The sequence below is a fragment of the Halichoerus grypus genome, chromosome 3 (assembly GCF_964656455.1).
Source record: "Halichoerus grypus chromosome 3, mHalGry1.hap1.1, whole genome shotgun sequence".
Taxonomy (NCBI): Eukaryota; Metazoa; Chordata; class Mammalia; order Carnivora; family Phocidae; genus Halichoerus; species Halichoerus grypus.
Genome location: NC_135714.1, coordinates 83,741,778 through 83,885,956, shown reverse-complemented (window position 1 = coordinate 83,885,956; position 144,179 = coordinate 83,741,778). Strand labels below are relative to the sequence as shown.

The 144,179-nt window shown below is 39.1% G+C and overlaps 2 protein-coding genes, 1 non-coding gene and 1 pseudogene across 13 annotated transcripts in view; 2 read left to right on the top strand and 2 right to left on the bottom strand.

Moving 5' to 3' along the window:
- The window catches only part of UBE2D3 (ubiquitin conjugating enzyme E2 D3), a 73,729-nt gene extending 68,780 nt beyond the window's left edge, over nt 1-4,949 (top strand). For all 8 annotated transcript variants that reach the window (XM_078069032.1, XM_036095787.2, XM_036095788.2 and 5 more), the window contains 2 exons: nt 1,344-1,437; nt 3,468-4,949. In XM_078069032.1, the coding sequence (XP_077925158.1) occupies nt 1,344-1,437; nt 3,468-3,513 (140 nt within the window). In that variant the 3' untranslated portion in view covers nt 3,514-4,949. The remainder of the gene's footprint in view (nt 1-1,343; nt 1,438-3,467) is intronic.
- A 21,967-nt stretch (nt 4,950-26,916) lies between these two features.
- MANBA (mannosidase beta) lies at nt 26,917-143,446 on the top strand. Of its 4 annotated transcripts, none has more exons than XM_078069014.1 (17): nt 26,917-27,178; nt 41,067-41,161; nt 45,393-45,498; nt 46,322-46,489; nt 52,908-53,031; nt 67,776-67,951; nt 68,893-69,003; nt 85,532-85,683; nt 87,905-88,022; nt 89,540-89,626; nt 92,697-92,864; nt 103,082-103,300; nt 113,057-113,221; nt 126,183-126,327; nt 130,092-130,234; nt 131,118-131,375; nt 142,947-143,446. In XM_078069014.1, the coding sequence occupies exons 1-17, from the start codon at nt 27,002-27,004 to the stop codon at nt 142,971-142,973; spliced, it is 2,439 nt and encodes an 812-aa protein (XP_077925140.1). In that variant the 5' UTR covers nt 26,917-27,001; the 3' UTR covers nt 142,974-143,446. The 4 variants fall into 4 exon arrangements, with proteins under 4 accessions (XP_077925140.1, XP_035951706.1, XP_035951707.1 ...); XM_036095813.2 differs by lacking the exon at nt 142,947-143,446 and adding an exon at nt 133,766-135,060; XM_036095814.2 differs by lacking the exons at nt 103,082-103,300; nt 142,947-143,446 and adding an exon at nt 133,766-135,060.
- On the bottom strand, nt 34,273-37,526 carry LOC118538013 (heterogeneous nuclear ribonucleoprotein D-like pseudogene; annotated as a pseudogene).
- Nucleotides 43,788-43,894, bottom strand: LOC118538020 (U6 spliceosomal RNA). Its single transcript, XR_004918401.1, has one exon. It is a non-coding gene; the product is annotated as a U6 spliceosomal RNA (small nuclear RNA).
- Nucleotides 143,447-144,179: the final 733 nt, after the last annotated feature.

Here is a 144,179-nt window from a genome sequence, read left to right as displayed (position 1 = left end):
TGTCACCACCCCCCCCCCCCACACACACACACACAAAATGACCTACCACAAAACTACATAATGGGAAGGAAGTTTGCCTTCCAGTAAATTTTGGTTTTTGGTGTTGATTTAGCATCCCTTAGGTACAAAAAATGAGGTTTTTTTAATATTGCTAATTAAGACAGTGTTTCAGATACATGTTGGTACAATGAATTTGAAATCACTCTTGGAGAGGAAAAAAATCAGTTTTGGTGAACGCTGCTATAATTTCAAGTGTGACATAATTGTTTTTCACCTTCTTGGGATACATTCCAGTTTCCTTGCAAATCAAGCTCTCTTAACACCATGTATTACAGATCTGCATGTATACAGATAGTATACAGACGCAGTATCAAGAACATCCTAATAGTAGGTTCCAAGTTTATCACTGTTGGGAATCAACACTATGTTTCTGTAAATGTGGGTTGAATTTTTATGTGTGTCCTCCTGCCTTTTGGGTTTAAAATTATATTTGCTGTAATATATATTAGATTAGTACTGTCTTTTATGGTAATGTTATCTTTGAAGATTTTCATAACCGCTCTAAGCTTTTATATGTTAAAATTTTATAACACTTTGCAGTGTCTGGCACATAACAGGCATACAAAATGAATTAGATATATGCTCTGTGATGCTTGGTATCTTCCAAGTTCATATATTGAACAGGTCAGGGTAAGAACTAGAGTTGAGAAGGCTCACTTAGTAATAGAGCTAGATCTCCACATTCATTTAACCAGTACTGTTAGTTTATAATTATATTCAAGGAGACAAAACACAGTGGAGCAGTTGGGAGTTTTTGTGAAACTCCCCTGAGGGTAGGGCAGAGAATGGATTTGTCTTTTTAAATATTTATTTAAGTAATTGCTACTGTCAACATGGGACTTGAACCCACAACCCCCAAGATCAAGAGTCACATGCTTTCCTGACTGAGCCAGCTGGCTCCCCAAGAATGGATTTTTCATCATGCCTTAACAGCTGAGAATAACATTGCACAGGTGTTCCCTGCATATTCTTTGCTAGATTTCCCCCCTCAAAGTACCAAGAAACTCCAGTTACTTAAATTCTAATGTCACTTTTTAAAAATGATTATTAATAAACTAATATAGCATCATTTGAATATCTCAGAACTCCTGAGTTGGGCAGTACAAAGCTCTATTTCTAGCATTCCTTATTTACCAGGAGTTTGTCTCCTATGAAGCAAAATCTCTCACTGACATTAAGGTACAAACTAAAAATCTTTTGAGGAATGACGTTTTTAAATACACTTTTATTTATCCAAATTCCCAATGCTGGGTAACAGACTTTTTTTTTGTTCTTATTTGCAGTTCTTTTATCCATTTGTTCACTGCTATGTGATCCAAACCCAGATGACCCCCTAGTGCCAGAGATTGCACGGATCTATAAAACAGACAGAGATAAGTAAGTATGTAGTAATTTAAGGAAATAATATAAAGAGTGATTTATCTTAATGAGCTAGGCTTATAGTCTGTTGTAAGTTTTGGCAATGCCAAGAAGATTTGATGATTTATTTCTGGTAAGATAATAGTTAAAATGTACAGAAAGGTGGTTTTTGAAATGGGATTTTTTTTTTTTTTTTTTTTTTTTTAAGTTTATGTGACAGTGAATAGCCCCTCTAAAACGTTCTATTTTTCTAACATGTTCAGTGCTTTGTCACTAAGTTTTTGGGAAGAAAGCAAAGTTTTCTTGACCCCAATTATGTTTTTGAAACACTGGTACTGTTACAAAAATTTGTCTAAATTTCTCAAATATTTGAATTATCTTTATGTACGACTTCACCATTATAACTTTGTTGTATGTTATAATTAATGCTAAGTATACTTGTTCAATTAGGTACAATAGGTTAGCAAGAGAGTGGACAGAGAAATACGCTATGTTGTAGGGTAAGAGGATCTGCACTCTATGGTGCGCTTATTCATGGTACTGCCAGCACTTGAGTGCTGCATGTTTTAAGGCACTTTATTAACTAACAAAAGGTAACATTTACAGTTTTTTGAAAACTGTACAGTTAACTGCTTGATCTCTGTTTAGCGTGAAAGTATACCCAGTAGTCATTATTGCTTGAGAGTATTTTTGCATGGCAAAACAGTTATATATAGCACTAGTAAGAAATTAAAGTTTAAGTAGTATCTTTTTCAAACTACTATGGTATTTACATTTTAAATTTGGCATATTTTAACCTTTATACCAGTACTATATGGAATGTGGTGATTCAGTTCAAATTTGGCCAAGAAATAATAATGTAAGGGGAAAACACTTTTAATAAAGCTTCTAAGCATCTAAACTAAATGTTCATTACTGACAAGCATGCATTAATATCAACTATACTTTGTGGCTCCTTGTATGCTAAATGAAACCTTTGTTTTAAAGTGCTGGCTTTTTGAGAGGGTGTCCTTAAATGAGGTAACCATGAATGGTAGAAAGAACTTCTATATGCCAAAGTTTAGAAAAATGGTTGAACCATGTTTAGTTCTTGGTTTGAAATGAAGCTAGTTAATATTTTACAAAGTTTAAACTAGAAATACAAATCTAAAAGTTCTCTTGTGCCCTTTGATGTATATTCATTTCTTAGTTTAAATCACTATTTTGGTAAGTAGCCTATGGCGCATGGATGTAATACAGGGAGAAATTGATAGCATTTGTCAATATTAGAGATGTTCCTCAGTAATAAATAACGTTGCTCTTGTGTGAATTATCTGTTGATCTTTTAAACAGATGCCCCCAAGTTGTACTCCTAGTAGAGATTCCCATTTATTAGGTCTCAAGTGGGGCTTGTTAGCTCCAGTCACCACCCTTTCTAAAAGTAACACATAAGCGTTCTAATTAACATATACGTACCAGTCCCACCCACCTCCCTCTTGAAAATTGCTTTTTTCACCCTCCTCAGTGTCTAATCTTCTACCTGTGCTTAAATCTCAAAGGTATTTTCTGGTATTACCCTGGCTCTAGTAATTTCTCAAGGTCTAGGTTTCACATAAAATTGTTTGGTTCCAGCTTTGATGGAAATTTCTATAGATGTTCAGAATCTGTGTTGTACTCAGACATAAGTCCATGATGAACTGTAAAATACTTTTTAATGTTAAAATTTGTTGGAATGGATACTAATTTTAGAATTTCAAATAGAACATTTAACTAGGTGGTAGGGGAGAGAAAAGGTCTTTGATTTTTGTTAGCCTCCCCAATTTCAATGCCACCTTATTGTGTTTATTAAAATATTTTTAGTGTATTGGAAACACTGTATTGGAAGCATAAGGTTTCCATTCCCCACATTGCTTTGAGTACCAATGCTTTTTCTCTCCGTTGGCTTAATTCTAATCATAACCATGAGAGATGACTCCATGATGAGTCTGGAGGTAAAATAGCAATCTTTTCCTTTAAAAGTATTAAGAATTCATTTTTAACTTTTTAAGTAACATCTTCTTTATTTACAGGTACAACAGAATATCTCGGGAATGGACTCAGAAGTATGCCATGTGATGCTACCTTAAAGTCAGAATAACCTGCATTATAGCTGGAATAAACTTTAAATTACTGTTCCTTTTTTGATTTTCTTATCCGGCTGCTCCCCTATCAGACCTCATCTTTTTTAATTTTATTTTTTGTTTACCTCCCTCCATTCATTCACATGCTCATCTGAGAAGACTTAAGTTCTTCCAGCTTTGGACAATAACTGCTTTTAGAAACTGTAAAGTAGTTACAAGAGAACAGTTGCCCAAGATTCAGAATTTTTTTAAAAATGGAGCATGTGTATTATGTGGCCAATGTCTTCACTCTAACTTGGTTATGAGACTAAAACCATTCCTCACTGCTCTAACATGCTGAAGAAATCATCTGAGGGGGAGGGAGATGGATGCTCAGTTGTCACATCAAAGGAAGCAGCATTATTCTAGCATCCAGTCTTTTTTTAAGCCTTCCACTGTTAGAGATTTGAGGTTACATGATATACTTTATGCTCATAACTGATGTGGCTGGAGAATTGGTATTGAATTTATAGCATCAGCAGAACAGAAAATGTGATGTATTTTATGCATGTCAATAAAGGAATGACCTGTTCTTGTTCTACAGAGAATGGAAATTGGAAGTCAAACACCCTTTGTATTCCAAAATAGGGTCTCAAACATTTTGTAATTCTCATTTAAATTGTTAGGAGGCTTGGAGCTATTAGTTAATCTATCTTCCAATACACTGTTTAATATAGCACTGAATAAATGATGCAAGTTGTCAATGGATGAGTGATCAACTAATAGCTCTGCTAGTAATTGATTTATTTTTCTTCAATAAAGTTGCATAAACCAATGAGTTAGCTGCCTGAATTAATCAGTATGGGAAACAATCTTTTGTAAATGCAAAGCTGTTTTTGTATATACTGTTGGGATTTGCTTCATTGTTTGACATCAAATGATGATGTAAAGTTCAAAAGAGTGAATATTTTGCCATGTTCAGTTAAAAGTGCACAGTCTGTTACAGGTTGACACATTGATTGACCTGATTTATGCAGAATTAATAAGCTATTCGGATAGTGTAGCTTTAGTATGCTGCACGTGATACTGGCAGCCCTGGAGTTCATAGATGGACTTGGGACCCAGCAGTTTTGAAACATGTATATGGAGTTGAAGAAATTTATTTTCCAGGTGCAACCCCCATCTAACTAAATTTTTTTCTTCACCTTGTACACTTGACAGCTGAAAAAACCATAACATGGGAGTAATAATGGGTCAAAATTTACAAAATAAAGTACTGTTTTGGTGTGGGAGTTGTCATGAGGCTGTGTTGAAGTGACTTAACTATGTGGGATATTGAATATCCATTGAAATGGATTTGTTCAGCCATTTACATTAATGAGCATTTAAATGCAACAAATATCATTTCAGGTGACTTAACATGAATGAATAAAAGTCAATGCTATTGGATTATTTTTTGTTTGACAAGTGCTATCTGTGCCACTAATTTAACTTCTGTAGTAACAAGGGCATTATCATTCTTCACCCTTCCTAATCCTGACCCTATAGTTTCACTTTTTTCCTATTTTGATTTGTCCATTGCTTTCTTAAAATCTTGTATTTGATTTCTAGCACATCTGTGACTTTTCTCCACTTCCACATTTTTGCACTGCTTACATTTATGTGCAATCTTACTCCTTGTCTGCACACAGATGTGGAAAGCTAGATATAAAATAAATGTTAAAGCTTGATTTTTTTTTATAAACATTTTAATACGTAGTTTGGACATGGTTTATTGACTTAAGGTTTTTCTCTAAACTGCAAGTGAAATGCATGCCTTCCGAAGATGTTCTGACTTTGTTAATTCTGTAATTTAAGCATTTCATTGAGAAATATCAACCCAGCTATACAATTTTCCAACGAGTGAATTTTTTTCATTTCATCTTTTACTTAAAAAATTACTCCTTAAAGGTAGATGTCATACTGTTAAAGCTATTTTGGATTCAAATTACAAATGAAAAATTAGTAGCCTACTGCTCCATAAGGTAAGAAATACTGTTCTTTTGCTCTGTTTTCAAAATAATTACTTCTGATTCTATACTCTCAAAGTAATAGCTTTAGTAGGCATATCACTGAAAGCCAGCTGTGAATAAACAGTTTGTCAGAGCTTCTGAACTCCTAAATAACTTTCAAGCTGATTTTTTCTTTTAGCCGTAGACAACCTTACGTATTCATAGAGATGACTTAAACCATTGATTGTCATAATAATTACTAGATGTGTCCAGTTCTCTGTATCTTTGATGCTTTCTACAACATTTCTTACGTCACTTCTAAGGGAATAAGCCATAATGGCTTCTCCAGGTTTAAGAGAACAGTAAAGTACCTGGAAAACCAACATTTTTGAATGTATGGACACCGGACTTGAGATCATCTCCAATGAAACCTTCAAAAGAATCCAAGAATTTGCCCTTTTTCCCCATATACATTACTAGTGCCGTGTGTAGGACTGGATGCATATTAGAAGATTAAAAACTGATTTTGGTTCTTACATATTTCCTAGATCTTTTCATGCATAAAGTCAAATTTTTAATACTGAGTTTCTCAATCTATGAGAAGTATAGTCCATCTGACCTGTTAATGGTAAATTATATTTTAAGTGACTCCTTTTTCCTGGGCAAGTTTGCAATGTGATACCAGATTTTTTAAAAAGCTTGTTAGTTTGCTTTCTTGTGTGGGTGTACTCACAATTTTTTAAAAGTATGAACCACAGTTAACTAGTGGTCTCAGGGGTAGTGAAACACTCACTTTTTTTTTTTTTAATGGCTTAGTTAAAATATGCTTCAGTTACTGATCATGCTGTGTTAGTGATTTTGGAGGTAACTCAAATTAGCCGTGTTTTGTGTTGGCATAACAAAACTGTTAAATGATTGTTGATTACACTTTTAAGTGAATTTGTCTTCTATTTTATGAGGAAACCAGTACAAGTCACTGAATATTGTCTTAATAGTGACATCTGCTTAACACTTGTAATAGCTAAGGTTAATTGAGCTTAAAGGAATTGTTACCATTAAAGTCTGTGTTTAAAGACACTTTGGTCTCAGTAATTCCAGCTAACATGAAATCCACACTTTAATACTGTGTGTGAGTTCTATTTTGAACCTCTTAAAATAGCAGTTATAAAACTGGTCTGTAAAGAATTAAGACTAGTTCTCAAAGTGTGGTTCCAAGACTCTAGTAATCAGTATCATTTGGGAAGTTCTTTAAAATGGAAATTATCAGACCACACTCCAGGTTTACTGATTGAGAAAATTTGAGAAACCCAGTGCTCTGTTCTAAAAAGCCATCCAGGTGATTCTGAAATCTAGCTCTAACCCCACAGCAGCAGTCTTTGCCCTATAGCTAGTTATTGGACACCTCTTGCTGTTTCATAGGGATAAGAGAACTTCTGTTGGATGCCCAAATACTACATTTCCACTTTATATCTGACAAATTTATAGCACTTTGAAGTATAATGTAGGTGGTTTTACACATTTACTTAACATCCTACAATTAATTTGTCTAACCCAGTGACCTTCAGATTTATAACATTTAGCTTTATTTGTGTATATATAATTCAACCAATGGCCAAGTAGTATTTAAAGAGTAACCAGGTACAAAAGTCGGCCAAGTGTTGGTTGAAAAGCTGAGCAAGGATTTGAACACTGGTCTCCTGTGGCCTAAAATGGCTTAGTAGTTTTTTGGGGGGGGAGGTTAGTGAAAGGGTAAAATTTCATGTTTAGGGTGTTTGCAGTGTTCACTGGTTTTAGCATATATTGAACATACTCAAAAGTAGCTATTAAAGCTTTCAACATCCCCAATGTAATATAAATTGTAAAGGTATTTGGAAACAGGATTTAAAAGCATGACCACCTCTGCACCCCCAATGCCCCAAAAAGTTATGGAAGAGCTGTGTAAAAGAACTGTTCTAGAAAGGCTAGGAAGATTGTTTTCTTTAGGTCTCCAGTAATGAGAATTTTGCATTCTTTCCTGCTACGCTATAACTCATATTTTCTTGCCTCATTTTGGAGAATTTTTTATGAATTTTAACTCTGGCACACTATTTCTAGTAATTGCTCTTTTACATGGAATTTTAGTTAAGATCCCATTGTCAGTTATCCAAATTGTGCACTATTTCTGGATGAAATTTAAAAAATTTTAAGAGCCCTCAAAAGTTTTCCTGTACTGAAAATGGTTTTATGAATTCATTTTCATTGTGCATACTATTGTGTGAGCCTCTTAAATAACTCAGTACCTTGTTGGTATATTAAATTTGAATAGTGTCAAGACCAAACAACTGGAGTTTCGTGCCCTGGTTGCTTAAGAGAACATAGTTAACCATTGTCATTTGCTGACCTCCCAGCTATCTCTTCTAAACTGTATAGCTCCTTACTCATTATCCACCTGGCTACCTAAAAGCTACCCTTTTAAAAGTGTCTAAAACCTTGATTTCTACACAGATGCACACACCCCTACCTCTTTTTGGGCTCAGTAAGTGTAAACATTTCTTTGAGTTGCACTGGCCCAAAGCCTAGGCATCAGCCTTGATTTCTCACACTTCCAAATTAAACAGCAGTCCTCTCAGTTTTTTGTTTTTGTTTTTTTTTCAGTTCCACTTTTAATTTTTACTCAATCTACTTATTCCCTGTATTTACTGCTGCCACCATGGTAGAAAGCTCCATCACCTCTTGGATTATTGCAATAGCCTCCTCAGTGGTCCTCCCGCTTTTTACTTTGCAGCAGTCTGTCCCACACACGACACCCAGAATAATCCTTTTAAGCCACATTACATGTCCTCACTGCAAACCTAACCGTTTCCCATCTCATTCAGAGTAAAACCAGAATTACTAAGGTGAACTACAAGCTGTAATGACTTTTCCCACCACCTCTGCTTCTTTAGCATACTCTGCTCCACCACTCCCCAGCTCCCTCAGCTCAGTCACACAGGCCTCTGGTGAGACTTGAACATGCAGGATTTTCATCTTAAGATGTCTGCCCTTGTTCTTCCCTTTGCCTGGAATTATCTCAGATGCCATACGGCTTCCTGTTCCCTATAAGTGTTCAAATGTCAAACTTGAATTAGAGTGGTTTTTCTCAACTATTCCACATGAAATACCAACAACCCTGCCATTGTAAAGTGTGCCATGCATATTCAATATTATCCACCTTGCATGTAATATTTATTGTTTCTTCTTCAACCCTATCCCAGAACGTAAGCTGTTAGGGATTTTGTCTGTTTTGTTCTGCTATATTCCTCAATGACTAGATGACTGCCAGGCACATTGTTAGGTGGCCAAATATTTAAAGTCTAAACGGCGGACTTTACCAAAAATATTCCTTGCTATATTTTTAACTCCAAAAGTGCAAAAAAAAAAAACCCTACAATATACTATAGAAAAGTAGTTCTCCCTTACCCACAGTCTTAGTTACTCGTCAACTGTGGTCCAGAATCAGATCATCCTGTTACATCATCAGGAGGTCAATAGTAGCCTAAGTATGTCACATTTACCTCACTTAATCCCATCACGCAGGCATTTTATCCTCTTATATCACAAGAAGGGTGAGCACAGTACAGCAAGATATTTTGAGAGACCACGTAACTTTTCTTATACAGTTATAACAGTATATGTTATAATTTATTTTTCTTAATCTTACTGTACCTAATTTATAAATTAAACTTTATCATAGGTATGTATGTATAGGAAAATATATAGTATATAGAGGTTCAATACTTTCAGCAGTTTGAGGCATTCACTGGAGGTCTTGAAACATACCCTCCACAGATAAGGGGGACTGATGTAATGAATGGAAGCTTCTTTACTCACTGACTACTGTAAGAAAAATAGCATCACAGTCAGTAGATGGACAGTTCAGTTTCCATTAGTATGGATGATTATGCTGACCAACTCTCCTGTAAAAAAGCAACTAAAGATCCTGAGAAAGGGGCGCCTGGGTGGCTCAGTTGTTAAGCATCTGCCTTCGGCTCAGGTCATGATCCCAGGGTCCTGGGATCGAGTCCCACATCGGGCTCCCTGCTCCGCGGGAAGCCCGCTTCTCCCTCTCCCACTCCCCCTGCTTGTGTTCCTGCTCTCACTATGTCTCTCTCTGTCAAATAAATAAATAAAATCTTTAAAAAAAAAAAAGATCCTGGGAAAAACATTTTTTTTTATAATGTGTCTACAATCAGTCAAGAATGGAGTACTCACAAGCCAAAAACAAATTGAAGCCAGGAGCCCAAAAAGAAAGCAGAATATAACCAGAAACCCAACTTTCACCTCAAAAACACTTGAAAAACCAAGTGAACTGTAATTTTTGTGACCCTGGCGAAGCCCAGAATGCATCCAAAGAGTGGTGTCAAGTGAGAGAAGTCCCTCCCTAATAGTATTGTACAGTGAGGAGTCTGCATCTCTTGAACATTGGTGCTCTGTGGCAGGAGAATATTTTCTCAGAATCTGCAGTGATAGGCCTTTGTGAAGATTTGCAGCCCTAAATCTTACTACTTAGGTGGTCCCAGAAAACTCAAGCAAAATATCTTTTTAGAAAGTAGATTTAGGGGCGCCTGGGTGGCTCAGTCCTTAAGCGTCTGCCTTCGGCTCAGGTCATGATCTCAGAGTCCCGGGATCAAGTCCCGCATCGGGCTCCCTGCGCAGCGGGAAGCCCGCTTCTCCCTCTCCCACTCCCCCTGCTTGTGTTCTCTCTCTCGCTGTGTCTCTGTCAAATAAATGAATAAAATCTTAAAATATATATATATATATTTATTTCTAAAAAATATTTTAAAAAAAGATTTGATTTTTTTTAAGATTTTATTCATTTATTTGACAGAGACACAGCGAGAGGGAAGATTTAATCTTTTTAAAGATTTTATTCATTTATTTGACAGAGAGAGACACAGCGAGATGGAACACAAGCAGAGGGAGAGGGAGAAGCAGGCTCCCCACGGAGCAGGGAGCCTGATGCGGGGCTTGATTCCAGAACCCTGGGATCATGACCTGAGCCGAAGTCAGACGCTTAATGACTGAGCCACCCAGGTGCCCCAAGAAGACTGAATTTTTAAAATAGTTCCAAATCAGAGCAGCCAGGTACTGGCAGAAGCAAACACTCTGCAGGGACTCAGTGATAGCTCACAGGTACATATCAGAAAGAAAAAAATATATACAAAGGAATATAGCACCATGAATGGGAGCCATGTGACCTGCAAAAATTTCAGATATTAAAATTATCAGGTCATCAAAAATTGTAAAGAAAGAAGTAAAACTATACATTCACAGATGACATGATACAGAAAATCCTAAAGGATAACAATTTTAAAAATTACTAGAGCTAAAAATGGAATTCAGCATAATTGCAGGGTACAGATATCACAAAAATCAATTGGTTGTAGTTCTATAACTAGCAATGAACAATCTGAAAATGTAATTTAAAAAAAAAATTCCAGGGGCGCCTGGGTGGCTCAGTCGTTAAGAGTCTGCCTTTGGCTCAGGTCATGGTCTCAGCATCCTGGGATCGAGCCCTGCATCGGGCTCCCTGCTAGGCAGGAAGCCTGCTTCTTCCTCTCCCACTCCCCCTGCTTGTGTTCCCTCTCTGACACTGGGGAGGGTATGTGTTCTGGTAAGCGCTGTGAATTGTGCAAGACTGTTGAATCTCAGATCTGTACCTCTGAAACAAATAATGCAATATATGTTAAGAAAGAAAAAAAGAAGAAGAAGAACGTAGCAGGAGGGGAAGAATGAAGGGGGGGAAATCGGAGGGGGAGAAGAACCATGAGAGACAATGGACTCTGAAAAACAAACTGAGGGTTCTAGAGGGGAGGGGGGTGGGAGGATGGGTTAGCCTGGTGATGGGTATTGAGGAGGGCACGTTCTGCATGGAGCACTGGGTGTTATGCACAAACAATGAATCATGGAACACTATATCTAAAACTAATGATGTAATGTATGGGGATTAACATAACAATAAAAAAATTAAAAAAAAAACTAAAATAACATCAAAAAGAATAAAATAGGAATAACCAAGGAAGTGTAAAACTTGTACACTGAAAACTGCAAAACATTTCTGAAAGAAGTCCTAAATAAATGGAAAGACATCTTGTGTTTGTGGATTAGATTTATTATTGTGAAGATGGCAATGATCCTCAAAGCAATCTACATATTCAATGCAGTCCCTATCAAAATCCTAATGACTGTTTTTTCAGAAATCGATGATTTTAAAATTCATAGAGAATTGCAAAAGAGCACAAAGAACCAAACAATCTTTCTTGAAGAACAAAGTTTGAGGACTCATACTTCCTGTTTCGAAATTTACTGCAAAGTTACAGTATTTAAGAGTATGTAGCATACAGATAAACATACAGACCAATGAAATAGAACTGAGAATACAAAAATAAAGCCATACACATCTGCGGTCAACTGATTTTCAACAAGGGTGCTAAGACCTTTCAATGTGAATAGTCTCTTCAACAATTAGTTCTAAGACAACTGGATATTCACATGCAAAAAAAAAAAAAAATGAATTTGGACCTCTACCTCACATCACATGCAAAAATTAACTCAAAATGGATCAAAGTCCTAAATGTAAGATCTACAGCCATAAAACTCTCAAGTGGAGTAAATTTCATGACTCTGGATTTAGCAATAAATTCTTAGAAATGATACCAAAAGTAAAAGCAATGAAAGAAAAAATAGGTAAGTTGGACTTACCAAAATTATAAACTTCTGTATGTCCAAAGACAGTATCAAAGTGAAAAGACAACCTACAGAATGGGAGAAAATATTTGCAATCATATATCTGACAAGGGTCTAGTTTGCAGAATATATCAAGAATCTTTAAAACTCAACAAAAAGACAAGTAACCCAATTTAAAAATGGGCAAAGGATTTGAATATTTCTCTGAAAAAGATCTACAAATGGCCAGCAAACATATGAAAAAGATGCTCAACACCGTTAGTTATTAGAAAAATGCAAATCAAAACTACAATAAGATACCATTTTTTATCCACTGGGATAGCTATAATTTTTTTTAACGGAAAATAAGTGTTTGTGAGGATTTGGAGAAATTGGAACCATTTTACATTGCTGGTGGTAATGTAAGATGACGCAGCTTCTATGGAAAGCAGGTTGTCAGTTCCTTAAAAAGTTAAACACAGAATTACCACATGACCCAGCAATTCCATTCCTAGATACATACTCCAAATAATTGAAAACAAATTCAAACAAATGTTTGTACATGAATGTTCATAGCAGCATTATTCACAGTAGCCAAAGGTGGAAACAATGGTTGAATGAACAAATTGTGGTATATTTATATTATGGCATATTATTTGGCCATAAAAAGGAATGTAGTACTGATGCATGCTACAATGTGGATGGACCTTGAAAACACACTAAGTGAAAGAAGCCAGACAGGAAAAGTCACATACTGACTTCTGAGGAAGATGACAGAGTAGGAGGACCCTAAGCACATCTTGTACCATGGATACAACTAGATAACCGCCACATCAGTGTAAAGAACCAAGAAGATGACCCTAAGACTGGCAGAACAGACTCTCCACAGCTAAATGTAGAAAGGTGGCCACGTCAAAGAGGGTAGAAAGGGTGGAGACACAACTGGGAGCTAAATGGACCCACAGGACTGTCCGCAGGAGGGACGGATGCCACGGAGGAAGAAGGGAGAAAAGCAGACCCCACCCCAGGCACCCCGGTCATGGAGGACCCACGCTGGGAAGATGAATCCCCAGACCAACTGGCCTTGAAAACCTGAGGGCCGGATTTCACAAGTTCTTCAAATCAGTGAAACCTAAAATTTGGAACTTAAAAAATCAGCAGGCCAGTTGGAAAGCTGGGAGGGCAGGAGGAAACTGAGTCCCAACCCTTCAAAAGATAGCACAGCAGTCTCACAGAGACAGAACAGAGAAGCAGTTTGAAAAATGCTTGGGGTACACAGGAGGGAGATTTGTTTACTAATCTCAGAGCATGTGCTGGAGGGGCAGGGATCTTTGAGAGATTTCTCCAGGAACAAAAGAGCTGGAGGGCACCTTTTCCCTCCCTCATCCTCCCCCCATAAATACACAGGCCACCTGCAGGAACCAGCATGTTGCCAACACTCACTACCTACCTTGCCTCCACTCCAGGTCCCTTCCCCCATCAGTAGTACTGCATCTCCGGCAAATGCCTGGTCTGACTCAAGCCCAAGGCAGCCCCAGACTGGCCCACTAACAACACAAAGGCCAAACCCTGCCCAAAATAGGCAAAGAGAGCCATTGCTGATAACCGGACTGAAGGCAAAAGCAGCTCAGTCACAACAGCTGGGTGCATGCAACACTCATAGGAGATATCCCTGAAGTGAGTTTCTGGTAAACAGGGGATATTGCACTGCAGGGCACTACAGAACCTCTCCTTCATAAGGCCACTATTGTCAAGAGCAGATGACATAGCTGACTTTCCTAATACATAGAAACAGACACAGACAGACAAAATGAGGAAACAGAGGAATATGTCCCAAAAGAAAGAACAGGACAAAATCACAGCAAAAACTTAAATGAAATGGAGATAAATAATAGGCCTGATGGAGAATATATAGTAATGGTAATAAAGATACTCACTGGACTTGAGAAAAGAGTGAAGGACCTCAGGGAAACCCTTAACAAAGAGATAGAAAACATAAAAAAAAAGAATCAACCAGAGATGAAGAACTCAATAAATGAAATTTAAAATACACTAGATGGAATAAATAGTAGACTACAGGAGGAAGAAGAATGGACTAGTGACCTGAAGGAAAGTGTAATGGACAGCAATCAAGCTGAACATGAGAGAAAAAAAACCGAAAAGAGCGTTAGGGCACTTAGCAATATCATCAAGCCTAATAACATTCATATTATAGGGATCCCAGAAGAAGAAGAGAGAGAAAAGGGGGAAGAAAATTTATTTGAAGAAATAATAGCTGAAAGCTTCCTGAATCTGGGGAAGGAAACAGGAATCCAGATCCAGGAGGCACAGAGAGCCCCCAACAAAATCAACCCAAGGAGGTCCACATCAAGACACATAGTAAATAAATGGCAAAAAAGTAATGATAGAGAATTTTATTTTTTGAGAGAATTTTAAAATCAGCAAGAGAAAAGAAAATAGTTACATTCAAGGGAAACCCTATGACTACCAGCGGATTTTTCAGCAGAATTTTGCAGGCCAGAAGAGAGTGAAATACAAAGGATTATAAGAGAATATTATGAAAAATTATATGCCAACAAACTGGACAACCTAGAAGAAATGGATAAATTCCTAGAAACATATAATCTGCCAAAACTGAAGCAGGAAGAAATAGAAAATTTGAACAGACCAGTTACCAGCAATGAAACTGAATCAGCAATTGAAAAACTTCTAACAATTGAAAGTACAGGACCAGATGGCTTCACAGGGGAATTCTACCAAACACTGAAAAAAGAGTTAATATCTATTTTTCTCAAATTATTCCAAAAAAGTAGAAGAGGAAAGAAAGCAACCAAATTCATCTCTGAGGCCAGCATTGCCCTGATACCAAAATCAGATGAAGACACTACAGAAAAAGAGAACCATAGGCCAATATCTCTGATAAACATAGATGCAAAAATCATCAACAAAATATTAGCAAACCAAATCCAATAATCATTTTAAAAAATCATTCACCACAATCAAGTGGGATTCATTCCTGGGATGCAAGAGTGGTTCAATATTTGCAAATCAGCCAATGTTCCTGTATGGCCTACACACAGCTTCCTGTGTTCTGGAGTGTCATACACCAGAACCCACTTCTACAAGCTTCTGCACAGCCCGTGCGCATCCCACCTGTAGTCCGGGGATCCACATAGAGCTGCCACTCCCACAGGTAAAGTAGGTTACCTGCAAAGAAACAATAAGTAGATCAACTCAGGAGCAAAAATGAAAGATTTCTCAATAAATCTTGGAAACAGAAGATAGTGGAATATTATCTTCAATGCACTGAGGAAAAATAACTATCACCCTAGAATACTACACCAAGAAAAAGATCTATCAAGAATAAGGATGAATGACATGGATAAATGTGAAGAACATTACATTGAATAACAGAAGTAAAAAAAACATAGTGTGCGATTCCATTTGCATGACATTCAAGGAGAGACAAAATTAAACTATGGTGATAGAAATCAGAAAAGTGGTTACCTGGGAAGGGGTGGGGGGCAGATATGGTTAGAAAGAAGCACAAGGAAACTTTCTAGGATTAAATGTCTTGTTTCTTAATGGGGGTAGTGATTACACAAGTATATACATTTGCCAAACTCAACTGAACTGTACACTGTGATGGTTGATTTTTTTGCGTCAACTTGACTAGGACACAAGATGCCCAGATAACTGGTTAAACATTATTTCTGGGTGTGTCTGTGAAGACGTTTCCAGAAGAGATTAGCATTTGAATCGGTAGGCTAAGTAAATCAGATTGTCCTCCTTGATGTGACTCAGCATCATCTAAACCACTGAGGGCCTAAATAGAACAAAAAGGCACTGGAAGAGAAAATTTGCTCTCTGCCTGACTACTTAAAGTAAGACATGGGTGGGTGTTCTTCTTCCAAGGCTGTTTGAAATACAAATATCCTTTACAAGATAGTCCAGAACAAAAGTATCCAGTGCCTCTGCTCACAAGATGTTCAAAAATATGAGATCCATGGAGAATTGTCCCCCGATATTTCAGAACAAATTGGTATGTGAATCTTTTTCACTGTAAAAGTTATGATATTGAATACAGATCAAAAGTTAGGATTCAAATTGAGATGTGCTGTAAGCACAAAATTCACAATAGATTTTGAAACCTTACATGAAAAAAAGAATGTAAAATATCTCACTAATAATTATATTCAACATGTTAAAATAATATTTTGTATATATTGGTTTAGATAAAATGTATTAAAATTAATTTCACCTGTTTCCTTTTACTTTTTTTTTTTTTAAGGGATCTCTACCCGCCCTGTGGGGCTGGAACTCATGACCCCAAGATCAAGAGTCATGCTCTCCTGAGCCACGTTTTTTTTAAGATGTGATTTTTAAAATGTGACTACTAGATATTGTAAAATTACTTATGAGTCATACATTATATTTCTATTGAACAGCTCTGGATGTCTAATTTTTATTGGACGGCCTAGAATGATCAAGTAAGCTAATGAATAGAAATTGAGAGAGAAGATTGTCTTTGTTGGAGTTCCCTAGCAAACAGAGATGGAGGCAAAGTTTAATTGTTAATGTTTTCTTTGGGAGGTACAATCCCAAAATAGTGAGAGTGTAGGAAAAGGGAAATGAGTCAGAGAAAGTAGGAAAGCACCTTTGGGCAGTTGCTGGGAATGTCTGATTCTAGCTTCTGTGGCATGGTGCCTCCTCTGAGATTTAAAGTGATGACAGGAGCCAGAATAACCATGGGACTGATTTAGGCCTGGGTCCTGGGGCTACTGAGGCCCACGTAGGTTGCATGCTGGGTTGTTTTGATTCTACTGGGTTACGGTTATTGTAATTTCCCAATGACAGTTAACACTGGGCATGGAAGTGGTAAGAGATGTTCCACTGACTTCCCCAAGGTTCCGAACATAATCCTCCCTGCATTCATTAGGCTGTAGCAACTCTAGCTTCACCTGGTAATCAGAATTCATTACCCCAACCAGTACATTAACTCTACGGGTTTTTTTTTTTTTTTTACCTGTTTGTCCAGTAGTAAGAGGAACCCAAAGTGACTCCAAAATATTAGTCACAACTTCCAACTGGGTGGAACCCTATACCTTTCTCACCCCTGGAATCAAGACTTCCGACCTAACAGAGTCAACAGTTTCAGGAATAGGAAACACAAATTCCATTAGTGAGTCACTGATAATGATGATGAGAGAGGCAACAGCTACTTCTACATCTTGGTTCTTATACCTGAGTGTTCTAATTCTGGGAGACACAGCACGATATATTGGCGAGAGACCAGTGTATATACTGCATTCTGAAGGAAAGGGCTCCAACCTCACAAGATACTGTCCTCCAGCTGACACCTAAGCTGAAATTTCCACTGTTTTGCTGTTTGTTTTGTTTTATTCTGGATGGCAGCTCCTGGGTGACAGGGTACTTGGTAAAATCCGTGATTCTTAAGTTCATGAGCCCATCTTCACATTTCCTTTGACATTGAGTGGGCCTATTTTCTAAGGCAATGTCATAGGGATACCATTTCAAAAGAAAGAATTCTGTAACTTTAGGATGGTGCTATGGAGACCTGCAGTCAGGGAAGGCAGAACATTTTCAGAATATGTATTAATTCCAGTAAATCAATTTGATGGCTCCAACAAGGAGGAAAGGGTTGAGTGTAATCAATCTGCCAACAGGGGGCTGGCTGGTACCATTATCTAGAACTCAGCATCAGTCTCTGCTTCTGGCTGGTTGGTAAGTAAGATCATCTTTGGTGAGAGAAAACCCATGTTGTTGGGTCTGTGCTTGGCTTTCATCTTTGCTCCTATGATCACTTTCTTCATGTGCTCAATGTCAAGTATTGGAGTGGTACACACAGAGACTGGCTAAAATCCATAGAACTGGGCTCTCTGTGAACTTGATTTTCAAGACCCTCCTCTGTGGTACGTGTTCTCTTGTGAGCATTAATGTGAGAAACAACGAAACTGCGTGTGTTGTGCCCATGCCTATTGTGTCCCTCCACATATTATCTACCCAGACCTCCATGTCACCTATTTTCCACTCTCATTTCTTTTAAGGTTCCCTTTTTTAAAAGATTTATTTATTTATTTTAGAGATAGAGAGAGAGAGAGAGAGAGCACAAGCGGGGGGAGGGGCAAAAGGAGAGGGAGAGAAGCAGACTCACTGCTGAGCGTGGAGCCCAACATGGGGCTCGACCTTGTGACCCCGAGGTCATGACCTGAGCTGAAATCAAGAGTCGGAAACTCAACCAACTGAGCCACCCAGGCACTCCTCTTCTAAGGCCCTTTTAAGGCCCCAACCAAACATTTTGGCTCTGCTCAAATGTTCAATATATAACTGTAGCTCAGGCTACCTCTCCTTTCACATGAAGTGAAAAATCAAACATAGGTCTCACAACTCTGTGTGATGAGAAGATTTCCTTTCACCAATGTCAGGCAGGGCCATTCCTGAATGGGACTGTAATGTGGCTGGCAGCTATCCTTTTATGGCTAGTTCCAATATACATTGCACCAACCTACATGTGAATCAGGCCTCTGTTAGTTGGTCATAAGGAACTCCCCTTGAGGTCATCAGTGCAGCAGAGATAAGTGACATGGAAGGCTAGACCACTTATTCATGTAGTTTACTTGAGTCCTTTGGGCTTTGCTTGAGTTTGAATATATCACTTCCTACATACAATGGGACATTGATGCTTCTGCCCAGCTTTATGACTTGGTTGATTTGATAATCCTCAGTTCAGGCTGCATAGCCCTTTAATGTACCATGGTCAGAAGTTTGGTCTTTGCTAAGACCCAGTAGCATACTAGGACATATTTTTCAGAGTAGGATCTTTATGGTGAAGTACATAGCTTTGTTCCAGAATATAAGGATCTACAACGAGACTCTTCTATTGGAGTTTGCCCCAAACTCTCTATATCCTCCATGGATAAATCTCCAGGACTATCAGATTTGTTGGATCGCATGATGTAAGTATAATTTTTCAGGCCTGACCATAGGCAATTACAAGGCTTTACCTGACAGGCCTCATGGGAAAAAATCATTCCCTCATGCCAGACTTGGTATACAGCCAAGTATTACAATCTCTAAAGGGAGTTGCTGTGAAGAACTGATGTCCCTCTGGCTGTTCATTCTCTTCACATATTTACATTCCCAGTCCCTGTAACTTCATTCCTAGGTCTCTTTATCTGAGGTCTTGGGAAAATGTCCTGTTCAGCTGACTCTGCTGGTATCTCCTTATTGGGCAGGACAAGTGGGAAACCTTAAACACATTTATCCCTACTTAGACTCAGTACCCAGTAATTTTCTACTCCTAGCCCTTCCTCTCCTCTCTCCCCCTAGGGTCCATAAAGCAGCCAGAGCCTTTTGTTCAGGGTTCCCTCAACAGTGAGACAATGCCCACATCTCTGCTGATGCACCTGACCCTCAATTGGTATGCCATTTCATGGGGGAAATGATGCAGGGGGGAGCTGGCATCTTCTCTGTTTTAGCCTTTTGTTCATACTATCACAATAAGTGTTTAAAGGCTTCACTGTTACTTTCATTTTGGCTCCTTATTGGTTTGATTGATTGTTCCAACACTTGGCAGCTCGTCTCTCCCAAATTAGTTGAGCTCCTGATAGGATAGTGTTCAATTTTGTTTGCCTTCTTCAATATTGTCTTAGTTATTCTGGGCCTTTTGCCTCCTCCTATAAACTTGAGAATCAGTCTGTCAAAATCCACAAAATAACTAGCTGGGATTTTAATTGGGATTCCATTGAATCTATAAATCATGTTGGGAAGAACTGACTTCTTGACAATATTGAGTCTTCCTATCTGTGAACATAGAGTTATCTCTCCACTTATTCAGTTCTTCTTTGATTGCTTTCATCAGAGTTTTGTAGGTTTACATATAGATCCTATACATTTTTGTTAATTTATATTGAATGCTTCATTTTTGCGGTGCTAATGTAAATAGTGTTGCATTTATTATTTCAAATTCCAATTTTTCATTGCTGATATATAGGAAAATAATAGACTTTTGTATATTAGCCGTGTATCCTGCAGCTTTGCTATAAATTGCATACTCGTCCCAGAGGTTTTGTTGTTCTTTCAGATTTTCTACATACACAATCATATCATCTGTAAACAAAGATAGTTTTGTATCTTCCCTCACAATCTGTACACTATTTACTTCCTTTACTTACTGAATTAGCATATGAATTATTGTTTTTAAACTTTTTTTTGGTGGTTGCCCTAGAGTTTGCAATATACCTTTTACAACTCCACTGTCAAAGTCCACACTCAAAACACAGCATACTGCTTCATGGGTAGTGCAAGTGCTTTATAGTAACAAAGTATTCCTAGTTCCTCCCGCCCGGTCCCTTGTGTCATTACAGGCAATCATTTTACTTATATTCAAGCTATAATCATCAAATACATTGTCACTGTTATTATTTTGAACACTGTTATCTATTAGATCAATTAAGAACAGGAAAAATAAAAGTTTTAATTTTATCTTCATTTATTCCTTCTCTAATGCTCTTCGTTTCTTTATGTAGATATAAGTTTTTGAACCTATATCATTTGCTTTCTCTCTGATGAACTTCTTTTTACATTTCTTGCAAGGCAGGTATATTGACAACATACTCCCTCATTTTCTGTTTGTCTAAGAAAATCTTTATTTCTCCTTCACTTCTGAAGGATAATTTAGCAGGATACAGGATTCTAGTTTGGTGATGCTTTTTTTTTTTTCCCTCAACACTATACATTTCACTCTACTGTCTTCTTGCTTGCATGGTTTTTGAAGGGAAATTAGATGTAATCTTATTTTTATTCCTCCAAATGTAGGGTTTTTTTCCCCTGCTTGCTCTTTCAAGATTTTTTCTTTATCTTTGGTTTTCTAAAGTTTGAATATGATATGCCTAGTTGTATTTCTTTGGGTGTTGTTGTTGTTTTGTTTTGTTTTTGTCATTTATTCCGATTGGTGTTCTCTGAGTTTCCTGGACCTGTGATTTGTCCTCTGATATTAATTCGGGGCAGATTCTCGGTCATTATTGCTTCAAATATTGCTTCTGTTCCTTTCTCTTTTTCCTCTCCTACTCATATTCACATTGTTTGTTCCACCTTTTTAAGTTCTTCCACAGTCCTTGAATATTCTATTCCATTTTTTCCCCCAGTCTTTTTTCTTCACTTTTTGATTTGGGAAGTTTCTGTTGACATATCCTAAAGTTCAGAGATTTTCTCCACTGCCATCTCTAGTTAATTAATGAGCCCATCAAAGACATTCTTCATTTTTCTCCATGTTTTTAGTTTCTAGTATTTCTTTGTGAGTCTTCCTTAGAATTTCTTTCTTAGACTCCCTGTGCTTACATTCCCCATTTGTTCTATCATGCTATTTATCCATTAAAACCCTTAGCATATTAATCATAGTTAGTTATTTTAAATTCCTGGCCTGTTAATCCTATATCCCTGCCATATCTGAGTCTGGTTCTAGTACTTGCTCTGCCTCTTTAAATTGTGTTTTTTGCATTGTAATTTTTTGTTGAAAGCCATACATGGTGTTCTGGGTGAAAGGAACTGTGGTAAATAGGCCTTTGGTGATATGATGGGAGGATGTGGGGAGAGGAGAAGCTTTTTTTTTTTTTTTTTAAGATTTTATTTATTTATTTTAGAGAGGAGGGAGGAGCAGAGGGAGAGAGACAAGCAGACTCCACACTGAGTGCAGATCCCATTGTGGGGCTCAATTCCATGACCCTGGGCTGAAATCAAGAATCGGACACTTAACTGACTGAGCCACCCAGGTGCCCCAAGAGAGGGGAAGCTTTCTATAGTCCTATGATTAGGCTTAGGTTTTTAGTGAGCTTGTGCCCTGAGCTATGAACTTCATAAGAGCTTCTCATTTTTTTTTTCACCTCCTTAGTGGGCAGGATAGCTAGAGAGGGCTGGAGTTGGTATTTCCCTTCTTCTAGGTTGGTTAGACCCTGATAAAACCCCAAAGGTTTAGTTAGGCTTTGGTTAAATAGTTTCTCTTGATGACAGGTCCTGTTAAGAAGAACAGAATCATCTGATGTATTTCAAAATGGTTCCTTTTCCCCTCCCCCTGCTGAAGTATCAGGGAATTGTTCTCTAATCTTCAGTGTGAGAACTTGGTTAAGCTCCATAAAGCAAAACTCACAAAAGCATGGGTAACCCCCTAAGACTGGGCCCTGATAAGAGTTTTTAACTCTCAACTTCCAGCAATTCATCATTTATAGTTTAGGTTTTCCTACCCTAGTACCTGTTCCTGAGGAGCTTTCTGCTCATGGGTTTCTGCTTTGGTAAGCTGTGATTCTCTGTATCCACCTGTCTCTCCAGTTTTGGGGGTAGTGGTTTGCTGTCACCTGAATTCTCTGATGGATCTAAGAAGAGTTAGTGATTTTCAGTTCAGCTTTTTACTTATTTTTAGGATGCAGTGATGACTTCCAAGATCTTTACATGACAAGTCACAGGAAGTCTTATTTCTTTGACCCATGGAATTTCTAGAAATATATATTTTAATAGACTATTTTTAGAGCAATTTTAAGTTAACAGCATAATTGAATGAAAAATACAGAGATTTCCCATACATTCCCTGCTCCCATACATACACAGCCTTCCCCGTTATCATATCCCCCACTACAATTGTATATTTGTTACCACTGATGAACCTACGTTATCACCCAAAGTCTATAGTTGACATTGCACTTCACTCACGGTGTTGTACATTCTATGGGTTTTGACAAAAGTATAGCGATATATATCCACTATTATGGTTATACAGAGTAGTTTCACTGCCCTAAAAGTCCTCCGTGCTCCATATATTCATCCCTCCCTAACCCCTGGCATCTTTTTACTTCTCATCTTTTTTACTGTCTCCATAGTTTTACTTTTTCCGGAGTGTCATATAGTTGGAATCATATTTTATATAGCCTTTTCAGATTGGCTTCTTCTACTTTGTAATATGCATTTAAGTTTCCTCCCTCTTTTTCACAGCTTGATAGTTCATTTCTTTTTTTTGTTTGTTTGTTTTTAGTTTTTTTGTTTTGTTTTTCAAGATTAATTTATTAGTTTTGAAATGCAATCAAAATAACAAACATCATTTTTGTGTCAAAATTTTATATATAATACATAGTAATACACTGTTATATGATATCTTTATTGGTCATAAGATTTTTTTGACTCACTTTTCTTCAAATTTATTTTCTTTGTTTTAATGTTCAGTTAGCCAACATATAGTACATCATTAGGTTGTTGTTTTTTTTTAAAGATTTTATTTATTTATTTGACAGAGAGAGACACAGTGAGAGAGGGAACACAGGCAGGGGGAGTGGGAGAGGGAGAAGCAGGCTTCCCGCAGAGCAGGGAGCCCGATGAGGGGCTCGATCCCAGGACCCCGAGATCATGACCTGAGCTGAAGGCAGAGGCTTAACGACTGAGCCACCCAGGTGCCCCAGTACATCATTAGTTTTTGATGTAGTGTTCAATGATTCATTAGTTACATATAACACCCAGTGCTCATAGTTCATTTCTTTTTAGCACTGAATAATATTCCATTGTTCAGACATACCACAGTTTATTTATCCATTCACCAACTGAAGGACATCTTGGTTGCTTCCAGGTTTTAACAGTTACAAATAAAACTACTATAGACATCCACATGCATTTAAAAAAAATTTTTTTTTACAGAGAAAGCAAGCATGCATGCATGCATGCACACACGAGTTGGGGGGGGGAGGGGCAGAGGGAGCGAGAATCTTAAGCAGGCTCCATGCCCGGCCTTGATCTCACTGAGATCATGACCTGAGCTGAAATCAAGAGTCAGATGCTTAACTGACTGAGTCACCCATATGCCCCCGCATATTTTTGTATGGACATAAGTTTTCAACTCCTTTGGGTAAATATCAAGCATTGTGATTGCTGGATCATAAGGTAAGTGCATATTTAATTCTGTAACAAACCACCAAAGTATCTTCCAAAGTGGTTTTACCATTCTGTATTCACATCAACAATGAATGAGAGTTCCTGTTTCTCCACATCCTTGTCAACATTTGGTGTTGTCAGTGTTTTGGATTTTGGTCATTCTAATAGGTGTGTAGGGGTATCTCATTGTTGTTTTAATTGCATTTCCTTGATGATATATGATGTGGAACATCTTTTCATATGTTTATTTGCCATCTGTATATCTTCTTAGGTGACTTGTCTGCTAAGGTCTCTGGTCCATTTTTTAGCCAGGTTATTTGTGAACTTACTGTTGAGTTTAAGAGTTCTTTGTATAACTTTCTAGGGAGATACTTCTGGCCTACTATCCCTAGCTTTGGGGATTAAGCAGACACTCTGAGTCATTTTTCTTCCCCTCATTATAATTTATGTAATTATCTCATGGGATTGGAACATCTTTGGCCTTGGTATACCTTGGTGTTCTAATCTAATGAGTTTACCAACTTCATATATTTAGAGATGATTGGAAGCATTGCCATGTGAGCCAAAAAGCCCTCATTGGTCTTCTGTAGCAGGATGCTGACCCTGCATATCATTTAACTTCTATAAGCCTTGTCTTTTTAAACCAGGAAACTATCGTTTGATCTAAACAATTTGAATTTTAGAAAGCATCAAATGAGATGATAAAATAGAATCCATTTATACAGTGTAAGGACTTGTGACTATTTTTTAAAATTGTTTTTCATATTGTGGCTTTAAGTTACTTAAGTTAAAAATTTTTATGGCTAAAAATAAGATTTATTCTTCCTGGAAATAATGGACAAAAAATTATCCTATAACAAAATGAAAATTCATTATATTACCTGTGCCAATCCAAACTTTAGGCAGAATACTTATTAGGGGTTTGATTTTCTCAAAGCTCTCTGATTTCAAGGTGAAGCAATCCAAGTCATGCCATGTTTGTGTCCTGGAATGAAAAGAGAAATGATAAGTGTGTATTCTTATTTTTTTCTTAAAGTAGATTCCTTAAACTATTTCTTTTTCTTTTTTTTTTTTAAAGATTTTATTTATTTATTTATTTATTTAAGAGAGAGTGAGCGCGTGCATGAGCAGGGGTGGGGGGGGAGGTTGGGGAGAGGGAGAAGCAGGCTTCCCGCTGAGCAGCAGCCTGATTTGGGGCTTGAGCCCAGAACCCTGAGATCATGACCTGAGCTAAAGGCAGACGCTTAACTGACTGAGCCACTCAGGCGCCACATTAAACTATTTCCTAATAGAACAACAGAATATATCGAAACATACTTGCTGGGATGAGTTTTCCTTTGACCTGGCTTAATGGAATCTCTGAGATTTATGAAAAAATTCCTGTACTACTCTTGCTGTTATGTCTTGTTATTAGTTTTAAACAGACCAGGGCTGACTATTTAATGCACTGAGTTATGGCATATTATTTTAATTGAGAGCTTTGTTCCTATCAAAAGAACGCCGCTGAAGTGAGGAAGGCTTTGAGCCAGCCAGAGCCTTCTCAATATCAATAGGCTCTACTACAAGGAGACTAAGCCAGAATTGGAGAATTTTGGTCCTGCCTGCCACTGTATGACAGGCAAGTCACCTGACCGCTTTGGACTCTGTTCCCTCAGCTGTAAAACCAGAGGCTTGGACTAGATAATCCATAATATCCCTAAAGCCAAGATGCTAGGCTTATGAAAAATAATGACTCTGTAAAAGTAAAATACTGCCCTGTGTCTACAGATTCAGGCAATTCCAGGGTCATTATAAATAGCCAAAATAAAGCTCAGATTTGATGAAGGGAGAACTCTTAAAAGGCTTCCTCCTAAATATGGAAACAAGGGAGATAACATCAGCACAGGAATAAATCTATTTTATGTAATGTAAAATTCCGTGTCACCTTCCTAGGATCACTGTTACATCCTATTGCAAAATGGGACTTAAGTAGACCACGTGACAATGAAACCTGAAATAAGCCTGTGGTATTCCTTGGGTACCCCTGCGTTGGTAGGAACAGCTATACATGTTAATTCATTTTATGCTTATAACAACCTGAAAAAAATGTACTGTCTACATTTGTGAGTTCAGAAACTTTTCAGTTCAAGTCTCACACTCACTGAGCGGCAGAGGATTTTAAATTTGCCAGCGCATTTAGGGCAAATTTCTGGAACCTCAGGAAGCCTCCTCTGTGAGGCTTTTTAAAAACAGAGGGTCGTAGTCCACTAACAGTAACTAACTGTTTATCTCTGGGCCAGGCCCCACGCTGCACGCTGTGCACGGATTTTCTCAGCCTTCAAAATGACTCTACGAATGAGGTAATTTTAGTCACCGTCTACTCTTTGAAGGGTGGGAGTACGCTCTGAGCCCACCTGTGGAGCTGCAGGAGGTGAGCGTTACGGCCGCCAGGCAGGCCCTTGCAGTGTGGATGAGGGTCTGGGGAAATTTGGGGGAGTTGAGGCGGCGAGTGTCTCGGTGTTTCCCTTCTCTGAAGCCGTTAGGAGCCTCTCTAGCTGTGTCTCGTCATCCTATTGTCTGTCCTTGAGCTCCCCGAGGCTTTGCGCGCCACTTTGTGCCCAGGGATCTGTGTGTCCCAATTACCCTGCACAGTTCTCGCCTCCTGTTCAGACATCGGAGCAGCAGGAACAAGCGCTGAGAACTGCCCAGACTGCAGAGGTACCAGCCCGGGACCAGATTCTGCCCAGCCACCAGAGCTCGGCGCTCACCGCCAGCCCGCGCAGCCTCGGGGGCCGGGGCGGTCCCAGCCGCTCAGCTGACCTGGGGGCGGGGCCCGGGCGGAGAGAGCGAGAGCCCGGCTTCTTCCGAGGGACCCGCGCTTCCGCGGCCGCCGATCCGGGTGCAGTAGCACCCGCTCTCGATATGCGCCTCCGCCTGCTTCTCCTGCTCGCCTTGTGCGGAGCGGGCCCCACTGCCTTGGGACGCAGCCTCAGCTTGCGGGGAAGCTGGAGGATCCGCAGCGGGAACGGCTCGCTGGAGCTGCCGGGGAGGGTCCCCGGTTGCGTGCACAGCGCCCTGTTGCAGCGGGGCCTCATCCAGGTACTGTGTGCGGCCGCCCGGCCGGAACCTGCACCCGCATGCCCCTCCTGCTGAGAGGGGCCCAGGAACGGCTTGGCAGCCCCCAAGCTTTAGGCTGTGTTCCTGGGTTTGGCCCTAACTTTCCCTTTGCGTCTTGTGGTCTGGGGCGGGGAAATGCTGAGGCCATTTACGTACTGTTGGCGGAGAGCACCTCTGGGGTCTGGGCTTGGTGGAGACGGACCGACCCAGTGTGGGACATCACTCATTCTGGAAGGCGGAAGTTCATACAGGGCATACAGTATTTCTGCTGGCGGTTTTCCTATTGCGATAGTTCTCCACTGTAGAGTGTATAGAAAGGACTTGTTACTGACAAAGCATAAGGCAGGGGCTTACTGTTTTACTATATGGACACTTCAGGGGACAATAGTTTTGCTAAGTGTTAGTTGTATTCAGTAATGTCTTAGTTTTTCTCTTTCGCTTGTAGACCTCAGGGAGTCAGATTTGGGATTGATGCAACCCTCCTAGGGTGAGGAAGATGAGACATACAAATGTAAGGTTAGGATTATTAGTACTAGTGTAAAGGCTAAATAATTTTTAAGGCTGATTGGGATATGAAGAAAGATGCCATTTCCTCTCAGGGCACGTGATACGTGTGTGTGTGTGTGTGTGTGTGTGTGTGTGTGTGTGTGTCTTAACAGATGCTCCAATTTATAGACTCCTTGTGGAGGACGGTTTTCTATTTGGCTGCCTGTGTGCAGAAGTTTGCAAACAGACTTTCCCACCTTCCACTGTTTTTGTGCACTGTTCCATCAGCTGCATGTGGCTTTCCCATTCTTTAATCATTCTTGCCTGGGACAAGATGTACTTGATACATTGTCCCAGCCCCTATAACATCTCTACAAGAGTAGATCTTCTTAACTGCATTTTATGGATGATAGGGAGTTATGGAGCCCAGAGAAGTTAGAGAATTTACCCAAAATCACAAAGCAACTAAGTGGCAGAAGTGGAAGTCTAGCCCAGGCTGGCCTGACTCCATTCCATAGCCTGCGTTCTCAACGTTACCACCCTTACCGTGGTGTTTTGAAAAATTATGATATTCCTGTGGTTGACTATGAGGAATATCATTCACAGTTTACTTAAATGACAGGATCATCAAGTAGGGTTATGCAAAATTTCTGATCTGGTACACATTAGCTTTTTTTCAAGAAATATATATCAGAAAGGAAGTGAATCTTGTAAATGACACTGACCATAGTCCAGTTTATTTTTTAAAATAACTAATTCTCAAATTTAGGTACGTTAACTACTTTTAGTTAACAAACTACTTGTGACATAGATCACAGCTGACCTTGGTACCCTGAGGCTTCCCTCACACATGCTTTGAGAATGCCTGTGTTTATTTTGCAGGGTCTCTCCTTGCCTCATTTTACTGAAAAATTAAGGGCAGTGAGAAATAATTAGTGGCTTTAGCAAATCAGATGATTATTCCATGTTACAAGGCTACATATTAAGAAACAGTGTTTGGTTACTAGCTAATGAGAAGGAGGTTGTCAGAGTATGAAATAACTGACTTTTCCTCATGGAAATAATTTACAGTGTTTGTTAAATATGTTCAGAAATTCTTAGAAAAACTTTAAGTTCAATAAGGTATATGTGGGTTTTAAATGGTAGTGGGATGAGAGGTCGGGGCGGCTTTTGGGGATTGGGGAACTCTGGGCCTGATCATCAGCAACATCAGTATTACTGAGTAATATGCTGCTGTTATTCCACCTGCTTCATTCCAACTTCCCTTCCTGGTGTTGGCCTCAGGAAATATTCTGTCGTTTAGAGCAGATACTGGACCCGATACTGTGTTTACACAGAGAACTTGAAACATATCTTGCCAAAGGTATTTACTTATTCATTCCCCTAATTACCTTATAAGTATTCGGTACTTCCAACATAACAGGCACTATTCAAAGTGCCTGAAATTGAGTGGTGAAGAAAACAAACTCTTTGTCCCAATAGGCATTCCAGTGGAGGAGATAGACAACAGACAAATTAATAGATAATATAATGGCAGGTGGTGCACGGAAAAGAAAGCTGATTAGAGGAAGCGAGGGTAGAAGGCTGGTTGGGAAGGACTGCTATTAGAATAAAGCGGTTAAAGATAGCCATTTTGATAAAGTGACTTTTAAGCAGAGATCTTTTTGATAAGTTCAGTTTTAAAAAGAAGTGGATTCCCAGCAAAGAGGGAAAAAAGGCGAGTGTGGAGAGGGGAGAGGCCTTGAGGTGGGAACGTGCTTGACAAGTTCTAGGTGGCCAGTGTGGCTGGAACCCTGTGAGACATCGCAGAAGGGAATGTATTCAAAGAGGGCATCTGTAGCAGATCATGCAGGGCTTGTAAGCCATGGGAAGCATGCTGGATTTTATTCTACATGTATCGGGAGTTTGGAGCATAGAGTTGCATGAATGGATCTGCCTGTTAGAAGGTCATTTTGGCTGTGTGAAGACCAAAATGCAACAGAATGGTAGCATGGACACTGAGTAGAGGACTATTGCCCTTAAATGGGCAGGAGATGACTTCTTGCTTGGACCAAGGTGGTAGTGGTGAAATGGTGAGAAAGCTTGTGAGAACACATTTTAAATGTAGAACCAACAGGATTTGTTCAGTTGGATTTGTCAATGGATTGGGTGTGAGGTGTGAAAGAAAGAGGAGTCAAAGAAAACTTCAGGATTTTTTGGTCTGAGCAGTTAGTTTAATAGAATTCATCTTTACTGAGAGGCTCCTTTGGCCAGCCTTTGGTGTTTCATAGGTGACTTGTCTGTGTTTCCTATACAGGATCTAAATCTTAGGTGTCTTGGAGAGCCTTTGAACTCCCTGATAAAGGTTATCATTCATTCATTCAGCCTACTGTTATACCACACACTAAATAAAGTATGCATTATAATAAAAAAGAAATGAATAAGACTCAGTTCCTGTTTTGTAGGAGGTCACATTCTTGTGAGGCAGAAAACCTAACTAATCACCATATGATATACTAAGTGCTTGGACAAGGGGACTTTTGTAAGAACGTTCTCAGCTTTCCTATGCAATTCCTCAGTGGTGCAAGTTTGAAAAGCTTTTTTTTTAAATTTTTTAAGATTTTATTTATTTATTTGTCAGAGAGAGAGAGAGAGCACAAGCAGGGGGAACGGCAGGCAGAGGGAGAAGCAGGCTCCCGCCGAGCAAGGAGCTGGATGTGGGACTCGATCCCAGGACCCTGGGATCATGACCTGAGCCGAAGGCAGATGCGCAACAGACTGAGCCACCCAGGTGTCCCACATTTTTCTTTTTTTTTAGATAAAAGATTCTCAGTGTGCCAAAATTAGAAAATATAGATGAGAAGAAGAAAACTTGGAAACCTGGCTTTCAGAGATAACTACTATTAAAATTTAAAAATATATCCATTCAGAACTTTTCTGTCTATACACATTTTTGATAATTATTTAAATATACAGTGTAACAAGGGGCGCCTGACTGGCTCAGTCGGTGGAGCCCGGGACTCTTGATCTCAGGGTCGTGAGTTTGATCCCCATGTTGGGTGTAGAGATTAAATATACAGTGTAACAAAATTTTTATATAGAATATTTTTGATGGTTTTACATATGATAAGCATATTTCTACAAACCATGTTTAAGGGCTCTTTTTGATTTCATTGTATATATTTGCTATCATATGATCAATCACTTACTGTTGGATAGTTATCTGACTTGATTTTTTCTATTCTTTGATGAAGATCCTTTTGACTAAATTTTAGTTAGCATATATCCTTATTTTCTTAGACATTTCTTAGAAGTGCAATTGCTGATTCAAAGGGTATGCACTTTTTTAGCCTTTTAATATGTACTTACAAGTTTTTCTCAATAAAAACTGTAACAGTTTTACATTCCCATCATCATTTTTTCAGAGTGCTCATTTTAGGTGCTAGATTTGGACGTTATTCTATTTATTTAGTTTTTAAAAAGATTTATTTATTTTAGAGAGAGAGTGCAGGCGCATGTGAGTGGAGGGAGGGGCAGAGGGAGAGGGAGAGAGAGAATCTCAAGCAGACTCCCCGCTGAGTAGGGAGCCTTGGTTGGGGGGGGTGCTCAATCCCACAACCCTGAGATCATGACCTGAGCCAAAATCTAGAGTGGGACACTCAACTGACTGAGCCACCCAGGTGCCCCATTTGGACATTATTATTATTATTATTTTTTAAGATTTTATTTATTTATTTGACAGAGAGAGATAGAGCAGGAACACAAGCAGGGGGAGTGGGAGAGGGAGAAGCGGGCTTCCTGCCTGAGCAGGGAGCCCGATGCAGGGCTTGATCCCAGGACCCTGGGATCATGACCTGAGCCGAAGGCAGACGCCCAACGACTGAGCCACCCAGGCTCCCCTGGACATTATTTTAAAAAGCAAAACTAAACACAATTTATAGTGAGGTTGAACATCTTTTATATGTTTATTTCATGTTTATTGGTGATTTGGGGTTATTTACTCATGTTTTTTATTTTTCTGTTGGCTATTCATCTTTTAAAATACAGATTTGTTAGACCTCTTGTTATATATTTTCAAAATGTCTCTTTTGTTAATGATTTATTTTGTCATATAGCTGTTTTAAAGTTTTATATATTGAAAATCTTGTAAGGTTTTTTCCTTTTATGATTGTTTCTGTCTTCGATATTATACTTCAGAAGTAATTCCCTTTTTCCCAATTAAATAAATATTTACAATTATTTCCCTTTTTTAGTATCTTTATAATTCCCTTACATGTTTAAAATATTGATCCATTTGAGTTTTTCAAATGGTTGGTTTTTATATCCCATAATTTAACAATTTCTCTTTTGTTCACTGATATAAAACATTACTTTTTCATGTATGAAATTCTCATATACTGATAATTTTCTTATTCCCTCTCTTAAAATTATTTTTTAAAGAATTATAAATGTTTAATGCTTCTTGAACAAAAAATTGATGCACAAAAATATAAAATATAAAGAACAAGGGAAAAACAATAAAAAGCATACTACAAAGCAGAAGTAACCACTGTATAATTTTTTATGTGTATTTTTCCAGATTTTTCTAAGTATATACAAATACAATAATATGAAATCAATTCCTGAAATGGTTTTGTAAGTACTTCTTCATTTAAAATATATGGTGAACATATTTCTGTATCTATAAGTGTAAGTATAGATCTAGAATAATTTTTAATAACTACATAGACTCCATTACGAAGATGTGTTCATATTTGAAATCTACACTTAAAAATAGAAGAGAATATATTATAAATATATGAATATACACATATACTAAAAAATGGTAGGCACCAAATGCTTAGGACTTTTTCTCTAAATTTTATGACTGTCTTATATCCTTCTTATGTAATTGGGACAAATGATCAGAGAAGACTTTTTAGATGTGTAAATTTGTAAAATATAAATGTTAAGATTATATCATGGTAGCTATACATGTGATTAATAAGTTAGTCTTAATCATTCTGTCCTAGGAGCTGTCATTCTGTCCTATGAGCCACGAGTCTGTCAATGGAGGCACTGATCTGCCGATTATCACTCGTCAATAAATTCTAATAAAATATGTGCATCAGTGTGGATAAATGTGTATTTTTGAACTCTTGAAGTAGCCAAGAGGCAGTTGTCATGTAGATATACTTTTAAAACTTTTTGTTATGGTAAATTTCAAACAAATACCAAAAAAAGTAGCAAATGAACTCCCATTTACCCACCACCCTGCCTTCAATATAGTTTATTTCTTCCTCCATTCACTATGCACCCCCCCTTATTTTAAAGCAGTCCTAGACATCACATCATTTCATCCTCAAACATTTCACTATGGATCTCTAAGTATAATACCATTATCACCCATTTGAATATTTTTGTTGTGTTTCAGAGGAGGAAGTCTCATGATTATGGTCCAAATTGACCAAATATAAATTTATCCTTAAATAGAAGGTACTTTTTCCGGTGTCTGTACTCACCTTCTATGAAAGACTTAAAAATGGAATATTTGATTTTATTTGATCATTTTATGTTGCAAAATGATCTCAAAAGCTTCTAGGAAAGGAGTCATTTAAAGGTCTAGATGTTTTCTAAAAGTTTGACTGCTTAAACGATGTGTGACATTAAGGAGATAAATTAGTTTAGGACTCTATTTGAAGTTTAAGTTTGAGCAGAAACAGTCATTCAGTTTTGGGGAAGAGAGAACCCTGAGGTTTTTAAGCCTTCTTTAAAAAAAAAAAGATAGCTTTAGAAAATCCTGATCCTTAAACCTGGACATAATGCTTCTTCGTTTGATGCCTTGTGGGGTGTGTTTGCTTGTGAAGAGGATTTGCTTCTCATGGCCCAACACTGGGAATCAAAGGAACATCTGAGAGTTGAATCTTTAGGTAAGGGCTGGTTGGTCTTTATCACATGTAAGTGTACATAGTCAACCTAGGCTATGAGACTCATCTTCATGTAATAATGATTTAATGTCTTCCATGTGCAGTGCACTATCCTTGACCCTCTCAGGTGCACCTGATCTTACAATTCCCACCACAAGGTTATCATTTCTTACACTGACTGAGGCTCAGAGAAGTTATGGCCTAAGATCATTGCATCTATTAAACGGTGGGACAAGGATTCAACCCACATCTTTTCACATCCCATATTGCCTGTTGGCAAGAATAAATAGTAAGCAAAGAGAACAATTACTGTTTTAATTTAAAGATGTCTAGTGAAAACAGTGACGAGCACAATATACTGTTCAAAATATACCACCAAAAGCATCCCATTTGCTAAAAGTTCTTGATAAATGCAAGCAGGTCCTGAGGGTCAGTCCACACATCCCTTCTTCTCTGTTCTCCATCCTTGGAAGTCTCTTAGTTTCTGCCGTTTGTGCGAGAACTGTGTGGCTCTGTGCCAGAATTGCTCCACTGCCTTAATCTCTAACTCTGTCCTCTCCTGATTTGTGGCTGGAAATTCTGCTCCACTCTTCCACCTGAATGTCTTCATGGAGTACTGAAACTCAATATATCCAAATGCCTCTTCTTTCAATTCTCCCAAATCCTTAGTTTCTCTTCTTTTATCCATTTTTTTTCTTTTAACAATCACATAAGGAGGCATTTATTTGAGGTTTAACATGAAATCATACAAATAAAATTTGTATAAACCCAAATCCACATCGAGTCATAACACAGATAGCAAAAGACAAAGTAAAAACAAAGAAAACTAACTGGCGGCTATATACAGTTGGACACAGTTGTGTCTTGTACACTAGAAAGTCTTTTACAAAATAATCATCTTAGATCAACAGAAGACCAGTCTTCAGTGTCGTCCTGCAAGATGGGTTAACTTCAGCAATCTCCTCCGGTTTTCTCCAACGTCCTCCTTCAGTATGGCTGGTAATTGTTTTGGTGATTGCCACCCCCTCGAGACGCCTCGCCGTAGGTGCTCTGTTGGCCGCCGTAGTCTGCGTACCCCTAGTTCCCATGGTCACACCCACTATAATCATAGCCGCCATACCAATATAGTTTTGATCACACCATAAGCACGATTGTAATTTCCATATCCTTGATCATAATAGTTATTAAATCCTTGGTTCCAGTTTTGGCCCTGACCTCGTCCACGACCCCTAGTACCACCTCGTCCACCAGCTGCAGCACCTCTTCCTCCTTTTTGTTGTTGCTGTTGCTGCCCGTATACCTCTCTGGGTTGTGCAACTTTGATTTCACACTTCCCAGAACCAATCTGATGATATCCGCTTTCTAACAATTTCTTTACTGGCTCTTCGTCCGTATATGTCATACAGATAAAACAAAATCCTCTTCTTTCATTTGTTTTTGTATCCATGGGAAGTTCAATATTTTCAATCTCTCCAAGGGCTCCAAAATAGTCTTTAATTTGTTCTTCAGAAGTATCTGGGCTCAATCCACCCACAAAAAACCTTTTTGGGGGGTTCTTTCCCTTTTAAAGCTTTGGCCCTTTTGGGGGGTCTATCAATTTGCCATCCAATTTGTGTTCTTTCAGTTCCCAAACCTTATCAACACTAGCAGCATCTCTGAAAAGCACAAATCCAAATCCTCTTGATCTTCCGTCACTGTTTTAATTGTACAGTCTACAACTTCCCCAAATCGAGACAAATATACAGTCCGATCTTCCTTGCTTGTATCCCAGCTCAAGCCTCCAATGAACACTTTACCGTCATGCTTTTATTAGAAATGGATAATTTCTAATTATCTATAATTTCTAATAGCTGTGGTAGACATGAAGCAATATTTACTAGTTTAAGGATTTTAGGCAAAAATGATGTTAGGGCCAACCAAAATGTTTTGACTCATGAACCTGAGTTCTTGTACCTGTGCATCTTCTGAAGGAAGAATCGTAGCTGAAGCTCCTTTGGGCGACGGACAAACTGAGGTTTGGAGAGTGCAGCTTCTTCGGAATGGAACACATAAATACCCTTATGTAGGTTAGAGGAATGTTCATAGCTTCCTATGAACATTTTTTTCTTCTTTTTACTATATAGTATCCAATACATGGAAAGTTATATGCCCATGTGTGTTTGTGATTTTTAAAGTCTAATAATTAAGTGAATACCCATGCACCTGCCATCAAGTTTATGAGCCTGCACATAGCTAACATTGTTGCAATCACCTTGCCTCTTCCAGTCCCATCATCTACCTCCCCCTAAGGTAACTACTATCCTGAATTACCATTTTATTGCTTTTTACAAATTAAGTTTTTACCAAATATCTGTATATCTTAATATATTGTTTACTCAATATATTGTTTTCTTTTGCTCATTATGTTTTCTTAAACTTTATTTTTTTGCCTAAGTGTCCAAGAAAATATCTATGTATGAAACAGTTGCAAAGACTTCCTTTTCATTTGAAGTAATTATGTCTGGGATAGAATCAGGCATTGGATTGAAGCAGAATTGGGGAGTGGAAAAGCTATACCTGGTTAAGGAATTTATCTAAAAGCAGTCATAACAGATGAAGTTCAGAAGCTTACAGAGAAAAACGAGACTGATAATGTCATTTGTATGGTGTGATGCCACATAGTTTGTTGATAGACAGGAAGCATGGTAAATGCCAATTATAAATAACTAGCACAGGCTTTATATAGCATGTTTATCTCCTGGTTCCTGCTTAGTAGAAGCACTGACATTGTAACTATTGGTGGTTTTTGTTAATGGCAGTATTAGGTAATGATTGAGCGTGTGGACTCTGGAGCCAGACGTCCTGGGGTGAATCAGTGCTCCAGCACTTCATTTAACTTTAAGCTTTGGACTGTTTGTTACTAAATGGAAATGATGATAATACCTCTCCCCTTGGGTCAGGTGATCATCTGGTATAAAACTGTAAGTGTGTGTGGCAGGAGGCACTGTAGGATGGTTGAAAGAATGCAGACCTTGGTGTTAGACTGAGTTGGTTTAGTTCCTGGATGTACTGCTTAGTTGTGGGACATCAGGAGTGGAATCTTTTGGAGCTCTAGTTTCTTCCTCTGTAAATGGTATTTACTGCATATGTTTCTTATGAAGATAAGAGTATGTGAGTACCTACCTTGGACAACAAATGATACTTCTATTGTTTTTTAGGGCTCATGGGTTTGCTTAACAACTCAGTGACTTACATGATATCTTAGTCATCAGGTGTAACACTGAACTGCTGTTAGCTTTATTTAATTCATTTTTTGTTTGTTTTCAGTTTTCAATTTTTTAATCAGTGCTGTGAAGGACATCCTAAATGCTAAATGAGACACAACAGAATATTTTTTTCTTCCAGTATTAAAAGAAAATGACATTAACAGATATTTTAAAGAAACTTCTATGTAATCAGGGTGGTGACCTTGAATAAAAAAAAAAAAACCTCTAATCATGTTCTTGATGTCTTATGATTTTATTTGGAAATTGCTTCCCACTCATGATAAACATTGTATACAGGCTTCTAAAATGTTCCTAAATGTGCATTATTATCTTTTTTTTTTTTGCCAGAACCAGTAATTCTGAGAGCCCAAACTAAAAAATGGTAAAAGGAAAAATATCAGACCCTACAAATGTCCCAGGATTTGTCTTTAAATGGGAGAAAATTTTTAAAAAACACATGGAGCTTTCTAAAATGTCTTTAACAAGCTACCTTGGGAGTTCAGTTCAAAAATAGAAGTTGATGCACTAAAACAGATGTTTCAGTGTAGCTTTAAAAATCTTTGTAAGTACAGCCATTGGAAGGATGATCCTGGATCAGAAGTTTTATTCCTGTGTATCTACATTAGGTACACATGCCTCATCTCCATTGTCAAAATTGTCTCTGTTATTTCCTCCAGTGTAGCGGTCATAAGCACTCTGGCCTTCCATATCCATATCCTCCAGGTCATCGTGTCTGCCACTCCCATAGCCCTGGTCCCTACCACCTCTAGACTAGCTGCAACCTTGCGCCTGGGCCCCAAAGGCACCCCCTCTAGTTCCCCTGGCCGACTTGCCAGAGTGATCCATGTGGATCATGACCATCCAGGGACTCTCCATTCATGGCTCTTGTGGCATCTGAGACATGCTCTGGTTTGGTGAAGGTGATGAAATTAAAACCCCAGGATTGCTGAGTCTCACAAGTCCTTGACAACAACCACCTCAGAAATAGGACCAGAGCTGCCAAAGTAGGTCTTCCAGTCTGCTTATTGGTGTTGAAGTTGAGCCCTCTCACAAAAATCTTCCCTTCTTCAGAAGACATGGCAGTGAGTTTGAGTACTGCAAATTAAGCGGAAGCACCAGAAGAACAGCTATCATCGAGGAGCAGAGAGACTGGGCTGTTAGCTTTAAATAGGACTCAGAATTTTAATATGAGCAAAGGGGGTCAGACCAGTCTGGAATTAAATTAAGTTGGTTGCTTAGCATTTGGAATAGTTATTATAAATGTAATCTAAGGTTCTGCAGTCTTTATTTTAGGGGGTAAGATATTTTCCCTTAGAGGAAATTTTTTTTAGTAGAGTCTATCTTTTGGAGTAATTTTAGGTTCACAGCAAAATTGAATGAAAAATACAAACGTTTCCATATACACCCGCCTACACACACACATGCACAGCCTCCCCATTATCAACATCCCTCCACCAGAGTGGTACATTTTTTATCATCAGTGAACCTACACTGACACATCATTATCACCCAAAGTATATAATTTATATTAGAGTTCATTCTTGGTGTTATATATTCTGTGGGTTTTGACAAATATATTATGATATGTATTTACCATTATAGTATCATTTAGTGGAGTTTCACTGACTTCAAAATCTTCTGTGCTCTGCCTATTCACCCCCTCTCCCTTAATCCCTGGCAACCACTGATCTTTTTTTTTTTTTTTTAAGATTTACTTATTTATTAGAGAGAGAGAGAGATTGAAGGGGGGAGGGGCAGAGAGAGAGGAAGAGAGAGAGAATCTCAAGGAGAATCCCCGCTGCATGTAGAGCTCAGTGGGGCTTGATCTCACAACCCTGAGATCATGACCTGTGCCAAAACCAAGAGCCACCAACTGAGCCACCAGGTGCCCTGGCAACCACTGATCTTTTTAGAGTTAACATGGTTTTGCCTTCTCCAGAAGATCATGTAGTTGGAGTCATATAGTATGTAGCCTTTTCAGATTGGCTTCTTTCAAGTAAAAGAAAAATTTTAACCTCTACATTCTATTTGTCTAGAAAAAATATATCTGAGAAGCTTGCCCTCTTGAACTCAACAAGCAGCTTCCTTCAAGGGGCTGGGAGACAGGAAGGGGACTTGTGCCCCACAAGCCGGATCATCAGCCAACCCCACGGCTTAGCAGGATGACATGTTGCAACTGCATTAGCCTTCACACCTTCCTTTTCATGATATTTTTAACTGTATTGGAGTAAGTCCACAGTATAGAGTTATAAATAAGGCTGGGTGGAGACACATGGACAGGCTAATAATTAGGTACTTCTTTAAACCTGTGTCCTTAAATATTTATTCCATGCTTATTCATTGGAGATGCTGAGTCCTGCGTGTGTGGGAAGAGCAGAAAAGGAAACAAGGTGGCTGGGCCTGGCACATCCCACTTAGCAGACTGAAACCTCACTGTTCATCACCCTTAAAAGTCAGTTTGGTGATTATCAGTTGTTACTAATCTCATTAACTATACCCTTCCCTAGTAGCTTATTAAAATATTTCTTCCAGGGGTGTCTGGCTGGATTAGTCGATAGAGCATGTAACTCTTGATCTTGGGGTTGTGAGTTCGAGCCCCACGTTGGGTGTAGAGATTACTTAAAAATAAATTAAATCTTAAAAATAAGATAAAATATTTCTCCTAGTCAGGAGCAATTTCTGACAGATAGCATCCTTTCCATCTTGGTATACACCCAGCCATGTTGTAGTGCCTCTTACTGACTGGTGCTCCGAGCAAGTGCCCGACTGGCCATTGCCAGCCTAACTTGGTCATCGGTGGGAGTTAGACAAAGTTGGCTTTTCCTTCTCCATCTGGAGATGCAGTCCCTGAGGAAATACCCCCTGGCCCCAGTTGGAGAGGACTGCACTGTTTCCCTCTGTGTAGCTGTGATGTTGTTCACAGAAAGATGGACCAAAAAGCTTCACTTACCACTTTCTTTTCTGTGTCCGCATCTGGAAGGTAAAGCATGGAAGATGGGTAGGAGAAGAAAGAGCTCTAAGTATTATGACAGGAAGGACCTGGGGCTGGTCACTCAGTGAGAACAGCATCTGTGAACACCCAGCAGGCCTGTTGCCTGGGGCAGAGATTGGCAACCATTTTCAGTGAAGGCCTGGGCACTATTTTAGGCATAATGGGTCATATGGCCTCTCTTATACTTACTCAACTCTGCTATTGTAGCATGAAGGCTGCTATATATGATTTGTAAAGAATGGGCATGGCTGTGTTCCAGTAAAGCTTTATTTATTGACACGTGTCCATTCTTAGCTCACTGGCCGCACAGAAACAGGCAGTGAGCTGCATGTGGCCCACGGGTTGTAGTTTGCTGACCTGGTCTAGGATAATATAGGCGACCTGAAGTTTGTCAGTTTGATGGTATCTGTGCTGCTTGTGTATTCTCCGTAGACGTCCTTTTTGTGCTCACGTAGTAAAGCTTGGTGAAAAATAACTTTGGAAATGCTAGGTGAATCCAAGGAGTGGGAGTTCTGCTGATGTTTGGGTAGGAGAGGAGAACCAGTCCCCCTTAGGCCAGTTGCGATAGTGGCAGCAATAAGCACGGTGAGAATAAAAGGGCTATAAGAGTGAGGGCCACTTGGGTGGCTCAGTAGTTTAAGCATCTACCTTTGGCTCAAGTCATGATTTCAGGGTCCTGGGATGGGGCTCCTGCGGGCTCCCTGCTCAGTGGGGAGCCTGCTTCTCCCTCTCCCTCTGCCACTCCCCCTGCTTGTGCTCTATCGCATGCTCTCTCTCTCTCTCTGTCAAATAAATAAATAAATAAATAAATAAATAAATAAATAAATAATCTTTTTTAAAAAAGGAAAAGACTGAGAGCCACACACCAGAAGTTCTGACTTTTATTCTCTGCTAATACCTCAGAGGTTCTTTGTTTGGTTTGAACAAGGGCAGGTAATTTTCATTTCCACACATGTTCTTATTGATAATGAAACTATGTTATTTCTATCTCAAAGCTCTTTCATTGAGGAATTTTGTTGGACTTTTTAAAAAAACATTTTTTAGTATTTTTTAGTTATCTGAATGCTATGTTAACTTTCTCGGAAGTTAAACAGGTGGAGCTTTAGCCTTGAGGATGGGATGTGCCAGCATATGAAATGCTTATACTCCTAGGCCAAGAATTCATTAATTTTTAGGTGACAAATAGTTATTGTTAATATTTTTTTTATTTTATTTCATTTATTTATTTTTGCATAATCATCTACCATAATTTTTATCAACAGGATCCTTACTACAGATTTAATGACCTTAACTACAGATGGATCTCCTTGGATAACTGGACTTATAGCAAGAAATTTAAAATCCCCTTTAACATTAGGTACGTTTGTGTGTATATCTGTATCTACATCCGTATTTATTTATTTAGTTATTATTTAGTTATATTTAGTTATTATTATTGATCTTCTTTTTCTTTCTCTGCAATAATCTTTTGTTTGTTTAGATTGCATGACAGAGAGCTGTGAGATTAAAGCCTTGTCTGATAAAAGTGAATATTTGATTTATGTTTTGATTTGTATATAAGAATGGTGCCACTGATCATCAGTCATGAAATTAGGTCTTACTCAGTCATTCTTCCATGGGTTAGAATGGAGTCACCTACACCTAGTCAATTCTCTTATTTCCATTTCCTTCTCTCTGCCCCCCACCCCATAATCAATAGAGTGTGTATATTTATAATTTGTCAAGTAGGATCTGAGATATATCATTTGTTCCATGTGGTGTTAACCAGCCATCGAAGCCATGGCATTGGCCTTATATTATGTCATGAAGCCATGAGGAAAAGCATAGTTCAGTTTCAGTAATGTTCCACGTAGCAGAAAGCAACCCAGTTATATCTACCACCATTATTGCTAAATAAAAAAAATCTTCTGTCCCTTTTGTATGACTTTTTTTTGGGCGGGGGGTAATTATTTACTAGCCTCTTGAAAGAGAAATAAATCCAGAATGTGGTGCTCAACATCGCAGCATTGCTGTGCTCCAGGCTCCTATTTCCACATAATACTTAAAATATCTCTGTAGAGGGGTCTCTTTCATCTTGAACTCAGCATATCCAAAATTTAAACAATTGACTTTCCCACTTAAAGCTTACTTTCTATTGTAACAGTCTTATTGTTTCTCTTAATGTAACACCATTTTGCTGATCTTCTATGCCTAAGGTGTTTTTGGCTTATACTGTCTTTTCTTCATCTCTGTATGTGGTCTGAGTCTGAGTCCTGTTAATTTCTGCCTATCATTTTTCTTGATTCAGCCCCTTTCTCCTCATTCCCAGTCTCCACATTTGCCTAGGCCTTTGTCAGTGAGTGCCTGCAATTAGGCCAAAGCTGCATAATTAAATTTCTTGCTTTGTTTTTTTATCCCATACACAAGTATATGGAAACATTAGACTCATCTTCCCCAAATAGTAGATTCATCTTCCCCAAATTTTGGTTTTGCCATGATGTTCTTGCTCAAGAATGACAGTGTCAGGACACCTGGGTGGCTCAGTCGGTTAAGCATCTGACTCTTAGTTTCAGCTTAAATCCTGATCTCTGGGTCTTGAAATTAAGTCCCACATCACCTCATGCTCCACACCCAGTGGGAGAATCTGCGCAAGATTCTCCCTCTCTCTCTCAAGTAAATAAATAAATAAAATCTTAAAAAAAAAAAAAGAAGAATGGCAGTGTCTTCCTTTCTTTTTTTTTAAGGTTTATTTATTTATTTTAGGGGGAGAGAGAGAGCATGAGAGAGAGCATGAGCAGGGGGAAGGGCAAAGGGACAGGGAGAGAATCTCAAACAGACTCCCAGCCCAATGGGAGCCTGAGGTTGGCTCAACGGGGTGCGGGTGGGTGTTGGGGGGCCTCAGTCCTACAACCCTGAGATCATGACTTGAGCTGAAATCAAGAGTTGGATGCTTAACCAACGGAGTCACCCAGGCGCCCTGACAATGTCTTCCTTTTAATTGACAAAACCAGTTTAATCTTCTCTGCTTCTCTATGAAAATACTGCTTAATCTTGCCTATTCCTGTCCCACTTCCTGTGTCCCATCTTGCCCTGTGGACTTGACCAGATTCCTCCCTTTAGCTCTTTAGCACAACCTCTGCACCTGAAACTAATCTGTTATCTTTTATTTTATTTTATTTTATTTTATTTATTTATTTGACAGAAAGAGAGAGAGCATGAGTGGGGGGTAGGAATAAGGGGAGAGGGAGAAGCAGACTCCCCGCTGAGCAGGAAGCCCGATGCGGGGCTTGATCCCAGGACCCCCAGGATCATGACCTGAGCTGAAGGCAGAGGCCCACCTGAATGAACCATCCAGGCGCCCACTAGCCTGTTATCTTAATGTATTGATGCTGTTAGCACTTCCTTATTTTTAATTTGCTCTTCCTTGGGGGTCTACCTTATACCTAGACATTTCTTTTTTTTTTAAATTTTTTTAAAGGTCTTATTTATTTATTTGACAGAGACAGAGAGAGAGCACAAGCAGGGGGAGCAGCAGACCGAGGGAGAGAGAGAAGCAGGCCCTCCGCTGAGCAGGGAGCCCAATGCGGGGCTCGATCCCAGGACCCTGAGATCATGACTGAAGGCAGATGCTTAACTGGCACCCCTACCTAGACATTTCTACTCATTTAAAAAAAAAACTTTAGGGGCGCCTGGGTGGCTCAGTTGTTAAGCGTCTGCCTTCGGCTCAGGTCATGATCCCAGGGTCCTGGGATCAAGCCCCATGTCGGGCTCCCTGCTCCGCGGGGAGCCTGCTTCTCCCTCTGCCACTCCCCCTGCTTGTGTTCCCTCTCTCGCTGTGACTCTCTCTGTCAAATAAATAAATAAAATCTTTAAAAAAAAATAAATAAATAAAAAAATTAAAAAAAAAATAAAAAAAAAAACTTTATTGAGACCTAATTCGCACACCATACAACTCACCCTTTTATAGTAGACAATTCAGTAGTTTTTTATTGTTGTTGTTAGAATAAAATATGGAATGCTTCACAAATTTGCATGTCATCCTTGCGCAGGGGCCATGCTAATCTTCTCTGTATCATTCCAGTTTTAGTATATGTGCTGCATAAGCGAGCACTACAATTCAGTAGTTTTTAGTATATTCAAAGAGTTGCGCCATCACTATCCTCACTTCAGAGAGAAAGCCCATACCCATTAGCAGTCATTCCCCGTTCTCAACATCCCCATTCCCTCATCCCTATCCCGGCACTAGGCAACCACTGACTCCTTTTCTATGGATTTACCTCTTCTGGGCGTCTCACATAAATGGAACCATACAATATTGTGGTCCTTTGTGACTGGCTTCTTTCACTTAGCATAATAATGTTTTCAAAGTTCATCCATGTTGTCACATTCACCAGGACTTCATTTCTTTTTATTGCTAAATAATATCTTATTGCATGGATATACCACATTTTATTTATTCTATTCGTCTTTAAATTCTTGTTTCTTTCTTGAAGTCTTTCCTTATGACATAAGCTCTGATAGCTCTCGTAGTCTGTCCCACAAGACTGTACTATAAAATAGAAGAGATTGAAAGTTTTCCCTTTATTCCTGTGTTTTAGGCCAGACTGGCAACTAGATTGCAGATTTCTTAAATTCAGAGAGTGTTTTAGTTCCTCGTAGGGCTTAGCAAGGTGCTGGGCACATAATATTCATTCATAGTTACTTGTTAGTTGGTTAATGTGTTCTCTTAGATAGTGTCAGTAAATGTAATATTTTGTGAAAACACTTTATATCTACTATTTAACTTAATTATCATAAGAATTTTGTAAAGTCCTAGAAAAAAGTCAGTACATTCGGAAATTACAAGCTGTGCTCATGATTTTATGGCAATTGAAATGTTATGAAGAAAGATAAGCTAGATCACTCAACATAACAAGCGTATTATGCTAAGCAAGTAAGTCAGTCAGAGAAAGACAATTATCATATGATTTTGCTCATATGTGTAATTTAAGAAACAAAACAGAGGATCATAGGGGAAGGGAGGGAAAAATAAAATAAGACGAAATCAGAGAGGGAGACAAACCGTAAGACACTCTTAACAAAAACAAAGTGAGGGTTGCTGGAGGGGAGGTGGGTGGGGGGATGGGGTAACTGGGTGATGGACATTAAGGAGGGCACTTGATGTAATGAGCACTGGGTGTTATATGCAACTGATGAATCACTGAACTCTACCTCTGAAACTAATAATATACTATATGTTAATTAATTGAATTTAAGTTTTAGAAAATGTATTAAACCAATACTTAACGAAAATTTCATTGGAAACTGCCTTTTAAGAATGTGTATTTTTTGTGAAGTATTTATTCCTTTAGTTTTTAACTAACAAAAAAAGATTTATCGGGATGCCTGGGTGGCTCAGTTGGTGCCGCCTTCGGCTCAGGTCATGATCCCAGGGTCCTGGGATCAAGTCCCGCATCAGGCTCCCTGCTCAGTGCGGAGCCTGCTTCTCCCTCTGCTTGTGCTCTCTCTGTCAAATAAATAAAATCTAAAAAAAAAAAAAAAAAAAAAAAAAGATTTATCTAAGTTAATGTTTTATACATCTTGTTTTAAAAATCTTTTCTTTTTTTAAGCAAATGGCAAAAAGTGAATTTGATTTTTGAGGGCATCGATACAGTTGCAAAAGTCCTGCTAAATAGTGTTCCTATTGGGAAAACAGGCAACATGTTCAAAAGATATGTAAGTATACAGTGATACCAGGTTAAAACCTACTTATATGTGTTTATGTGTTAATTGTTTTGATTAGAGAAACGTAAGTGAGTAATTACCTGTGCAGGCTGGTACAAGCTCTTTGAAGCACTGGGTAAGTTACTTTCTTTCTCAGTTGCCTCATTGTAGAATGATGAAAACACCACAGACCCTGTGGAGTTGTTGTGAGGACTTAATACGCTAATTATATAAAGTGTTTGACACAGTTCTTGGCACATGAGAAGTGTTCAGCAAATGCTATTCACTTCTCTGTTTTTGGTGATCCAGAGTTTCATGCGAAACGCCAGTTGACAAGCTATTAAGAAGGCAAATGTTCCTTTCTTTCTGGAATAATTACATTAAGATATCATATCCTGATCTCCATTCAAGGGTAGACTTTTCAAAACAAAAATAACTTATGACTTAGAAATACACGCTGTTCATACCAGAGAGTCAGGTTGTCATGAAGCATCTAGGAAATTCCTTGGCAGTTCAAGGCCAAGTGTAAATAGCCAGAGCAGACATTCCAGGGCTAAAGATATTTTCTGCTTGCTCTCTTTGCCTAGGACCGTCATCTGTCAGTACAAATAGAAGGAGAAACCTAGAAATCTACTTTTGGGTAGGAGAATGTGTTCACTTGTACCTATAAGCAGGCAACGAGGTTATACTATTTCAGTGAAGTGCTTTCTTCTACAAAAAGGCTAGCCCTGAAGATTTCCGTTATTTTATGCATCTTTCATACATTTTTATATTATCTCTATCTAAAATTTGACACACGAGGCTACTTCCACATCTGTTGTTTCCTTTAATGCAGAGCTTTGATATTACCAGTGTGGTTAGAGAGGTGAACTCCCTTGAGCTGTGTTTCCAGTCACCAGTGTTGTATGCGGCCCAGCGGAGCAAAGCTCACAGCTACTCCGTGCCTCCGGACTGCCCTCCGCCTGTGCAGAAGGGCCAGTGCCATGTCAACTTCATTCGAAAGGTAACGGTCTTGCAAATGGAGGGGACTTTAGCCTTGAGGATGGGCTGTGCCGCCACGTGAAGTGCTTGTTTGGAGACACCAGTAGTATTTCAGAAGTTGGGCATCTCTTTCCTGCCTGCTTTATGGGATTGACAACTTGAAATCAGGGGCACCTGGGGGGCTCAGTCAGTTAAGTGTCTGCCTTCGGCTCAGGTCATGATTCCAGCGTCCTGGGATCGAGCCCCGCATCGGGCTCCCTGCTCGGCGGGAAGCCTGCTTCTCCCTCTCCCACTCCCCCTGCTTGTGTTCCCTCTCTCGCCGTGTCTCTCTCTGTCAAATAAATAAATAAAATCTTAAAAAAAAAGAAAACTTGAAATCAGAACCAAAAGATGATATGAATTTTTGTGAAGAATCTTCGTCTTCCTAGATTTCCTTCCTGCAGCATGCCTCAGAACTTAGGAAAAGAAGAAAAATAAGTGACTGATAATGTAATTTTACAAATTATTTTTTTTTAAAGATTTTATTTATTTATTTGAGAGAGAGAGAGCTGACTGAGCCACCCAGGCGCCCCTACAAATTATTATTATTTTTTTAACATTTAAGTTTATCAAGCTTTTCACCAGAGTGTAAGGTTTATATTTATTAGTGATTCTTGTTACCAGGAAGCCTCCTACAAATATTAATATATTTGCTGATGTGTTCCTATATTTTACTGCTAAGTTCACATAAAATCTAACAAAAAGGACAAAATCCACAAGGTGATTATTCTTTGAGTTTCATCTGAGTCTGAGTGACTTGAGTTTATTCCAGTACATGGTTGGATTAGTATTCTATGTGGCATTAACTTTTTGATTTTATTTTTATTTAAAAAAAATTTTTTTTTAAAGATTTTATTTATTTATTTGACAGAGAGAGACAAAGCGAGAGAAGGAACACAAGCAGGGGGAGTGGGAGAGGGAGAAGCAGGCTTCCCACGGAGCAGGGAGCCCGATGCGGGGCTCGATCCCAGGACCCTGGGATCATGACCTGAGCCGAAGGCAGACCCTTAACGACTGAGCCACCCAGGTGCCCCTATTTTAAAAATTTTTAATTGTGGTAAAATATGCATAGCACAAAATTTGCCATCTCTACCATTTTTAAGTGTATGGTTCACTAGCATTAAGTATATTCACATTGTTGTGGAACCAATCTCGAGAACTTTTTCATGTTGCAAAACTGAAACTCCATACCCATTAGAAAACAACTCCCAGGGATGCCTGAGTAGCTGCCTTCAGCTCAGGTCGTGATCCCAGGATCCTGGGATCAAGTCCCACATCGGGCTCCCTGCTCAGCAGGAAGCCTGCTTCTCCCTCTGCCTGCCACTCCCCCTGCTTATACTCTCTCTCTCTCTCTCACAAATAAATAAATAACAACTCCCTATTTTCCCCTCCTCCCAGCCCCTGGAAACCACCATTATTTCTGTTTCTATGAGTTTGACTACTCTAGATACCTCAGATAAGTGGAATCATGCATATTTGTCTTGTGCCTGGCTTATTTCACAAGCATAATGTTCTTCGTGTTGTAGCATGTGTCTGAATTTCCCTCCTTTCTAAGTCTGAATAATATTCCATTGTATGTACGTGCCACATTTTGTTTATTCATTCGTCTGTCGATAGACATTTGGGTTGCTTCCACCTTTTGGCTATTGTGAATAATGTTGCTATGTATGGATGTACCAATATCTCTTTGAGATCCTGCTTTCAGTTCTTTTGCATAAATACCGAGAAGTGGGATACTGGAGTATATGGTAATTCTATTTTAAATTTTCTTAGAAATTGGCATTTAGTTTTAACAACAAATATAATCATCGGTTTCACTGTGAAGATACTAAGAGTATTTTTCCAGTACTTGTTCACTAAAGCCTAGGTTGATAAATTCTGATCATTTAAGTTAAGTGGCTCTCTCTACGCTGGATGGATTTATCATTAAATTATGTTTCTTTAATATAAGTACTAAGGTCAAAATGACACCTCCTCTTGTTTTATTCAACCTACCTAAATTTGTGTCAGTGTCTCAGTATAACCATTTGTTCATACTACCATAAAGGAACAGTCCGTAACTGAGCAGTCAGCTATTCTGTGGAATACTGTGTACTTATACTTCTGTTTCAAATTCATCTTTTGTTTTTGGCCTTCGGCTTCAAATGGCTCAGTGGTTTGAATACTAGAGTTTGCACTCTTTCTCTCTCCTCTTCTGTCTTTAATCTTCTATCAAAATGAGGACTTCCTGAATCCTAATGTTACTTTTCAGGTCCTCAATAAAAGTATATATATGTTATGCATATATCCATGTAGTAGTTTTCCTCTATCCCCCCTCCCCCATTCAGTTTGTGGCATATAAAGCACATGTTCGGGGCACCTGGATGGCTCAGTCGTTTAAGCATGTGCATTCAGCTTGAGTCATGATCCCGGGGTTCTGGGATCCAGCCTGCTTCTCCCTCTCCCTCTGACCCTCCCCCCTGCTTGGGCTCTCTTTCTCTCTCTCTCTAATGAATAAAAAAAAAAATCTTAAAAAAAAACAAACATACTTTCAGGTTATCTAGATAGAACAAAGCCCTCATCACTGAAATCAGGAATCAGACCCAAGATTCTGCTCTCAGGGTGTGTGGAAAACTAACCCTGGGGCAAACTTACCAGAGCAATGAATTGCATCTTGATGTTTCTGGCTAGACCAACACGGTCCAGTGGAAAGAGACCTGAACTGGAGAGCAAGTCAGGAATCGTAGATCTGAGTTCTAGCTTTATGACCAGAACGATCTTAAGCAAGTCCATCATTTATGTATGGAGCTATTCCCTTCCCTTCTTGACTGTTGATAGGAGCATACAGTGAAATAATAATGTAAATGCATTTTGCATATTATAAAGTGCTATATAGCTATTCAAAATGTAGGGTAGTGTTATTATTGATTTTGGAGACTTACTTCTGTAGTTGCAGACTTCTAAGTGTGTAACTGATTATATGAAGTTAGTGGAATAGAGGTATCAACACAGGTCCCCTCTTGTCTCTGCTTCCTTCTCTGTCCAGCCTGGATGGTGCGGCACATCCCTTCAGCTACCCTCTTAGCAATATTCTCCACCTCCCCCTTGTTTTCTGCCTACATCTCTGGCTGTTCCTTCTAAGTTGCTTTATCCAGATCAACTTACCCCTCTTAGAAGTTGTATTATTCATGCTTTGGTCTGTTCTAGACACTTTCCTCTTCTCATTTTATACCTTCTCTAGGCCATCTCATTTAGCTTCACTTCTTCAATAACCAGTCGAATTTCTAATAATTTATAATATTGTATCTTCAGTCCAGACCTCTCTTCAATTCCAGACCTCATACTGGATTGCCTACTTGGCATCTTCACTTGCCTGATTCACAGGGACCTAAAGCTCAGGATGTCCAACACCTGGATCTAAACCCTTCTCCCAGGTTTCCCTGTCTCGCTGAATGGAATGCCATCCGGAATAGTTGCTCAAACCAGAAACCTAAGAGTTATTTTTGATAAAACCCTCTCTCTCTTATGCGTCCTCCAATCCATCCCTAAGTCATTTTAACCATGTGGACATTACCTCTTTAATAGTTCTTTAATCTTCCCATGCTCTATTTCTACTAGCATGCTTGAGTTCAGTCTATCATCATTTCTTGCATGAAATATTACCCCGGCCACCTAACTGCAGCCTACAACCTTATTTGCCTTCCTCCAATTAATTTTACATAGAGCAGCCAGAATGCTCTTTTCAGACAAAAGTCATTGTAGCACTCTCCTTCTTAAAACTGTTCAACAGTTTCTCATTGCCTTTAGGCTAAAGTAACAGGTCTTAGTTCGGTCTGAGTGGGCTCATGCCCACTTCTGCTGTCTTCTCCCCATCTCTTCCCATTGTTCTCTCTTCATCTCCTGGAATGTGTCATGGTCTCTTGCACCTCAAGGACTTTGCACACGCTGTTCCTTTTGAAAGGGATGCCTTTACTTCCTTCTCCCCTAAACACACTGGACAAGTCGTACTTCCCCTTCAGATCTCCATATAAAAGTCACTATTATTCAGGGAAACCTGTCTTGACACCTTTCCCTCCTCTCCCCCATTATATTGTTCCCTGTCACTGTCTTTTGCATTTGTGATTATTTATTCAGTACCTGAATTTCTTGCCATACTGTGAGCACTATAAATGGAAGGACTGTCTGTTTTGTACACTGATGTCTCCCAGCCTGAAATATAAAGAGCACTTCACAAATCTCTTTTGAATAAGTGAAAACTTTTATTTGAAGAAGTTGTATGAATAAGAGTGATTTGTAGCCCTTGATGGGGAAAATAGTCTGCCTTATAAGATGTTGAATATTTTTGCCCTCCTCCTTATCCCTGTCTCTAACAAAGGAATTACATACCTGAACTTACAAACTCTTTAATAAATAGCTCCAAGATGGTTTTCATTCCAAACATGAGAATCTGATCCTGAAGTGGTGAATTTAGACAAATGTGAATGCTCTGAAGTGGTTTTAATTCTTTGTTCTTCTCTGTAATGGAAACTAATTTATCTCTATCTCAGATCTTAGGAAATAATACTTAAATGAGAACAGTTTGGCCAATTCCTCAGGCTCTATTCTACAAATGTTCCATTCAGAAAGAGTTTAGTATTTCCTGTGGTGCTTATTCCTTTTTAAAAGCTGAGCTCATAGCCTCAACATGTTAATTATCTTTATTTTTAAATGTTTCCTCGTTCTTTATAGTTATTACACTTAAATAGAATGTCCTTTATAGTTACTACAGTTAAATACAATGGTTGGTTCAGAGATATTTTGGAGCAGTTTAAAGAGTGACTATTGTGTTGCTTCAATGTCATATGCTTTTAAAGAATACATGTACAAAATCAGATTTTATGTTCTTAAAACATTTCTGCGAAACTTAACTATGTTGCATAGGTTCATGTATTAGTTATTGTATTAGTTATTTATTGCTGTATAACAAATTATGCCAGGGCACCTGGGTGGCTCAGTTGGTTAAGCGACTGCCTTCGGCTCAGGTCATGATCCTGGAGTCCCGGGATCGAGTCCCACATCGGGCTCCCTGCTCGGCAGGGAGTCTGCTTCTCCCTCTGACCCCCCCCCCTCATGCTCTCTGTATCTCATTCTCTCTCTCAAATAAATAAATAAAATCTTTAAAAAAAACAAAAACAAAAACAAATTATGCCAAAACTTAGCAGCTTAAAATAACATTTATTATCCTAGTTTCTGTCAGTCAAGAATCTGAATGTGGCCTAGCTGGGTGCGTCTGGCTCAAGGCCAGCTGTGAGGTTACAGTGAAGTCTGGACCAGGGCTCTGGTAATCTCGTGGCTCTACTAGGCCTGAAGTGTCTGGGCCTAAGCTCACTCATATGGTTGTCGGTAGGCCTCAGATTGGCGTCCAAGCTCATTACTCATGTGGGCCTCTCCACAGAGCTGCCTCACAACATGGCGGCTGGCTTCCCTCATGGCCAGGAGAGAGGGGGAGAGAGCACCCAGAACAGAAGGTGCAGTTTTTTGTAACTTAATTTTGGAAATGGTATCACCTCTCCTGTATTCTCTTGGTTACAAGTGATTCACTAGGTCTAATCCACACTTGAGGAGAGGGGATTACACAGGGTGTGAATACCAGGAGGGGATCATTGTAGGCCATTTTAGATGCTCTGAATGGGACACACACATATACACACACTATTATGGACTGGATTGTGTGTCCCCGCTGAATTTTTATGTTGAAATCCTGATTGTCAGTAGCTAAAAGTGTAACTTTGTTTGGACATAAATCGGTCTTTAAAGAGGTGCTTAAGTTAAAATGAGACATTTAGGGGCGCCTGGGTGGCTCAGTCGTTAAGCGTCTGCCTTCGGCTCAGGTCATGGTCCCAGGGTCCTGGGATCGAGCCCTGCATCAGGCTCCCTGCTCCGCGGGGAGCCTGCTTCTCCCTCTCCCACTCCCCCTGCTTGTGTTCCCTCTCTCACTGTGTCTCTCTCTGTCAAATAAATAAATAAAATCTTTAAAAAAATAAAAAAATAAAATAAAATAAGACCTTCAGTGTGGGAGATAGTCAAATATGAATGATGTCCTTATAAGAAGAGGAAATGTGTGTGTGTGTGTGTGTGTGTGTGCGCGCACATACACAGAAAAGACTATGTGAAGGCACAGTGAGAAGGTGGCTGTCTATAAGCCCAGGAGAAAGGCTTCAGAGGAAACCAGACCTGCCAACACCTTGATCTTGGACTTACCAGCCTCTAGAACTGTGAGACAAATTTCTGTTGTTTACACCACCCAGTCTATAGTATTTTGTTATGACAGACCTAGCAAACTAATATACATGTATATAATATTTTAAAAAAACAGGTTTTTCATCATGTTTAAATTTCACGGTAATCAGGATCTGTCTTCTTTTTTCCTCTTGAAATTACAGGAGCAGAGTTCCTTTAGTTGGGACTGGGGGCCGTCCTTTCCTACCCAGGGCATCTGGAAAGATGTCAGAATTGAAGCCTATAACATTTGTCATCTGAACTACTTCATGTTTTCCCCTATATATGGTAAGCTAAGAGATGTGATTTCTTGTTTTTCTTTTTTGAGCCTCCTCTATGTAGTAAAAGTTGTGTTTATAATTTGAATATATAGATGTACTTTTCAGAGACTCATTTAAAAAATTTTGTGGCACATTAAATTTGTCAGCATGAAAAATACATACAAACTGTGATTTGTCATGAAAATTTACAATATAATATAAGAAAGAGGGAGATAGATACTTTTAAACATATTTTGCAAAGAAAAAGAAAGAAAGCCAGAGCAGCTCTAGGTTTCTCTGAGCTAAGTGTTCCTTCTAAAAGAATTGGGCCTGCTGCCTTATACTCCTCTTTGCAGCCTCTGTTCTCACTTTCAGAACTCTGACTCTGCTGAGTTCTTGATTCACTCACATCACTGGGCTGACTATCACTGCACGTTTCCTCCTCTAAAGGCCATGACGTACCAGCCTTGTTTGTTTGTTTTTTTAAGATTTTATTTATTTATTTGACAGAGAGAGAGAGAGAGAGAGAGAGCACAAGCAGGGGGAGCATCAAGCAGAGGGAGAGGGAGAAGCAGGCTCTCCGCTGAGCAGGGAGAGCGATGTGGGGCTCGATCCCAGGACCTGGGGATCATGACCTGAGCCGAAGGTAGACGCTTAAACAACTGAGCCACCCAGGTGCCCCCGTACCAGCCTTGTTAAGAGTTGAAAATAAACTGGTAGGCAAACAAGGCATAAAGAAAGTTTTGTAAGGTAAAGAATACTACTTTTTCAGCCGAAGGAACTATTCACAAGAAAGGAGCATTGAATAAAACCTCAGACATCTCACTGACGTCAACAAATCAGTGGAAAACCGGTCAGATAGTTACTGAGTTGTTTGCCCAGCACTGTGTGTGTTTGGCATAGAAAGGACCTAGAGTATATACTCTTGCCTGCACATTGGTTGCGGTGGGGATGAGAGGTGTGAGCAATTTACCACACCAAGCAAGACTGTGTAATAGGCTTGTGGGATGGGAGCCCCAGTAGTTCAGAAAACTGAAGATCAGGGAGGATTTGCGAAGTCAGGGAAACCAGTGAAGGGGGTTCTTGAATGATACCTCACGATGCTCAGTCCATTTACGGGCAGGCCTAACTGGTTGGAATCAGCAAGAACGTGGTATGTCAGTACTGGAGTTCTGTTATCTTAAAGGCCCTGGTGACCCAAGATTGCTATTCCATCGAGCCAAATCTGTTTTCTGAAGACAGAAGACAAAAGCAAATCAGAGGTGGTGGGTAATTGGGGTTATTAGGTGCTGCTGGCATTTTTAAATGGGAAAAGGGGATGAAAAGGTGCAATTTAAATTGCACGTGTAAATGTGGCTGTTCGTAGCTCTCTAGTGCTTCTGAACTATTCAGAGGTGTAACTTGAACTGAGTCTTGCTACTAAATTCAAAGAATGGTTCATTCTTCCCCATTCCCACTGATATTTTTTTCTCAGGTATAATAAAATCTAGTGGAAGGAGCGGTCTGATTTTACAAAGAGTTATTAATCATTTTGAAGTTTAATCAATGTTTTAGGTGGTTTGCAAAAAGTACTATGAGTTCTAGTTACCCTGATACCTGAAAATATTTGAATAACACTGTTCTAGTTTAATATAAAATTTTGAATATGAAACTAAACATATCTTCCTGAATATGAGTCATTAGAGTTCAGTTTATTAGTCACTAGTGACTGTGTGAATTTTATTGGAGTTAAATCAATTTAAATGATGTTTAAAATTTAATTTAGATTCACTGTAATCAATTCCCCATATCAACTACATTTTTGATATTTTGTGACTGCAATATATTTTGTACTTAGCATAGAGAAAAATATGCTTCCTGTTCAGAGGATATGCCCTGTGCATATTAAGCAGTAATTCTTAATATGATTAATTTTATAGATTTCAATTTGGTTATTTGATGTAATAAAGAAAATTGAAAGATAAACATGTGAAAGTGAGGAGAGGAACTTCCTTTAGGAGTTTTTTGTCCAGAACTCTTTTTCCAGTTTTTCTTTGGAAGACCGCAGTCATCACTGAAATCAATAGATATTTAAAAGTTGAAAAATAAAGAGAATAAGGTAATATATTTTATGCATTTACTTGGTATGTAGTATGAGGCAGGCACTGTGAGAGGTACTAAAAAATTTTTTTTTTTTTTAAGATTTTATTTATTTATCTGACAGAGAGAGAACAAGTAGGCAGAGAGACAGGCAGAGGGAGAGGGAGAAGGAGGCTCCCCACTGAGCAGGGAGCCCGATGCGGGGCTCGATCCCAGGACCCTGGGATCATGACCTGAGCCGAAGGCAGCCCCTCAACTGGCTGAGCCACCCAGGCGCCCCGGTACTAAAAATTTTTTAAGAGGCTTAGTTCATAATCAAAACTAGATACATATAACTTTTCTTTAAAATCACATATGTTAATTTTTAAAATTTTAGTGTGAAATGAGGTTGGTCAAAACTAATGCAGACAGTGGCTATCTTGGAGAACAGTAATACAGATAGTATGTATTTTATTCTTCTGCTCAACTGTCTTTTCTAGATTTCTATGTCGAGCCTATATTGTTTCTGTAGTAAGGGAAGAAAGTCATTAAAACAATCTATTTAGTAATTTCAGCCAACCTGTTATGAAAGGCTTAGCTGATTTGACTGTCTGGCACTTTCTGCTTTCTCCCTATTGCGGCTAGAAAAAGATAACCTTATTGTTTTTCCAAATGTTCAATTTTTTTTCTGAGTTTGAATTAGTAAGTTTACCACTGAAGATCAAATGACTGACAATAACTCCCCAATTTAATTGTGTGCAGTATGACAGAAAAAGGTTTCTTTGACTTTTTAAAAATTAACTTGAAATTCTTATGAATTAATTTACTTTATATATCTATGTAATACATGTACAGATTTATATATTTATATTAATTTATATATATATGTATATGTGTATATATATCCTTTTCTGTACTCTCAGTCCTTATAATGGTGGTTTCTAAACTTTTTCACTTTTCAGTATCCTGTGGTCATTTGTTTGATTTTGCCCTAACCTCAGCTTCCTCAATGATTTTCACCTATTCTTAATGTTTAAGATAATAAAAGCAAATTTATATTTGAAAAAAATACTGAGGTCAAAGGAAAACCAGAATTACTCCCGTTATGTCTTAGGCTCTTGTCATTGATCAAGGTATTAAGAGATACCAGTTCATTGACATGACTTTCTTTAAAACCTTACTAGAAATATTTATTTGAATAATTCCTCCTTAGCCCTGAAATATTCTAATCAGGTTTTAAATAGCAGTAGCTGTTCTAGGGCACCCACATTTTCAGTGTTTTGAACAGTGCAAGATTGACACTGGTATTGAAAAGGGAAGCTCAGAGGCCTTTTACTGGGTGTAGAAACCCAGGAAGATTCTCCTGTTCTTTTCTTTTGAGGAGGAGGTGGAAGAATGACCCCATCTGCTGGGGGAGAGGAGGGGAAAGTCTGGCTGGACTTGGGTTTTTTAAGGTGTGTGGGGAGGAGAGATGGGGAGAAGATAGCTGGTAGGGCTGGATGCCCCAATCCAAAGATTAAGTCATTTATAAGCAAGAAATCTGGCCCCATGTGGAGGTGGTGGTGGTGGTGGTGGTGTGTGAGAGAGAGACAGAGAGAGACATATATTCATTTATTGATTGTCTTTTCCATGCTACTAGGTCCTTCATATTTGTAATCTGATGTGAATTGTTCACATTATGCCCTAAAATTTATTAGGGAAGGATGATCATATAGTTTTATGAGCTTTTCATAAGCTTACATAAACACATTAAGTCCAAATATATAATAAGTATGTTCTGATGAAATGCTACACTGTTTAATCTTTTGTTACCACAGTCAGAAAAAAATAGTATAGGGGCGCCTGGGTGGCTCAGTCGGTTAAGCATCTGCCTTCGGCTTGGGTCATGATCCCAGGGTCCTGGGATCGAGCCCCGCATCGGGCTCCCTGCTCAGCGGGAAGCCTGCTTCTCCCTCTCCCACTCCCCCTGCTTGTGTTCCCTCTCTCGCTGTCTCTCTCTGTCAAATAAATAAATAAAATCTTTTAAAAAATAGTATAGAGAAATTTTTCAGTATATGAATCCTCACAAGCTGAGGTGAGCTGTGGATCTTTGACCTGTGCCCGGGCACTTCCACCACCCCAGAGATGCTGCCTTCCCACACCCTATCCACATTTACTTGCTGCCTCAGCCTAAGGTGCCCCCTCCTTCATTCTCGAAGACCTGGCATTTGAGTTGGAGGAGTCAGTTTAGCTCTCACCTAGACCCTGGCCTGCCCAACAGAAGCCTGTATTGAAGGTCATTGCTGCCCTTTGCTTATAGGGAATATAATATTACAATATAGCAAAGATTTGTCAATCTTGCTCAGTGCCTTGTTTGATGCATTTTTTGAATGGCTTCATTTTGAATGACTTTTTCATTCATCTTTGAATTACTTTACCCATAAAATAACAGTATTCACCCTTGAAAATATCTTTATGGGTAGGTAGGTTGCTTGACTAATCTCGCCTTGTTGCCTGAATAGATTTTTTTCTCTGGAATTTACCAATTTATCTTTGTTTGGGGGAAATTTTGCTTTGGGTCTGTTTTGTCTTAGTTTTCATCTCTGAGGATTTTGTCCTGCTGAGTAAGCAAGGAGATCTTGCTGCTTGGTAAAGAAGGGGAAAACAGCTGTTGTAACTAACTGTGAGCCTGCCTTTCTGTCTAATGCAAGCTGTTAGCTCTTTGAAAAGCAGCTGCCGAAGGCTGTCCTATAATTCTAGCAGGAGCACAGGAAAATATCCTGTGTTTGAACTGAAACATTCTGTGGCTTGGTCATTTCAGCTTGTTGTCATTGCTGTTTCTTCACATGCACAGGGCTACCTCTTCACTGCAGCTTTTCATCACTGCAGCTTTTCATCACCTATTAAAGATGCAGGAAGCAAGCGGGCAAAAGGAGGAGCTGTTAGATGCTCAGCAGGGCGAAGCTAATCAAGGCAGCTATCTTTGAATAGCTTCCCCCCCGCCCCATGATATGAAGCATCGTTTTTCATCTTACATAAGCAACCTACCATCCTTTGCAGATCCTTCCCATGCTGACCTGAATGTTCTTCCATCTCCGTGTTAATTCTTAACCCCCCAGATACCATCCTGTATTCTTAACTGTGACCTTTGGGTATATTTTGTTTCTCTAAGTAGATTCAACATCTTGCTTTTTTGGGTTGGGATATAATTTATAGTGCCTGTCAAGGTTTACAGACAGTAATTATTCAAGAAATATATTTCTACTCTTCGATGCTCCCATAACTGTTGTCATGCCCTTGTGAGATAGTTTAGGTTACAAAAATGGTATTTTGAAAATGGAGGAACTGTGGCAACATATAATTATGCATTTAGTAGAGGGTCAGACACATCCTTTGTGTTTGTAGATGTCAGCATTCTTTTTCACAGACTCTTTTATTAAGAGGCTAACATTTTATTTTTACATTCTGCCTCGCCCCCCCAAATGCTTTGTTTCACATTGAATGTATTTGGTATTTGGACTTAGGATTCTGAAAGGCAAAAAGTACCTTTGCTTTTATCATTTTATTTTATTTTTTCCATTATGATAAGTGTACTTTTTAATCCCCATCACCTATTTCCCCAGTCCTCCCACCCAGCTCCCCTCTGGTAGCCATCAGTTTGTTCTCTTTCTTGGTTTGTCTCTCTCTTTTTTTTCCTTTGCTCATTTGTTTTGTTTCTTAAATTCCACATATGAGTGAAATCATGTGGTATTTGCCTTTTTCTGACTGACTTGTTTCGCTTAGCCCAGTATTCTCTAGCTCCATCCACATTGTTGCAAATGGCAAGATTTCATTCTTTTTATGGCTGAGTAATGTTCCATTGTATATTATATACCACCTCTTCTTTATTCATTCATCTATTAATGGACACTTGGGCTGCTTTCATAGTTTGGCTGTTGTCAATAATGCTACTATAAACATTGGGATGCATGTATCCCTTTGAATTTGTGTTTTTGTATATTTTTGAGTAAATACCCAGTAGTGTGATTCCTGGATCCTAAAAGTATCTTTGCTTTTGGTTTTCCTCAGTGTTTATACACAAATTGTGGTGTATGCCTGCTAGTATTTTTGTCTTTGAGAGGTGCTTCTGTGAGAAATGCATGCAAAGTGGAGAACTCTAGAGTCAGGAAACCTGGGCCCTTGACTTGTCCTTTGGCTCAGGAACTTTTGAGCTAGGTTCTATAGTTGGGGCCTCAGGAACCTCATCTACAAAGTGATGCAGAGATTGCCAAATTTCTTCTGCCTTTAACATTCCATAGTTCTTTTCTTGTGTTTGTAAAAGTTACAGCAGTCATTACAACCTAGTGAGGGTATAAGTAGAAGAAATTCTACTTACAGAAGAATTCAGTTTTTCTTGAAGCTAGACACATGACTAAATAAAGACATTGATACTTGCGGCTTAATTATAATCAGTTAAAGCAAGGGTTAGGATATAGTTTGAGTCTTTCTGGTAGTTGTGAACACATTTGAATTCAAGTAACTCAGCCATCTCTTATTTTTCTACTTCTTTGTCTTTTTACACTTTTCTTTTTCTCTTAGACAACTGACTAAAGCTATTTTTTAAAGATTTTATTTTTAAGTAATCTTTATACGCAACATGGGGCTTGAACTCACAACCCCAAGATCGAGTCACATGCTCTACCAATTGAGCCAGCCGGGCGCCCCAAGCTGTTTTTTCTTTCTTTTTTTTTCTGACCACATCTTGACAAAGAAGTAGTTATGGGAATATAAAAGGAGCAAGCTGGCATATTTTAGAGGATTTTAAAGGTTAATGTATTGGTCACATCTACACAAATTGGAACTGTCTTGAAGATTGTTTGGATGAAGAAACAGCATACATTATTCTGGTTGTATAGCTGCCTACTCTTTATACAAATTTCCATCCAAGTCAGATTCATGGTGGTTGGTTGGTTGGTTGGTTTGTTTTCAAAGAGACCTCACTGAATCAGTTTTGGAAAAACCTGAAAATGAGTCAGTGGCCAGAACCACATTCTCTGCCATTCTCTGGGTTGCCTGCCTGATTGAGGTTATATGGAACAAACTATAGAGCGTGGTCTCTTCTGCAGGGAGCAGGACATCAGCTAGGGCATCCCTGAGTCTTTGGGCTGGCGAAAGCCTCAAGTTGTAGAGAGAGCAGGTCAGCCTTGCCTGTCTACCCTGTTTTGATAGAATTCCTGTGTTGTTTGGGCTCAGAGTTGATTAGTCAGAGTGAGGAGAGGATGTAAAATTTGGTGGAATTGGGAAGGAGACCTGGGAAGGGATTTTGAGTCATTTAATAATTTTTCTTCTTAGCTATCCCCATCCCCAGTACTTTATCCATTTTTGGAATTATTTGCATTCAACTGCAGGAGAGCTGGGCGTGATAGGTATTTGTTATTTTTTTGGTCTCCATTTTTTATTTTTATTTTTATTTGTTTTATTTTATTTTATTTTATTTTTTTATTGGAGTGTAGTTGACACACAATGTTGTATTAGTTTCAGGTGATTCAACAAGTCTGTATGTTCTGCTGTGCTCCCCACAAGTATAGCTACCATCAGCCACTATACCACACTATTACAATACCATTGCCTGTATTTCCTATGCAGTGTCTTTTCTCCTGTGACTTATTCATTTTATAATAGGAAGCCTGTATCTCCCACTCTCCTTTATCCATTTTGCCCACCACCTCTCCACACCCCCCAATCCTCTGCCCTTCTGGCAACCATCAGTTTGTTCTCTGTATTTATGTATCTGTTTTTGTCTTTTGCTTGTTTTGTTTTTTAGATTCCACATGTAAATGAAGTCATACAGTATTTGTTTTTCTTTGTCTGACTTACTTCACGTAGCATAAAAACCTCTAGATCCAGGGGCACCTGGGTGGCTCAGTCGGTTAAGCGTCCGACTTTTGGTTTCGGCTCAGGTCATGATCTTGGGGCAGAACCCTGCAGCATGGGGCTCCCCACTCAGCAGGGAGTCTGTTTCTCCCTCTACCCCTCCCCCAGCTTGTACACTCTCTCTCTCTAATAAATAAACAAATAAATCTTAAAAAAAAAAAAAAAAACAAACCTCTAGGTCCATTCTTTTTTGTGCCTGAGTAGAATTCCATTATACACACATACACACCATGTCCTCTTTATCCATTTATCCATCAGTGGACACTTAGGTTGCTTCCTTATCTTGGCTGTTGTAAATAATGCTCCAGTAAACATAGGGATGCATATATCTTTTCAAATTAGTGTTTTTATTTTCTTTGGGTAGATACCCAGTAGTTGAATTACTGGATCATATGGTATTACTATTTTTGGTTGTTTGAGGAACCTCCATATGGTTTTCCACAGTGACTTCACCAATTTACATTCCCATCAACAGTGCACAAGGGTTCCTTTTTCTCTGCATCCTCGCCAGCACTTGTTATTTCTTGTCTTTTTGATTCTAGCTATTCTGACTGATGTGAGGTGATATCTCATTGTGGTTTTGGTTTGCATTTCCCTGATGGTTAGTGATGTTGAGCATCTTTTCATGTGTCTGTTGACCAACTGTATGTCTTTTTTGGAAAAATGTCTGTTCAGATCCTCTGCCTATTTTTTAATTGGATTATTTGTCTTTTTGGTGTTGAGTTGTATATGTTCTTTGTGTATTTTGGATATTAACCCCTTATAGAGTATATCATTTGTGAATATCTTCCTGAATTCAGTAGCCTTTTTTTTAAAAGATATTATTTATTTCTTTATTTGAGAGAGAGAGAGAGAGAGATAGCAAGAGAGAGCATGAGCGGGGAGAGGGAGAAGCAGGCCTCCCGCCGAGCAGGGAGCCCGATTTGGGGCTCCGATCCCAGGACCCTGAGATCCTGACCTGAGCTGAAGGCAGATGCTTAACCGACTGAGCCACTCGTGCCCCTGAATTCGTAGCTTGCCTTTTTATTTTGTTGATGGGTTTTTTTTGCTACACAAAAGCTTTTTAGTTTGATATAGTTCTACTTACTTATTTTTGCTTTTGTTTCCCTTGCCTTAAGAGACATATCTAGAAAAATGTTGCTTAGGCTGATGTCAGAGAAATTACTCCCTACGTTTTCTTGTAGGAATTTTATAGTTTTATGTCTCACATTTAGGTCTTTAGTCCATTTTGAGTTCATTTTTGAGTATAGTGTAAGAAAGTGGTCCAGTTTCATTCTTTTGCGTGTAGCTGTCCAATTTTCCTAGCAGAATTTATTGAAAAGACTGTCTTTTCCCCATTGTATATTCTTGCCTCCTTTGTCATAAATTGATTGACCATATAATCATGGGTTTATTTCTGGAGTCTTTTTTTCTGTTCCATTGATCTATGTGTGTATTTTTGTGCCAGTGTCATATTGCTTTGTAGTATATCTTGAAATCTGGAATGGTGATACTTCCAGCTTTGTTCTTTCTCAAGATTGCTTTGACTATTCATGGTAGGAGTGGTGGGTATTCTTTAGGAAAGGGTAATTTGTCAATGCTAGGGGAGGTATGACAGGAAGCTGGATTCTAGAAATGGGTCTTCATTTATAAGAGGGAGCTCTCCTTAACTAAAAACAGGATTATATGTTTAAAAAGTAACAAGTAAAAAGAAGTGACTAGTTAATACCAGGAAAATTATTGATGACTTAAAACTCTACATGTGCTTTTGGAGACTAAATTACTTAAATTCTCCATGGCTTCTGGAAGGAAGGGTTGTATTCCATTTGGAAGTAGAGGAGAGGGCTAAATATGTCGGTATAGTGTCTGCTGATGACACAATAGACTTACAAGTGTTCATATTGGGTTTTTGAATTCTGCAGCCTTAGTTTTTTTAGTTAGCAGCATCCAAGGAAGTTAGCTGGATGAGCGCCAGAGGACTGCTGACTTACTTTAGAACTTTCCCTGTTAGAAGCAATAGAAACTGCCAGTAAGCTTTGGGAACTGCATTATTTGTCTTCCTGCCAGAGGCTCTTACAAGCGCTAATTTTCCACTAAAGAGGAAGTGATAGGAAACATCCAAGGGGTCAGCTGGAACTTGGTTGGTTATTAGTAGAGCAGAACTAAAATCTTTCTGAAGAAATTAAAGAAAAGGGGATTTCAGTTCACTGTGAAGACTTTATAGTAGTCAAGGCTAGCAAAAAGGGAAGGCTATTTTGTGAGGCAGAGGGTTTTCTCCTTATAGATATTAGAGAGATTAGAATAGCCTTTTTGGGTAGAGATCAATAAACATTTTCTGTTAAGGGTCAGATAGTAAATGTTTTAGGCTTTTTGGGCCATGTGGCCTTTATTGTAACTATTGAGCTCAGCCATTGTAGCACAGAGGCAACCAAAGACAGCGTGTCCTCAAATGAGCATGGTTGTTGTAGCCTGACTTAGCAAAATACCACAGGCTGGGTGGCTCCAACAATAGGTACTGATTTATTTTATTTTTTTTCAAAGATTTTATTTATTTGACAGAGAGAAGGACAGTGAGGGAGTGGAAGAGGGAGAAGCAGGCTTCCCACTGAGCAGGGAGCCCGATGTGGGGCTTGATCCCAGGACCCTGATCATGAGCTGAGCCGAAGGCAGACGCTTAACTGACTGAGCCACCCAGATGCCCCCAGACATTGATTTCTTACAGTTCTGGAAACTGGGAAGGCTCAGATCAAGGTGCTCACTGATGAGTTTGTAGTGAGGACTCTCTTCCTGGCTTGCAGATAGCTGCGTTTCTTGCTGTGTCCTCACATGATTGGGGTGGTGGGGAGAAAGAAAGAAAAACAGACAGAGAGGCAGACAGAAAGAAAGAGATAAAGGGAGGGAGGGAAAGAAGGAGGTAGATCTCTTCCTCTGATAAGACCACAGACCTATCAGATTAGGGCCTCACCCTTATGACCTCACTTAACTTAATTACCTCCTAAAGATTTACCTCCAGATACAATCATACTGGGGAGTTAGGGCTTCCACGTAAGAATTTCGGAGAGGTGGGGGGACACAATTCAGTCCATAGCAGCTGTGTTCCAATAAAGTTTTATTTATAAAAAGAGGAGGTAGGTCAGATTTGGCCCAAAGACCAGTTGTTTGTCAGCCATGGTCTAGAGGGAATTAAACACTTACCAGAAAGTACACTGGGGGATCTGTCAACATCTAGTTCAAAAGTTTTATGACTCTGTGCTGTTGTGGCTAAAGACTCAGCCAAAAGATATATTTGATGTCTGTCATCGCTTGATATCATTAAAATAAATGATCCCCTATATAATTAAATCCCTCCCTGCTATAAAAATTCTGAGCACCAGTAAGACATGGTTTTGGGGGAAATTATTTGGTTACAATTGGCATAACTTAGAGGTTAAGTGTACAGTCTCTAGTTTCAGACTGTCTTGGTTCATGTCCAAGTTCTGCAACTTACTAGCTGTGTGCCCTTGGGCAATTTACGTAACTCCTCTGTATTTCAGTTTTCTTATCTAAACGGTGATGATAATAAAATTTACCTTATAGAAATGTTGTGATGCTTAAATAAGTTAATACATGTTGAGAGCATAAAACAGTACCTAGCTCACAGGAAGTTCTTGGTAAATGTTATCTATTTTTATTTCTTGAAATAAGAGATAGTAAGGGAAGCCAGAGGGAATATGTGATAGGGAGCTAAATGTCATGTAGCTGTCAAAGATTTGGGGATATTTTAGAAAATAAATACCTTTGGATCAGATTGTAGTGTGTGCTTCTGTTTAAAAACAATAAAAACGCTGTAAAGGGAAAATTGAGAGACTTAGTATATACTTGGTAGGAAGAAAGTATCTTTAACAAACAAGTGTGGTTGTCTTGATATACTTTACTATATCTTAGAAAAACTTGGAGGCTATGGGCGGGTAAACTCCAGAATTGGCTGGATCAGAGCAAATTAATTCAAGGCTCATTGACTAGTGTTCCTAAGAATGGATCATTTAAGGGGCACCTGGGTGGCTCAGTCAGTTAAGCGTCTGCCTTTGGCTCAGGTCATGATCTCAGGGTCTGGGATTGAGCTCCGCGTCCAGCTCCCTGCTTAGCAGGGCATCCGCTTCTCCCTTTGCCCCCCCCCCCCCCCAGCTTGTGCACTTTCTCTCAAATAAATAAATAAAATCTTTAAGAAAAGAATGGATCATTTAAAAAATAAAATAGTTCTTAAGTTCAGGATTAGTTTTACTTCTGTGTGCATCCAGTCCATCTCTACTTTTGGTTGATGTGGGATACAGATGATGAGACGTGCTATGATCATCTTTACAGTAAGCCTGATTGTGGCTCTACATTTGTAAGGAATGCCAGTTATAAAGTCTTTGCTCATTGATCAGCATACATACTTTTCCTTCATTTGCAGCAGAGCCATGGTTATTAGTCCCCTCCTTATTTGTAGGAAAAGGGTCTCTAAGATATTTGTCATCTGATAACCTTCTCTCATCTCTTTTTCACAGAGAAGAATAGAAGCCATTCAGCAGGAAATTCCTGTTTCTTGCCATAGAGCATACAAACTAAGTGTATCTGCACTAGTCACTGTCCTTTCTGTGGCAGTCAGGAATGAGAACTTTTGTTAGTGGCTCTCACATCCTGCCTATGCAACCTTTTTCGGTACTCCATCCCTGGTTTCTCCTGGGTAACTTAAAAAATATGAGTCAGCTTTTCCACTCTGCTCTTGCCCAAAGCCTCCTTTGGCATACTGTCTTATTTTAAAACCAAAACCAAACACAGATTCTATTCTGGAGACTAAATGATGTAAGTTTAGTGGATGATGGAGGAAGGGGTTATGTTGCACATAATATAAAACACTACTTCAGAACCCTCTTGAAACATTCTACCCCATTCACAAACTCCACTCCCGAAGTGTTATTCCTTAGGCAGCTGTCTCATCTTTCTTTTCTCCTTGTGGCCTCCCTCTTCAGTCTTGCTCCCTTTTCTTTTTCTTTTCTTCCTCTCCATTCCTAGATGTTCCAAGTGGCACCTTCTGTCCCTTTTGCACAGATAGAAATTTCATGTCTCTCTGCTTCTTCTGTTTTTATCCTGCTATGTCATTGTGAGGGAGCCCTTTGTAATTTTTTTAAAACGCAGATCTGATCGTGTTTTCCTTTTTTTTTTTTTTTTTTTAAGATTATTTGAAAAAGAGAGATAGTGAGAGCACGAGAAGGGGGAGGGTCAGAGGGAGAAGAAGACTCCCTGCTAAGTGGGGAGCCCGATATGGGGCTGGATCCTGGGACTCTGGGATTATGATCGGAGCCAAAGGTAGAGGCTTAACTGACTGAGCCACCCAGGTGCCCCATGTTTTCCTTTTTGAGGAAGAATCTCCAGCGGCTCCTCATTGATCTAGGGTAAAGTTGCCAAACTCCTCACACGAGTCAGGATGAGCTGGACCCTGCTTACTTCCTCTGTCGCTCTGATGTCCCTTACCAGTTTCATTATTGCTCAAGTTTTTGTTAAAAGCATTGCTCTCCTCACTCATGGCTCTTCACCCTTGGTTTTCATTGTGCCTAGAAAACTTCTCATCTGCCTCTGAACTTAGCTAAAGCATCCTTCTGGGCTCAGCTAGATACTGTTTATTCTTAAGGGCCTTCCCTCACCCCTGTAAATTAAGTGACCTTCCTTCCTATGAATGTTTTCTCAGAACAACCTCATATTTCTCCCATCCTCGTATTATGTCACTTTTGTATTTGGCTATATCCCATTAGACTCTTAACTCATGCGGTTAGGGGCCATGTTTATCCTGGTCACCATGTAATTCCCATCACTTAGCAAAGTACATGGCACATAGAATGTTTTCAGTAAATATTTCTTGGTTAAATAATCTACATTTAAAATAACAGTTGATCATTGAACAGCATGAGGATTAGGGGCACTAACTCCCTGTGCAATTGAAAATTCACATATAACTTTTTTTTGAAGTTATCTCTACACCCACATGGGGTGTGAACTTAAACCCCAAGATCAAGAGTTGCAAGCTCTACCAACTGAGCCAGCCAGGCACTCCACTGACTCCCCCAAAACTTCACTACTAATAGCCTGCTGTTGACCAGGAGCCTTACAAATAACACATAGAGTCGACTAACACATATTTTGTATATGTATTATATACTGTACCCTTACAATAATTTTTTGGTATTTCTAAGCTATGTAGTTCAACTGTGAGTTTTTTCAAATTGTCACAAATCTCCAAAAAAATTTCCAATGTATTTTTTGAAAAAAATCATGTAAGTGGACCCATGCAGTTCAAACCCACATTGTTCAAGGGTCAACTGTATATCTCTGTTTTTTCACATTTGATTAATTCTACTACATCTAAGTTATATCTTATTACATGGCTTCAAACTGTGTATTTTTACTTTGCTTTATAAAAAGGAACGAGCATGTATCAATCTTAGTTATATTTTCATTTGTGATATTCTATTCATGCCCTATATATAAAGTTTTATGACTTATGATTGTAACATTTTTAGAGTAGAAGTATATATAAAATATATGCTTTTGGTTTTTCTTCTTCAGAATGAATGATTTAAAAAAACACAAGAAAACAAAATGAATGATTAAACTCTAAAGATTAAATGAGAATTTCCACTGGACTTTTTCTCATGACAGGATCAGTGGAGTGCTTATTAGTTTAGAAGCTGCTTCAGTGTTTTCTTCAATGAATCCTAAAGAGTGCAGCAATAATGCTTAGCATATTTCATATATATTACATATATATATATATATACACATATATATATATGTTTCTTTTCTTTTTTTTTTTTCTCTATGCCTTAGATAACCATACCCAGGGGTGGAATCTTGAAATAGAGTCTTCTTTTGATGTTGTCAGCTCAAAGCCAATTTCTGGTCAAGTGATCGTAGCCATCCCTAAACTGCAGACACAGCAGACATACAGCATTGAACTTCAACCTGGGGAAAGGATTGTTGAGCTATTTGTGAAAATTAATAAGGTGAATGATGGTACTTCCTCAGAACCACTAGATGAAAAGCAATACTATTCAAAAGAAATGGCTAGAAAAAAGGGGCTGAGAATGAAAGAGAAATGTACTTTTCCATTTTCTCCTTCACTTTTAACCTCTCATATATTTTGTGTGTGTTACGAACTGAGGAACGATATTTCCAAATTTTAAGATTAAGAAAATGGAGAACGTATGATTTGGCATCCTTTTCTCTCAAGAAGTCAGGTGTGTTGTATCTTAATTTTTCTGCACTCTTTGCAGTATCCGAAATCCAAAATACATTCTAAGCATTACATTTAAATACAGTGATTATTTCTGTATAATTCTGTATAATTTCTGATTATTTCTGATTTCAGTGATTATTAAATACAGTAAATTATTTTGAATATTGGTGCTTATTTTACATGCAGAATTCTAATTCCAAACTCCTGATCTTTCATGGGTAGAAGTGGGCTGGATTTTCCTTTTTCTCTTTCCTTTTTTTATTCCTCTAATTGATCATTGTGAACTGAACAGGTTGGAGTAAAGCAACGTTGTGACTATTCGGATAAAGTGAGAATTTTAGATTAAAAGTGAGAAACAATTTCTAGTTCTGGGCTTGGAAAAAGAGTCAACCTCAAAGTCCAATTCTAACTGTTAAGAATACAGAATGAATGTAAGCTTCAGTGTTAGAAATGGAAATAATTGTTTTTCTGAAAACCCATGTTATTCTGTTCTTTCCTTCCCCTTTTGGTATATTAATCCATGCTAAAACACCTAGCATGTTGATTTTTAAGTATTATGTATGGATTGGTATAATTTGGCCTAATATAGAACCTAGAATTTCTGTGATTGACTCTATGAGACATTGATATAATGCTCTTAATCACTATAATATTTTGCTGAAAATATGCCACAAATTACATAGAATGACTTACATTGTTTCTTCAAAGAATGTTACCGTAGAAACTTGGTGGCCTCATGGACATGGAAACCAGACTGGATACAACATGACAATTCTTTTTAAACTGGATGGAGGCTTAAGTATTGAAAAATCAGCTAAGGTAAGCAAATACTTTAAAATATTTTGTGAAGAAAAAGTACGTTTCTTGTTAAAATAGCAAAACAGATCTTTGTAGGAAAAGAAGAAACCAGCAAAACTCCTGTAATCTCATCACATAGAGACAGTCATTAGTAACAGTTACATGCATTCCAAAGCTTCTGTGTGTGTGTATGTGTGTGTATTTATGTTTACAAATGGATCAGGCTTTACATATTATTTTATTTATAAATATTCTCCTACTGTGTTTTTACATTTTACGTTATATCAAAGTAGTACATATGTATAATTTTAAAGCTCAGATATTACCAGAAGGTAATAGGGTACCTTGCCCAATGCTTCCTATTCCTATTTTCTATTCCTTAGAATCAATCATTTTTAACTTTTACTTATTTCTTCTGTTTATCTTCACTTTCCCAAATAACCTGCTTCTACTGGCGTTTTCTAATTTTTCAGTATGATGTATTATCTATTGACTTCAAACCTAGAGGATGAGGATATAGCTGTCTTACATGATTTTCTCTGTTGACCCCTGCTTGGCCCCCAATGTACACATTACCTCCCTCTGCCCTTCCAGTGTTGTCCTGTGGCCATTTTTGTTAACTTAGTATTCAGTGTTTACATTATTATATTATGAATATACTGTTCAAAGCTGAATTGCATGGTGTCCTAAAATCATATTTCCAAGATCACCCATGGGAGTGGCTGTGCGGTAGTCAAGGTGGTGCACACTAGAATGGGCCACTGAGGAACATCTCAGCATGTGTTTGCAGTGGGAACTTTGAAGAGTATTTATGTCCATTTGTCCATTAGACTGGGATGGTAGAGATTGGATCAGAGGATCTCTTGTGCCTCCCCACGATTCTGATTGCCCAAAAGAGGAAACCAGAATGAAATAAAATTTGAGCTCTCTGCAAGTTTCAGGAATCAGTGTTTGCCTTTGAAATTTAGATTAAAGTATAGATTAATTTCACGTTTTGTAAGTGAGAAATAATACCTAATTGACCTGTGTTTCCAGGGTGGTTCTTACAGGGAATTCAATACTTGTCAGCCCTAAATTTCTTCATGTTTTCAATGGTTTCAGACTTGCCAGTGTTTCAGCAAGCAAGGAATTTGACTGCTACTTGCCATCCTTATCTGTCTTGGCAGGGGTCTCTTAGTCTTATCTCTTTAGTGGGAAAGTGTCAGATTGGGATTTCTTTTCTTCTTTTTTTAAACTGAAGTATCGTTGACACACAATGTTACATTAGTTTCAGGTGTGCAGTATAGTATTCGGATAACTCTGTATAATACGCTATGCTCACAAGTGGAGTTACTGTCTGTCACCATGTGACACCATTACAATACCATTGACTATATTCCCTGTGCTGTGCTTTTATGTCGGTGACTTATTCATTCCGTAACCGGAAGCCTGTACCTCCCCCTCCCCTTCACCCATTTTACACATCCTCGTACCCCCTCCCATCTGGCAACCATCAATTTGTTGAAATAGAAATTGGATCTGTTTCTGCTCTTGTTTGTTTTGGTTTTTAGATTCCACATGTCAGTGAAATCATATGGTATTGGTCGTTCTCTGTCTGACTTATTTCACTTAATGTAATACCCTCTAGGTCCATCCATGTTGTCAGATTAGAATTTCTTTTTATTTTCTGTTTATTGTGAAGTATACAGAAAAATACACAGAACATATGTGAAATGCTTAGTGAATGATTAGAAAAAGAACGTTTATGTAACAGTTATCCTGATCAAGAAATAGAGCATTGCTGGCCCCTCCGAAACTCCCCTTGCCTTTTGTGAGCCTCCCCAATCACTGCGCCTTCCTCCTTCCCAAAGATCCACTATCCTGCCTTGTAACACTATAGTGTAGTTTGCCTGTCTTTAACCTTTATGTACGGGGAACCACGTGGTATGTATTCTTTTGTGTCTGGTTAACTTGGCTCAACATTATATTTGTGACATTTAGATCTGTGGTCACATATAGCTGTAGTTTGTTTATTTATATTACTGTGTGATATTTCAATGTATGATACATTCTGCTGTTGAAATTTAGGTAGTTTTCAGTTTTGGCCATTCTGACTAACACTACTATGAACATTATTGATGATCAGTCAGAGCACAGCATTTCTGCTGGGACTGGAATCACTGGATCACAGGGCACGTGTAGGTCAGCTTTGAGAGAGCGTACTAAACTGCCTTCCAGAGTGCTTATATTTCACTTCTACTCCACGTTCTCACATGCCCCCCAGTACTAGCTGTTGTGTCAGGACTTTTGTTCTCGTCACAGGCACCTCCTTGTCTCACCTCAATTGCTCTCGTATCCTGATGGTTCTGTTGTTATCCTGGGCTTGCTCTATGTATAACTGTTCCTATTTTTAAACTATCTTATTGAAATCCATCTTGCTTCAGTTTTATATCTTTCATGCCTCTCTTCCATTGAGATTAGACATATACTTTTTTTTAAAAGATTTTATTTATTAGAGAGAGAGAGAGCATACACAAGTGGGGGGGGTGGGTGGGGTGGGGTGCGGCAGCAGGTAGAGGGAGAAGCAAGGACTCGATCCCAGGACCCTGGGATCATGACCTGAGCCGAAGGCAGACGCTTAACCGACTGAGCCACCCAGGCGTCCTAGACATCTGCATTTTTATTTTTTGTTTTACTGAGTATGTCTCATGACAGCAGCAGAGTTAGCTCAGACAAAAGGCCTTGGGGAAGTCACAAATTTTGGATACAGCCCATGCAGCAGAGATGTACTGGGTCTAGTAGGAGGGGAAAGGGCTGACTACATTTCCTTGTGAACAGGGAAGAATATCTTGATGACTGAAAATTTTTTTTATTGTTGAAAGAAATAACTTTGAGGCATATACTGTAAGTTGAAGGGAGGTCATATGAAGAAAATATAGGAAATTTTTAAAATAAATTAAAAAACCAAAAGATAGGCATTGGGATATTATAAATTCTGTCCAAAAAGTCATTTCACGGGGACCCTAGAATGCAAGTCTGGTAGATTCAGCTTTCTTTTAACAAAGGAAGTTTTGTGTATAAGTGTAGTGGGAGAGGCTACTCTGGGTAAATGGGATACAAAAATCTTCCTAATCACTGTTTTGCCATCTTATGCCCAGGTTTATTGAATATTTCTATCCTACTAATTGATTATACTGAATTCCTACCTAATATGTGTCAAAGACATAATAAGTATGTTTGAAGGACTATTATAGTTTACCTTTCTAGAAAAATAGGAAATCAATTAGTTGATATTTCTCTTTAGCACCACTTATTTTGTAAGACTCTCCCATGTATTCCCTATGTAAGATAAATCTTGCTAAAAGCAACAGAAGGTAGTTGTTTGTATTTGACTTAGCATCAAGGTTCTCCAATTAAATTATTGTAGGGAAATAGACAAAATAATGTAATAGTATGTAATCCACGATTAGAAATTATATTGCACAGTTCCTAAGCCAGAAGAGGTAAAAAATTGCCCCTAGCTGTTATAATTAGAACAGTAATGGAGATTTATTCCTCTTTTTTTCTTTTTTCAAATTTTGCTTTGTTCTTTGTTTCTTTTAAGTTCCCAGTTTCATCTTTGCAGTATCTACAGAGCAGAAAGAGAGCACAATGCCAGTGAAATTTTTTTCTTTTTCTTTCTAAGTGCTGCTCTTTAAAGACCTTAAAAGTACATAGCCAAAAAATACGGAATTCAGAATAATCGGTGTATTTCTGACCACTCTGTACTTCTGATCAATACTGAGAGTTCACAGAGATTGTGAAGTATGTCTCCCTCTCTGTGTCCCAGGTTTCCTAGGGCAAAAACATTTGAGTTTCTGAGTGACATGAATTTTGAGGGACACTGTGCATCTTAGTAAATTTCCCTTTTGTCTTTTTTTTTTAAAGATTTAATTTATTTATTTGAGAGAAAGAAAGAGAGCGTGCACAAACAGGGGGAGGGGTAGAGGGAGAGGGAGAAGCAGACTCACCGCTGAACAGGGAGCCCAACTCAGGGCTTGATCCCAGGACCCTGAGACCATGACCTGAGCTGAAGGCAGCCGCTTAATGGACTGAGCCACCCAGGTGCCCCACCCCCTTTTGTCTTTCTGTCAGATTTTAATTAAACATTTCCAAAATGGCTATGGGTAGTGGCTTACCCAGGCTGGGCCATGGGAGCAGTTAGCCCTGGGTACAGGCAGTAAGTGGGTGCATTATGTGTAGGTTACAGGTTGGTCTGCATATTATTAGTAGTATGTCTGGCAATTCTCTACAATGTCAGTGATTAAATACTCCTCCTTGCAAAATCTTTTGTTGGTCTAAGTTTTATCCATCTGTGAGATTATTCTTGAGTTTTAGTAACATACGTAGGCTTCAATTTAGCACATTTTAATTATTAACTCTTTAATAAATGTTATATTCTACCTAGAAGTAAATTTGGAGAACTCTTAGTTATATAGTTAGTTGTCCCCAGGATCATGGAGACTCAGCTGCATATAGTCATTTTGAAAGCAAGTTTATAATAGTTTAAAATAGTTTAAACTTGTTTTGGAATAGTTTATGTCCCCAGTCTCTGTCTTATTACATATTCTTGTATTTAAAAGTAGATTAGAAACAACAATAGCAGAGTGATTATAAAAAAGCAAAAACTTAACATGAGCTACTTCAGTGTGACCTCTTGGAATTTTTATTTTTATGCTTAAAATTTTAAATAGAAATAATTGATAAGCTAAACCTCATTAAAATAAAAAACATCCATAAAAACTTCATTAAAATTAAAAACACCCAGGTTGGGGGCAGCCGGGTGACTCAGTTGGTTCGGCATCCAACTCTTGATTTTGGCTTCGGCCATGATTTCAGGGTCGTGATACTGAGCCCCGTGTCAGTCTTCACACTCCGAGGAAGTCTGCTTGGGGTTCTCTCTCTACCTCTCCTTAAACCCCTCCCCCTACTTGCACTTGTGCTCTCTCTCTTTCTCAAATAGATAAATCAATCTTTAAAAAAAATTGAAAACTTCTGCGCTGCCAAAGACAATGTCAAGAGAATGAGGAAACAAGTCACAGATGGGAGAAATGTTTGCAAAAGACATCTTGTTAAACAAAATACATGAAGAACTATTAAAACTCAGCGATAGGAAAATAACCCAATTAAAAAATGGGCCAAAAACTGTAACAGAAACTTGAAGAGATACAGATGGCAAATAAGCATATGAAAAGATATTCCACATCACATGTCATTAGGAAAATGCAAATTAGAACAAGATGGCACTACACACCTATTAGAATGGCCAAAAGATGGGGCACGTGGGTGGCTCAGGTCATGATCCTGGGGTTCTGGGATGGAGACCTGAGTTGGGCACCCTTCTCTGTGGGGGGTCTCCTTCTCCCTCTCCCTCTGACCCTTCCCCCTGCTCATGATCTCGCTCGCTCGCTCTCTCTGTCAAATGAATAGATAAAAAACAAACAACAACAAAAAAGAGTGGCCAAAAAGGACAATTGCAAATACTGGTGAGGATATGAAGCAGCAGGAACTCTTCCTTCATTGCTGGTGGGAATGCAGAATGGTACAGTCAGTCACTTTGGAAGACAGTCTGGTGTTTCTTACAAAACTAAACATACTCTTACCATATGATCCAGCAATCGATCTGCTCACTATTTATCCAAAGGACTGAAAATTTATGTCCACACAAAATCTGTACATTGCTGTTTACAGCAGCTTTATTCCTAATTGCCAAAACTTGGAAGCAACCAAGATGTCCTTCAGTAAGTGAAGTGCTAAGTAAACCTGGTGGATCCAGACAATGGAATTTTATTCAGTGCTGAAAAGAAATGAGCTATTAAGCCCTGAAAAGACTTGGAGGAAGCTTAAATGATGATTACTAAGTGAAAGAAGCCAATCTAAAAGGGCTCCATACGGTATGACACCATGTATATGACATTCTGGGAAAGATGAAACTATGGAAGCAGTAAAAGATCAGTGGTTGCTAGGGGCTGTGGGGAGGAGGGAGGGGTGAATAGGTGAAGCATACTGGATTTTGAGGTCAGTGAAACTGCTCTGTATGACACCATAATGATAACATGTTGTTATACGTTTGTCCAAACCTGTAGAATGTAACACACCATGAGTGAAGTATAATGTAAACTAGGTTTTTGGGTGATAATGATGTGTCAATATAGGCTTATCAGTTGTAACTAATGTACCACCATAGTGGAGGATGCTGGTAATGAGGAAGGCCATGCACTATGGGGGCAGAGGGTATATGGGAAGTTTCTGTACTTTCCCCTCAATTTTCCTGTGAATCTTAACTGCTCTAAAAAAAGTCTGTTAAAAAAAACTTACATAGAGAAAAGTGTGAACTGTGATGTGTAATACATAATATTTTGTTTGGTAAGTGCATATTTGAATTCATATATGAAATATTTTACTAATTTTAATATCTTTAGAGTTGAAATTCCTTATTTGTTACTTTTTTTCTTCCAAATTTTATTTAAATTCTAGTTAGTTCACATATAGTGTAATATAGGTTTCAAGAGTAGAATTTAGTGATTCATCACTTACATATAACACCCAGTGTTCATCATAACAAGTGCCCTCCTTAATACCCATCACCCATTTAGCCCATCCCCCACCCACCTCCCTCCATAAACCCTCAGTTTTTTCTCTATCATTAAGAGTCTCTTGTGGTTTGCTTCCCTCTCTCTCTCTTTTTCTCTTCCTATATGTTCATCTGTTTTGTTTCCTAAATTCCACATATGAGTGAAATCATATGGTATTTGTCTTTCTCTGACTTATTTCACTTAGCATAATACACTCTAGTTCCATCCACGTCAATGCAAATGGCAAGATTTCATTCTTTTTTTTTTTTTAAGATTTATTTATTTATTTTAGAGAAAGAGAGAGCATGCAAGCAGGGGGAGGGGCAGAGGGAGAGGAAGTGAAGCAGACTGCCCTCTCAGCACGGAGCCCAACATGGGGCTCGATCCCACAATCCTGAGATCATGACCTGAGCTGAAGTTAAGAGTTGGATGCTCAACTGACTGAGCCACCTAGGTGCCCCAAGATTTCATTCTTTTTGATGGCTGAGTAGTATTCCATTGTATATATACCACATCTTCTTTATTCATCAGTCAATGAATATTTGGGCTCTTTCCATAATTTGGCTATTGTTTATAGTGCTGCTATAAACATTGGGGTGCATGTGCCCCTTCGAATCTATATTTTTGTATCCTTTGGGTAAATACCTAGTAGTGCAATTGTGGGATTGTAGGGTAGTTCTATTTTTAACTTTTTGAGGAACCTCCATTCTGTTTTCCAGAGTGGCTGCACCAGTTTGCATTCCCACCAATAGTGTAATAGGGTTCCCTTTCTCTACATCCTCGCCAACACCTGTTGGTTCCTGTGTTGCTAATTTTAGCCATTCTCACAGGTGTGAGGTGGTATCTCATTGTGGTTTTGATTTGTATTTCCCTGATGATGCGTGATAGTGAGCATCTTCTCATGTGTCTGTTTTGGCCATCTGAATGTCTTCTTTGGAAAAATCTGTATTCATGTCTTCTGTCTATTTCTTAACTGGATTATTTGTCTTTTTGGTGTTGAGTTTGATACGTTCTTTATAGATTTTGGATACTAATCCTTTATCAGATGTGTCATTTGCAGATACCTTCTCCCATTCCATCAGTTGCTTTTTAGTTTTGTTGATTGTTTCCTTTCCTGTGCAGAACCTTTTTATCTTGATGAAGTCCCACTAGTTCACTTTTGCTTTTGTTTCCCTTGCCCCCAGAAACATGTCTAATAAGAAGTTGCTATGGCTGAGGTCGAAGAGATTGCTGCCTATGTTCTCCTCTAGGATTTTGATGGATTCCTGTCTCACATTTAGGTCTTTCATTCATTTTGAATTTATTTTTTTTGTATGGTGTATGGAAATGGTCCAGTTTCATTCTTTTGCATGTGGCTGTCCAATTTTTTCCCAACATCATTTGTTGAAGAGACTGTCTTTTTTCCATTGGATATTCTTTCCTGCTTTGTTGAAGATTAGTTGACCATATAGTTGTGGGAATTGTTAATTGTTCTAAAACTAAAACTAAAGAAAGAATGAAAGTGAAACATGACATCAGTGTATGCTTTAGTAGTGGCAGATATTAAAAAACACCAAAATACCTTGGAATTCTTTTTGGTAGCACTTCAGATGCTTCATAGAGATCAAATGTGCAAGTTAGATTTGTCTGTATGAAAGGTGTTAAGAGTTGATATAAAGAAGTCATTCTTATGTTTCTGGAAAGACTGCAGCTGAACTCACAGAGGATATCTTGAAACAACTGGATGCTTGTTTCATAAACCTCTGTTGTCGTCAGTGACAGGAGCCTGCTGCATATGTGCCCAGTGTTCACAGCAGAGTTCATACAGAAATCAAAGAGATTAATCTCAAATTTTATTTCTGTCTTCTGGAAATCATTCTTTGAACCTTGTGGAATTTTCTTTTGGGGAAACATTTCTTCATGTGTGATGTTTTCTGGAACTTGGGAAAAATTCTGTTCATTCTTTTAAATCTCACCTCATTGTTGGAAAAAGCTACAGAAAGTCTTTCCTAGATAATATGGAGTGCTCATTATGAGGTAAGGACACAGTAAATTCCGAAAAGTTAATCTCCACTTCGAAGTACTCCGTGATCCAAAGGAATGTGGATGTGTGAGAATCAGCTCAGATTTTTCCTCTGCTACTGCAGTTTTTCTCTTTTGAATTATCTTTTTTTTTTTTTTTTCCTGGTGTAGAATTTTAGATGAGGTTAATCAGATACAAACATATTTGCAAATAGCCAGAATCTGCCTTGAACGATGTACAGTGAAATACCAAGCTTTCAAACTTTTCTTTGAAGATAAGCGCACAGAAATTTTGGTGAAGGCTCTTCACTGTGCAACAACAAACTGTAAGGACGTTTACATAGAAAAAAGGAATCCAATTCTGAAGAAGAGTGTCAGGGGAACAACAAGATGCTGATCTTACATTGCCAAGAGAAATCAAAACAGCAGTGTTGAATACCCCAGTCATTTTCACCAAGAACTGGATGCTTGTTCTAAAGCAATGGATCAAATAATGTCTGTGTTCACTAGCATTTGGCCATTTTCTTTTTCTCTGATTTTGCTGTGTTCAGAAGACGTACTTGAGAAGTGGAAATTTTTCAGCCCAGAGGCATTTGTAAACACTTTGAGTGTTTCTCAAAGAAACAAAGGCATGGATACTACTGCATTTTTTGGAATTTAATGAGAAGTGGGATTTTTATGAATCTCTGTCAGACTTACCTTTATGTCTAATACTCTCCCAAAATATTTGTATATTTTGGGCTTCTTTTGAAAAAACATTTCTAAATTAAAATTAATAAGAGGTGTTCCTCTATCAACTATGCAAGGATAGATTGGCAAATCTGCCTATATTCTTTATAAATCATATACATACAAAGAAGATCAATTTTGACAAAGTTCTTGACATTGTTAGAAGTTAAGGCTCAAAATAATATTATTCATTTCCATAATGAACCAATATATGGAAATATTATTTACTTTTTTCAAAAACATTAATATAATCAAATACACGAGTCCATTACTTTTCCTTTTTTCTTTTCTAAGATTTTGTGTATTTGACAGAGAGAGAGAGAGAGCAAGCACAAGAAATGGGAGTGGCAGGCAGAAGGTGAGGGAGAAGCAGGCTCCCTGCTGAGCAAGGAGCCCGATGCGGGGCTCGATTCCAGGACCCCGGGATCATGACCTGAGCCGAAGGCAGGTGCTTAACTGACTGAGCCACCCAGGCGCCCACTTTTCCTTTTTTCTACTCTAATATTTATTTTACTTAAAAATAGTATGATTGTTCATATAAAGTTAAATAAAGGAAAGTGTCTGCGTTTCTTTTCTGGATATTATCACTATTCATTTCATTTCATTATTATTACTGAAAATAATTTTGTCATGGAGAAGAGGGGGCTTGTTAGAAAGTGATTCTGTCTATTCTGTCCGATACAAAGAATACACTTCTGGCTACAACTATGCTGGTGTAAACTTGAAGCCGTTAACTTCTGGTTGTGCTCTCTGTACGTTTCTAGGGCTCCACAAAGCGAGGCTCTCCTTTGTCCTCCTGCTCAGGCCTGTGTGAGGACAGCTCTTTGTGGAAACCCAGCACGTGTTTTCTCAGTGCTTCTGCATGTTAAAGCACTTTCAGAACAGACAGAAATACGTTTGCTTGTCTCTAAAAATACATAATGTAGGAGAAATGATTTTAGGTGTATTTTGAAAATCATGAAAATTATTTGAAAAATATTTCAGGTAACATTTGTCAATATTTGGAAATAAGGTTTTTTATTAAGAAGAAAATCAGTAGTATCTAGTGATTCTATGACAGCTTTTTTTTTTTTAAGATTTATTTATTTGAGAGAGAGAAAGCATGAGCAGGGCAAAGGGAGAGGGGGAGAAGCAGACTCCCCACTGAGCACAAAGCCCAACTGACTGACTGACTTGGGGCTCGATCTCACCACCCTGAGATCATAACCTGAGCCGAAACCAAGAGTCAGACACTCAACCCACTGAGCCACCCAAGCGCCCCAACTATGACAGCCTTTTTAGGATTTGATTACAAACAGCTGAGAAGTGATGTGCAGTTTATGAATCTATGATTCATTACATCATCATCTGGTCTGCCAGAGAAAGAAATTTGAGAAGTACAGTATTATCAGTCACACACCTCTTAAGCCCTTTAGTTAAGATATTCCTAACTCTTGTCAAAGTGTACTTTGAAAGTTAATCCTTCTAGTTCAGAAATGTAATCATAAAGCTAATTTAAAAACTTACCTAGTGAGTTGCTAATAGAATCATCAACAATAGACAAATTTGGAAATTTTTTTTTTAAAGATTTTATTTATTTATTTGACAGAGAGAGACGCAGCAAGAGAGGGAACACAAGCAGGGGGAGTGGGAGAGGGAGAAGCAGGCTTCCCGCCGAGCAGGGAGTCCGACACGGGGGCTCGATCCCAGGATCCCGGGATCATGACCTGAGCCGAAGGCAGATGCTTAACGACTGAGCCACCCAGACTCCCCGACAAATTTGGAAATTTAAAAAAATTTAAATTCAAACTGCTTGGCTTACACATTTAGGTTCTTAGGTATTTTTTTCTACTTTTAGACAATAATTTATTTTGTTGGGCTGTTTAAAATAGTTTTGATCTTGTAATTCACTCTGGATGTAAATATGTGTTACTGAGGGGTCTTTTCAAAAAACCTCTTTCAGAGCCTATTATTTCCTCTGAAGTAAAATACCTGTTGTAGAAGAAGGCTTTTATGTTACCTATCAGGACTCCCAGAGGACACGGAGAATGACTGACACTAATCATAGACCCAACAGCGTTTAACCTGTCAAAGAATGTCCAGAGGGAAAGGTGGCTGGTAATTCCTGCTTCACCTCTGACAACTGTCAGGGGCTTTAGGGTTTACTTTGACCTGGGCCATAAAATTGTTATTGCCAGAGCGGAAGATGGGGATAGCTGTCTTTTCACGAGAAAAGTTGAACAGAAAAGAAAAAATTGGGGAAGATGAGTTTTATCATTAATAATATTTGTAGCATTAATCGGTCTAAAGAAATAAATGAGTTCTATTTTCTAGGTTAGTGATTCTCAAATTTTTTTGGACTCACAATGACTTTACATTCATAAAAATTATTGAGAATCCCAACGTACCTTTGTTTATGTGGGTAGATTTTAAAACTGAGGTTTAAATATTTACTCATTTCAAATCACAGTACCAAATCCATGACATGTTAATATATGAGTTATTTTATGAAGAATAGGTATATTTACAAAACAGAAAACGTAGAGAGAATGACATTGTTTTACATGTTTGCAAATCTCTTTAATGTGTTGCTTAATGGAAGACAGCTGGATTCTCATCTGCCTCTGCATTCAATTTGCAACATGTTGTTTTCATTGAAACATATGAAGAAGAAAGGATCTTACATAGATACCTGGTTGGAAAAGAGAGGAGTACTTTAATAGCCTTTTCAAATAATCGAGGCTATTCTTTGGTACTACAGAACTTAAGTAGTGGTTGTTTCTTAAAGGTTAGTTGCAATGTGGAATCTGAAGCCATTTTAATGAACTGTTTGTACTCTGTTACATTAAAATCTGTTGGTTTTATATCTTGCACCTTTAAGGGATCTTTTAAATTATTATTATTTTTTACCGAGACATAGTTGACAATGTTACATTAGTTTCAGGTGTACAGCATAGTGATTTGACAACTCTGTACCTTATGCTATGCTCACCACAAGTGCAGCTCCCACCTGTCGCCATACAATGTTATTACAACACCACTATGTTCTCTATGCTGTACCTTTTATTAACATGACTTACTCATTCTTGGGGCGCCTGGGTGGCTCAGTCGTTAGGCGTCTGCCTTCGGCTCAGGTCATGATCCCGGGGTCCTGGGATCGAGCCCCGCGTCGGGCTCCCTGCTCAGCGGGAAGCCTGCTTCTCCCTCTCCCACTCACCCTGCTTGTGTTCCCTCTCTCGCTGTGTCTCTCTCTGTCAAATAAATAAATAAAATCTTTAAAAAAAAAAAAAAAACATGACTTACTCATTCTTAATGGATCTTTTATTTGTATGTGATATCATAATATAGTGCGTTGGTTATTTGAAAAATATTAGTGTCTTGAGATTTCCAAGTGTTTCCAAACATTGAAACATTCCATTATATAATATCACATTCACATTTGTTAATACCACACTGATGTTATCTGAAAAGTCTTTTAAGTATTAGGAAGCGCTCGAGCTCATGGTAGTGGATACAAGTTTTCCTAAATCCTAATTTTTACTTGTAAGTTTGAGTTTTATCCTTGTCCACAATACTTTTACTTATTTTCCTTGAAGTGACAAGGCTCACTTCATTCATTTTCAAGAAAATGTCTGACAAATAACCAAGTCTGAATAACCATAGTTTGTCTGGCAGTTCTTTCTAGTTAAAATGAAGTTTCATGGACCAGGTGACTAATTCAGTTTACAACTCACGCAATGGCCCAGATGCTTTTCCTCAAGAAATCCATTGTGTGGGACTTTATCCGTGTTTCCCATTCTATCATTTCATCACACAGACTATTATAACGATGTCTACTCAAGGTTAGGATAGAATTAGTAATTTTTACTGCTTTATCAAGGACATTCTTAAGTGAAACTGACTTTTTTTTTTTTTCCTGCTGATGCCTGAAGGTGAAAGATACAGTGACAGCACAGTTCAGATCTACTGCCTTGATTTTTGCTGAGGCACCGGGAGTGTTACCCACCACTGCTTTTGTAACATCAGGGCAAATGTTAACACAGTTGTTGCTAACCTTGAGATTCAAAGAAACTATTCAATACCTCGAATATTTCAGCATCTTCTGTATTTTGTTGCCAAAGATTCACATAAAAGAGATCTTTGATGATTCATTGTGCTGATTAACAGATAAATATAAGCAAACAGTAAGCCCATCATTCTGGAGATTCATCCATTTCTCAGGCAAACTGTGATACTTCAGATGAGAGATCAGTTCAGTATCCTGTTGCAGCTTAATCTTTAATTGGATGACTTAACTGTATCATTGCAATGTGACAATGTGGTGATCTCATTTTCTGACTTTTTATCCAGTAGGCATTCAGCAATGTCAACTGTAAAACTCTCTCAGCTAATACATGTGCTTGTCATAATGAATCATTGAACACTACATCAAATACTAATGATATATTGGGTGTCTAGGTGCCTCAGCCGGTTAAGCATTTGCCTTCAGCTTGGGTCATGATCCCAGGGTCCTGGGATCAAGTCCCACATCAGACTCCCTGCTCTGCGGGGAGCCTGCTTCTCCCTCTCCCTCTGCCTGCTGCTCGCCCTGCTTGTGCTCTCTCTCTCTGTCTGTGTCAAATAAATAAATAAAATCCTAAAAAATAAATAAATAAATATTTGGTATAATTTGAAAATTGATATAAATATGCATGTATTACTTTATTTTTTTAAAAGATTTTTTAGTTATTTATTTGACAGAGAGAGAAACAGCGAGAGAGGGAACACAGGCAAGGGGAGTGAGAGAGGGAGAAGCAGGCGTCCCCCTGAGCGGGGAGCCCGATGCAGGGCTGGGTCCCAGGACCCCGGGATCATGACCTGAGCCGAAGGCAGATGCGTAACGACTGAGCCACCCAGGCGCCCTTTCTCTTGTGTTTCTGTGTAGGTTGCAAGGGAAACTTTGAGATTCAAAAGGAGAGTTTATTGAACGACAGTGAGGTTACAGACATTATAGCAGGAATAACCAGACACCACTACTAAGAACACAGTAGAAGCTGAGAGCAAACTGAGTTAATTTCTGAAAACACACCTCTTTAAACACTAAACCTCTACCGTAGAAGTAGAACACAGCAGAATATGCAAGCATGCATTCCATTAGCCAACAAAGTGATGATGTCATCACATATCATGTAGCTTCTGGAAAATTCCACTGTACATTCAAGAGTGTGAGAGTGAAAAAGGCAAATGATGTTTTAGCTTTACTATGGAAATAGTTTTTTTTTTTTTTTTAACACAAGGACCTCCTGCAGGATTCCAAGGGGTCCCTTGTAGTCCCCGGCCATACTTGAAGAACTGCTGTTCTAGATATTTGAATCTACCCATCAAGGTGTTTTAAAAGTTATCTGTGAAAATCACTTTACATTTTTTACATTTTGCAATCCTAAAGCAGCTATGGTAATTCCATGTCAAGATCCCCCTCAACCAAGCCTTATTCTATGTCTTCTCATAAAGTTAATTCGTATCTTTTTGTCTGTCAGAATCATAAGGGCAAGGGTAAGGAAGTAGAAGAATGGTGGGCACTTTTATTTCATGAAATAAATTGATTAATTCATTCATTTATTTTATTTTATTTTTTAAAGATTTAATTTATTTATTTGACAGAGAGAGACACAGCGAGAGAGGGAACACAAGCAGGGGGAGTGGGAGAGGGAGAAGCAGGCTTCCCGCGGAGCCGGGAGCCCGATGTGGGGCTCGATCCCAGGACCCTGGCATCATGACCTGAGCCGAAGGCAGATGCTTAACGACTGAGTCACCCAGGCGCCCCTCATTTATTTATTTTAATTAGAGAAGAAAAGTTTAATCTTGGTTCAAGGCTAGGCCTTGTTGGCGTAGAACCATGTTCCTCATTCCTTGATCCAGTTCATGGCTGGAAGGAATGAAGATTTGGATAGGAACATCAGTCTTCTTTATCAAGAGTCTTGCTGCTCCTGCTTAACCGTGGGAAAACCTGGCTAGAGTGTGACAGAGACAAAGGTCTCAGCTTCTTGCATACCAGTTATAACTTTGGAGTATGCACTCCTATTCCATCTTCCAGTTGAAACACCACTTACATCTCTAGAGCTCCAGCATCAAGTTTAATGTGATGATTAGTTGGGATTAAATTGCTTGTGCTATATGTCTTTGATTCTAAGATGCACATTTTGGCACATGTTAACAACACTGAAGTGAGAGTGTGTTTATATATGCAGGATACATCAGTTTAACTGGTGGGATTTCTCCCCTGTTTTTGTGAAATAGTATAAGTTTTTGTTCTAATTTTGAAATGTTATCTTCAAATAGATTTCTTTTTAAAAAAAAAGATTTATTTATTTATTTGAGTGGGCGGGGGGAGGGGCAGAGGGAGAGGTAAAGAATCCCAAGCGGACTCCATGCTGAGCCTGACATGGGGCTTGACCTCACAACCCTGAGATCATGACCTGAACTGAAACCAAGAGTCGGATGCTTAACCAACTGAGTCACCCAGGCGCCCTTCAAATATATTTCTTTTGATGGAATTACAAATGCCTGTTTCATGAGGAAGACTAGAATATATTTCTTCTTCTTTTTTTTTTTTTTTTTTTTTTTTAAAGATTTTATTTATTTATTTGAGAGAGAGAGAATGAGAGACAGAGAGCATGAGAGGGAGGAGGGTCAGAGGGAGAAGCAGACTCCCTGCCGAGCAGGGAGCCCGATGCGGGACTCGATCCAGGGACTCCAGGATCATGACCTGAGCCGAAGGCAGTTGCTTAACCAACTGAGCCACCCAGGCGCCCTCTTCTTCTTTTTTTTTAAAGATTCTATTTATTTATTTGAGAGAGAGAATGTGAGAGAGAGAGAGAGAGCACAAGAGGGGGGAGCGGGAGAGGGAGAAGCAGACTCCCCGCTAAGCAGGGAGCCCCATGCGGGACTCGATCCCGGGACTCCAGGATCATGACCTGAGCTGAAGGCAGTCACTCAACCAACTGAGCCACCCAGGCGCCCTAGAATATATTTCTTCTTTAATAGTTTCTATATTTTATATCTATTAAAAGATAGAATCTGGCAATAATTTATTATATATATATTTTTCTGAAGTGTGTACTTCCACATTAAATGCCTCATAGCAAATAGGAAATTAACATTAAATTATGTTCGTGTCAATTGTTTAAAAGTTTGCTTTCCTTTTTAAAAAAATCTCTTTTGCTTATGTTTTAAATTTGATATTCAGTATTTAATTTTGTTCATAATAGGTTTATTTTAGGACAGTGGAACTTATAGAAGAGCCCATTGAAGGATCTCGAGGTCTGAGTTTCTACTTCAAAATTAATGGATTGCCCATATTTCTGAAAGGCTCGAACTGGATCCCAGCAGATTCATTCCAGGATCGAGTAACCTCTGACTTGTAAGTTATCATTTTTTGTTTCTTGTTTTTCTTTTTATTAACAGTCCCACAAAGCTAAAGAATTACTCATTTTTATTTTCTTTGGTTCCAGTGGAAGGAACTGAGAGGTAAGACAGAATTCTAGGATGATGGAAACTTTAGAATGGAAAGGATTTTTAAATCATATATTCCATTTTCATGAGCTATAGATAGTCTTAACAGCTAAATGACTTGAGACTGCTGAAACCATCCAATTTCTAGAAAACTATTATATATTTCCTCTGGAGGAACAAGAAAATGACTAATGCACATTTTGGATAATCCCTGAAAAAAATGGTTAAATTTGTTTTTTTTAAATTTTTCAAAGAATACCTTAAATATTTTTGTACATTCTTTTTAAAAAATGGAAACCCATATTTCCTTCTTCATTCTAAGCTATTTGTATATTCTTTTACTTTTACGTTAGTAAAAGGAACTAAAAAAGCTTTACAATTTTAAATCTAGAAGAAAATTTAAAGTGCTTATCTGAAGCTTTGAGAATAGCACTTCATAAGAAAATAATATTTCCTGATTGCAATTGTAAACTGTCTTTGTGATAGTAAAAATAAACTTTGTGAAGAGAAAATAAACACATTTAACTTATTTACATATGTATAAATATGCATTGTAGTATATTATTTGGTGTTTAGAATTTGCCGAAAATTGTAGTAATTTGCTTTTACTTTAAACTGTATATATATGGTCTTGAATTTCATATGAAAATGAAGTTATTCTCCAGACATAGACACAGATAATTTGCTGCCTCTTTTCCTTTTCATGTTCCGGCTCCTCTCATCTGGCTGGTTTGGGCAGTGACTTTTCCGTACAGCTGGGCCAATTAGTATATCCGCTGAGGCACAATGCTCTGGGTCCTTGGCCAGCCAGTTATTGGGGGCTTCTTGGTTCCTCTCTGAACTCTGTGCTGGAAATGCAGGGTAGATGTTCTCAGAGTGGCTGGACATCATCCTGTGGGTGATGTGAATAGGAATTGGAAAAATCAGAAAGGAAATTTAATTTACTAGAGAAAGAAACATAGCCGGTACCCTACTTATGATGGTTTGATGTGATTTTTTGACTTTACCATGGTGTAAAAAAGATACACATTCAGTAGAAGTTTTGCTTTGAATTTTGACTTTTGATCTTTTCCTGGGCTAGCGCTGTGTGGTACAGTAACCTCTTGTGATGTTGGGCAGTAGCAGAAGCCGAGGCCTCCCAGTCAGCCATGCCATACTGAGGGTCAACAGCCAATACATTCACAACCATTCTGTGCCCGTATACCCATTCTGTTTTTCACTTTCAGTACAGTATTCAGTTACATGAGATATCAATACTTTATTATAAACTAGACTGTGTGTTACGGTTTTGCTTAACCGTAGGCTACTGTAAGTGTTCTGAGCACATCTAAGGCAGGTGAGGCTAAGCTAGGATGTTTGGTAGGTTAGGTGTATTAAATGCATTTTCGACTTACAATACTTTCAACTTACAATGATGGGCTAATTGAGATATAATCCCATTGTAAATTGAGGAAAATCTGTACTGGACTGGAGGAATTGAAAAAAGGAGATAAGAGTAAGCCAGGTACTAATATGCAAACTTTGATTTTTGTCTTATAATTTGAAATGGTTGTATAAAATTAGCTCATACTTTCTGAGGTTTACAAATGTTTTCTTTTTCTATAAGAATAACTAAGAAAAAATTTAGTTTCAAAAACAGTATAATAACAGTGTGAATTTAGAAGGCAGAGAAAAGATATATAACCCACAATTTTCCAGTTTTGTTTATGTGGTTACAGTTATTGTGTATATAATTTTGTCTCACTTTCTTCACCTAGCATTATATCCAAACCATCATAATTTTAGAACGTGTTTTTCTAAGAGATTTGAAATGTATTTATCAACCACCATGTGTTTTTTTTTTTTTTTTAAGATTTTATTTATTTATGTGACACAGAGAGAGAGAGAACACAAGCAGGGGGAGCAGCAGGCAGAGGGAGAGGGAGAAGCAGACCCCCCACTGAGCAGGGAGCCCGATGTGGGGCTCGACGCAGGGCTCGATCCCAGGACCCTGGGATCATGACCTGAGCTGAAGGCAGATGCTTAACCAACTGCGCTACCCAGGCGCCTCCATCATGTGTTTTTTTAAATTTTTCTTAAACAGCCCCAGATTTTCAAATTAACATTTGTTTTTAAATTTTCTTCTATAGGTTACGGCTCCTTTTGCAGTCTGCTGTGGATGCTAACATGAATACTCTCCGGGTTTGGGGAGGAGGAATTTATGAGCAGGATGAATTCTATAGACTCTGTGATGAACTAGGAATAATGGTGGGTAGTCGACAGCATTTTATTGATTGATATGTTACTATATCCTCACTTTGAGCTCCTGTGTTCTGAGTGGGTGCTATGGCTCATTCCTTCTTTTCTCAGAGCCAGGACTGATATTCCATTTTTTGCAGAGGAATAAATGACATCTTGCAAACCCAGAACCATAGCTGATGGTGAATATCATAATTATTTAATTATTTTTAAGTGGTTAACATTCTATATTTGTAATTTTCTTTTTGATATGAGGGTATGCATAAACATATTTAAAAATTTTAACTTTAAGGAGATCTAACAAGACCTAGAGAGAAGAAAAATCATAAAATTCAATGAAGAAAAGCTATGCTTAATATTGTTACTAAGTACTCCAAACATGTTTTGCATTGGTGAGGGTTAAGCGCAGGAAATATAATCTTTTAGTTCTGGCATTACAGTTCTAAAATACAAAGCATTCCATAGAAGAATAGTAATTATAATATTGATAATGCTGATGGTCATGATAATGTGACAATATTCTATAATATTTATTGAGGACCAGGCATTGTTCTCAGTGCTCTGCATCTGTTATTTTATTTCATTTTCATGCCCATCCTATGAAATAGTTACTGCTGTTCTCCATCCCCATTTTACCAGTAAGGAAACTGACACATGGAGGAGAGGTGAAATAACCTGCCCAAAACCACGCAGTGGGTATGTGGTGGAACCAAGTTTCTGACTCAGGTCGGCTGATTTGGGGCCTGTGCTCTTAACTACTGCATCAGAACAGCCTCTCTAGAAATGGACTTTTGTGGGACGCCTGGGTGGCTCAGTCAGTTAAGCGTCTGACTCTTGATTTTGGCTCAGGTCATGATCTCAGGGTCGTGAGATTGAGCCCTGCATCGTGCAGAGCCTGCTTGGGATTCTCTTTCTCTTCCTCTGAACCCCAGCTCACACACACACTCTCTCTGTCTCCTTCAAGAAAGGAAGGATGGAAAGAAGGAAGGAAGGAAGGAAGGAAGGAAGGAAGGAAGGAAGGAAGGAAGGAAGGAAGGAAGGAAGAGAAAGATCAACTTATGTGGTTTCATTATGAAAATGTCCATGTAGTAATCCTTTTGGCCATGAAAAGTTAATTCTTTTATAAATAATCTGGTCCATCTCTCAATATCAAATTCCCAGTGAATATTAAAGTATTGCAAGTGAGGAGGGGCTGGGGTAAGGTTCTTTTCGAATTTCACATTCCCCTCAACACACTCACTGTTTCCTTATTTGAATTCCCTTTCCTTCTCTTTCTTTTCTCCCTACTTAACATTTTCTCCTCTCGGGTCTCCCCCACAGTTTTGTGCAGTTCTGGAAAGTCGTGTGGTCCGTATGAGAGCCTCTCCCACTGCCTCAATCATAGTAGTGCTCAAATGGTCACACTCATCAGGCTAACTTGTTTTTTCATTTGCCTGAAAGATAATTCCCAAAGTTCAGAATGAAGAATTTCTTTCTGTGTAATAAAGTCTATGGAAGTACTTTATTGCTTTTTACTGGTTTGACAGGTATGGCAGGATTTTATGTTTGCCTGTGCCCTTTATCCAACCGATCGGGACTTCATGAATTCAGTGAGAGCAGAAGTTGCTCACCAGGTATGTCATTACCATTCCAAGAAGAGGGAAAATGCTAATGTTTCATTTGCCTTTTGTTAAACCTCTCCTCATTTTGTTTTGTTTTTTGTTGTTGTTCTCTTTACTAAATCCCATGAAAATCACGGTTGGATAATTGACTTCCTAGGTGATTCCACCCAGTCTCATGGCTTTAACACCACCTCTGTGCTGATGACTTTCACATTTATCCCCAGTTCTGACATCTCTGCTGAATTCCTGGTTCTTGTATCCAGCTGCCTACTTGGCCCCTCTGCTTGGAGGTTTCATAGTCATCCCAAATGTAACATGTCTGAACCAAACTTGCATTACCTTCTCCCAACCTGCTTTTCCTGTAGTTTCCCCCACCTCAACAAATGGCAAAGTCAGTCTTTGCATTTCTAAGGTCAGAAATTTAAAGTGATTCTTGACTCCTTGATTTCTTTTGCATTCCATATGTACACACTTATATTTATAGATCTATAAGTGCAAGGAAGTGATTATAACCTAGCTCTGTCCACCGAAAAGGACTAGAACAACCTAATAATATTGTGTATCCTTCTATTGAAATAATTTTTCCCACTAACAGATGGGCTTCTTAGAGAAATGGCTGATTCCAGGTCTGGGACAGGAAGTTTAATAGATGACCCTGGAATATTTTGACATACATATGACAAGAAAACTATCAAAGATATGTTAAAAGAACTTTGATCAAACTCTCACCAACCAAAAGTGGGACAATTTGAGATTCAATAAGGAAAAGAGTGTCCGTGGATTGAAATCCAGAAAGCATGTTAAAATCCGTGATTTCATAGTTACAATGTCTGTGGATGGACATTTGCATGGAAAACCAAAAGAAATGCAAGGAAATGATTACTATAATACTCAAGATAGTGGTTACTGTTGGAAGCAGGGAGGGACTACAATTGGGAAGGAGTGCTTGAGGACTTCTGGGGCTCCCTTTCTTGATCTGGGTGGTGGTTACAAGGGTGATTGTGTTACAGTAATTTACTATTTCACAATTTGTTTTTTATATCTTTGTTTTACTTTAAAAAAAAAAAGTTAAAAAAAAAAAGGTTTAAAAAGTACAAATGAATCATCTCTTGCTCGGAGCCCTCCAGATAAAGATACTGTGCACTATCCTGTCTCTGTTGGCCTCCCTGGCCCCATCAGGCACCCTCTTCCTGTGCCATCTATGCTCTGGAAAACTTTCCCCCTCACCCTCCCTATGGACCACCTCTCTCATTTTCTTCTGGCACCTCTTACCTTGAGCATGAATTTTTCTGGGAAAAAAACCTTTCTATATTAGCAAGTCTAGATCACATCATTTGCCCTTTATGACCTGTACCACACTTTGACTTACTTGTTCAATGTTTTGTTTCCCCTGCAAGTTTGTAATCTCCCTGCAGCCTAGGGGCTTGTTCCTCTCTGTATCCCCACTACTTGGCTGGGTTATTCGTCAGGAGGATAGATGGATAGACGGATGGATGAGCTTAAAAAATATTAATTATAGTTGTGTAGGTTGCAAACATTTCAATTTTTTTAAATTTTTTCTCATACAAATAAAACATGGTATCTATGTACCTTCAATTCTTTTATGTATTATTAAAGAGGAGGAGAGCTTTTTATGCAGACTTTGTTAAGATTTTAAAGTGAAGCTTCTCAAAAATTCTGGGTCAGTTTGAAGGGTATGTGTAGCACAGAGTCACTGGATCTTTTTGCCTCTTCAGTATTTGTGTTTTCAGTAGCACCATGAACGTGCCAGTCCCAGTTGGTAGCAGTCGTCACTTACCTGGGCACGCACAGAGGCAAATAAAGGAAATAGCGTTCATAAGGCTGGTTTAGAAAAACACAAGGCTGTAATTTTTTTTCAATTTAATTTAATTTTATTATGTTATGTTAGTCACCATGCAGTACATCATTAGTTTTTGATGTAGTGTTCCATGATTCATTGTCTTCATATAACACCCTGTGCTCCAATGCAATATGTGCCCTCCTTAATACCCATCACCTGTAATTTTTAAGAATGAGATAAATCCCTTTAATGCTTCCTTAATGCATCTCTGTTTCATGTAGGAGATACTTAGCATCTTGAATGGAGGCCACAGTGAGAACATCATCTGGGATCCATCACTGTAACCATGCATTACATGGAAGAGAAGCTATAACCAATAAGGTTATTTTGCTAAAATGTGGTCCAGAGGATTTCTCCTGACCATTGACTCATTGTGTTCTCAAAGAGATTTAACTGCCCTTTTCTGCTGGAGTACATCTCCCAGGGTGTCTGAAGAACTGGATCCTTCCACCTTTATGTAGGGCCAGCCCACAGAGAGCCCAGTTCATGCAGGCTTAATTCTTAAGGTTGGCAAGATTTTCAGACAGATTCCCTAATTTCTTCTTCCATGTTCAGATATATTCAGTAACTTACTTAAGCTTAGTTGATTTCTCAGGACATGACACTGATAGTTCTTTCTGGAGACATCCTCTTGATGCCCTAATCCTTTTTCCTTTAGGATATTCCATATATCTGTCTTAAATTACAGAGTATCTCTGGGAACTCACTTGCTTTGTAAAACCCTCTCTGGTTATCCTTGTGGTTTTGTGATCTCAGTGGAGACCGTGACAACCTCAATCCCTCTTTCAGCAGAAGTGGTTGTTCTTCCTCATTTGTTTCTTCACACAAAACTCCAACTTGTTCTTGAGAAACTCCTCTGTAATGTAATGTCTCCTGCCTTTTGTGTTTCTTAGAGCCTTTTTGTGGAAAGTCAGATGATGATGAGGTTGATTTATTTTTCTTTTTTAATAAAAAGGATTATGTTTTCTTCAGGTTTTATACAGTAGAGAAGAAGAACCCTATCTTACTGGTGTTTATAAAATCTAGGTAAAAAGAATCAGAGATTTCTTAAAATGTATTCCCACAGGTAATGTTACAAGCCATTTTCTAATGAGTTTTCTGGTACATAAGAATTTATGTGCAGAAATGCAATGGCTATCATTTTGTGAATAACTATAGCTCTGAGGCTTTTTTTTTCTTGTTGATCATTTGAAAATTGTTTTATGTTTTCTGAAATTTTAGATCAGGAGACTGAAATATCATCCCTCCATCATCGTATGGGGTGGAAATAATGAAAATGAAGCAGCGCTGATGATGAATTGGTATAATATACCCGCCAGTGAACTGCATACCTACATCAAAGACTATGTGGTACTGTATGTGAAAAACATTCGAAAGATTGTCTTGGCAGTAAGTAATGATTTTTCATGCAATAGAATTTAAGAACCTGTTTTAAAAATGGATCAGTTTGAATATTAGTGTAGTATATCTTTGTGTCCTTTTTTTAGAGCAACCTTCAATAATATTTTAATACAGAACAGTCCACTGTAATGCTGCAGCATGTGAATGGATTTATGGGTTTTGGACTTACTTGAGAATTAACTTATCTGTGGAACTCACCACACATACACCAATATTGTGTTTACAACTGCAGATTATGATGGACTCTTTCTGGAGCCCATCCATGGAACCCCAAGGGTTGAGAATTTCTACTTTAGATGACTTATTGATAATGCCATTTCTTTTTTTCTTTCTTTCTTTTTGTTCCTCAATATATTAATACAGTGAATCCTGTGAATTAATTTTCTAATGACAAAATAGTTCTAGTATAAACTCTATTTAGCTATAATGCTTTGTTTTTTATCCTGTGCTAGATTTGATTTGCTAATATTTTGGTTAGAATTTAAAAATTTATGTTCACAAGCAAACTCAGTCTATGGTAAGAGTTGTAAACTCATATGCCTAGAGGAGCCAAATTTGTTTAAAAAAAGTAAGTAGAGTTGATGAGGCTCATAAAGAAGAGGGGACTGTGGTAATAGGATATGGATGTTGGGTCTCATTTATATTCAGTATTTTAAAAAATGCAATGTAAACAAAACTATTTGTGAGACAGATTTAGCCAGAGAACCCAACTTGTGGCACTTCGTATATGTGTATATGTTTGTGCTCACTGCACAGAATGAGTTAGGAGCCTTTTGTTGTTGTTTTTAATGTCTAGGGACAATTTAAATAAAATAGAGATTATCAGTTTTACTGAGAGAAATTCACCCATAAAACAATCTGGGCCCAGTGCCTTTGTGGGGGCAAGAATTATCTCCTCCCTCATATACATTTCTCCTATAGTTATTATCCAATTTGGGTTTACAACTTCTGGAACTATGGATATTTATGTTTCCCAGGAACATAGCATTTTACCTAGAACTTAAAAGATTTCTGTGTAAGTAGATATGCTTTGTAGAGCAGGCTGTAAGTAGAGAAGTTGTGCAGGCTGAGAGACTCCAGGATTGTCAGTGCAAATAGTGTTTGAATGTGGAAGTTGCTCTCATTCTTGTGTGTGTGTGTGTGTGTGTGTATGTGTGTGTGTGTGTGTGTCCATTGTGGATGTCTGGAATTACCTCTGGAAGCAAATACCCCAGCCAGAAGATTTCCATAGACAGAGAGAAGAAGGCACAGAGCAGGCTCAATTGTTCTATGGATATTTCTTTTCTTTTCTATTTTTGTCTCTTCCTACTTTCCTCCCTCCCTCCCTCCTTCCTTCGTTCCTTCCTTCCTTTCTCTCTCTTTCTTTCTTTCTTTCTCTTTCTTTCTTTCTTTCTTTCTTGCTTTCTTGCTTTCTTGCTTTCTTGCTTTCTTTCTTTCTTTCTTTCTTTCTTTCTTTCTTTCTTTCTCCCTTCCATTTTCCCCTTCCCTTCCCTTCTCCCTTCTTCCCTTCCCCTCCCTTTTTCCCTTCCCTTCCCTCCCCCCCTTCCCTTCACTTTTCCCTTCCCTTCCCTTCCTTTCTTAGAGACGTAGAGACTCTTTTACTTTTTCTTTCTTTCTTTTTTTTTTGACTACCTTCACCGATTCCACCCACCTCCCACCTCATACCTCTGGCAACCACCAGTCTGTTCTCTGTTTCCATGAGCTTGTTCTTATTGTTTTTAGATTCCACATATAACTGAGATCATACAGTATTTGCTTTTCTCTGACTTATTTCACTTAGCATAATGCCCTCAAAGTCCATCCATGTTGTCACAAATGGCAAGATTTCATTCCTTTTTTTTTTTTTTTTTTTAGAGAGAGAGAGAGTGATCACAAGAGGGGAGGGGCAGAGGGAAAGAGAATTCCAAGCAGGCTCCATGCCCAGCACAGATCCCAATGCAGGGCTTGATCCCATGACCCTGAGATCATGACCTGAGCCGAAATCAAGAGTTGGATGGATGCTCAACTGACTGAGCCACCCAGGTGCTCCAAGATTTCATTCCTTTTTTATGGCTGAGTCATATTCCAGTGTGCGTGCGCGCGCGCGTGTGTGTGTGTGTGTGTGTATGCTACATTTACTTTATCAATTCATCATCAATGAACATTTCGTTTGTTACAGTATCTTGGTAATTATAAACAATGCTGCAGTGAACATGGGGGTGCATATATCTCTTTGAGTTAGTGTTTTTATTTTTTTCAGATAAATATCCATAAGTGGAATTGCTGGATCATATGGTAGTTCTACATTTAATTTCTTAGGTAATCTCCATATTGTTTTCCTTAGTGACTACACCAACTTACATTCCCATCAACAATGCACAAGCGTTCCCTTTTCTCCACATCCTTGCCAACATTTGTTATCTCTTATCTTTTTGATAATAGCCATCCTAACAGGTGTCAGGTGATACCTCATTGTGGTTTTGATTTGCATTTCCCTGATAATAAGTTGAGCACCTTTTCATGTACTTATTGGTTATCTGTATGTCTTCTTTGGAAAAATGTCTGTTTAGATCCCTGGCTCGTTTCTTGATTGAATTGTTTGTTTTTTGCTGTTGAGTTGGACATGTTCTTTATGTATTTTGGGTATTAACCCCTTAGCAGGCATATGATTTGCAAATATTTCCTCCCATTCAGTGTGTTGCCTTTTTATTTTGTTGATGGTTTCCTTTGCTGTGCAGAGCCTTTTTAGTTTAATGTAGTCCCACTTGTTTATTTTTGTTGCCTTTGTTTTTGGTGTCAAATCCAAAAAAATCAAGCCAAGACCAATGCCAAGGAGCTTACCACCTATGTTTTCTTTTAGGAGTTTTATGATTTCAGATCTTACATTCAAGTCTTTAATCCATTTTACATTAATTTTTGTGCATGGTTGAAGATAGTTATTCAGTTTCATTCTCTTGCATGTGACCGTCCAGTTTTTCCAACACCACTTACTGAAGAGACTGTCCTTTCCCCATTGTATATTCTTGTCTCCTTTGTCATACATTAATTGGCCATACATATATGAATTTATTTCTTGGTTCTCTATTCTATTCTATTGATCCATGTGTCTGTTTTTATGCCAATACCATAATGTTTTACTTACCTTGCTTTTGTTGTATATTTTGAAGTCAGAAAGCATGATGCCTCCAGCTTTGTTCTTCTTTCTCAAGATTGCTTTGACTATTCAGGGTCTTTTGTGGTTCCATAAACATTTTTGGATTATTCATTCTATTTCATGAAAAATGTATTGTGGTTTTGGTAGGGATTGCATTGAATCTGTAGATTGCTTTGGATAGTATGGACATTTTAGCAATATTAATTCTTCCAGTCAATGAGTACAGAATATCTTTTCATTTATTTATGTCTTCTTCGGTGTCTTTTAACAATGTCTTATAGTTTTCAGTATCTTATAATTTTCGATAATAATGTCAGTCTTTCACTTCCTTGGTTAAACTTATTCCTAGATATTTTATTCTTTTTGATGCAGTTGTAAATAAGATTGTTTTCTTAATTTCTCTTGCTAGTAGTTAATTATTAGTACATAGAAATGCAACAGATTTCTGTATATTGATTTCGTATCCTGCAATTTTACTGAATTTATTTATACTAACAGGTTTTTTGTGAAGTCTTTAGAGTTTTCTCCATATAATAACATGTCATCTGCAAATAGTGACAACTTTACTTCTTCCTTTCCAGTTTGTATGCCTTTTATTTCTTTCTGTTGTCTAATTGCTCTAGCTAGGACTTCCAATACTATGTTGGATAAAAGTGGTGAAAGTAGGCATCCAGATCTCGTTCCTGACCTTAGAGGAGAAGTTTTGAGCTTTTCACCATCGAGTATGATGTTAGCTGTGGCCTTGTCATATATGGCCTTTATTATGTTGAGGTATGTTCCCTCTGTAACCACTTTGTTGAGAGTTTTTATAATAAATGGATGCTGAATTTTGTCAGATGCTTTTTCTGCATTTGTTGACATGAGCATATGATTTTTATACTTCATTTTATTAAGGTGGTGTATCATGTTGATTGACTTGTAGGCGTTGAACCATCCTTACATCCCTGGAATAAGTTCCACTTGATTATGGTATATGATTTTTTTTTTACTTATATGAGTTTGGTTTGTTAATATTTTGTTGAGAATTTTTGCATCTATGTTCATCAAGGATATTGGCCTGTAGTTTTCTTGTGGTGACTCTATTTGGTTTTGGTATCAGGGTAATGCTTGTCTTGTAAAATGAACTTGGAAGTTTTCCCTCCTCTTCTATTTTTTGCAAGAGTTTGAGAAGGATTGGTATTAATTCTTTGAATGTTCGGTAGAATTCACCAGTGAAGATGTCTGGTCCTGGATTTTTGTTTGCTGGGAGATTTTTGATTATTGATTCAATCTCCTTACTAGTTAATTGGTCTGTTCATGTTTTCTATTTATTCATGATTCAATCTTGGAAGATTGTATGTCTTTAAGAATTTATCCATTTCTTCTAGGTTGTCCAATTTGTTGATATATAGTTGTTCATAGTAGTCTCTTAAAATTCTTTGTATTTCTGAGATATCAGTTGTAACATCTTTTTCATTTCTGATTTTGTTTGAGTCCTCTCTTTTTTTTCCCCCTAGGCAAGTCTAGCTAAAGGTTTGTCAGTTTTGTTTATTTATTTATTTTTTTATAAACCAGCTCTTGGTTTCATTGAATCTTTTCTATTGTCTTTTTAGTCTCTATTCCATTTATTTCTGCTCTGATCTTTGTTATTTCCTTCCTTCTGCTAACTTGGGACCATGTTTGTTCTCCTTTTTCTAGTTTATTAAGATGTGAAGTTAGGTTCTTTATTTGACATTTTTCTTATTTCTTGAAGTAGTCATTTATCTCTGTGATCTTTCCTCTTAAACTGCTTTTGCTGCATCTCATAAGTTTGATATGTTGTATTTCTATTTTCATTTGTCTCAAGGTATTTTTCAATTTCTCTTTTGATTTCTTTGTTGATCCATTGGTTGTTCGGTAGCATATTCCTTAATCTTCATGTATTTGTGAATTTTTCAGCCTTCTTCTTATAATTGATTTCTAGTTCCATATCCGTGGGGTCCAAAAATATGCTTGAATGATTTCAGTCTTCTTAAATTTGTTAAGACTTGGTTTATGGCCTAACAGATGATCTGTCTTGGAGAACATTCCATGTGCACCTGAGAAGAATGTGTATTCTGTTGCTTTTGGATGGTATGTACTGTGTATATCTGTTAAGTCCATTTGGTCTCCTGTGTCATTTAAAATTCTGTAATTATAAATGCTAAAGCAGAGCTTGATATATATGAATATGTTGATATGTGAAATAAGAAGAAAGGGAAAGGAAAGAGCTTGTTCCCAACTCCACCATAGAGCCCTTCCTTTATGGTGGTTCTCTTTCATCACAACTTTTTAATAGGCATATTATACTTGCATTTACTATATACACATTATATAATAATATAAGTTAGCTTTTTTTTTTTCAAGGGGAGGAAGCAGCATTTATTTTGTTTTTGCAGTAATCCCTGCAAAGGATTTAAGTTTTAAAAACTTTAATGTTTAATATGTGATTTAATAATCTGATTGTCCTTTTAATTTTTTATCTGTAATTAGATATTTTATTTTATTTATTTTCTTTTTTATTTTATTTATTTATTTGACAGAGAGAGACACAGCGAGAGAGGGAACACAAGCAGGCGGAGTGGAAGAGGGAGAAGCAGGCTTCCCGCTGAGCAGGGAGCCTGGCGCGGGGCTCAATCCCCCTGGAATCATGACCTGAGCCGAAGGCAGACAGACACTTAACGACTGAGCCACCCAGGCGACCCTGTAATTAGATATTTTAAATATTTGGGTATATCCTGAGGCAGTTTGAAAAGGGATATATTTAAAAGAATAGTATGTGATTTTGGCATCCAAATGTGTTCAGTTCATGGCACTATTCATTTATGTGAAGAAACTTCAGTGAGAATTCACGAAAATCTTAGGTTCAGATTTTTAGCTTATCTGATATGCTTAGTCATGTGTCATGAAGAATTTTTCTATACACAAACTGTTATGGTATAAGCTTTAATTAATATTTATAAAACATTTATTTTATAATCTTTTTACTCATAGTGTTGGTGTTACATTTTTCGTATCTGATGGATTTAAGAAATGGATTTTAATATTTGAGGATTTTCATTTCACAGCTCAGTGGTTAAGAGCTCATGATTCCAGGAGGATGAGAATGAGGCACATGGCCCCACAGTGATGCAAAGAGGTTAGAAAGTCACTTCCTAGAAACAGCTCTATATTATGGAAATGGGAACATGAATTTTGGTGGACATTTAGCCATGTCGTCCACACATGAGTTCTTTACCATTTACTGTAGTCCTATGAAGGACTCCCAATTTCCCTGTTTTACAGGTGAGACTATTGAGGCTTAGACCTGTCCAAAAATAATAAGGTTCCGATCTGAGATTTAAATTCAAGTCATTCTGACTCAATAGCCTCTATTATTTTCTTTTTTTCTCCTGCTGTGCCTTTTATTCCCATGAACTATTCATTCCATAACTGGGACTCTGTATCTTCCACTCCTCTTTACCCATTTTGCCCAACTGCTGACCCATCCCCCTCTGACAACCATCAGTTTATTCTGTATTTATAGGTCTGATTCTGCTTTTTGTTTGTTTATTCATTTGTTTTTGTTTTAGATTCCACTTGTGAGTAAAATCATATAGTATTTGTGTTTCTCAGTCTGACTTATTTCACTTACCATAATATCCTCTAGGTGCATCCATCCATAATACCCTCTAGGTCCATCTCAAATGACACAACCTCATCTTTTTATGGCTGTGCCGTATTCCATTATATGTATATACCACATCTTCCTTATCCATTTGTCTATTGATGGACACTTAGATTGCTTCAATATATTGGTTGTTGTAAATAACATTGCAATAAACACAGAAGTGCACATATCTTTTTGAATTAGTGTGTTCATTTTCTTTGGGTAAATACCCAGTAGTGGAATGATTGGGTTATATGGTATTTCTATTTTTAATTTTTCAAAGCACTTCCATACTGTTTTCCACTGTAGCTGCACCAATTTACATTCTTACCAAGAGTGCACAGGGGTTCCATTTTTTCCATATCCTCACCAACACTTGTTGTTTCTTGTCTTTTTGGTTTTAGCCGTTCTGATAGGTATAAAATGATATTTTATTTTAGTTTTGAGTTGCATTTTCCTGATGATGAGTGATGCTGAGGATATTTTTATGTGTCCATTGGCTATCTTTATGTCTTTTTTTGAAAAACTCTATTCAAGTCCTCTGCCCATTTTTTAATTGAATTATTTGGGGTTTGTTTGGTGTTGACTTGTACATGTTCTTTATATATTTTGGATACATGTGTGTGTGTGTGTGTGTGTGTGTGTGTGTGTGTGTGTGTGTATGTTGGTGGTTTCCTTTGCTGTGCAAAAGCCTTTTACTTGTTATCCAAATAGTTTATTTTTGCTTTTGTTTTTCTTGCTTGAAGAGACATATCGAGAAAAATGATCCTATGGCCAAAGTCAGAGAAATTACTGCCTGTGTTTTTTTATGGTTTTTAGGATTTTTATGATTTCAGATCTCACATTTAGGTCTTTAATCCATTTTGAGTTTATTTTTATTTATGATATTAAAGAGAGATACAGTTTCATTCTTTTGCGTGTAGCTGTCAGTTCTCCCAGCACGATTTATTGAGGAGACTGTCTTTTCCCATTGTATATTCTTGCCTCCTTTGTCATAGATTAACTGACCATATAATCCGTGGTTTATTTCTGGGCTCTGTATTCTAGTCCACTGATCTATATATCTATTTTTATGCCAGTACCATACTATTTTGATTACTACCGCTTTGTAGTATATTTTGAAATCTGGAATTTTCACATCTTCAAGCTTTGTTTTTCTTCTTCAAGATTGCCTTGGCTATTTGGGGTCTTCTGTGGTTCCATACAATTTAGTATTATTTGTTCTAGTTTTGTAAAAAATGCTGTTGTTATTTCAATAGGGATTGCATTGAATCTGTGGATTTCTTTGAGTAGTATGGACATTTAAACAATATTGATTCTTCCAATCCACAAGCATGGACTATTTTTCCATTTGTTTGGGTCATCTTCAGTTTCTTTCATCAGTGTTTTATAGTTTTCAGAGTAGAGGTCTTTCACCTCTTTGGTTTATTTATTCTTTCTGGTGCATTTGTAAATGGTGTTGTTTTAAAATTTCTCTTTCTGAGGGACTCCTGGGTGGCTCAGTTGGTTAAGCGTCTGCCTTCGGCTCAGGTCATGATCCTGGGGTCCTAGGATCGAGCCCCACATCAGACTCCCTGCTCAGCGAGAAGCCTGCTTCTCCCTCTCCCACTCCCCCTACTTGTGTTCCCTCTCTCGCTGTGTCTCTCTGTCAAATATAAATAAAATCTTCAAAAAAAATTTCTTTCTGGTATTTTGTTATTAGTGTATAGAAATACTACCAATTTCTGGGTACTATTTTTGTATCTGCACCTTAGCTTCTTTTTTTTTTTTTTTTTTTAAAGATTTTATTTATTTATTTGAGAGAGAGAATGAGATAGAGAGAGCATGAGAGGGTCAGAGGGAGAAGCAGACTCCCTACCGAGCAGGGAGCCTGATGTGGGACTCGATCCCGGGACTCCAGGATCATGACCTGAGCCGAAGGCAGTCGCTTAACCAACTGAGCCACCCAGGCGCCCTGCACCTTAGCTTCTTATTCTTAAGCACTGGACCTATGTTTCTTAAGGAGGTGATTTTGTCCCCCAAGTGACAGGGGCACATTTGGCAATGTCTGTAGACATTTTTTGGTGTGTGGGGGGGTACTACTACCATCTAGTGGGTAGAGGCCAGGGATGCTGCTAAACATTCCCCTTCCCCTTGCTCCCTTTCCCTGGTCACCAACACACAAAATTTATCAAGCTCAAAATGTCAATAATGCCAAGGATGAGAAATTCTGCAGTAGACCATACACTACTCTTGTTGTTAGAAGGTAATGTAGAGGCACGACATGATTAAAAAAATTAGGAGCAGGTACTGAGTAATAAGCTAAGTGTTAATTACAAAAGGATATAAAGGATTGGTGAACGGCAGGTACTGGTGGTTGCTGAAGGCAGAAGGTTAATGGTTCTATTATTTGTCTGTCAGCCACTGGCATTTCTGGAACCTGACAGTGTTGTTTTTTTTTTTAAAGTAAATGATCTAAAATAAACAGACATTTCTCCAAAGAAGGCATACAGATGGGCAGCAGACATATGAAAAGATGCTCACCATCAGGGAAATGCAAATCAAAACTACAGTGATATATCACCTCACACCTGTCAGAATGGCTGAAATAAAAAACACAAGAAACAACAAGTGTTGGTGAGGATGTAGAGAAATGGGAACCCTTTTGCACTGTTGGTGGGAATGCAAACTGGTGCAGCCGCTGTGGGAAACAGTATGGAAGTTCCTCAGAAGGTTAAAAACAGAATTGCCCTACTATCCAGTAATCATACTACTGGGTATCTACCCCCAAAATACAAAAACACTGATTCAAAGGGATAACATGCACCCCTATGTTTATAGCAGCATTATTTACAATAGCCAAATTATGGAAGCAGCCCAAATGTCCAGTGATAGATGGGTAAATGGTGTTGTGGTGGGTAAAGATGATGTGGTGTGTGTGTGTGTGTGTGTGTGTGTGTGTGGTATATATGGTATATATAATGGAATATTACTCAGCCATAAAAAAGAATGGATTCTTGCCATTTGCGCCAATATGAATGAAGCTAGAAAGTATAATGCTAAGTGAAATAAGTCACTCAGAGAAAGACAAATACCATATCATCTCACTCATATGTGGAATTTAAGAAACAAAAAAATGAACAACGGAAAAAAAGAAAAAAAGAGAAAGAGAGAAACCAAGAAACAGACTCTTAACTATAGAGAACAAGCTGATGATTACCAGAGGGGGGTTGGGTGAATTAGGTGATGGGGATTAAGGAGGACACTTGTCTTGATGAGCACTGGGTGAAGTATGGAAGTGCTGAATCACTATATTGTACATCTGAAACTAATTTAACACTGTATGTTAACTATATTGGAATTAAAACAAAAACTTAATAAAAAAGTAAGTGATACGTACTTTCCCGGCTGAAAATATCTTTTAACTCATTTTATTTCTGGACTCAGGAAGACAAGACTCGTCCTTTTATCATATCCAGCCCTACAAATGGGGCCGAATCTATTAAAGAAGGCTGGCTCTCTGTCAACCCATATGACAATAATTTTGGTGATGTACATTTTTATGACTATATCAGTGATTGCTGGAATTGGAAAGTTTTCCCAAAAGCTCGATTTGTATCTGAATATGGATATCAGTCCTGGCCTTCCTTCAGTACATTAGAAAAGGTAAGCCACTTTTGATTTCCCAGTGATTCAGAATGGTAGGCGATGGGTGTATGTCACTTTCTCAACAGTGGTTCAGAAAGTCAAATGAAATGTGCTTATTATTTAAATGAAAGTTTAGGAAGATCATAGAAGAGAACTTTTTTCTTTAAAGTTTGGGGAGCTAAATTTCTTGTGGTCATCATTTTGAGGATTATAACTTTTTGATATTGCTTTTAATTATGTTCCTTCCCTAACGTTTAAAAATTAAATGGGAACCAGTGTTGCTTAAGCCTGACTTCTTATCATGCATGAAAGTAATTCTCACTTGCTAGTTTCTGTATATCCAACAACTGTTTTATCATTTACAGATATTCAGAACTGGATGGTTTGCTACAGTAAGAGAAATGAATGTGATAAGTAAAGTTTTATCTAACGTTATCAGTCATATTATTTCTTTTGCCTCCTCTCCTTCCTCTTCTATGTCCTCCCCCCTTCCTTCTCCTTTTTTCTTTCATGTTGGTGTATTTGATTTTCACAATGGCATTTCACTTTCCTTGTTTCTACAGATTCAGGTTCATAGATGGATTCAATTTCAGAATTGTATGTGTTCTTTTTTATTTATTTATTTATTTAATTTTATTTTTTAAATTTTTAAAATTTTGTTATGTTATGTTAGTCACCATACAATACATCATTGGTTTTTGATGTGGTGATCCACAATCCATTGTTTCCGTATAACACCCAGTGCTCCATGCAGTACGTGCCCTCCTTAATACCCACCACCAGGCTAACCCATCCCTCCTCCCCTCTCCCCTCCCAAACCCTCTTTGTTTCTCAGAGTCCATAGTCTCTCTCCCTCCGATTTCCCCCCCTTCATTTTTCCCTTCCTTCTCCTAATGTCTTCCATGCTATTCCTTATGTTCCACAAATAAGTGAAACCATATGATAATTGACTTTCTCTGCTTGACTTCTTTCACTTAGCATAATCTCCTCCAGTCCCATCCATGTTGATGTAAAAGTTGGGTATTCATCCTTTCTGATGGCTGAGTAATATTCCATTGTATATATGGACCCAATCTTCTTTATTCATTCATCTGTTGAAGGGCATCTCGGCTCTTTCCACGGTTTGGCTATTGTGGACATTGCTGCTATGAACATTGGGGTGCATATGGCCCTTCTTTTCACTACATCTGTGTCTTTGGGGTAAATATCCAGGAGTGCAATTGCTGGGTCATAGGGTAGCTCTATTTTTAAATTTTTGAGGAACCTCCACATTGTTTTCCAAAGTGGCTATACCAACTTGCATTCCCACCAACAGTGTAAGAGGGTTCCCTTTTCTCCACAACCTCTCCAACATTTGTTGTTTCTTGCCTTGTCAATTTTTGCCATTCTAACTGGTGTAAGGGGGTATCTTGATGTGGTTTTGATTTGAATTTCCCTGATGGCTAATGATGATGAACATTTTTTCATGTGTCTGTTAGTCATTTGTATGTCTTCTTCAGAGAAGTGTCTTTTCATGTCTTCTGCCCACTTTTTGACTTGATTATTTGTTTTTTGGGTGTTGAGTTTGAGAAGTTCTTTATAAATCTTGGATACCAGCCCTTTATCTGTCGTGTCATTTGCAAATATCTTCTCCCATTCTGTGGGTCGCCTCCTTGTTTTGTTGACTGTTTCCTTTGCTATGCAGAAGCTTTTTATCTTGATGAAGTCCCAAAAGTTCATTTCTGCTTTTGTTTCACTAGCTTTTGGAGATGTATCTTGAAAGAAGTTGCTGTGGCCAATGTCAAAGAGGTTACTACCTATGTTCTCCTCTAGGATTTTGATGGATTCCTGTCGCACATTGAGGTCTTTCATCCATTTTGAGTTTATCTTTGTGTATGGTGTTAGAGAATGGTCGAGTTTCATTCTTCTGCATGTGGCTGTCCAATTTTCCCAGCACCATTTATTGAAGAGACTCTCTTTTTTCCATTGCATATTTTTTCCTGCTATTTGACCATAGAGTTGAGGGTCCATATCTGTGTTCTCTATTCTGTTCCATTGTTCTATATGTCTGATTTTGTGCCAGTACCATGCTGTCTTGGCGATCACAGCTTTGTAGTACAGCTTGAAATCGGGCAACGTGATGCCCCCAGCTTTGTTTTTCTTTTTCAACATTTCCTTGGCGATTCGGGGTCTTTTCTGATTCCATACAAATTTTAGGATTGTTTGTTCCAGCACTTTGAAAAATGTCATTGGAATTTTGATTGGGATGGCGTTGAAGGTATAGATTGCTCTGGGTAGCATAGACATTTTAACAATGTTTATTCTCCGATCCATGAGCATGGAATGTTTTTCCATCTTTTTGTGTCTTCTTCAATTTCTTTCATGAATGTTCTGTAGTTCCTAGAGTACAGATCCTTTACCTCTTTGGTTAGGTTTATTCTGAGGTATCTTACGGTTTTTGGTGCTATTGTAAATGGAATCGTTTCTCTAATTTCTCTTTCTACAGATGCATTGTTAGTGTGTAAGAAAGCAACTGATTTCTGTGCATTGATTTTGTATCCTGCCACATTACTGAATTGCTGTATGAGTTCTAGTAATTTGGGGGTGGAGTCTTTTGGGTTTTTCACATAAAGTATCATGTCGTCTGCGAAAAGAGAGAGTTTGACTTCTTCTTTGCCAATTTGAATACCTTTTATTTCTTTTTGTGGTCTGATTGCTGTTGCTAGGACTTCTAGTACTATGTTGAACGATAGTGGCGAGAGTGGGCATCCTTGATGTGTTCCTGATCTTAAGGGAAAGGCTCTCAGCTTTTCCCCATTGAGGATGATATTCGCTGTGGGTTTTTCATAGATGGATTTTATGAGCTTGAGGAATGTTCCCTCTATCCCTATACTCTGGAGAGTTTTAATCAGGAAAGGATGTTGTATTTTGTCAAATGCTTTTTCTGCATCAATTGAGAGGACCATATGGTTCTTCTCCCTCCTCTTATTAATGTGTTCTATCACACTGATTGATTTGTGAATGTTGAACCACCCTTGCATCCCGGGGATAAATCCCACTTGGTCGTGGTGGATGATCCTTTTAATGTATTGTTGGATCCTATTAGCTAGGATTTTGTTGAGGATTTTGGAATCCTTATTCATCAGGGATATCGGTCTGAAATTCTCCTTTTCGATGGGGTCTTTGCCTGGTTTGGGGATTAAGGTAATGCTGGCCTCATAGAATGAGTTTGGAAGTATGTGTTCTTTTTTTAAACAGCTTTATTGAGATATAATTCACTGACCATACAATCCACCCATTTGAAAGATACACTTTAATGGTTTTCAGTATATTCACAGAGTTGTGCAGCCATCACCATGACCTAATTTTAGAGCATTTTCATCACCCCAAAGAAACTCTATACCCAAATTACTCCCCACTCTCTCAGTCTCTCCCACCCCAGCTCTAGGCACAGTAATCTGCTTTGTATGTCTATATATTTGCCTTTTCTGCACATTTCATATATTGGAATCATAAAATATGTGATCTTTTTAAGCTGGATTCTTTCACTTAACATAAATTTTGCAAGGTTCATCCATGTCGTATCATGTAATAGTTTGTCATTCTTTTTTATTGCTGAATAATATTCTACCATTTGGATGTACCGCATTTTGTTTATCCTTTAATCAGTTGATGTACACTGTGTTATTCCCACTTTTTGGCTATTATGAATAGTGCTGCTGTGAACATTTGTATACATTTTTTTGGTGAACATGTGTTTTCAATTCTATTAAGTATACACTTAGAAGTGGAATTGCTGGGTCATATGGTAACTATATGTTTAATATTCCAAGGAACTGCCAAACTGTTTCCCATAGTTTGCAATCACTGCACCATTTTACATTCCCACCAGGAAAGGTATGAGGGTTCCAATTTCTCTACATCTTTGTCAACACTAATTTTCCCTTTTTGTTTTTTTTTCACATTTCCCTGGAAATTTGCCTTTATAGGAAATTTGCATTTCCTTCATGGCTAATGATATTGAGCCTCTTTTCATGTGCTTGTTGGCCATTCTTATATTTACCTAAGAGAAATGTCTATTCAAACCCTTTTCCTATTTTTTAGTTAGGTTATTTCTCTTTTTGTTATTGAATTGTGCCAGTGTTTATAGCAGTAATGTCCACAATAACCAAAATATGGAAAGAGCCCAGATGTCCATCAACAGATGGATGTATAAAGAAGATATGGTATATATGTACAATGAAATATTACTCAGCCATCAAAAAGAATGAAATCTTGCCATTTGCAATGACATGGATGGAACTAGACTATATTTGGCTAGGAGAAATAAGTCAGTCAGAGAAAGACAAATACCATATGATTTCACTCATGTGAAATTTAAGAAACAAAACAGATGAACATAGGGGAAGGGAAGGAAAAATAAAATAAGATAAAAACAGAGAGGGAGGCAAACCTTAAGGGACCCTTAACTATAGGGAACAAACTGAGGGTTGCTGGAGGGGAGGTAGGTGGGGAGGATGGGGTAACTTAGTGATTGGCATTAAGGAGGGGATGTGATGTAATGAGCACTGACTTCATACATATGCAACTGATGAATCACTAAATTCTACCCCTGAAACTAATAATACACTATATGTTAACTAAATTGAATTTAAAGAATTTTTTTAAAAAGAGTTTTATATATATATATTCTGGATTTTTTTTTTATCAGATATATGATTTGCAAATATTTTCTCCTAATTTGTATGTTTTCTTTTTACTTAGTTGATGGTGTCATTTAAAGCACAAAAGTTTTAAAATTTTTTAATAAAGATTTTATTTATTTATTTGAGAGAGAATAATAGAGAGAGAGAGCATGAGAGGGGGGAGGGTCAGAGGGAGAAGCAGACTCCCCTCTGAGCAGGGAGCTCAATGCAGGACTTGATCCTGGGACTCCAGGATCATGGCCTGAGCCGAAGGCAGTCACACAACCAACTGAGCCACCCAGGCACCCAAAAGTTTTAAAATTTTTTGAAAAATTTTTTTATTTATTAGAGAGAGAGAGAGCACAAGCAGGGAGGGGGCAGTGGGAGAGGGAGAAGCAGGCTCCCTGCCAAGCAAGGAGCCTGACGTGGGACTTGATCCCAGGACCATGAGATCATGACCCAAGCCAAAGGCAGACACTTAACCGACTGAGCCACCCAGGTGCCCCAAAAGTTTTAAATTTTGATGAAGTCCTTATCAATCTTCTCTTTCATCTCTTGTGCTTTTGGTATTGCATCTAAGAAACCATTTTCTAACCTAAGATCACAAAGTTTTACTTCTGTGTTGTCTTTTAGTGTTAGCTCTTACATTTAGATCTGTGATCTGTTTTGAGTTAATTATTCTATATGGTGTGAGGTAGATGTCCAGGTTCATTTTTTTGCATGTGGATATCTAGTTATCCAAACATCATTTATTGAAAACATTATTCTTCAAAAACTAATGATGTACTGTATGGTGACTAACATAATAAAATAAAATTAAAAAAAAAAAAAAAAGAAAACGGTATTCTTTCCCCTATTGATTCTCTTGACCCCTTTGTCAAAATCAATTAACCATAAATGTTAAGGTTTATTTCTGGATTCTCAGTTTGTTTCCATTGATCTGCCTGTCTATTTTATGCCAGTATGCACTGTCATCATTACTTACGGCTTTGTGTAGTGAGTTTCGAAAGCAGGAAGAGTGACTCCACCAACTTTGTTCTTCTTTTCAAGATTGTTTTGACTGTTCTGGGTGCCTTCCATTTACATATCAATTTTAGGATAACCTTGCCAGTTTCTGCAAAAAAATCCACTGGGATTTTGATAGGGATTGTGTTGAATCAGTAGATTAGTTTGCAAAGTGTTGTCATCTTAACAATATGAAGTCTCCTTATCCATGAACATGTGATGTCTTCTTTCACTATTTTGTAGTTTCATTGTACAAAATTTATACTTCTTTGGTTAAATTTATTCCTAAGTATTTTATTCTTTTTGTAAATGGAATTATTTTCTTAACTTATTTTCACATTGTTCATTACTAGTATATAAAGAGACAGTTGATTTTTGTAGATTGAACATATATTCTGCAACCTTGCAGAACTTATTTATTAGCTTTAATAGTTTTTGTGAATCCTTTATGTTTTTCTATATTTAAGAGCATGTCATCTGCAGATAGAATTAGTTCTACTTCTTCCTTTTCAATTTGGATGCCTTTTATTAACTTTTCTTGGCTAATTGCCCTGGGTAGAACCTCCAGTACAACATAGAATAGAAATGGTAAGAACAGACATCTTTGTCTCATTGCTTTTCTTAGGGAGAAAGCTTTTAGTCTTTTACTGTGTAGTAAGATGTTAACTGTAGGTTTTTCATAGATGCCTTTTATCAGGTTGAGGAAGTTCCCTTTTATTCCTAGTTGGTTGAGTGTTTGTATCATAAAAGGGTGTTGGATTTTGTCAAATGCTCTTTTTCTGCATCTGTTGAAATAATCATGTACCTGGGGTTCCCTGGGTGGCTCAGTCAGTTAAGTGTGATTTCAGCTCAGGTCATGATCTCAGGGTCGTGGGCTCTGCCCTCATCACAGAGTCTGCTTGAGATTCTCTCTCTGTCTCCTCTGCCCTTCCTCCACTCATACGTGCACGTGTGCTCTCTCTTAAGATAAATAAGTAAATAAGAACTTTAAAAAAAGTTATAAAAAAAATCATGTACCTGTAGTTTTTGTTTCCCCTCCCCTATTACTTGTGTAAAGTAACCACAAAAAAAATTTAAGACAATTTTAAAATCTCTCTCAATTTTACTACCTGAACCCAATTATATTTGCTTCCACCCAATGCAGTTATATTGTATTTTTAACTTTATTTTTAAAAGATTTCATTTATTTATTTATTTGACAGAGCATGAGCAGGGGCAGAGGGAGAGGGAGAAGCAGACTCCCTGCTCAGCAGGGAGCCTGATGTGGGACTTGATCCCAGGACCCTGGGATCATGACCTGAGCCAAAGGCAGATGCTTAACCACTGAGCAACCCAGGCGCCCCTGTATTTTTAACTTTAATAAGTGTAATGTCATAACCTTAGATCTACCCCTTGTTTTTTTTTTTTATTACTTGCATCTTATGGGGTGGATTTTTTAGGAATACTATTGTTTCAAAATGAAGGAGGATGGAGTTGAGTATCCTGACTCAGGTAGGAACAGGTGTTAGAATGGGAAGGAAGGAATGAAAGAAGGAAAAATATTTACTGAGCGGATGCTCTTTACCAGAGACTCATTGTTTCATTTAACAATAATCTACCCCCTCCCCCAACCCTTTGACTGAGGTCTGGGAGGAATCAAGGTACTCGAGGGTGAGAGTTCCATCATTATCCCCAGATAACCAAGGAGCATATCTGGATACAAACTTATTATCTAACACCAGAAGCTGAACCATTTTCATTTCACTACATTTCGGGAGGGTGAGTGTTATAAACTGCTAAACCTTTTTCTTAAATCTATTAGCATTTCTGTTTACCGTCTGACAGTAATGCAATTGCCATGTTTTTGTGAAACGCCTGATGATGTTCAAAGATACTAAACACTGTTTTAAAATAGGGAAAGGTGAAGTTCTGTTCATTATGAACCCTTGATTTAACCATTACCTCTTTTCTGAGCTACATTGCTTAGTTGGGGATTTGAATTAGGTAATTGGGAATATAAAAGAAACCAAAAGAATAACTTTACATAAAACTTAGGTTTCTAGTTAGAGTTTTTTTCATGTACTTAACAAAAATATTAAAATGTCCCTTTCTAGTTTGGGATGCATTACTTCTTTGTAAATGAATCATATTTTCAATAGTCATTATCAGTATTGCACAGTGATTAAAAGCTTGGGCTATGGAATAAACAGATCTGGATTTTAATACGAGAACTGCCGTACAGTAGCTCTATTGCCTTGGACAAATTATTTAATCTTTTTGAATTTTAATGTCCTCATTTGTAAATTGGGTTTAGTAGTAGTAAAATACCTCTGGGGTGGAGAGGGAGAGAGTGCGTGTGTGTGTGTGTGTGTGTATGTGCAGGTATGCGTGTGTGCATGTGATCATGTGTAAAGATTAAGTTAATTTACACATTGAAGCACTTAGCACAGTTCTTGACACATAGCTACAACCCATAAAATGTAAGCTATTATTATGATTAGTACAATCCATTCTAGCCATAGGATTTGTATGAACGTTTTATTTTCTTCAGAGGCATCTAGATTTAAAGAACTAGAGGCTAGAGCTAGACTGTGCCAACTAGCTTAGGGTCTTGGACAAATTACTGAAACTTCTGAACCTTTAGAGATGTGCCTCATCTCTAAAATAGAGTGATAATACCAATTTGTAGAGTTGTCATGAGGATTAAGTGAGGTAATAGTCTTAAAACAATTAGGGCTTTCTTTGGCACTTTGAATTCCTTCTGATAACATTGTTACAGCTGAAATTTATAAGACACTCAAACCATGGCTATCAGAAGTTAGAAAGCTTTCCACATAACAGAAGATCAGGTTTACCAGTTATGGGATACGTTCATATCATTACCAATCAGGGCTGAGAAGCCTGAAGATGTGTTTCAGGCTTTAAAAAGGAAGAAGCACTGAAAGAAAGGAAGCCTGTTGGTAAAGATGTGTACATCTCAAATGTGTACAAGATGACTGTAAATACTAATACCTCTTTTAAATAAGTAACTGAAATAATTAGTTCTCTAAACTGTCTGGTGATAATAGTTTTGGAAAATACGTATAATTTGGAAAAACTTCCACATCAAACATGGGTAATGTACACTACTTACATTTTGGTATAAACAATTTCCTAAAGAATAATTTTTTCCTTTTAAGGTGATTGGTCTGTACATTGCATGATTATAGGGAATTATAAGTCTTATTTTATGAACAGGGATTAATATTTTTAATTTTCAGGGATTTTTGAGGGTGGGGTAGACTGTTTTTCAAAGTCTTTGTATAACCTGGATTAAACTGATGTTTTCAGGTGTAGACAGCAGTTGTCTTATATCTTTCTCAGATGCTAACAGGGCATTAAATCATAGGCCTAGAAGCCAGAATCATTGTCTATTTTTCTGTAAAAGGTATACTACTAACATATGTGTGGTATTTGTTTTTGTTTTTTTACTTTGACCTGATGATAGCTTCTCAAAGAGATGACAGAAAGATCACATAAATTGTACCTGGCTTTACTTAAAAAAGATTTACTGTTAGGGGAAAAGAGCATCATTGTTTGGTTTGTGTCTTCAACTATATCAAAATTAAACATCTGTATATGTCAAATATATTTAGTAGTAATTGAGAAACAAATGAGCAAGTGCTAAGCATTTACTGTCTTAGTAGTCATATCTTATTCCTGTTAAAGAATTGACAGTTTTAACAGAACGCTGATTTCAGGCCATTATTCTTTTGTGACAATTTATTTACTTGAATAAAAGTAAATGACATTTAAATGACATTTAAAAATAAGCACGTGAATGTTCTAAAAACAGGAATAATGTTTTGATAAGATAAGATTTCTGATAGAAATGCCAAAGTGTAACTTCCTAGGTTTGAGTAAGGGAAGGTATAGGTGCCAAATCCTGGTTTTGTGATTCAACTTTGCACAGGGCTACTCTTTCACCAGTAACAAGTATGATGGCAAAAACATCTACCATCTGTGAAATTAGAGTCGCAGCACAAACCCTGAGCTCTTTTCCGTATGCAGAGTACTTTCTGAGTTTGTCAGAAGTGTGTGGAACTCCTAACTTCCCCATTTGTACCTCTTATTCTTTACTCGAAAGGTTTCATCTGAAGAGGACTGGTCTTACAATAGCAAATTTTCACTTCATCGACAACATCATGCAGATGGTAATAATGAAATGCTGCTTCAGATTGGATTTCATTTCAAACTCCCGGAAAGCACAGATACATTACAGACATTCAAAGATACCATTTACCTTACTCAGGTAAGGCATTTTCATTCTGGAGTTCAACTGGTTCCTTCAGTTAACATAGGGGATCATGTAGATTTTGTAAGCCTTACGTGGTGAAAAAATATTCAGGTTTTTATTTCATTGATTGAGGAGTTTATCTTCTTCAAAACAGATGAATGATGACATGTAATACTTGAAATAGTTAATTTTTGGCATTTGTCTCTCTTACAAAGAACAAACAGCTCACAATGTTCTACAGCAAATTGTGCATTAAAATGTTCCCTAGCTCATGATCACTATAAAGTGTCAGTAATTAAGAAAATAGCTTTCCCCAAGGATAAAATGGAATAATGGAACACAGTAGAGTCCAGAAACAGACTTATGTATAATATAATCACTTGATTGATGGCCATGATGCCACTGCGATCCGGTGGGAAAGGATAGTTTTACCAATAGACAGTACAGTGTCAAGTGGGTATCTTTGTAGGAAAATACATGAACTTTGACTCCATATACAAAAATTAATTTGATCAGTGATCAAGGAATCAACTGTGAAAGGTCTCATTTTCATAACCTTGGCAAAGATTTCTTAAACAGGACATAAAAAACATTAACTATAAAAGAAAGTAATGATAAATTGGACTTCATTAAAATTATGGACTTTTGTAAATTAAGACACCATTAAGAGAGATAAAGACAAGCCACAGATTGGGCAACAGTATCTGTAATACATATATCTGATAAAAAGATTTGTATTCAAAATAAAGAACTTCTATGAAGTAATAAGAAAAGGATGTAACCTATTAAAAAATGGACAAAAACCTTGAACAGGCACTTCACCAAAGAAGATATCCAGTGTTCAGTAAATATGTGAAAATGTGTTCAATTTCATTCTCAATCAAGGAAATGCAAAATTAAAATCATGCTAGGGTACCCCTACACTACAAGGTACACAATGTCATTTTAGCACAATGGCTAAAATTAAATAGATTGACAATGCCAACTGTTGGTGAGGATGTGTGACAGCTGGAACTTGTAGGCATTGTTAGTAGGAATAGAAATTTGTTTAATCACTTTGGAAAATTTTATGGCAGTTTCTATCCAAGCTAAACATTTGCTTCCTCTCTGAATCAGCATTTCTACTACAAGCTATGTACCCAAGAAAAATGAGTGCATATGTCTGCCAACAGACCTCTAAAATAATGTTCATACCAGCTTTATTCATAATAGCTCCAAACTGGAAACAGCCTAGATGTTTTTTAACAGAAGAATTTATAAACTATGGTATATTTATGTAATGGAATATTCCATAGCAATACAAAAGAATGAACTGCTGATATCAGCATCAACTTGGATGACTCTCACAAACATTATGTTGAGCAAAAGAAACATTCAAGTTTTAGTTATAGACAAAATGAATGAAGATGATGGAGAGCAAATTGGTGGTAACCACTCTTGTGGAGGGGATAGTGAATTATGGTTAGAAACGGGTATCAGGAAACTCTGTGGAGTGCTAAAAAAGCTTTATATCTTGATCTGGGTGCTGGTTACATGGGTGTATATACATGATAAAATTCACTGAGGCATACAATTAAGATATCTGCATGTTACTTTATGCACCTTACTGGATTTTTTTTAAAGATTTTATTTGTTCATTTGAGAGAGAGAGGGACAGAGAGAGTGCAAGTGAGGGGAGAGGCAGAGGGAGAGGGAGACTGACATGGGGCTCAATCCCAGGACCCGGAGATCACGACCTGAGCCGAAGGCAGACGCTTAACCATCTGAGCCATGAGGCGCCCCTGGATTATTTTTTAAACAGCTCTATTGAGAGATAATTGACATACCATAAAATTCACTCATTTTAAGTGTACAATTAAGTGATTCTTAGAATATTTATTGAGTCATGCAACCGTGACCATAATCCAATTTTAGAACATTTCTGACATCCCCAAAAGATCCTTGTGCCTATTTGCAGTTACTCTCCTTTCTCACCTTCAGCCCCAGGTAAACATTAATCTGCTTTCTGTCTGTATAGATTTTACTTTTCTCAACATTTCTTGTAACTGGACTCATACAATGTGTGATGTTTTGCATCTGGCTTCTTTCACCTAGCGTAATGTTTTTGAAGTTCTTCCATGTTGTAGCATACACCTGTACTTCATTCCTCTTTCTTGCTAAATAGTATTCTGTTGTAATGGATATACCATATTTCATATATCCATTCATCTCTTGATGCACATTTGGATTATTACCAATTTTTGACTATTATGAATAATACTGCTATGAATATTAGCATACAAATCTTTGTGCGCATATCTTCATTTCCTCTGAGTTGAAATACATGCGTGAAATTGCTGAGTTATATGGAATTTATATTTAACTTTGTAAGAAACTATCGAGCTGAATTTTAGGTAATATTTTCTTCTTAATGTTTTCATTTACTCTCTTTATTTGCCAATTTTATTTCATGAACCTGTGAACTACATGCATGCATAAGACTATATTAAAGCCAGGGCTTATTTATCTGATGTTTTTGCCATACTTGTTTCAAGTTCAGAGAGAGAAGGCAGGAGCCTAATCTCAGTCATATGAGTTGATCTGAAATAGATTTGAAGTTTTTGTTAAACATGATCATATTTTAATTTTTGCATCTTAGCACCTAAAAATATACCAATTTTAATCTAAACTCATGCCTACTCTCATCAGTTTTCTCCTGTATAAAAACAAAAAAATCTGGATGGAAGCTGAAGCAGAAAACTCTAAGCCAAAAGAATACTCCTTTTTAGAAGATGATAAACTAATAAAGAAAATTCTAATGTTTTAACCATAAGCTTATCAGTTAGGGAAGTTTTGATGTGTAATTTATGAACTTACCTCATAGAACACAAGTTAAAAGATAAAGTTGATATCTGTCCCTTTTAAAGTATTGAAGTTCATCATTATTAGCTTTTCATAGACAATATTCTATAAAAGAGTCTCAGTTTTGATATATGAAATAGGATGATCCTTATTCGTGTGTGTGTGTGTGTGCGTGTGTGTGTGTGTGCACGCACACGCGGGAACCTTTTCAGCTGTTGTTTTTCATGCTGGCTGTCCTCCTCCCAGCTGTTCATTTTATTACTGTTACTTTATTCTATTTTCTCAAAACGACATTCAGAGAACTGACAAAAATAATTGTTCTTTCTGAACTCGTTAGCATTAGCGGTACATAGTTAGGAGCTGGGTGTACAAGTGGAATTATTTGTTGCTGGGTTTTGTTGGTGATGGCTTTCATATGATAATTTAGCACTGGTGTCTTATCAGGCATTGGCTTGGAATTGGATTGTGTTAGTTGTACCTTAGAACTTTCTAATGTACTAGATGGGATCTGAGATGAAAAAAAAATCAGAATTATGATTTTTTTTTTGTTTTTAGTGTTGAATTTTCTTGACTGAAACATAGACAGGAAATGTTAGAGTAAAACATTCTTTTCCCCCTTGCTACTTTGATTTTAGAACAATTATCTTTGACATGTGCATTAGAAATAAAAACCTTTCTTTGGTCCATTTTTTCTGTTCCTGCTTCCACCCTCTCTTCTTTCTCTTGTTGTTGTCAGACTGTTCTGAAGTGCCTGCTTGGGTACCACTTCTTAAGACGGTCTATAGAGCAATTTTTTGCAACTTTCAGAAAAATCTTGGCTGAGAAAGCTGTGCAGTAAGTTTCTTCACATTTAGATCTTTTCTTATCTTCTCCTTATCTTACAACAGCAAAAGTATCCTCGGTTTTTACTTCTTTAATTCTTCTAATATTCCAAAATAATCTTGCCTCACCTTTCATTTTCCTACCTTATCCTGTTATACTGTATTCCAAATAGCCTACTTACCTAGGCACGCTCTCTTAAGCTATGTTGCACAGGCTCACTGCTTAGTCCGAGGACTGTCTAAACTAACACATCTAAACTTGATCAATTTAACTCTGCCAGTAGGCCTCTTACTAGCCACTTAGGAAGCTGGGCTATTGACAATCTTTACTAACCCCTTAGCTTATAGCTCCCTCTAGTGCCTTCATTTATTCTTCACATATTTATTAAGCACGTAGTCAGGGCTAGATGCTTGGGGATGTCCTTAAGAGATTCATATTCTTTAGGGGTCCATTTTATCTTCCTATGTTGCGTGTAACTTGATCACAAGAACAAAAAAAAAAAAAAAAAGGAAGACTATGTTGTAGGCCCAGGTGTTGATGATACTTGCTACCTTGGAACAATTATTTGTTTGGTAAGCAGCACTGAGATTTGATAGAAGATCCAGGCTATGCTGAGCTTTTAAGATGGATGGGGTCAGTAAAAGAGAGGAGTGATTAATAGAGTACATTACATACTAATATATATATATGCAACATGTAATTTAGCAGTCAAGAAGACAGTCAGCATTCTTTGCGTGTCTACCAAATGCCTCGCCCTGGGCCATGAGATGTGTTGTATATCTTCTTACATAATTCTAACAACACCTCCAGACATCTATGTTACTGTTTTCATTTTATATTTGAGTAAACAGGCTCAGAAAGGTTAAGTATTTTCCCAAGTTCTCAGGCAATGAATGGAGCAAGTTTCTGCCTTTTAAACTACAATATTATGTCCTTTCACAATTGAGATAAGGGAAATTCTATAACTACTGAGGTGTTTGGTTGAATTTTAACATCAATTTGCAGCACTTAAATAAAGCAGACATCAGAAATTTGGCACATTAAAAGAGGCCTTATTGGAACAATAGAGAAAATCAACAAAGCCAAAAAGTTAGTTCTTTGAAATGATCAACAAAATTGAAAAAACTGTAGCTAGATTGGCCAAGAAAAAAAAAAGAGAGAAGATTCCAATTACTAAATCAGGAATGAAAGAGGGAGCACTACTGCTGACCTCAAATAAATAAAAAGGGTGATTAGAGAATACTGTAAATAATTGTATGACAGTAAGTCATTTAACCTAGACAAAATGGCAAAAAGACACAAATAATGAAAACTGACTCAAGAAGAAATAGAAAATCTAAGTAGATCTATCACAACTAAAGAGATTGAGTTAGTAATCAAAGAATTGTCCTCTACAAAGATGGCTTCGCTAGTGAATTCTAAACAATATTGAAAGAAGAATTAGCACCATCTTTCACAAATTTGTCCCCCCAAAAAAGGAGAGGGGGAAAACACTTCCTAACTCATTCTGTGAAATCATTTTTATTCTGATACTAAAACCAGACAGAGACATATAAGAAAAGCAAACCAGAGACTAATATCTTCTATGAATATAGAAAGAAAGAAATCTTCAACAAAATACTAACAATCCAAATCCAGCAGCATATAAAAAGGTTTATAAACTATAATCAAGTGGGATTTATCCCAGGATGTAAGATTGGTTCAACCTATGAAAGTCAATCAATGTAATACACCGTATTAATAGAATAAAGGAAAAATAACTACACGATCATTTCAGTAGATGAAGAAAAAAATTTCAACAAGCCAGGACAAGGAGGGACTTCCTCAACCTGATAAGAGCACCTATGAAGAACCTAAACCTAATATCACGTTAAATAGTGAAAAAAAACCAGAACATTTTCTCCCTAAGATCAGGAACAAGACAAGGATGCCTGCTCTTGCCACTTCTAGTCAACACTGTGCTGGAGATTCTAGTCAAAACAGTTAGGCAAGGAAATAAAATAAAAGGCATCCAAATTGGAAAGGAAGAAGTAACACTATCTCTGTCTGCAGATGACATGATCTTATATATAGAAAAGCTTTAAAAATCCACCTAAAAAACCTATGAGAGCTAGTAAGTTAATTATTATAATGACTATATATAATTATATAGTTATATATATATATATTATATATATATATATATTAGAATATATAATTCTATATATAGAGAATGAATAAACAAAATGTGTTCCACTTACATGAAATGTCCAGAATAGGCAAATCCATAGAGACAGAAAGTACATGAGTGGTTTCCAGATGCAGAGGAGAAGGGAGAATGAGGAGCTGCTGTTAACCAGGACAGTACAGTGTTTCCTTTTGGGGTGACAACATTCTGGAATTAGGTAGTGGAGAGAGTACACAACCTGTGATAATACTAAAAGCCAACAAATTGGAAGCTATAAGGGTGAATTGTATGGTATGAATTATATCAGTTGAAACATGGCTTTATTGGAAATTCTTATTGTCAGGATAATTTTAAGTAAATGAAGAATATAAATTACATTCTGTCAGGAGAGCTTAGTCACATGGCTTACCCCTAGTTCCAACGGTAAGGGATGTGATTCTGGAGGATGGAGCCCACCTATAACTCTGTGACTCTGGAGGACAGGGGAAATGGGTTTTTGTAAACAGCTAGCAATCTCCATCACAGTGGCAAAGCTGGAACCTAGGTCTTGTATCCTGGTCCAATTTCTTTTTACCCTACCATCTGTTTCTCCAAGGAGACTGATTTCATAAGTGTAATCAAGCAAGCTGCTGAAAATAGACTTTTTTGAAACTAAAATAAGATTTGTCTGCTAACAGTGGGACTGAGGAGCCTAGGAAATGACTAAGCATTTATCCTTCTTATATGTAAAGATTGTCCTCTTTAGGGAAGGATGCATGAGTGTATAAATACAGGTACAATTTTTAAAGGGAAAGAGGCAGTTCCAGACATTTTCCAGGGAAGTGGGATTGTACAACAACCCTTTAGGAAGGATAGTGGGCAGTGGCCTTCTGCACTTTTATGAACAAAGGCGTCATTCGTTAGCCCTTGCTGGCACCTACTGGTTCGGGTAAACCCAGATCCATGATATTGGCACGTGGCACCATCTGTCTGTGGAGTGTACTGCACTATGCTAGAGACCAGAGCACTCAAGAGTCTTGATTATCCTCCTTCACACTAAGTTCAGCTATGATAGGCCACTAGTTAGGGCTTGCCTAGTGTCCTTTTCCTTTCATTGCTAGCAAGGGGTAGGAATTCTGCATGTATGTAAAAAAAAATTTTAAGTTTAAAAATTCTAAAAGATTATTAACATTTATCTATTAAACCAGAAAAGATAAATTACAGCGAGAAGATTGTTAGAACAGATATACAAAAATAAAGATATCTTGCAAGTAGTTCTGAAAATTGAAATAGAGATTGAAAACTCAAATGTTTCTGGGGGCTAGGAAGGTAATTTAAATGGATAGGAGTATGATTATTGGGAATTGTGACAAAATGGAACATATAGGCCAGGACTTAAGACATTAAACAATATCCAAACAAGAAACAAAAAAAAGACCACCAACCTCAAAAAAACCAAAAAACACCCACCTCTGTGGGCCAGTTAAAATCTGTGTGGGGCATCCCAATCAAAATACCAATGGCATTTTTCAAAGTGCTTGAACAAACAATCCTAAAATCTGTATGGAATCAGAAAAGACCCCGAATCACCAAGGAAATGTTGAAAAAGAAAAACAAAGCTGGGGGCATCACGTTACCTGATTTCAAGCTATATTACAAAGCTGTGATCACCAAGACAGCATGGTCCTGGCACAAAAACATACACACAGACCAATGGAACAGAATAGAGAGCCCCGATATGGACCCTCAACTCTATGGTCAAATAATCTTCGACAAAGCAGGAAAAAATATGCAATGGAAAAAAGACAGTCTCTTCAATAAATGATGCTGGGAAAATTGGACAGCTATATACAGAAGAATGAAACTCGACCATTCTCTTATACCATACACAAAAATAAACTCAAAATGGATGAAAGACCTCAATATGAGACAGGAATCCATCAAAATCCTAGAGGAGAACATAGGCAGTAACCTCTTCGACATCGGCCACAGCAACTTCTTTCGAGACACGTCTCCAAAGGCAAAGGAAACAAAAGCGAAAATGAACTTTTGGGACTTCATCAAGATAAAAAACTTCTGCACAGCAAAGGAAACAGTCAACAAAACAGAGAGGCAACCCACAGAATGGGAGAAGATATTTGCAAATTACATTACAGACAAAGGGCTGATATCCAAGATCTATAGGGAACTTCTCAAACTCAATACCCAATAAACAAATAATCAAGTCAAAAAATGGGCAGAAGACATGAACAGACACTTCTCTGAAGAAGACATACAAATGGCTAACAGACACATGAAAAAATGTTCATCATCATTAGCCATCAGGGAAATTCAAATCAAAACCACATCGAGATACCCCCTTACACCAGTTAGAACGGCAAAAATTGACAAGGCAAGAAACAACAAATGTTGGAGAGGTTGTGGAGAAAGGGGAACCCTCTTACACTGTTGGTGGGAATACAGCCACTTTGGAAAACAATGTGGAGGTTCCTCAAAAAATTAAAAATAGAGCTACCCTATGACCCAGCAATTGCACTACTGGGTATTTACCCAAAGACATAGATGTAGTGAAAAGAAGGGCCATATGCTCCCCAATGCTCAACTGTGGAAAGAGCCGAGATGCCCTTCAACAGATGAATGGATAAAGAAGATGTGGTCCATATATACAATGGAATATTACTCAGCCATCAGAAAGGATGGATACCCGACTTTTGCATCAACATGGATGGGACTGGAGGAGATTATGCTAAGTGAAGTAAGTCAAGCAGAGAAAATCAATTATCATATGGTTTCACTTATTTGTGGAACATAAGGAATAGCATGGAGGACATTAGGAGAAGGAAGGGAAAAATGAAGAGGGGGAATTGGAGGGGGAGACGAACCATGAGAAACTGTGGACTCCGAGAAACAAACTGAGGGTTTTATAGGGGAGGGGGGTGGGGGGATGGGTGAGCCCGGTGATGGGTATTAAGGAGGGCACGTATTGCATGGAGCACTGGGTATTATATGCAAACAATGAATCATGGAACACTACATCAAAAACTAATGATGTACTGTATGGTGACTAACATAACATAATAAAAAAAAGTCTTTGTGGGGCAAAGTTCAGTCTGGAGGCCACCAGTTTATAGCAGCCTCTTTTTTTTTTTTTTTTTTAAAGATTTTATTTATTTATTTGACAGAGACAGAGATAGCGAGAGCAGGAACACAAGCAGGGGGAGTGGGAGAGAGAGAAACAGGCTTCCTGCCGGGCAGGGAGCCTGATGTGGGACTCGATCCCAGGACCCTGGGATCATGACCTGAGCCGAAGGCAGACGCTTAACGACTGAGCCACCCAGGCGCCCCTATAGCTACCTCTTGACTGGAACCTAAAATAGCAATATGCAGCAAGGAGTTTAACATTTTTCATCTATTATTACCAAAAGAAGCAACACAAGAACATAAAATGTTCTTAGCTCTTGCGTTGAAAGAAAAAACTGGAAATCATTCAAATGCCTAATAATTGGAGAATGATGAATCACACTGTGGTATAACTGTATAACCATTTAAAGCACAGAGATGCTAGCAAGTTCCAGGGCATGGAAATATACATATGTGAAAACTAAGTGAGAATAGAACACTAAATGTATATGCTACAATATGTGTTCACAAAGATTGGAAAAGAATTTGGAGCAATGTAAATAATTCGATGCTCATGAGATCTTTTTTTTTTCCTGAAAAGAAACTTACATGAAGAAAAAGAAAATGCAGGTCACCTCTACCAAGGCCATCAGTAAAATATCTAGTTGTCCTCTGGATTAGATCCAGCTAAGCACAAGCATGACTATTTAATAGGTTATGGCTTTGTCCTAGAAGTTTTCATTTTTGCCTGAAAGAGATAACTTAATTTCCTACTGTGGTATACATTGATATTTTGTTCCCTCAGAATTCTGTTTTTACTTTTTTCCTATTTACCCTACTTTATAAATGTGGATCCAAGGAAAGTGATTCCAGTCCCAAGCTTCATGAATGACACCCCTCCTTCCATACCACTCATGAGTTGACACTGAACCAAGTCTCTGGGGTAATAACAGAATGTTGCAGGTTCTTTGGCTTCTTTGGTATATCAGGAATTGCCCAGACTTCGGGGGTACTTCAGGTACTGGGAGTTCCAGAATTGTGGGCTGGCACCAAAAGTGGATTGTCCATGGTGGTTGCCATTCGATGCCCATGCTTGGCTGGACCAGCAGTTTCTAGAATATCTGGTGACTAGAACCCCTCTCCTCCTATTGTTACTCACCAGTCTGATGAGGACTTCCTCAGCTTCTCCTCTCATGATCACTCCACACACAGTCTATAAAGCAATGGCTGTTTTTCAGGACTCTCTGGATGAGAACTGAGATTTCCTCTTGTTCGGGGTCTTGGGTGTGGGTCCTGAGGAGGCAGAGACTGCGGCTGGCTCGATTTTGTGCACATAGGCCAAATTTAGGTTGGTTGGTGGGGCTATTATATGGAGGCTCAGGGTGATATAAATGAGTTCAGAGATCAAATCTTTTTAACAACTATAAAGGTTACTTTCCGTGCTGATGTAAGGTAAAGATCTCTAGTGGGCATGGATGATGCTGCCCTAGAATCTGTTTCTACTGAGATTTCTACTTTTGGACTGCTTCATCTTCACTGAATTTTCTAGAAGTTGCTCCACAGCACTGATTTTGTACCGTAACTCAACATACGTGAATGCTTACAAAGGGACTTAATTTCTCTGTGCCTACGTATCCAGGCCTAGAAGTAGGTAAATCTCTCTCTCTCTCTCTCTTTTTCTTTTTTAGTTCAGACAAGATTGGTATTTTTACAAGGAACTTGGCTGGAAATTTCTGAGTATAATTGCAGATTGGCTTGACTGACAGATCAAATTTCATAGGTCTGTTTTTCTATTTCATTCCCTCTGACTTAGTGTTGGGACTAAATACATGCAGATTGTATCCTGTGGTCATTTTCAGTTGGCACAATTTCCACTCCGTCTGTGAGATTCTTTCTTTAGAGTGTATTCACTGCTCTCATTGCTGTGGTCCCAGTGGTCTGGTTCCTGAATGAGGACATTTCTTTATCTGCTCACAGCTGATATCATCTCTTGCTGGGATGGTTTTCATAGCTTTCTGAATGGTCGCCCTAAGCCCACTGGAGGCACCTCCCCCACCCCGGTGCCTCCATTTCTTCTTTTGGTCAGCAGTATCTTCTTTTGGAATGCAAATCTGGTCCCTTCACCCATTGAGCTTAAAAGCTTTCTGTGACTTCCAGTAGCCTCTAGGACACACACCAAAACCTTCCCAGGTCTGGTCCCTGCATCTCACTGGCCTCCCTTCCATTGTTCCTGGCTCTCTGTGCCTTTTAGTTCTTCGCCTGTGAATTCTCTGCTCAACACACATGTCCTCTCCGGCTGCCAGGTTCTGCCCTCTCTCCTTGTCTCTTTCCTCTTCTTTGAGACTAATCATCATTCCTCGGCTAGGCCTATTTCCCCTACTATCTACACTCGTAACATTGCTCACTCCTCCTTCTTAGCACTTACTACTGTTTAAAGTTTACATTTATTTGCGTGACTCTTTGATTAAGTCCTGTGTTCTACACAAGCCAATAAGCTCCATGAGGGTGGGCTCCTGTATTTTTTTGCTGGGAGAGGGGTGGACCATTACCAGCATGTAACACATACTGTAGGTGCTTGCTAAATCTTTATTGAATGACCATGATTTCTTCTTGCTTCATCCTTCTGGAATTTTGTGGCCCCACCTCATATAAGTCATACCTTCACCTATGATTATCTCACTAGCCAGCCTAACCCTATTTAAAGGTTCTACCTTTATCTGAGCTCTTCCAGCTTTTAGGAAAGCATCTGGGCTTAGTCTTCAAGAGACCTTATCTGCATCCTTCTTTTCCTTCCTCTGTTAAAATCCAGGCCCCACTCTAATGAGGAGTCCTTGCAGCTCTGACCGTCTCTGCAGGTTCTCCTTGGTGACCTCTCCAAATGAGCCTAAGAACCTCTCACTCATGAGCCTCTCTAAGTTAAAAGCATGAGATAACAGGGGTGCCTGGGTGGTGCAGCTGGTTGGGCCTCCCACTCTTGGTTTCAGCTCAGGTCATGATCTCAGGGTGGTGGAATCGAGCCCTGCATCAGGCTCTGTGCTCAGTGAGGAGTCTGCTTAGGACTCCTCTCTCTCTCCCCCTGGCTTGTGCTCTCTAAAATAAAATAAATAAAATCTTTTTAAAAAGTACGTGATAACAGCAGCAATGAAAGAGTGATTTTTCAATGATGTTGCCAATAATTAAGAGTCCTGCATAAAGTTCTTTAATGCCTCTTCAATAGGAACTAAATTCACTTGTCTCATTGCTGCAATTTACCATCTGTTCTGCTATAATGAAGGAATTACATCCATAAGAAATTTTTCATTATCAGAAGTCATGATATAAGAACAGTTGCTTGAGTAGAAAAAAGGGGTTGGGGAGGGCACCTGGGTGTCTCAGATGGTTAAGCATCTGCCTTCAGCTCAGGTTGTAATCCTGGGGTTCTGGGATGGAGCCCCATGTCTGGCTCCCAGCTCAGCAGGGGATCTGCTTCTCCCTCTGCCTCTGCCTCTCTCCCCTGATCATGCTCTCTCTCTCTGTCTCTCTCTCTCAAATGAATAAATAAAATCTTGAAAAAAGAAAAAAGAGAAAAGGGGTTAGGGATTGGACAGTGTAAGACTCATAATAATGTTATTTTTCCTGTAGAATTTTTTTCTAATTCAACTTTTTTCTTCAGTAGCTATAAATATATTTGTAAAACCCATCACCACAAAAAAATTTAGTGTTTGACTACATATACCATTTACTCTGGAATAATAGTCTGCTTTCCATCATCGCCTACACTATCATTAGCAAGGAACCTTTCATACCATCCTATTTCCTCGATCACCCATTGTTACAATAAAGGAAACACTAAGACTCCCAAATAAATCAGCTGTTATAGACAACCCTTCTGTCACACTGAGGGGCTAGTTACAGATCTAGTATAATAATGGTAGACATAATGCTAATCAGATTCCCTAATTTATCCAACCTAATTTTAAAAAACACCCTCAAGCCTGCAATTTTCTCAGATCTACACACTTACGTCAAACAATAACACGTGTGCTTCGATGTTGTCCCCCGAATCAGGTGATGCAGGCCCAGTGTGTCAAAATAGAGACTGAATTCTACCGCCGCAGTCGCAGCGAGATAGTGGATGCGCAAGGCTACACCATGGGAGCACTTTATTGGCAGCTGAATGACATCTGGCAGGCTCCTTCCTGGGCTTCTCTAGGTAAGTGTTGCAGCATTCTTTGTGTCTGTGAGAGAAAGCAACTCCGGTGCGGAGACGCACTGAGAAAGCACGGAGCCTGAGGGGTCAGACTAATCGGGGTAGACCCCAGCGCAGTGGAGGGGTTCCTCCTGCAGCCCGTGAACTGCGGCCGCCCCGCCCACCTTCTTGGTCACTCCGGGAGCCTTCGCGGCAGCCTTGTTCGAGTTCGGGGCTGTGCAGAGTCACAAAAGCCGGCTAATGAAGGGGGTAGATTCATGCATGAAGGTCTCAGCCATGTGTCTTACAATGATTGCTTAAAATTTTGAATTTAATTAGGAGGAATTTCCAGGCAAAAGAAGCATTTATGTAAGCTTCTTCCTCGGAAGAATTCAGCCAAGTGGAAGGCTGGCCCAGCTGAATGTTAAAATGTCCTTTTCCCGGATTCCCCTCTAGGTCCATAAGGTCATCTTTATTTTTGCCCTATTTATCTGTTGGGGGGAAACGTGGTGGAGTCAGAAATCCACGTAGGAGGGGTTAGCAGTTGCACCAGTTCCGTTGGCAACAGGGAGATGACTGGCATGGTGCCTGCAGTTTGAATTATTCTATTTTGATATATTTTTAAAAATCAAGGAGTAATAATGAATCTTTGGTGTTCACTAATGGTGGTTTGAAAAGAAATTCAGTTAATAATGTACACAAGAATTTGGGGCCAAAACTGAGGCAAGGCCATACAATAAAAAGCCCCTTTGCTGGGTGAGGCTCTTAAACTAGCTGTGAATGCAAATCCAAAGGAGTCCATTCCCCGCATGCTTTGATTAGTGTGCCGAGTCACCTCTGACCAAACTGTTTATCAACACCAACCAGATAAAGAGTATTGGATGAGAATCAGGGGTAGCCTGGGGAGAGTTGCCTTTCTGGGAAGCTTAAAACTGGACAAAGAGATACTGTTCAGGGACACTTGGACCCTGACCCTGCCTTCTTGTACGTGGATGAGGTCGTGGACTCCTGAAGCAGAGTTTGGTTCGAGAATGGGGAGAGCCCAGTCTTTGTTAATCTTCCCTTAAATGACTGTATTGCAAATTATTTTAATGAGTTCTTTAGAAAGGGTGAGTAAACCCAGGAACCAGGAGTATGATGGCAGAGCAAGAATTTGTTTTCTAAAGTCTCGCAGGACAGTGCCTCCGTGGAGAGGATCACCATCTTCTTGTACCTGGTACAGAAAACAGGTGCCAGGGAGGAGTTGTGACAAGGTATGCCATGTCTGCTCCTGGTCTGGACAGCCTCACAGCGTCTGTTTAACTCTGTGTCATTGGTTTAATGAATCTGCTGCTTATAGTGTGTGCCGGTGAGGGTGGGGGAAGGCATGTGTCAGCTCGTATCTGAAATGGTGATCCTTTAAAGGGATCATAGCCGCTTGGAATCTATAGATTCTTACACATTTCCTTTTAAAAAATTAGTCTCATTTTTAGTTATAATTTTGCAAATACAGAAATCCACCTGGGCATTTTATTTTGCTTGGCTCATAAGCTTGGACAGGCACAGAGCTAACGGAAAGGCCAGAAATCCCACAGCATTTTTAGCTGGCTATGCAGGATATTATATTGGTAGCTATATTGTCACTGATGAGTAACTAGTGTGTGTCCCAGTGAGACCTTGTGCTTCAATTGCTGTCCTCCTGTGTTCTGTGTGTGGCCATGAAGCTGGAACCATGCATATGAAGTCTCTTCTGTAATGGATACCACACGAGAGTCTGTAAGTTACCTCAGGTCTGAGCCACCTTCCACTTACGAGAAAACTTTCCAAATACAGTTGATGTTTGAACAACATGAGGTTGAACCGTGCAGGTCCATGAAGATGCAGATTTTTTGGGTAAAGACAGTACAGTACTGTAAATGTATTTTGTCTTCCTTCTGACTTTCTTAATAACATTTGCTTTTCTCTAGCTTGCTTTATTGTAAGGATACAGTATATAATACATATAACATATAAAATCTGTGTCAATTGACCACTTATGTTATCAGTAAGGCTTGGTCAACAGTAAGCTATTAGTTAAGTTCTGAGGGAGTCAGCAGTTACCTGTGGATTTTGGACTGCACAGGGGTTGGTGCCCCGAACCCCATGTTGTTCAAGGTCAACTTTGTAAGTTCGAGTTCATTTTATAGATCTAATATGAAAGGCCTCTCCACCCCTCCCTGCTTGTTGTTTTTAAGGGGAAATATTAGGAGTTGCAGTTGAAGCACTGAGAGTTGAAATTTTGGAAAGCCAGAAGAAATTGGTTCTCTCTGAACTTCAAACCACATTTCTCCATCTCAGCAGCTTGCACTGTGAATTCTGGACATGATCCTCCCCCCCAACACACACTCCCTCGCCCCTCCTCCACCCTTTCCCCCTCCCCACCATCTCTCTGGAAGTTGTTCATTGGTGCAGTGCTCTGTGGGAAAGAGCTTTTTGGAATAGAGGCATGGTGACACGTTTTTTAGTTTGGGGGTTTAGCATCCTGGACATGCCAACAGGGCACAGAATTCATAGGTTCTCAAAAGCTTCTTTTTTTTTTTTTTTTTTTTAAAGATTTTATTTATTTATCTGAGAGAGAGAATGGGAGACAGAGAGCATGAGAGGGGGAGGATCAGAGGGAGAAGCAGACTCCCCGCTGAGCAGGGAGCCCGATGTGGGACTCGATCCCGGGACTCTAGGATCATGACCTGAGCCGAAGGCAGTTGCTTAACCAACTGAGACACCCAGGCGCCCCGGTTCTCAAAAGCTTCTAATTGTATCAGGGCAACTGTCATTAACTGTCATCTGTTTGGATGTTCTCCTCGAGTCTGCACTTGCCAGTGGCATTTGTGATAATGGTTGTTTTATTTCACTCAGAGGCTTTTGTACTTATGGGAAAAGGAAGGAGACTTTGAGTTCTAAATAACTCTTTCTGTCACTTTTTTAATTGTTTTTTTCCCAAGTGTTCTGTTTATATATTTTTTTAGGTGTACCATACAGTGATTTGACATTTCTGTACATTTTGAAATGCTCACCGTGATAACTGTAGTTACCATCTGTCACCATACGAAGTTACTACAATATTATTGACTATGTTCCCTATAACTCTTATTTTTTTAAAATTTTAGAAGATTTTATTTATTTGAGAGAGACAGTGTGCGTGAACGGGAGGAGGGGCAGAGAGAAAAAGAAGGAGAGAATCTCCAGCAGATTCTGTGCTGAGCTGCTGAGCATGGAGACGCGGGGCTCAATCTCATGCCCCGGAGATCATGACCTGGGCTGAAATCAAGAGTCAGTTGCTTAATCGATTGAGCCGCCCAGGCGCCCCTCCCTTTAACATTTATAAATGAATATTTATAATGTTTTATACAAGTGTAATATTTTCTTACAGTTGCTAATACATTCAATATTTTTACTTCCATGCTACCGATTTCCTTCTTCATGTGTATGTAGTAAAAAGGAATACTGGAAGCAGAATTATGTATGAGAAAGTGCTGCCTAGGAGTCGGGTCTGGGCTCAGAGTACTGCCTGTGGCATGTTTGATGTACGGTCTGAGCCTCCCTTTCCTCATTGTAAAGTGGATGTGAATGCTTGCCTCACCCAGATGTGAGGATGCCGTGAGGTAAAGACTGGAATGCCCCGAGGCCTCAGTGCACGTGGGTTCATGGCCCTGTTGAAGCTCCCTGCTATGTTCAGTCCCTAGAATCATGACAAGTCAGCATAGCTGGACCATGGGGGAGATGACCCTGACTGCTTGACCCTGCCCATCTCTTAACTTGCCTATTTTTAGAGTATGGAGGAAAGTGGAAGATGCTTCATTACTTTGCTCGGCATTTCTTCGCTCCACTGTTGCCAGTGGGTTTTGAGGACCAAGACGTGTTTTTCATCTATGGTGTGTCAGACCTTCGCTCTGACTGCAAGGCAAAGCTCACTGTAAGTTGCTTGGAGTTTTTTTCTGAGACAGAATGAGAGTTTTTGGTCATCTCTTTAGTTATTGGTTGTATTTCTTCTGGGAAAAAGAAAAGAGAAATTAATTTGTATTGAAATGTTTCTAAGTGCCTGTCGCAGAAAATGGGCTGTCCTTGGACTCAGAATACCTGTACCTTCAGGGTAAAACTCTGCCATTTATCCCGTGACCTTAAGGCTTAATGCCTTGGTGATTCAGTTTCCTCATCTGTGACTATCATATCTTCACTTGTCAGCCTGTCTTGAAGGATTTCAATGGGCAGTGAATAAAATAAACAATAAAATAATTAGACGAAAGCAAATTATAAACTGTAAAGTGCCACTATGATATAAGGTTATATAATCACAAGAAGCTGGAAATAGCCTAAACTTGACAGAAAGAAATCCTTAAAAGTGGTTTGTTAAAGTGAAAATCTGTAAAAGAATTCTGTATGTATATGGAAAATTACACCTGTATTTAAAACAATGCGAGGCAAAACGGGAGGAACTCAAAGAGTCTCAGGTGGTTGCAGTTTGGAGGACACTGCAAATAGGTCACAGTTACAGAATAATGACAGTGCACCAGGTCCTGTGTCTTCCATAGATTACTTTATTTAACTCTCACAACAGCCAGTGAAGTTAGTGCTGTTCTTATTCTCATTTTACGTGTGAAGAAACAGAGCCTTTGAGGAGTTGAGTAACTTGCTTTGTTCCAGGCTCTGGTACTCAGTGGGGCTGCAGTTAAGCCCAGGGTCCATAGGCTCTTAACTAGTTCTGCTATTCTGACTTCCATCTATTATTCTCTAAAAAAAAAAAAAAAAAAGATAGTAACCAAGAATGTTTGTTTTTGCTCTGTCTTGTTTCTCCCCAGGTGAGAGTCCACACGTGGCGTTCCCTGGAGCCATTGTGCTCCTCTGAGACGGAGCATTTTGTCCTGAAAGCAGGGGAGGCCGTTCTCCTCTATAAGGAGTCGGTGCCTGTATTGTTGGAGAATTGTGGGAATTGTACACGGCAAAGCTGTGTGGTTTCCTTTTACCTTTCAGCTGACAGCCAACTTGTGAGCCCAACCAACTATCACTTCCTGTCTTCACTGAGTGACAGCGTGGGGCTCCACAAGGCTCACATCACCGTAAGTACCGGTGGCCTGGGGTCCCCGTGGCCTTGCAGAGGTGCCCTGCTTCTGGGGCAAGCACATGGCATCCTGCATTTTGCAGAATTTCTCCTTGGTACTGAGTTTACCCGGGACCTGGGGAATGGTAGTCTCTTCCCACTGGAAGCAAAGACCAAATGACTGCTTTTCTAATTCAGTGTCTGTCAGAGTTTCGGGTTCCTGCCACCCCCACTACCCCTTGGCCCCTAGTGGGCTGGACCGGGGCAGGAAGAGGCAGCAGGACTTGTCACCGCATTCCAGGCTCTGTCCCCGGCCTTTCCTGCTTCACCCCTGAAGTGTCATGTGCCGCCCTGACAAGCCAGCAGACCTGTGTAAAGGGGGGGACCAGGCAGCCCCAGCAGAAACACTCTGACTTTGAGGGTTTAAGGACAATCGATGAATTTTTAAAAATTTCCCTCTGTTCTCTTTGGTTTATTGCTTCAAAGTAGCTTAATTACCAAATCTATAATTGCCAAGAAGCAAATGGGATGACCAGGATGTGTTGTTATAAAAATTGTGCAGCTGGAGAACGTGGAGTCTGTCTAGTTGATTGAAAACCTTTCCTACCCTTTCCCCGACACACGGACACACGGTGATTGAATGTATTCTCTAGAAAGTTTTACTCTCTGTTTAGTGAAGGTTAAATTTGTTTCAGACCTGTACTTCACTGAGAATGCTTAAGTGACAGGGTTTATTTGCATTTACTTAGAAATAATCGTATTAAAACTCAGTCCTTGAAATGAAAACATATCTTTCTTTCTAATTAATAGTGAAATGTTCACATGATGACATGTAAGTCATCTGGGGCAGCCGGGGTAGAGCAGCCTGAAGGGAATGCCATGCATTTACACAGCTTCTTTCCAGACAAACAACAACAATAACGGCAACAAAACCGAAACACTGTAGCAGACAAATTCGCAGTCTCTAGACTTAGAGTTTTGAAATCTTTTTCTCTTTCCTAAACCAGGCCTTCATTACCTTGGGACAAGTGGGTGTGGGAGAGAAGTGGGACTTGTTCCTTTGTCCTACCGCATTTGGACTTCAGTGAGACTTGCCCTTCCTAAAGGGATATAATAGTAGTAGTAACAGTTAACATTTACGGCAGGCTTAACACGGGCCGGGCACGCGGGTGCGCTGTCCCCAGTAGGATGCCGGGAAGTTGTTGACCATACCTCCCGGAAGCCAGGCTACGAGCTTGACCCTGGGCTCTGCAGTCACATATAGAGATGAGACTTCAGATCGGAAGCAGGCAATACGAGGGAGCCGGCACCAGTGTCCCTTCTGGCTTTGGCCTTGGAGCAACAGTAGCTGAGGCGTCCCTGGCAGCCTTGCAGGCCGGCTGGGGCCAGCCGCGCGGATGGCATGCCTGGGCCTGCCTTAGGGTCTTCACCCAACCGCTGGGCGGCGTGATTTGGGAATTTAACATCCAGCTTGAGACCTGACTCTCCCAAACTCCGAGAGATACCTAATACGCTTTGTTAAGTTTCTTTGCTGTTTCCTCCAAAGTACGTTTTCTTGTTTATAACTCAGAACCCTCCATGATGTGTAAGGCCGAAATTATATAGAGTAAAAATGGCTCCTTGAAATTCTCTATGCCACACATCACGTGCAACGTCAGACCTACGGTGTGGCGTGTCTGCATGTTGAGGGGGTCACGTTTCATGTCAAAGGCACAGCCTTAAATACCAGATCAGTTTCAGCTGCACGCTCGCACTGAGAGAAACTCACAGCCCCCTACCCTCTGGGGCACAGCCCAGCCTAGCCTCACTTTAGCGGGCGCTAATTGGCGAGTGAATGACAGGGCTTAAATTGCACTTTCCTTTGCTGATACTGTGTGGGATCTGCACGTGTTAAAAGTGCTAATAATGTGGCTTTCTGGTACTATGCAGCAGAAGAGAGAAAGCTCTAACGGTAGAGCTTTTGTAAATGCCTGGCAGGCGGCTGCCTAGGTTGCTGGATCTTTCTAGAAGAACAAGTTCCATGGTGGTGCTAGCTCCACATATATCCTGAGAAAGTCATTGAAACTTCCCAGCCCTTATGCCAAAATGTTCCTCTCATCCCCTGAGAAAAACTGTAAAAGATATAAAGCTCTGAGCTTCTTGTGAAATATTCTCCTTAATAATTGGAGACGACGAATTTCTACACTTGGCTGGAGATTACAGTTTGGTAATTTCCCACAGCCTTAAATAAATTCCCATGTATTTTCTAGTATCTGACACAGTGCATGGAACGTCAGACTTTGGCAGTAACAGAGCCAAAGCTGGAGGAGATGCGCTCCTTGTTGGCCCCTGTAAATGTGCCGATAGGCATTGTGGATAGAACAGGTAGGTCTCCCCTCGCCGTTCACTTAATTTATCTTTTTCTTTCAGGCCATCATCTCTCAGCAAGGTGACACATTTGCTTTTGATCTGGAAACCTCCACTGTTGCTCCCTTTGTTTGGTTAGATGTAGGAAGCATCCCCGGGAGATTCAGTGACAACGGTTTCCTCATGACTGAAAAGACGCGGACTGTATTATTTTACCCTTGGAAGCCCACCAGCAAGAGCGAATTGGAGCAATCTTTTCGTGTGACTTCCCTGATGGATATTTACTGAGGGAGTGAGTGCAGGGTGTATTTTCAGCGGACCCTGGAATAAAGCCTTTCTAAGGCCCCAGCTGGAGCTGAAGACAGCCAGAGACAAGATCAAGAAGCGAGGAAATGTGTCCACCTGCCGCCACATGTCCGATTCATCCTTCTGTGCAGAGTTTGTATGGTGCGTTCTGCCGGGGAAGGTTGCTTACTCAGGTGACATCCTCCAGCAAGGCTGGGCATCAGTGTCCTTCACCCTGTGCCAGGCCTGTGACTTTAGCCCTCCCCCTCCAGCTCTGGCACCACATGACCCAGTTATGACCCGACCACCTGAGCTGAATGCAGACATCTAACTGACTGAGCCACCCAGGCGTCCCAATAAAAATGATTTAAACCCAAGCTAAAAGAAATACCACTTTGCTGCCAGGGTCAACAAATATAAATCTAATTCACAGCTTTTGAATTGGAAAATGCACCCCCCAGGATGGTGCTTCCATTCACGGAGGCCTCATTATGTGCCAGCACTGGGCCTAGCCCTTAGCTAAACTTTAAATTTATTCTTCAAGGCAAACTTACAAGGGCAGTGTATGTATTCCCCTTTCACTATAAGAAAACTGAGCATAGAAGTGAAGTAACTTATTAAGAGCTAGGAAGGGCAGAACTGTGATACAAATTCTGGTCCATCAATTTCAAAGCCCACCTCACAGGGGTGAGCCCGGTAATGGGTATCAAAGAGGGAAATGTGCTGTATACATGTTATCTCCGTAAGAGAATGGTAACGTTGGAAATGGTCTTCCACAGCTCATGTGTGGCGCTGTGTTTAGTCATCTCTACCATTTTAATAGATTTTATTTTGCCACACATACTGGGTTAGAGTCTGATGTACTTACTCTTGGCTTTGGATTTCTGAGAAGACTTTTCTGCTAATAGTTACGCAAACATTAACAGATAGAATGGAAAGAGCGGGGTGGGGCCCTTCTGCCGTGCTGGATGCAAAGCACATTCGAGTGTGAGATGAAGAGAGGTCAGTTCACGGGATTCCGTCTTCTCATGTGAGAACCAAGAGGACAATAAAAATGGTAATTTCCTCATTCACATTCACTGTAACTCTTCTTGTTTTTTTTCTTACTTGACTTTTCATTGTGAGAGGTTTTCAAACCATGGGAAGTCACTTGGAAAATAAATAGGAAGATTGTTTTCTCTGTTGGAATGAAAGTGAATTGGAGCACAGGAGAAATAAAGCTGAGTTTCTCACACAGTCCCAAAGTGACAGGGACCCGAGACAGAAAGAATCCTCTTGTCTTAGATATGAAACTTGCTCCCCAACTTGGTAAGATTTAGGGAGAAAAACCAGTAGGCATTATTTGTGCATGAAATTCAAAGCATTTCAAAATCTGCCCAGAATTCTTGTTTTCTAATAGACTTCTCAGAGGGTATCAACCACTTGATGGTTGATAGTGTGCAAGGCCCTAAAAGTCACAGACAAAACCAGGATTAAGACACATCTATGTTCTGACTGCAAAGACTGTTGAGCTTAATTTATTCGTTCATTTACCAAGCATTTAGTGAGGGACAGATGATGGCCTGAAAGAAAAAGATAAATTAAGTGAACGGCGAGGGGAGACCTACCTGTTCTATCCACAACGCCTGTCGGCACATTTGCGGGGGCCAACAAGGAGCGCGTCTCCTCCGGCTTTGGCTCTGTCACTGCCAAAGTCTGACGTTCCATGCACTGTGTCAGATACTAGAAAATACATGGGAATTTATGTAAGGCTGTGGGAAATTACCAAACTGTAATGAGCAGTTACACTGAGCAGCACCAGGCTCTGGCCTTCAACAACTGTCAGCCCCACGCCCACCCCCACCCCCAGAGAGGGTCTGGGGGGTTTGTAGGGAAATACAGGATCTAGCTGGTTTCGACAGGAATTGTATATGCTGTTAGTCCTTTTCAGGGTGGGCCTGGGATCCCGAAACAAAAGGCTAAGAAGGGAGGAGGGGAAGTTTGAGGAAGAGAGGAAATGGGTTACTTTATTTTTATTTTATTTAAAGATTTTATTTATTTAGAGGGAGTGAGCAAGCGGGGGAGCGCGGCAGAGATGAGGGAGAGAGAATCTCAAGCAGATTCCCTGTGGAGCACAGAGCCTGATGCGGGGCTGGATCCCATCACCCTGAGATCATGACCCAAGTGACATCAAGAGTCGGACGCCCAATAGGCCGAGCCACCCAGGCGCCCTGAAAAAGTTTGCTTTAAAATCGGTTTTGCTGAAGCTCTAGTGTAGCCATTTTGACTTTTGTTCAACTTTATGCTTTTAAGTGGTTTCGGGGGGAGACAGACAACACGCAAGTAGACAAATAAGGCCATTTCAGCTGGTGACAAGTCCTGTAAGATTAATGTGACAGTGATAGGGGGAGCCATGTTAGTTAAGGCTGTCTTGTTCAACCCTTTAGGAAAGTTGTTTTGAAAGTTTATGATAAAATACCAATGAAAAAAAGCTTTTCAACTGAGAAAAGAGTCTTAAAAGATCTTCACTGTAATTAATACATAAGGAAGGAAAAGCACAAGACCAGGTAGTTAGTGAGGCTGGACTCTGAGCTTGAGATTGTTAAGCTGAGCCTGGGCAACGTGCCAAGACATCTTTGAGCCCTTGAATAGGGGCCAAATCGTGAATGCACTTTGCAAAAGTAAAGGTCCTGCGTCACTCTGTCAGGTTTATCACTACCTCTCCTTCTATCTTCGACATGGGTTACTGAATCCTGCCATGAAAAAAACATTTGCAACAATAATGCAGCTTAGCCCTTAGGTCGGGTCTCAGCGCTTACACAGGATTTATTGAGCAACAGCCTGTGGCGCATTATGCCATGAGCATAGTACAAAGTACGGCGGATGACAGTAACACCGAAGTGACCTAGAATTCCCAGGAAATGGGCTGTCAGGTTCATGGAAATTTCTGGTTAAGTACTCGTACTCATTTCCTGGCTCATCATCCATGTGAGAACAATCCCTTTGTTCTTATTCTGTTTTTTTTTTTTTTAAGATTTTATTTATTTATTTGAGAGAGAGAGAGCAGGAGCAGAGGGAGAGGGAGAAGCAGACTCCCTGCTGAGCAGGGAGCCCGATGCGGGGCTCGATCCCAGGACCCTGGGATCATGACCTGAGCCGAAGGCAGACGCTTAACTGACTGAGCCACCCAGGCGCCCCCTTATTCTGTTATTGTTACTTACTTAGGCTTTTGTAAAATTTACTGGATCCTGAGAGACAATTCACATATTCCCAATAGTTGGGGCAGACATTATGGGCCAGCCACCTGACAGCCATATCCACCTCTCCTCTGCTAATAGAGGTGACTTTGTGTTCAGCCCCAGGGACTGAATTGTAATTTGTTACACTAATTCTGTTCTTTGCCAAATATTGGTCTAGGGTGAGGCATGTGACCCACTTCTGGGGAATGAAATACAAGTTGACACTTAATATGGGTTTGGGGTGGGAAGGTTTTCCTGCCTGACAAGGAAGAGACCTGAGGAGGAACTCTGCTGTTGGTGAAGTTGAGAAGTTGCTGTGTGAGGATCTGATACTTGGAGCTGCTACAGCCTTTTTGTGAGCTTGAGGAATCATTGTTGACACCGGGGCATGTCAGAGATGTTGAGCTGCTGAGCTAACCCGGCAGTCATCTAACTCTGGTCTTCTTATGAAAAATAAGGCCCTATTTGTGTAATCCAGCTGTAGTCAGGTATTCTCATTTTACAACCAAAAATATCCAAATTGATATAGCAGTTAAGGGTGTGGGCTTTGAAATCAGACGTACTTACGTTTGACTTCCAGACCCACCACTAGTAGGCTGTTTGACATTGCATATAAGTTACTGAGTCTTTCTGTGCCTTAATTTCTTTATCTTTAAAAATGGGAGGGGTGTCTGGGTGGCTCAGTTAAGCGTCTGCCTTCTGCTCAGGTCATGATCCCAGGGTCCTGAGATTGAGCCCCGCGTCAGGCTCCCTGCTCATTGGGGAATCTGCTTCTTCCTCTCCCTCTGCCCCTCCCCCTAGCTCGTGCTCTCTCTCTCTCCTTCTCTCTCTCAAATAAATAAACAAAATCTTTTTTAAAAAATGGGAGTAATATGGGGCGCCTTGATGTCTCTGTTGGTTAAGTGTCCAACTCTTAGTTTCAGATCTGGTAGTGATCTTGAGGTCGTGGGACCAAGCCCTACATTGGGCTCCCCACTCAGCATGGAGTCTACTTGGGATTCTCTCTCTCCTCCTCCCTGTGCCCCCCACAACCCCGCTTGCATGCTCTCTAAATAAATAAATAAATAAATAAAATCTTTTAAAAAATAAAAATCGGAGTAATAAAATAATAACACTAGTGAGGACTAAATTAGATGATGCCTAGATATTGATAGCACACAATAACTATTCAACAAATGTTGCCTATTATAATTATCATTTCCTCTGTGTTAAGTCATCAAAGAAAGCCTAGGCATAGGCAGGTGGTCAGAACAGGAACTTGCTCAGGCACTGGGTGATGGCTGGGAACGGTATCAGCCAGGGTCCCTGCTGGGAGGGAGGGGCCAGCAGTGGCACATGGAAAGGGAGAGTTAAAGACTTTGATTCTTTCCCAAAGCCTTAAGCTCATCACTCTACCTGGTCATCCTGAAGGTACAATTGTAGAAAGTGTGGGTCAAGTCACACAGGTCATATTTGGCCAGCAGATAATTTTGTTGGCACAAATAGTGATTTGAAAGGTTGAATTACTTGCCAACAAGGGAACATTCCATGTGAAATCTAGATCTATCTATCTCTCATCTTGTAATGATATAAGAAAAGCAAGCCACTATTTGTTTAATTCAATCATAGGTATTCTTACTCTGCGATCAGAAGCATTCAAACAGATGCAGGCATGGGCTTGGGGGTCAGACACAGCTGGGCCTTGGAGGGGGTGGGGTGGATGCCGAGGTTTTCTCTCAGCCGAGGGCCTCCTGGTCGTCACTTGCCTGCACTTGGGTGTCGCTAGTAAGGAAGGTGGTGGAGGCCTGACTTGCCCAGGTGAGTGAAGGAAGAACCCTGCTCTTTTATCATGGGAAGCCAGCCCAAGTTGGGTGATTGGAGTGTTTCCCTATCTATGTTTTTGGTGCTTGAACAAAAAGATTTTTAGCTCATCGAACATGCAAATACAATGAACTAGATCTTCCCATGTTAAAGATCCAAACGGTGTGTGTGTGTGGGGGGGGGGAGTGTGTACACACATGAAGGCCCCACGTAGTGCAGTGGCTCATGCTTTGATATGGAACCTCCAGTAAGCAAATCTGGCTCTAGATCGTACTGAACTTGGACAAACCACTTAAGCTCCACACTTCTGTTTCCTTATGTTTAAGATGGGGTTAATAGTAATTAGGATCTCATAGGATTGTGAGGATTAACTAAGAGGCAGGATGTACAATGCCTAGGATGGGCAAGTAGCAAATGCTGGCTTACGAGGTTGCCCTGGCTGGAATGATCAGGCCTCGGGGAGTTTACATGTTTCCTGCCAAAAGAAAAAACAATTTAAGTCCTCTCTGCTAAGGGAAAATAACATCAGGATTCTGTGACCTGAATTGAAGGAAAAACATTCAGGCAGAAAGCCCAAGAAGTTTCTAATTCCCTTTTCTTGTAAGCCTCTTTCCAAATTTGTTGAAGTAAAAAAAGTTGAGTAGCAAGAGGCAGACCAGCTGCTGCATGATTGTGCAAAATTCTGCTTCTTCCAGCAGAGGCCTCCTGTGCACAGGAAATGGGGCCGGTGGGGCCAGGGTGTTGGTTTCCAGGAGGCTTCCCCTGAGGAAGGTGTGGAGGAGACTCTGGGGAAGAGCCTGCAGGGTGTCTCCCCGCATCCCCAGCCCCTCTCTGCCTCAGAGTGCTAGAGGCCAGTGTCCTGGAATGGATGAGTCTTTCTTCAAGGAAAGAAAGAAGAAAGAGAAAAGAAAGAAAGAAAGAAAGAAAGAAAGAAAGAAAGAAAGAAAGAAAGAAAGAAAGAAAGGAAGGAAGGAAGAAAAGAAAGAAAGAAAGAAAGAAAGAAAGAAAGAAAGAAAGAAAGAAAGAAAGAAAGAAAGAAAGAAGGAAAAAAAAGAAAGAAAGAAAGAAAGAAAGAGAAAGAAAGAAAGAAAAAGAAAAAGAAAAAAAAGAAAGAAAAAGAAAGAAAGAAGAAAGAGAAAGTGGGTGGGGGATGTGGAGGATGGAGGGAGAAAGGAGGGTGGAGGAAGAAAAAGGAAAAAAGAAGGAAAGAGAGAAAAGAAAAGAAAGAGGAAGGAGAGAAAGGGCAAGAGGAGGACGACAGGCAGACAGAAAAGGGAGGGAGGGAGGAAAAATGGAAGGAGGCAGGGAGGCGGGGAGGCCGAGGGAGGGTGGAGGAGGGATTATGATTTTTAACCCTAATTTCATTACGACGGATCATGAAAACGGCACAAAGCCTCCAGAAGAGGTGATGGATGAGGGAGAAGTCAGACGAGCTCTTGCAAGGCGCAGTAACCGGGAGCTGTGGGAAGGGACGGAAACCCCAGTTAAGGCGTCATTTGAAGAAAGGCAGGACCTGCTGGTGACGAAGAGAGCCCGGCTAAGGAGGCGGCCATGTGGGCGTGTGGGTGACTCGCTGCCCACACATTCTTTCTTGAAGCTTTAAATCTGGAGTCTCTTTGCCTTTCAGAACTAAAATGGTCCCTGGCTCATGTAAGTGCGCATATGTTGACCATCACTCAAGAGGTGCTCTGGGCCAGGTAGGAAGTCAGGAGGGCCCAAGGGCGGCTTTGACCCTCCCGGATCAACTGGGGACTGCTGGGGTCCAGGAGCAGGTGAACACATCCTGGGCGGCCGAGGCCCCTGTGGTGGGGAGGGGGAGGTCCCAGCCCCGGGGAGGTGGTCTCACGTGTGGCAGGAGGGGCGCAGGCCGGGACTTTGGGGGGCAGCTGCGTGGGGTTTCCCCGGGTTATGATTTGTGGCCCTCTGGCTTCTCTGGGCCAGGCTGCGCTTCAGCTGTGGGGCGGAATCCCACATTAACTTGGGGGGCCGTCGGGAGAGTTTGGAGTCCCCGGCTGAATTGTTGGGGGAACAGGAGGGGGAAGAAAACGCAGAACTGGGCAGAGTGCTGAGAAGCCGCTCCTGAGCCCCAAAGCAAAGAGGCGAGAGGAGCCGGAAGGGAGGACAGCCGGCGTGATCCCGTGGCCCCTGGTGGCTGGTGGTGGTGGCTGGTGGGGGGGGCGCTGTCCGCAGGGACTGGTGCGCTGCGCCACGTGCTGCCGCGTGCGCCGCTGGCCCCAGGCTGCTTTCGCGTGCCTCTGCCAGCCTCCAGTGCCTGCACTCGGCCGCCTTCTCTTCCCTCTCCCGGGCCTGCCCATGTGACCTTCCCCCTCGGAGCAGCCACGCGTTCTAGGATGGGCTGCAGCGCCAGGCCGAGGAGGGCAGTGTGAGCACTGAAGGCCGAGTCCAGCCCTCACTGTTTCCACTAGACCAAGAACCTCCAGGGACGTCGGGGGCTTGGCCATTTTATGAAAAAAGGCGGGAATTAAAACCCCTCCCTGTTTCCTTCTCAGATTGTTATGAGAATAAACATTTGAAAAAGTTGTGTAGGTGAAAGTTTAAGATTTTGTTTTTGGATTGTTTCCCCCAAAACTACAAAAGGAAATTTATTTCAAAAGCAAAAGGGAACCTCTACATTTGAACAAAGTGATAAAAAGGTGTCCTGTAAAAGAAAAAAAAAATCCATAACTAGAAGTTTCTCATTTGAATTTCTGAAACAAAATAATTTGTTGTTAATTCTTGCCTGAAAGGGAAGGGCAACGGCACGTCAATTTTGAAATGGAAAAAGAAAAAAATCTCTTATTGCCAGAGAATAGTCCTAGCAACCTGGTTGTCTAGTATCCAGCATGAACTCAGAACCTCCCCTGATCCTACACACTCCCCTCATGTGCCCAGAGGTTTCATCTGACCATCTTCAGCACCAACCCTGCTTCCTGAGTCCTAAGAATTAGGAATCCCAGAAGGGGTTTCTAGAATTCTGTTTCACTTGCTATTCTTCTGGCTTGGAGGGGATATTATTTCCCTAAGAACCCATTTCTGCTCCTTTCCCATTCATCCGCGAAATGGGAAGGTCCTGCCAGTTCTCTGCAGATCACAAGGAAGATCACTTGCTTGCCCTTCTCCTTTGGATGGGATCCCAAGGGACATGGACTCTTAAAGACTCTTAATCTTTAGCATCAATAAACCCAAGGTGTACTGTGTGGCATATAAGGAATTACAGACAGGGGCTGGAGAGCAGGAGTCCTCCTTGAGTCAGTGCTAGGGCAATAAGCCCTCGTTGTAATTCTCCCCCATCCTACCTGGTCTAATAGCCTTGATTATTTCTGAGGATTTCCTGAAGAAGAACGGTGACTGTCCTTACAGTGCATCTTTCATTCTTAATCCTGGGATATGGTTTTGCTTTTGTTATAGCCATTTACCACGACTGCAGGGGACTCTCAGTGAGGGGATGTTTGCATACACATTAGAATTAGAAAGAAGCTTCAGGTTCAAGCTCCTGCTACAGTTAGGTATAGAATTTTGATCCGCGCCAGCGCCTGGGATCTGTTCACCAAAATCAACCCCCCTCCTAATATTGGGAACAAAAGTTGATCACCACTATCGCCTCCCTGTTTTTAGTCCCATGGCCATGGGACTGAAGTTTGTCTCCAGTGCAATGTAAGAGGAAGTGACCCGTTCAAAACTCCCACACGTACTCCTCCATGCTCCTTTCCTCTTTCAGCTGACTGGGACCCTGGGAGCCAAGGGTGGGAGGAAGAGTGACTGTCAGCCAGGATCCTTTCATGACTAAGTGGAAGAGACATACCCCACCCACCCACCCCTGTCCCTCCTGCAAGTGTGGCTTATGAAACCACTTTACTGCAATCAGGAGATCCTGCGGTTAAATGCTTTATGTGTGCCTTAGTTTACTCATCTGTAAAATAGGGACAAATTTTTCTTCACAGGATTTTCAAAGAAGTAATACGAGTTAGTGAATGATGACCACTTATTGTAGCACCTGGCACGCAACAGATGCTCAAAAAAATCTTGACTGAATACGTATCTTCACTCCTGGAGGATTGTTGTGATATTTCAATGAAATGATTATTTTGGAAAGAGATCAAGATGGAAAAGCTAGTTGATGGAAGTGAAAAAATGATATTTCAGCCCCTTCCTCCCTCTCATTCTAAGAAGCTTGAACAATGTGTAGAACTCGTCTTTTGTCCAGGGTAATGGAAGCAGGCCATTGTAGACATAATGGAATCCACAATAATGGAGAATGAGGAGGCGCCTGGGTGGCTCAGTCATTGAGCGTCTGCCTTCAGTTCAGGTCATCATCCCAGGGTCCTGGGATCGAGCCCCGCATCGGGCTCCCTGCTCGGCGGGAAGCCTGCTTCTCCCTCTCCCACTTCCCCTGCTTGTGTTCCTTCTCTTGCTGTCTCTCTCTCTGTCAAATAAATAAATAAAATCTTAAAAAAAAAATAATGGAGAATGAGAGAATCCATTTAATTTCAAGCCCCTCTTTTGCGCCTCCCCCAACCAATGGACAAGAATTTATAGTCTCTGGGATTGGTGTTTAAATGAAGCAGCAGGCTATAATGAGGATTATAGAGACGAGATGTTTCCTATCATAGGTGTTTAAAAAAAGATGACAACTTGGATGATTTACTTGGGTGATCTTTAAGATACTGCCCAGCTCTAAGTTCTGTGATGCTTAAGAAAATAAGCAGCATTTTTTTAAAAGTAATCTCTATGTCCAACATGGGGCTCGAACTCACAGCCCTGTTATCAAGAGTCACATGCTCTACCAACTAAGCCAGCCAGGCACCCCAAAATAGACAGCATTCTGGTTTCACCATCTCTTGACTCCTGTGCCTCCCCAAGCCCATTACCTGGGGAAGCACAAATCAGAAAGAAAATTCCCCCCGAAAGCCCAATAAGGAGAAAGAGATGCCCCTAGTGACCTCCAGTCCATGAATAATTCATACTTAAGCATCTTAGCCTGGTTTTAGAAGGAAAATCAAGTGAGGTTAACATTTAAGCAACATATCCCTTCAGTGATATTCTGGGTTCATTTTGTATTTTGGTTGGGGTACATTTTAACTCCATCATCCTCATACAGAATTGTATGGATTTTTTTTCTTTCTCTTTTAAATACAACCTCTTTCCTTCAAAGGTCTTCAGACATGGTTAAAGAG

What these genes read in the sequence shown, in the direction of transcription:
- MANBA (XM_036095813.2), top strand. Translation starts at nt 27,002, where the DNA reads ATGCGCCTCCGCCTGCTTCTCCTGCTCGCCTTGTGCGGAGCGGGCCCC. An exon ending in GTGATGAACTAGGAATAATG is followed by an intron (nt 88,023 to 89,539) that starts GTGGGTAGTCGA and finishes CTGGTTTGACAG; the next exon opens with GTATGGCAGGATTTTATGTT. An exon ending in CCTTCAGTACATTAGAAAAG is followed by an intron (nt 103,301 to 113,056) that starts GTAAGCCACTTT and finishes TTTACTCGAAAG; the next exon opens with GTTTCATCTGAAGAGGACTG.